This window comes from Lagopus muta, chromosome 3 (genome assembly GCF_023343835.1).
Source record: "Lagopus muta isolate bLagMut1 chromosome 3, bLagMut1 primary, whole genome shotgun sequence".
In the NCBI taxonomy this organism is placed as follows: domain Eukaryota; kingdom Metazoa; phylum Chordata; class Aves; order Galliformes; family Phasianidae; genus Lagopus; species Lagopus muta.
Window position 1 is genome coordinate 58,668,117 of NC_064435.1, and position 112,067 is coordinate 58,780,183.

General features: G+C 42.7%; 3 protein-coding genes across 5 annotated transcripts; all 3 read left to right on the forward strand.

Annotated features, from left to right (window-relative positions):
• The first annotated feature begins 11,611 nt into the window (after nucleotides 1-11,611).
• Nucleotides 11,612-68,472, forward strand: PARD6G (par-6 family cell polarity regulator gamma). The gene is made up of 3 exons (XM_048939828.1): nucleotides 11,612-11,731; nucleotides 22,111-22,333; nucleotides 65,702-68,472. Exons 1-3 carry the CDS (start codon nucleotides 11,660-11,662, stop codon nucleotides 66,559-66,561), a joined length of 1,155 nt encoding a protein of 384 aa, XP_048795785.1. The 5' UTR covers nucleotides 11,612-11,659; the 3' UTR covers nucleotides 66,562-68,472.
• Nucleotides 68,473-69,266: 794 nt separating this feature from the next.
• On the forward strand, nucleotides 69,267-74,303 carry BLOC1S4 (biogenesis of lysosomal organelles complex 1 subunit 4). The gene is made up of 5 exons (XM_048939422.1): nucleotides 69,267-69,515; nucleotides 69,620-69,691; nucleotides 69,896-69,997; nucleotides 70,880-71,014; nucleotides 73,352-74,303. Exons 1-5 carry the CDS (start codon nucleotides 69,276-69,278, stop codon nucleotides 73,445-73,447), a joined length of 645 nt encoding a protein of 214 aa, XP_048795379.1. The 5' UTR covers nucleotides 69,267-69,275; the 3' UTR covers nucleotides 73,448-74,303.
• On the forward strand, nucleotides 74,096-107,236 carry GLIPR2 (GLI pathogenesis related 2). Of its 3 annotated transcripts, none has more exons than XM_048939423.1 (5): nucleotides 74,096-74,267; nucleotides 92,785-92,893; nucleotides 96,563-96,666; nucleotides 104,273-104,350; nucleotides 105,395-107,236. In XM_048939423.1, exons 1-5 carry the CDS (start codon nucleotides 74,096-74,098, stop codon nucleotides 105,553-105,555), a joined length of 624 nt encoding a protein of 207 aa, XP_048795380.1. In that variant the 3' UTR covers nucleotides 105,556-107,236. The 3 variants fall into 3 exon arrangements, with proteins under 3 accessions (XP_048795380.1, XP_048795382.1, XP_048795383.1); XM_048939425.1 differs by lacking the exon at nucleotides 74,096-74,267 and adding an exon at nucleotides 81,795-82,190; XM_048939426.1 differs by lacking the exon at nucleotides 74,096-74,267 and adding an exon at nucleotides 85,714-85,875.
• Nucleotides 107,237-112,067: the final 4,831 nt, after the last annotated feature.

Consider the following 112,067-nt stretch of genomic DNA (forward strand, 5'->3'; position numbering starts at 1 on the left):
TCAATTAGTTCTGATTTAAGCCTCTATTTACATGAATGCTATTAAAGAACAATAGATTATATGGTTGGGGAATACATTAGTACCAAAGATTGTTCTGCAAAACATGAGAAAAGATTGCTTGGGCAAAATTAAAGGGGTTTTTATTTCTAAGACATTTTTAAGCCTATTACACAAACTCTGCTCAGGGCTTTCTGTGCTTCTTGGTGGGGCTTGTATGGATAGATTGAGAGCAGTATGAGGCCCTAAATTTGAAAATTATGGCCTGTAACAAGTCACAGAAAGTTTTTAGCGTTGCCCCTGTTAATCGGCACCAGAAAAACATGTGCAAGAAGTAATACCCTCCCTGCATGCCCCCACCTCCAGCTTCCCCATCTTGCAAACAAAAAACTACAAGAGCCAACAGATCTGTTCTGGTTTGTTTTATTTCACTTTGTTTATTAAAATGCTGTGTTTGCAGTTTATATTTCTTGGCACACTTATTTCAATGACATTTAAACAAGAGCAGCAGATTGGCTGACAGGATAGATGGTTTCATTTGGAGTTTTGGAATGAGCCTGTGTCTTATAATCATCAACTGCATTATCTGTACTCTTCATTTGCTTTTGTTTAACTTTGGACAGTGAAAACATGCTCAGCTGTTTCCCTTTGTTCTCTACTTGTTTCCGCTTTCAGTTTCTCAAGTACCAGAGGGAGAAATGCAGCAACATCCAAGTTAGTCTACCAGAAGCAAATGTTTACAACACAAAAGAATCATCAATGTAGATGTCTTTACTCAACAGCAAAAAAATCTTTATTGAGAACAGGGCTTGTGATGTGTGATTTTACTTGCTTCTTTGCCCAAAAAACAGCACTTGGTATCAAAATTCCCTGGCACTGATGAGCAACCCTTTGGAGGCTGGCCAGCTCCTGAATGATCAGCTGCTCTCCTGCTCCCAAAGGTTTTTGAAGGGCAGCAGGGGGTAACACCCAGAGTCGTTTATAGTTTGGGATCATCTGGAGCATTGCTGAAGGCAATTCTCTTGGCTTGGTAAAGCCTCTTGTTAAAGTCATTGCTAGTTTCCAACCAGGTTGCTCAGGAGCAAAGAATCAAGCTCTGATATCTTTTTCCCTGTGCAAGTTTTAGCTGCTTGTTTGAGTATATTCATTGTGCCCAGAGCCATTCCTGGTGCTAGGCACCCCATTCTATGTAACTAACCTCTCCCACTCAGGAAAGAGCGTGCCCCATACCCAAACCACCTTCTGGGAACAGTCTCTCTAGGACCTCTGAGGAAGATTCTCTTTGGCCCCAACAAAACCATGCCAGGAGCAATGTGAATGGTTTAGTAATGCTTTGCAATCTGAACAACAATGTTTAACAACAGAACAATCAAGCTCTGTCTACTGAGAATTGTCCCTGGCATCATTAACGGTTGTGTGCCTATATTAGCTAATTAGCATCCACATGTGACTCCCCTTCCCATAGCTTGATGAAGCTTAGTCTGTGTGTCCTGTCCAGAGTCTGGCCTCGTGCTCTTTGGCCCTGGAACTGGATTTTCACAGCCAGACAGCACAGACTTGATGTTGTCCACAAATGGCATAAGCTTCATCCTTATACTCTGTCTTTGAAATAATCTGACCAAAACACTGACTACTATCAGCCCACTATGGGCCTCCACTGACTTTGGGCATTCTTAATGAAAGAGCCCTTTTTCAAGAAGAGCTGAGCGTATGTAATTCCCAAGTGGTTTGTAAAACCTTGTTCTGAACTCAGGAACCAAAGCTCAATTGACTTCAGTGGTACACAGCTGGGATCACAGCTCTGTGGCTGCTCTGCATCCTGAATACAAGGATGCCTTCCTCTGGTCGTGAAGGCTTCAGATAGAAAACATCAGTCTTAGCACAGGCAAATTCATTCTCTGTAAGCAAAGCAAGGCAGCTTCAGCTCTATCTGCTGAAAGCAAGCTGAGATGAGAAGGCAGGAAGTTTCCTATAATCCAGCAAGGATAACATTTCATATCAGGTTCTTTTAGGAAAATTATACCATTCCTGCATGGTTTATTTGGATGGGAAATTTTTTCAGACTGATTTATTTCTTTACTTGTCAGTTTCTCTCTCTTTTTTTTTTTTTTTAATAAGATCTGAGAAACGAAGAGTTCTTCCTTCTTTATAACCAGAAACCAGATATTTCACACGATCTTGTGTTTCATGAAACAAAACTAAATCAAACTTTCCCTACACACTGAATATTGAATATAGGATATCCTGAATGCAGCAGTGCTTCTTCTCTTCTATCTGGAGTGGAACCAGCAGCCAAATATCTGAAAAACGTCAATGAAATTTTTAATCCCATTTTATGTTCACAGGCTTGCTGTGAGATCTGAGGAGGTGAGTACAGTCTGGGCTGATATCCTAGCACTGATGCTGAATGTGACGTGAAAGAGCTGAACAACAGGTTGCAGTTAGTCACAAAGTATCAGCACAGATATGGTATTAGGAACAGAAAAGTTAAATTCAGAACTCAAAGTCAGATGTCATCGATCAAAATGTAGTGAGTACATATCATGAATGAAAAGGGGAAATATCTGTGGGTTCCTTTCCTAGGAGGAAGTGTGCTTATACCACAAAGTCAGTGGGTTATTCCCAGCAGGGGAAAGAATGAGGCGAGTTGAAATTGGCCATGCTGACTGTGGAGAAGAGTGATGCTGGGGAATGCCAAGGAAAACACAAGATACTGTGCTATGCCAGACAATACCTGCCCATGAAGGTCATCTGAGTGCCATCAGCAACCTTGAAAAGCTATGGTGGCCGACAAAGAAGTCGGAATGTGGAGCTGCTGGAAGTGGCAGCTGTGGAAACCTCTCATCCTCACTGGGAGCAGACCTGAAGTGCTTTCAAAGTCAGGCTGACATTGTGTGAAACCTGGAAATGTCAGGAAGGAAAGTACGAAGTAGCTTCACACAAATTCCTACAAGAAAAAAAAAAAACACCAAACCAACAAAACAAAAACTGAGAAGGACTGAATTTGATGTTCGTTCTACATACAGGTTCATTAGCAGCCATAATTATCCTGCAGGCAGTGGAGACTCTTTTGCTTCACAATGTTTTTCCAGCTTCTCTGACAGGAGATAATGACTCAACAGTTGTGTTAGGCTTGTTAGCAGTGTAATTTCATGCATTTTAACTTTGCTATTACTGTGTCTAAGGCCCAAATCCTGGCTTACCAGTCTATGTGAACTAGCTCTTCCTTTTCTAAGTAAACCTTTGGCAGGATATTAAAGGGAAGAGGTACCTTTGGAGATTTTTTTACTTGTGTTTTTTTTTTTTTTTTCCAGGAACATTCTTCAGTCATCTGCCTGGAAGCTGACTTAAGCTGGGAGACCCATTCCCACAGTTTGGTGGCTGGCTTAAGAATGAACAGGTTGTAAGGCAGTGCTTGTTTTTTCAGGAGTGTTCAAGACACACATGACGAACTCATTGACACAGAGTTCATTGTTCTTGTTTTATGTTTATGCCTCTCACCTACTTCTTCATTTAATCTATTTCCAGAACACCTACAATTGGTAGGACATTTTCTGAAAATAATTTGAAATTGCAAAACCAGACACTTCCCACAAGGTTCCCAAAGGAGAAAAATGTAGGTTTTACCATTATTAATTCTTAGCTGGCACATTTTTCTGAGAATTACTAGTCACCTAATAAATAGGTTTGAGGCAATTTTACAATATAACTCAAAACATGCTGTACATCACTTCAAATTTTATACTTTTTATGAAAAGAGAAAACTAGCATCCAACCAAAGCATATTTTGTACTTGCATTATTTATGGCTATTTTATAGACTGAAACGTTACTTAAGAAGCACAATCAATTACAAACTGCAGCTTTTCAATCAACCAAACCTATCTGGGAAGGACTGGCATTCCAAGCAGTTATGCACAGTTCAAAACAAACAGTAAAAATGGATCTCTGCTGTAGCTCTTCTCCAGCCCAGAGAACCTTGTTTAAGCCTTATTTCTTTCTGATTTTCCTCAAATGATGAACTATTCATTTCTACTGTTATTGTACTGTAAGTAGAACAGCCAAACCTGAAATGTCACTCAGCCTGTCGACTTTGTAACAGGTTAGGAATAAATGACAAAATATCCAGGATTACTGTAGTGCTAGTCTTTCTAGTATGCTCTTTTGATTTCTAGCAGTTGGCAGCACAGGGGTTTCTAGAACCCAGAAATGTATCTGCTGCTCTGTGTTTACCAGCCCTAACATCCTTTCCTCCATGAATGTAAGTACTTTTGAATTACAGTCTTTTGCCTTCACAGCATCCTATGGCATCCTGTTGTTAAATGGTGTGTTACAGGAGAAAAATACTTTCTCTTCTTTGCTTTAAACAAATATGCACGATAATTCCACCTGATGCTTTCCATTCTTGTGTTATAGTAAAGTGCCAGTAATTACTTCTTGTTCACCTTCTCGATTCACTTAACAAGTTTATAACCTCTCCAGCTTCTCATCTCAGTCCTCTTTTTTTTTTTCCTCCCAAATTGCAGTACAGAAGCCATAATGTATTTCCAGCCATCTTTGATGCCCCTTTCTGCATCACTTCTTATTCTGCCATGCCATCTATGAGAGATGAGACTAGAATCATGCACGAAATATTCCAGATAGAATATGGAACATTATATAAACTGTGGGTTTATATAATGGCACTTACAAAGCTTTGCTTCTTCCCTTCCTAGTAAGCCCATGAGTCAGTTTGTCTTCTCAGCTCCTACTGAGTGCTGAAACAGTGTCTCAACAGATGACTTAGAAATCAGGCATTATGTCTCTGCGGAGTGATTAACCAAATTGCCTTATGTAGTTCTTAGATCTTCGCATATTTCTCATTGTGTTGCTTTAAAAATGGAAAAAAAAAAAAAAGTGTTTTTATTGTCAAAGTGCAAACTTGCCAACAGGAACTCCTAATAGGAATCACCTGCTAGATATAGCCAATGAACCCAGAATAGGGCAGAGACCAAGGTGGCTGCAGTGGGTAGCCTGCCTTGCATTCAGGTTTCTGGCCCTTCCTAGCATCAGATTTTGTCTTCACTTTCTTACAGCATTGCCAAAAGTGTTCAAGCTGAAATATTCCCCGGCTGCCTACCTCAGGCTAGTTTAGTCTTGCTGGGAGTTTATTTCATTTGTGGATTTTTGTGGTTTGGAGGGGGTTGTTTGGTAATTTTTTTTTCTTTTTCATTGTTTGTCTCAGGCAAAACAGCTTTGCTATTGCCAAGTAGGAGGCTAGGGAATTTTCCTCTTATCCATATTTGATGGAAATAAATTGTGTCCTTTCATTTGGAAATTACTAATGACAGTGGGATTGGAGAAAAAGATTGTAGTTGGGCAGAATACATTTGTCCATTATTTTGTCAAGAAGGAGACTTCTAGCATCCCCACTGGCATGCATCTGATATTTTCCAAGCCCTTATCCTGTGAGGAGTCCCAGTTTATATGAAGAGAGATGCTGATGAGGGGAGCTGCTAGTTACAGGATCCTATTTCAGTTCTGTTCCTCAGTATGACCTGAGCTCATCAATGTCTGGTTTCAGCTAAGTGAGCTTCCAGCCTTCACAGTGTACCCAGCTCGGGCTTCCTGCTGCCTTCTTGCCTTACCCCCTGCACCTCCTCGGATGCTAATAAACTGCTTCCCTGTTCTGCAGATAAGAGTTTTCCTGATCACTTACAAGCCTGAAATATAGAGCGGGCCAAAACTATACAACATCACTCCCCCACCAACACACTCACAAAAACCAACAACCTAAACCAGTTGGCATTTTGCTGACTCTTCACAACCACCCTGTCTCCAGAGACTGTTTTGTTTTGGCACTCAGCATCAAGAATAACGTCAGATCCTAGCCAGTCATGTGGCGCCAGTGCGAAGTGAACAAAAGCCAAGGAAGGGAGTTATGGGGAAAAAAAGGCCACTGTTCCAAAAAAATGGAAATGATATCACTTTTCTCCTTAACAGCCCCAGTAAACTATCCCTCCCAATGGCAAGTGCTTCTTTCTGCAGTTGCCTGCAGTAAGGGCACAAGTATGGATCATATTAGTGTGCTTCGCAGAGGCTAGATATTTATCATAAAACAGCATGTTTCAGTAAAAATTCTTTCCCCTTCAATATGAGCTGAGCAGTGCTGTCCCTTGAAGTTAGCATGAGAAGTGAGGGCGTATGGATAGCCACAAGAACTGGAGCGTGCATTATCTGGAAGGGAGGAGAGCCAGTCGTGCGCCTCATTACAGCACTTGCACTTTTCAGGAGTCATCATTTGCATTATGACATCTGCTAGAGATCTTAATTATGGGTTGTGGCCCCACTGGAGTAGGCCTGAACAGATGTAAGTGTTATGTTTCTAATTATCTTAACACCTTTCTGGCAGGGTGTCATAAATACAAGTTAATTAAGCCCTATGATGCAGAGATATGAGTGTTTTGTGTTTTTTTTTTCATTCTGGTTTATAAATGAAAAAGCTGAGTGACTAGCTCATGCCTATTACTCATTCCTTAAATCCTAACCCTCTCCGGGTCCTTTTTCTCAACCACTAGGTGCCTTCCACCTTGTGGAAAATCAGCACGTTTTTGCCTGTTGCTGATAAAATTAACAAAGTACATCCCATTCTTGTGCCAAATCTCAGGAAATTTTTCTTACAAAGTTGAAAAACATGAGGCATTTCAACTTCATGAAAGACCTCCCTTTCAGCCCTCTTGCTACCCACCCATAGACTGGGTCCTTCAAGAGACATAAATATTCCCTGGCTACTCTAGCTGCAGAGAAAGGACTTGAAAGGAGCTGGGACAAAACAGGTTGGGTGGGCATTTTCTCCCTGCCTGCAGGTACAGCATGTGCACACACGAGGCCAGCAAAACATACACCCACTTTCTAGCCAAATAATGATCTCTTTCCACTAGCAAGCATCTGCAGAAATCGCATTTTGTTTTCAGATCAGTTTCTGAAGGGAAAAGCACAAGAAATAAACTTTAGATTTTCCAGAGCTATTGAGGGGATCTTGAGCAGTCAGGTGGAGAGACTGGTCTTGAACATGACCTAAGGCAGACACTTAGAAGTTTAGATAAGCAGAATTAAGCAATTAGAATGCCCTCAACTTAAGTTTCCAGAAGTCTTTTATGACACTTGGTATGTGAAACTTGCTGATATTCATAGTTACAACAAAAATCCCAGGCACCAGAACTCAGCTGGAAAAATATCATAAATTAAATTATCTCTCATTTATTTCATAGTTGTTTTATTGCAAAATCTCTGTGGTAAACTGCCCTATACCTGGAGTGCTGAATTCAAGCACTCTTTGTTTTAAAGTCTTCAAGCTGTCAGGGGAAAAATAAAAACTAGGAAGTCCAGTTTTCATCTTTTGAATTTGAGGTTAATATTTTTATTGTTTATTCATTTATTGTTTCTTTAGAGGAACTGGCAAAACTGATCTCAAAAATGCCTAAATTTGAGAGGAATTGCTGTTGTACCATACTGCTCCACAGGGCTCATACCAGTCAAAATAGTACATAAGAAGATACACCTTGACTAATATGTGAATAATTATGAAGCTGTCCTTAGTGGTGTCTTGTATTTTGAAGGAAAACTTGTCATTGGAAACGGAGGCTGCTTTGTTGAACTGCCTGGACTGATGAGCGAGAGGCAACCCTGTACTTAGGGGGATTGCTGTTGAACAGATGGGATCACTGTTTTGCACATGATCGTGGAATGCAGTAAAATTGTTTGGTTCTGGGAAAGTTTTCCTCCCATGGTATTATCAAAATGGTCAGAAGGCCTGGTTCTGAAATCCACAGTCCCCCATGTAATCCTCACACATGCTTGAGGAAGACACGAATTACGAAGGAAACAAAGCATAGAAACATCAATTTTGCAGAGAGAGATTCTTATTTCTTGATATTAAGAAGGTGCAAAGGGAAGAAAACAGATATACAAGGAGCCTTTTTCTGCTAACAGCAGAAACGGGGGAAGGACGCCATGTTACTGCCTCATAGCTGACAGCCTGCAGTGACTTCAGCACACTGGGATGCAGAAACGCTTTCAGGAGAGTTCTGTCAAAATGTCTCTCTCCAGCACCTTGACACAGCAGGCCTTCATGTCTCTCTTCCAGTTTCAAGTCACCAAGGATGGTGGTGACATCCTCCTCAGCGCAGGATGGAGGTTAGGCCAGAGGTTACAAATGTAGGCTCCTCATCCATAGAGGCCAGGGGAATTCACTCCGCTGACAGGCTTAGGGCCCCCAAAGAGCTGCAGCAAAGCTTTGCTGCTTTGCACCCGCTGAGCATCTGGCCCTGAGCCTGTGAGAAGGAGGAATTAATGTGTCTCATGCTCTGTGCAGTTCTGAGCAGCTGCTCTGAAGGACTCTGGGAACGTGTGCCCTAGCTGAAAGCTCTGGAAAGGATCGATTGTGCACAAGCATTCCAAAACTTCGGTGTTTTACAGGGCGTGAATGCAGGCTGGAAGAAATATGTAATGTAGTAAGCAGCTTCTTGGCAAATCTCTTTGCAGATCAGGTGGGTGAGGAAGAGATTATGTCCATTCCTACTGATTAAGAGCTGCATGGTGCCTGTCCATGGACCAGCTCTGATGGGATCAGGTGACCCCCGCCTGGTACAGCTATGTGCAGTGGTCTGGCTAACATGGGAGGGATTTTGCTGCGTGAATAAGTGTGAGCTCTCCCTCTGACTGGTTTTTGTCATTATTATTAATCAGGAGCTACATCTTTCAGTCTATCTTTATCTTAATATGGTAACTGCTTTAGTAGATCTGCCAAAGAAATCCTGCAAAGATTACTTAAAAAGTCATCTGATAACTTTTTTTTTTTTTTTTTTTTTTTTTTTTTGCTAAGAAGCTTTCAGCTGCTGTGTGTTACATTTTTTAGAGATTGTGAACAGTAAGTCAAGATTTGTATTCTGTAGGACTGACTACCTTTGCTACAGCAGTTCCTTGTTACTTTTCCTTAATAGAAGGTGATATCCCTAACCACCTCTGAGAAGGGCTTGAGAGGGCTCTGAGGGCTAGATAGAGGGTTCAGCCTCTTATCCCTGGTAATAATGATAGGATGAAAGGGAATGGCCTCTGGCTGTACCAGTGGAGGTTCTGGTTGGATATCACAAAACATTTCTTCTCAGAAACTGTGGCGAGGCAGTGGCACAGGCTGCCCAGGATGGTGGTTGGGACACCATTCCTGGAGGTGTTCAAGAACCATGTGGCACTGAGGGACGTGGTTTAGTGGGCAATATTGTTGGTAGGTGGATGACTGGACTAGATGATAGTGATCTTTCCAAACTTAATGATTCTATGATTCTATATAGTAAATTCCTTAAATTCGGGAATATTGAGGTAATTTATTTGTTTGTTGCTTTACCTTCCAAATTGAAGTTTTCAATAACTTACACTTTCATTAAGATTTTGTTGTTCGTTCCAGTTAACTGCATCCCACGCCAGGCTGAAAACCTCTTGAGTGTTTATATGAGAAACTGAAACTGAGGAAAAGTTTTATTATTCTATCTTCCTACCAAAACCCACGTTTCAGCTTCCAGCTCTTCTTGCTGTGTGTTAAATGGTTACCCAAGAGAGAACAGACACAACTTGTGGTTAAGAAGGATTGCAGACGTCTGCCATAGGACAGTTCTTCTGTTCACTAAGCAAGTCAGGTAAGTACTTGGACCATAAACAGAAGGAATTACATCTATAGCAGCTTTCTCATATTGACATTATGTATTAAAATTGGCAGTATTACTTCTCATAGAATCATAGAATCAATTACAGTATGGCTTGAGTTGGAAAGGACCTCAACAATCCAGTCAACCCTCCTGCTATGGGCAGTTTTGCAAACCCCTAAATTAGTCACTTTTCTTTCAGTTTCTTTAATTTAATGAAGATCTGATCAGCTTAAGCTCTTTAGAGAAATTGAGAACTACCACGGAAAGTTACTCTCCTACCATGGCGTGTGTTTTTACAGTCCATTCTAACTTAAATCACAGTTTCACAAAGCAGAGATGCTTGGGAAGGTAATGTCAACTATACAAATTATTTGATATTACAGGGATAATTAGAAGATGTATCCTGAACTTGCCAAGTTACAACTATGCTTCAATTTACTCAGCAATAGGACCAACTAAAGTGAGGCACAGGGAAGAGAGGCAGGCAGATGCCCCTGCACACGGGGATTATTTCAACTGTATTTTTAAAGTGTTTACAGTCATCATCCTAACTTCATAAGTAACTGCTCTCTGCAACTTCCAGCTAGAGACCTAAAGAGCTTTCTGAAAATTTACACAGTGCTTCTTGAACAGGATGGCCTAAACCCATACCACTATTAGTGAACCTCCATCTCCTTTCCCAGAACCTCTGCTTTCTCTATTTCTCTTCTTCTTTTCTTCCTTTTTTTTTTTTTTTTTTTTTTTTTTTTTTTTTTTTTTAAAGTCAATCTATTACTCTTACTATCAAGCCATAAATCATGCAATGGCCAGGGAAACTCTGCTGTGCTATTTGAGGTACAGGAACTTGAAGGTTGTGTTAATTTCAGTGGTCTGTGGCAGTGAATCAGGCAAGACCTGAGAGCAGCCTTTTAGTATCTAAGGGAGGGCAGTGAGAAAGAAGGGGACAGATTCTTCAGCAGGGTCTATTGTGATAGGACAGGGGAAACGGTTCCAAACTAAGAGAGAGGAGATATAGATTGGATGTATGGAAGAATATCCAACTTTACAGTAAGGGTGGTACAGGTTGCCTGGAGTGTGGTTGGACTTAACGATCTTGAAGGTCTTTTCCAGCCTGAGCAATTCTATGATTCTAGGATTCTATGAGTGGTGGTGGATGCTGCACCCTTGGAGGCACTCAAGGTCAGGCTGGACTGGGCTCTGAGCAACCTGATGTAGCCTGTAGGTGTCCCTGCTCAATGCAGGGGAGCTGGACTAGGTGGCATTTAGGGGTCCCTTCTGACTCAAATGATTCTATGATTCTATGAATCACAGTGTAAACACAATTTTTATCCCACGTGGAAGTAGAAGAAGCTTCTTCTGAACAGACGGTGGAGAGCGAGTTCTGTTTTTCTGCTGAAATGAAGGACACTGGGAGACATTCTTACTAGTTTTTCCCTTTGGTCAAGAATGGAAAACCAACAATCAAAGCAATAACAAGGGAGAAAGGGATTAAAAAAAAAAGAGAGAGAGAGAGAGGGAATGAATATTCTGCATTCTCAAAAGCACAAAATTAAAAATCCTATCACTGTAGCAGGTACCAATATTATCAACCAGCCGGGGCCCGTCGGCGTACGCCACTCGGGGCAGGAGCCGCGGGGCTGCGAACACCCGCAGGCTTCGGGGCGGAGGCAGACGGCCGAGCGGGCGTGGTTAAGCCGTACGGGCGTGGCTACGCGGCTCGGGGGCGTGGGCCGCCGTCCCCCCGCGGCGGAGCGGGGGCGCGCGGCTGTCGGCTGCTGGAGCGCGAGCGCGGTGGAGCGGCCGCTCTCATTGGCGCGCCGGGACAAAGTGGCCGGAGCGGCTGGGAGCTGAGCGGAGCTGGGCGCCGCGTGCCGCCGGCCGCGCGCGGGGCGGCGGGGGGAGGTGGAGGAGGAGGAGGAGAAGGAGGTGGAGGAGGTGGAGGAGGAGGAGAGCGGGGGGGGGGGCGGCAGCGGCGCCGAGAAGATGAACCGGAGCTTCAACAAATCTCAGACTCTGCGGTATCTGGAATGCAGCGCAGTGGAAGTGAAGAGTAAGGTGAGCGCGGCCTCGCCGCCGGCCGTACGGCCCGGGGCGCTGAGGGCGGGCAGGCGAGGTCTCCGCTCCCGGCGGTGCGGGCGGGCGCGAGGGGCCCCGTGCCCGTCGCCGCTGCTCGATCTTTTGTTTCGCCGCCGGCGCTCGCTCGACGGGGCAGCGCGGGGAGCGCCGCCGGCCCGGTACCGTTCCGTTTTGCCTCGCCGCCGGCCGGCCGCGTCTCGGTGTCCCCGGCCGCTCACAGGTGCTGCGGATGTCGGGGCTTCAGCCGGTACGCCTCCGCGTGGGGAAACACGCGTGGAAGCGCAGGAAAGCTGCCCGGCCCTCGTCACCTGCCCGGCGGCGGGATGGCTGCTGCCCGAGGGGCGCTCGGCTACTTCGGTCCTCACTGCCACCGAAATGTTGCGGGGTTACGGGTGTCCGTCGTGCTCCCGCAGCCGGGCAGTTTGTACTGCTCCCCAGGTGGGACGTGGCCCCTGCACTTATGGCGAGTTGTGGTCCCGTTCAGTGAGTGCCGAGTGGTGCCCTAAACGCGTAAACTCTAATCTAGAGCACTGGCCATAGGTGAGAATTGCACTCTCTTCCTTTAGCTTAACGTATCCATAGCGTGAGCTCCTTCCCTTAATAACAGATTTAAGAGAGTCCTATAACAAAGACTCAGAGCCCTGTTTACAGCTGCAGTGGTCTCGTAAGCGAGCCCTGTGTAGGTGCAGAGTGGTAGGGGGCTGTGAGCACACTGTTGTGGATGGTGAGAGGGAGCTACTTGGTACTCATTGAGTGGTGTCCTGCTGTGTGTAAAGCACTGTCCTGTGGTGGGGATGGAGCCAGCACAAAGCTCTGGTCGGTGGTGCCACATGAGGGGCTGTGTGGGACTGGATGAAGCTGCTGTTGGTAGCTCCCAAGCAGTCAGTTGCCTCTGTTTTGCAAGCACGAGGCCTGCCCCAGCCTGCCAGAAAACCAGAAAGTTGAGTCTGCGTGCTGTTGGTTGGTGCCTGTCGGGCAGCAGCGCTGGGACCTGGCTGGTTGCTCCTGGGCACCGTGTTGCAGCCACCAGCTATGGGGCTTGGGTGGCTTCAAAGGGCTGGGCTCTGTTGTGGAGGGGCTCAGTGGGAGCGTTGCCTTGGCACGTGGTGCAAGGCATTCCTCTCGTTGTGGGTTGAGTCAGATCTGGAGGAGCTGTGGGGAGTCATATAGGCTGCAAGCTTGACTTCTAATTTTTTTATTTCTGTTCTCCAAAAGAAAGACCTTGGAAATCAGTTTGCGCCTGTAGTTATTGGAATGGGAGAGTTTATCACATCCTTGGTACTGTGCTGGATGAAACAGTTGTTTAGCAGTCCCCAAATACCTGTAAATTTTAAGATTTCTGATGTGTGTCAGAGAATTATTTAAAAAAAAAACAAAACAAACAAACAAAAAAAACCAACAACTTTAAAAAAGGGAAGGAGCATCATGGTAGCTAAGCTCACTGATTCATAATTGCCTTTCTTACACACAGTAAGTATGTGAGCTCTGTGATGAGGGGATTGTAGCTGCTCTGAACCTGGACCGAGCCAGGCCTGTGGCCATAGCTGGGGACATGGCTGTGTCCATGGTTATTCTGATGCCTTGCAGTTTTTGCAGCAGGAGATTTGGGAGTGATGTACTCTCTGCCTGCTGGTGTCTAAGCCTAGCTTTGTGGCACAGCGTAACGTGTCCCAGTGTGCATCAGGCCAGCTTTTTTCTTTGGGCAAATGGAAGATGTTTTAGAAGTCTCCTGGTCACTGACTTGCAGTAGGTTCCGAAGGGGAGGAGGGAATATGAGCCCTCTGCATGCATCTGCTCGCAAACATGGCAGTTACGGTAATTGCAATTGCAGAGTCTTGTGCTTTAGGGAGCCGTCTTCCTTCAGGCCCTGTCCTGCCCCCATCTCCGCCCCTGAAGCCGGCCTTATAATCAAAGCACTTATGAGCTTATTGCTGGATGGGAGAGGAAGGAGAAGGAGAAACCTGCTTAGAAATTGGCACATGTCAAAGGAAAATAATAATTGAATTGTAATTATATCTTCTCCCTTTTCTCTACTTCAGTGTTTCTCAACAGAGCAAATTAGAAGCTCAGTTGTTATCTAGGTGTTGTCCCTGCTGCTCAAAATAAGTGTTTCAGCCCTTTTAGACAGGATCTGAAGCCACTTTATCTTGCAGGCCTGAAAGAGCTGTGTATTCTCCTGTGTCTCGAACTCGCCCAGTCTGGTGACAAGTGGCGTGGCTGCTCCCTTTGAAGAAATTACCTCTAATCTCTAAAAAAAGGCTTCCAGATGACTCTTTCTCTCCCGTTCACCAAGATTTCCAGAGCAAACAACGTGTGGAGATTCTTGTTTTATTAAGAATCCTTCCTGTTGGCACTGGATCACAAACCTATTCTTCGTTTCTCTCTCTAGCTTTACTGAGAGGTTGAAGGCCCCTCTCTTTGTGAATGTATGCCTACAGAAGAACCAGAACTTATAAAATAGGAATTCCTGCATTAATACTGAGACTTCCTCTTTAATTACAGTTCTGTGTAGTCCATGTTCTTTCACTCTCCTCCAATTGAGTGAAAAACTGCATTATTTTCTGTAAGCTGTATATGTTCATAAGAATTCTTTCTCGGGTTTTCAAAATAGTTAGTTGCCTGAAAAAAAACGATCCTTTACAAAAGCCACCTTGTTTAGCTGCCTGTTGAAGAGTGAAAACTTGGAGCAATAGTTGAGGACTATGAAAGTACAGCTGCCTGACTCGGGTGCTGTTTTGGATGCTTGACACTGCTGCCATGTTAATAGTGTCATGTTTTCTTGTACTACAAACTGATATACAAATTAACAATGTGACTAACATCCTTCTACTGTAAACAAGCCCATTAAGATAAATATACCAGTTAACCATAACTGTATTTCCTTTTCTCTCTTCTCTCACCTAATTTCTGCTTTGTTCCACTGAATGTTCATGTCTGTCTGAATGCCACTACTGGATTTTTAATAAACTTTCAGCTATATTCTGTTGTATCCACAGTATGAGTGTGAGATTGATGTGGGCCTTGAGGATACGGAATGCTTGTGGTCAGCCGTGCTCTGGGTTTTTACCTGGTAACTAACAGGGAAAATAGTGGCTTCAAGTCTCGGGCATGTGTATGAGCTCGATAGTGCTTTAGCAGCTCTCCTCCCAGCTGCTGTTTGGGTGTAACAGCCTAACACCTCTGGAGTGCCTTATCCTGCCTACGTGTCATCTCCTTTTGTTGGAAATGTACGTGTACCCATTACATAAAAATACCTGGTTTAACCTTCAGCATCCTTTCTTTTTCCTCCAAAAGTTGCTGGTACGGTTCAGATACCTTAGCAATCTGTGTCAATAGAGATAAGAACAAACTTACGCCATTTCTGTGCGAAGAGATTGTAAAGTTCTGCTGCTTCTCTCTCAAGTTAGCTTAGTGAGAGAGGCCTACAGATCGTATTTCCCAGCCTTGTGCACTTTTACTGATCTCACTCTAACTCTGAGAGTTGTACAGGCCTTTTGGAGTTCAAGGGATGTTTTCCATGTGTTGCATGCTTCAAAAATGATGAGAAAGCTGAAAATCCTGTAGGTTTAAAAAGTCTTCAAGCCTGCTTTGTGTTTTTAAGTAGTACTTTAGTTTCTTCCAAGTTAGGATCCTATTTATCATACCTAGAACACAATGAAAATAAGCGCAGTGAAAAACTCAATGACCAGATGTTTGAACTGCTGGTTTTGAGCTTCAAAATATTTGATTACATGCAAAACAAATGTGGCATGGTCTCAGAAAACCACAGAGCTTCCCCTTTCAAAATGAAGACATTATGCCACAGCAACATCAGCTCAAGTCAGTCTGGATTTTTGTAAAATGTATCAACAGTAGATACTTATCCTTTGAACATCAGTCTTTGAAGAGGTCTTTCCCTTGTTCCCTTCCCTCCCAGCTTGCAGGGCTTTTGACTGTACGTACAGTGGTTATTGCATTGTACTAAGCAGCATTTGCTAAACTGCTGGTTACTCTGTTATTACAACTCCTTGTTTTCCCTAGCAGGATAATTCTCTGAAGCGGTCATACTTGATAAACTGAGGTCTGTCTTTGAATGTTAGGTCATTTGAGAGAAAGTGACTGCAGCTTAACAAGTTACCATCCATCAGCTGAGCCCTGTGCTTGCTCAGTGCCTTTCACAGGTAAGAAGCCAAACTGCCCAGCTGCAAAGAGAACCATTCTGCAGTGGTTCTGCTACCTTGTGTTTTGGCATTTCCCATACTCTCCTGTGCTTGATCCACCTCCAGGTTCTCACCCTTGCTTTTGTGGTCACTTTTATGCTAGTGACTTAGGAATTCCTGATCTGCTTGAAATTCCATCCAACAAGCCTGTCTTATGGAGTCGTCTTCTAGATTTCCGTCTCGCCACACTGAAACTGTCCTGAAGGCCACAGAACAACGGACCTTTAATTTGCTGGGATGCTCTTTAAAGTTGAAAAGCTGTTTACAGCTGGAGTCAGAAAGGAATGTCTTCTGTTGCAGGCTAAAATACCTGTGGAGGCTCCATCTGGCAGCCTGCAGGACCAGCCACCTCTGAGGAGTTCTTCAGGGCTGCAATTAATAGTGCTTTCCTCAGTAGTGCCTTATCATGCCTTTGTGTGCGCTTTTACTAACCAAGAAACACTCTCCCAAAGATTGATTGCTTGCCCCTAATTACATTTACAATGCAGCCAGACGTTAAGGATGAAATGTACCTCCTGAGACATTCCCTCCCTGGAAGTGAAGGCAAGGTCTCCCAGCACAGTTAGTGCCGCTCCCATTGGAAATTCCTGCAGTTAATTGAGGCAGGGATGTCTGGGGCAGGGTGCGTTGTACCAGCCCCAGGGCCACCCAGCCTGGGGCCATCCTCCTGCTTCCCTGTCAGGTCTGGTAAGGTGTGCCTGTGTATCACATTGCTTCTCTGCAGCTGCTGGTGGCTGTGGAGAGCTCTGGCAGAAACTAAAAGGGTCTTAAATGAGTTTGCTACCAGCCAGAGCCCTTACTGGTTACATCACTTAGAAAATGGTGGGAAAGTGGTTCGCTCTGGCTGGAGACCTGTTCTAGTGCAGGGCTGCCTTTCTGCCTGCAGGCTTGTGTGCTGCTGGCAGTGTGTAATACCAGGTCTCCTGACTGCTTTGTGCTGCTTTGTCCTGCAGGTGGCAAGGGGCCAGCTGCTTCTTTTTGCCTTGTGCTGATGGTGGCATGCCATGGATGCCTGCTTCCCGTGCTGTAATTGTGCTAAGGCTTGATGGTGCATGGGGTGCATGTTGAGCAGTGCTCTTGAAAATACAGGACCAGTTTGCTCCACATCCTTTGCAAGCAGGCTTTGGTTCATCCTTGAAATTAGGAAACTGGAAGAGATTCCTTTCTGGATGGGGAGAGCAGCCATGTAAGGCAAATATTTCTTTCTTTTTAAAGGCTTTGTTGTGAACAACAGCTGCATGAAGTAGGACAGCAGCGTGGATTTGAAGATGTTTATCGTGAGCTGAAGCAGAGAGGGCAGTTAGGCTGGTGACCCTAATTGAGAAAGTTACTGGAGCGGGGATGGGGGGTAGAGGAATGGGGGGTGGGAGGTGTGGGGGTGACAAAGAGGGTGTCTTCAAAGGAACAGGCTGGGAAAAAATATCTTTTGTTAGATGGTGATGTGGCAAAATGGTGCTTAGGAAGGCCACTGAAAAGCACAGACCAGTCAAGCAGGAGTGTAATGGTATTTGAGTGTTTGTGGGTTTCAGACACTGGGCAGAAAAGGTCTGAAGGTAGCTAACATAGATCTGTGGTTCCTCCATGAAGGGTGGTACAGAAGTTGCAGGTGCTAGGGGAGGCTGTGTGAGGTTCTTGTGTTCAGTGATGAAGAATTTAGGTGAGGAAGGGAAAAGGGTGCACATAGTGTGGCTCAATTTACCCTTGTGCTGATGGTTGAGATTCTCTGAAGAGGAGGTCTGTATGAGATGGCAGGGGTGGCACATCTCATGGAGAGGTGTTGGTCTGAGAGATGTAGTCAGGCAGGAGGTAAACTTGTCTGCCAAGCTGTGGAGGGAGAAAGATCGTCAGGGACTGGAGAAGGTTGGAGAGGTGAATACTGCCTTTGTAAATGAAAGTCAAAGAAGCAGAAATTGTTGTGTTGAAGTACTATGGAAGTGAAGGGGAACCATTGGGGATGGGGGAGGATAAGAACTGAAGATAGTAGAGCATGGCTGTTATTTATTGGGGAGTGACAGGGGAGGCTGTAAGGGAGAGAAGAGTAACAGCATAATGCCAACCAGGAAAAAACTTTGAGGTCAAAGTAGTAAAAGATATCTGTAATGTAGTTCATGTGAGGATCAAACACAGAGGGGCAATTTTGTTCTCCTGATCACCTCTGCGAAGAAATGGTAAATGGTGAGCAGGGGGCTCAACAGAATGCAAAATGCCCAATTTCCCACCAGCTTGATGGTTGGGATGGAGCAGAGCTGCTTTAGGGCAGGTGGCAGAAGGCAAGACGAGAACTTGTTGCAGAGAGCATCTGCTTGGTTGGTGACATCTTGCACAGAGATGACTGGAGTGAGATGGAGAGCAGTGCAAAAGAGTGCTGAGTGAGTTGGGGAAGACATGGCTGTGGGAGAAATGGGAAGACAGAAGGATGACAGCTGAGCTCAGGGCCCAGTTGAAACCACCTGGTACAAAACCATTTACTTTTTGTCTTCCCTCCTTCTTACTGATAAAGTTGCCCTGGTCAGGTAGTCTTCATTCTGAAAATCTCATGGGTAAGCAGAAATTACAGTCTGTGCATGGATGGGAGTGTTTGTTTTTCTTTCTGTCCCTGATACTTTGTGGGAGAAGTAAGTGGTTATTGTAATTCATGTTTATTGCTAAATGTCGTTCTCTGATGTTCTCTTATTACAATAGCTTAAACTCAAAGCTAGCAATAAGCCAGAGGGATAGCATCTCATAAACATAGCACTTTTTCTTATAACCCCATAAATTTTTTGAAATCACCTTTTCTGAAAAATGAAAAGGTCACTTTGGCTTGCAGAAAACTCCTCTGTTTTGTTTCACAAAATAGCAGCACTCCGTGGAAGCAGACCTCAAAATCCTGCTCCTTTCTACCCTCACTGCTGCACCCCACCCTCTTTTTAGAAAAGTGTTTAAAAAAGAGCTTGATTGCTGTTAGGAGCCCATGTAAGTTTTGGTCAGCTGGCTGTGACTTTCTTCTTCTCTGTAATTCATCAGAACACTTTTTTTCCTTTTCTTGTAATTGTTTTTCTTGGCCTCTGGTTTTGCTCAGGGCTCCTGCATACTGCATGGCATTTGTTTTGGATGCTTTTGGTCATCTAGTTGCAGACAGCAAGTACAGTGGCTGGCAGATACTTCGGAGGAACTTAGGACAGAGCGTATTCTTTGTAAAGCCAAATTGACAATTCTTTTTAGTTTTTTCTTCTCCCTTCCCCCCTCCACAACATAATTAGCTCTGTTAGACTAAATTCATTTAAGTTCCCTTGGGCTTTCCTGCCCTCTGACTTTTGCAATAGTACATGCAGTATTTGCATTAGATAAAAAGGTCAGAATCATTTACTTCATTATAGAAAAGTAATCTGCTTGTTAAAACTGTTAGTTTGTCAAACAGTGTAACACAGTATTGTTCTGGCAGAGACTGTGCTAGCAAACACCAGTGCTTGTGTCTCTTTCATGGAGTGATAGACTAAAGATGAACTTTGTAGCTTAGAAAAGCAGATAGCCATCGTGACAGTCTTTGAAAAGCCTTCAGAATTTGAAGTTTCTGGAAGATACGTGGTGGGTGTTATCTTGAAATCCTGGCTGAATACAATGCAGATCACCCGGTCTCCAAGCTGTGTGGTACTGCAAAACCTATTATTACTGTGATACTCTCTATCAGCCTCATTAGGGATGATGAATGAGCGGTCACTGCTGAAGCATTTTTTACCCTCCTCTGAAAGGACCCGCTGACAATGGTTGCTGCCTGTGCATGTGCCCAGGGTATATTAATCAGCTAAGCTACAACTACAGCAATGCTAGCCTTTAAACAACAAAACGTCATCTGCATTTCCGTTTAAATCCCTTTTGAAGGGACTTCCTTCCCCTCTGCGGAGTCGCCTTCCAGCTCCCTTGCCTTGAAGGGCTGCTTCATGCAGAGACATGTGAAATCTCATACGCTAGTTTATTGCTGTCATTCTCCTACACAAAAGAGTTTGACTCTTGGCTCTCCCAAGGCTGAACAAGTTGATTTGGCTACGCAGTGTTAGTATCAGCCCTCAGTACCCCAGATCTGCAGTAGGATCCCTATGGTGTGCCAATACTCCGTGTTGCCTTCCACGGATACCTGATGTGCCTCAGAACATGCTTCCTCAGGGCCTAGGCTAGGAGGCCTGGTCTCCTCACTGGTGCCCACCACTTCTGTAGCAGCCTAAGCTCAGCCGGGGGTCGTAACAGCTGTCCTTGCTTCTTCTCTCCTTTCCCATGTCACTTTTCCCCTGAAGGTGGTGTTCTTAGCGCTGGGCGCATCAGGACCCACAGGCTCACCAAGGCTGACATCAGGGTGTTTTGTAGGCTGGGGTGAGTGAGTGCCATGCCTGTTTGTGGGGCTAAGTGTCCTGCTTGATAACTGAGTGTTTGCTGGGACTTGTACCCAGGGAATGTTGCTTTGGCTAAAGGGGTGCTGTGTTCAGGTGTGCTGAGGAGTGTAGCTGTAAACAAGACTTACAAGAGATTTTGTTGCTGCCTCTTGAGCTTGCTCTGTAAGTGCTCAACTTGTCAGGTGAATGTGACTTCTTTCATACCTAAAGAAAAACTTTTAGGTACTGTTCAAATGAAGATGTTGGCTTTCCTATTGACATATTTTAAACTGAAAGAGTAAGATGTCACTTGGATGTTTCTTCGCAGAGGAGTGGGGGTTGAGGACAAAGAGACTTTTTTTATTCCATTGGAACCAGCTGTGGTTTGTTTGGCTTTTGTGCATTATGATGGGCACTCTGAATTGAAATCCAAACTGGAACTAGCAGTTAATATTACAAACAAGCAGCTTAATTTGACTAAACAAGCTTTCAGATGATCACAACTAGGCTTTGATGCTGAAGAGTGGGATTTTCATAACTGCGGAAGTAATTTGAGAACATGCTTGCACCCAAAAGCTAGCAGGACTTTTTTTTCCCCCTCAAATAAATATGGTTCTGGTGATGATTCATACTTTTGTTATCCTCAGCAAAAGAGTGGCTTGCATGTGTAAGTTGATTTAACAACTGAGAGCCTCTGCCTTGAGAAAGAACTTACAAAAAGTTCTCAATTTTCTTTGATCTTTTTGTTTGGATGCTTTTTGTTTTCTTTTGTCTGTGGTCTCTTGCCTGGCATTGACTGACTTTGCAAATGAGAACTTCCATGAGATGCCAGTCGCTGCCTTATTCCTGGATTTATATTTAAATGTTTTCAGAAATGAGTGTGATGAAGAGGTTCAGTTGATAAACACTAGCACTAAATGATCTAAGTTAGGGAAAGAAACATACCAGACAGTTGTCTTGTTGGTTTAGCTGGATGCCTGATTTTTCACGCCATTCATTTCTAAGACTGGAGAATCTGATAGTTTCCTCCTGTTCTTAGTAGCATACTCACTTTCTGATATCAGAAGTAAGGCTAATTAAAGTCTTTAATGCAATCACTTTTTGACTTATTTAAAATAACTTCATGTATTTAAAACACATTAAATTGTTCTGTGCCAAACCATCTCTCCTGGATTTTTAATTTTTTTTTAACTCACTTGTAAAGCTTCAAAACTAGAAACTGATGGAGTGACAGAAAAATTAAACCTGTAGAAACACACTTGAAGGACTTTGCTCATTCTGTATGGATGCCAGGAAATTTTGGGGGCATGTAGAGTGAGTGTAACTTCCTAATAGCAGGCTGTGTGCTTGCATACCACGCTAAGAAGTATCGTGGTTGGGATCCCAGTGGTATTGATGGAAAGCATGTAAAGAATTTTTATTAAGGTTGTTTGAAAGCTGAGGAACTTCTTTTGAAAGCAGTAGAGTGAGCGCTTCTGCTTCAGAGAAACTTGTTCTGTGAATGTCTGAGATCATGATGATAATGATGGCGCTTCAGAGTTGAATCCTACCAACGTAATCCTCTGGGATGAGAACTTAGTTTTTGCTTTTCAGATATTAAGGTGGCATGTGAAAGCATACCTATTGTCAGGCAGGGTGGTGTCTTGGTAGCTGTGGTTATATGCTAACAGGGGGGCTTAATAGAGTGTTTGTAGACCAGAAAGCACTGATATGTATAGAAAGGAAAGATCATGGGCACTGTGTTTAAGTGCCAAGCTAAGACATTGTGCTTTGGTGATGTCTGAAAGCAGATACTCTTTGTTTTCTCTTGCAGTTTGGGGCAGAGTTCAGAAGGTTCTCCCTAGACCGCTACAAGCCAGGAAAGTTTGAAGACTTCTATAAACTAATTCTTCATATTCATCACATAGCCAACCTGGAAGTGATGATTGGATATGCTGATGTGCATGGAGACCTTCTCCCTATTAATAACGATGACAACTTTTTCAAGGCTGTTTCAAGTGCTCATCCGCTGCTCAGGGTTTTTATACAAAGACAAGGTAAGATGTGATTCTCATTTCAGTGTACTGAAAAATGCTGGTACAAGGTGGCCCTCATTTAAAGGCTGGGGTGATGTAAGAGGAGCTTAGGATGTTCTCTCAGGGTTGCAGGCTGTTCCTTCAGGCACTTTGTTGTGATGTGCAGAACTGGTGTGGTGTCAGTGGAAGTAAAAGTATGGTATCTGAGTATCACCCCAAGACCCTTCTTTTCCCAGGGGAATGTGCCTCGTGCTGCCTGTGCTCTGTTATCACTGCAGCCAATAGTGCTGCTCTGCCTGATTGTGGGAGGGGGATTATAGTACTGTATTACTGCAACGCATTTAGAAATCCCTGGTCTAGTGGTTACCGACCCTGCAGGTGGCAGGGGGTTTGAAAATAGATGATCGTTATGGTCCTTTTCCTCCCAGACCATTCTATGATCCATCATGATAGTAACATCATGCTCAAATATTCACGTCTGTGTAGTGTATAAACTGAAAGATATATAGGTATGTAAGAAGGGTAGAAAGAAGTTATGCTGCAAACGAAGTCTTGTTTGACTCTGATCTGCAAACAGATGATCTCTGTCCTTATGTAAATGACTTAATTTTTTTTTCCTGATTTAAAAATCGAGCATTGGGCAGAATTGCCTGAATGTCACAGTGAGTTCAGGTTTAAGCTGCTGTGTGTTATTCTTGTAAAGCTTTTATTGCAGATAACTGAAACTATTCTCTACCTTCCCCCCAGAGACTGTGTTTGACAGTTGCTTCAGATAAGGTGTCTTCCCACAGAACTCATTAAATCCCCCAGGAACCTGATGCCATGTTAACACTGCTTCCACAGTGTTTTCAGACACGTAGTGTCTGAAACAGGATTAGGAATTAAACTCACATCGGTAGCAGAGTCAGAAATGGGACCTCATCTGTGACTTGGAACACTCTGGAGCTGGACTCTGCTGCTTGGATTTTGTACTGATTAGGATTTGGCAAAGGGCTCCAGCCTGCTCGCTGATAGGAGCTAATTTGGTGTGCAGTTTAATTTGGTGTCATCAGATACAGAGATCTCTGTGGCCCTCCTCATTCAGAGTGTGTTATCTGCCTCCTTTTAGATCTAAACCTAGACAAGTTTTGTTTGTTTGTGTGTCTGTTGTATGAGTGGGAATGTCTGTGAGAGAGGACTTGAGTTGCTGTCTCCTTTCTCATACAGGAAATGCCAAGTCAGATAATAAACCCTCTTATATCTCCTTCCTGCAATGCCTGTTAGGGCTTGAACGTTCATGGTGGGTTAAGTCATAAGAAGTTGCTTGCATGATTTTGTCATGCCTGCTTCAGTTCAAGTTCACTCATGTGCCTCTGGATCAATCCCATTCAAAATGTGGCTGTTCTTGCTCTGTGCAGACCACTGGAAGTTGAGTATCCCTAGCTGTGCTGAGAGAGGAGTCGAAACAGAACTGCTGGTCACACAAGGAAGCAAAGGAAAGAAAAATTAGTTAGGTGTGGAAAAAGTGCTCTCCCATTATTCAGTAAGAGGCAGTGTGCTATGGGTAAAGGTTTTTAACTTTTAACCTTAGTGGAAAAATACAGCATTTCCCTCTTTTTTTTTTGTAATTTTAAATTTTAATTTAATTTTTATTATTTTTTTTTAATTTTAAATTTTAGTGGAAAGAATTACGCTGACTCAAAAAGGAAGCTTATATAAGAGGAAAGACAAATCAGTGCTTCTCTACACGTGGCAATGCCTGAAAGCTTTCCCAACGCGCATTCTCTTGTGCTCCCTCTAAAGCCAAAATGAATTCTGGTCAGTCCCTTTGATTAATGGCACCTTTTAATATGGGACTCCTGTGGTTAACACTTGAGACACATACTTGTCCAAGGTGGTTTGGAAGCATCCACGTTTCCTTGTATGGGAAACAACCTTGAGAAATTGTTCCCTTCAAAATTAGCGTGGATTCCTGGAATGTTGTTTCTCTTCCTCCTTTTCTCCATCAGACCTCCCGCCCCTGCTTTCCCTGAAGCAGTGCTGGCCCTTCTGCTGGAGAGCTGTGCAGGGGAGCAATGTGCTAGGCACCTTTCCCAGAGAGCAGGAAACCATTGTGCCATCCAGGGGAATGCGGTGTGTCTGCAGTGCTTCAGCTCACACCCTAAACTCTGGCTGCGGAGGTGGGAAATTAAGTTGACAAGGATGCCAGTAAAATATGAAGCCAGTCCTCTTCTGTGACTTTGAAGGAGACTGCAGAGCACAGACTCTTTAAGTCTGCTGGGTCATGAATTGCTGTCCATTAGTGGGAGAAATCCCAGGAGGTGGCTGCCAAAGGTTGTTCCTGCAATGTTACAGAGTGGAGGGGTTTGGGGGACAGAAGTACATAGACATGGAACGAGTGAATAGTTGAGCTTCAGGCCTTTTTGTAGTAGAGTGGACTGTTTATCAACTACTTGATGAGTCATTCTATTTTTCCAGATTATAGCTGTGTTATCCTTTCTCTTGTCAAGTAGGTTAAGTAATCACATTAAATGAGTTTAACTGTTTGTTAGCAGAGTGACAGAGCAGATGGCTTACTCTTTGCATAAAAATCAAGCAATAATTTGCTAGGGTTTTTTTGTTTGCCTTGTTGGTTTTTTTTTTTTTCTTTTAAACCTGAGCTTGGTCTGGCACTCCTTTAATTCAAAAGTACTTTCCCAACTTGTCCCCAGAGGCCAGTCACATAGATTGATTCTCACATGCCAGATTGATGTCAAGGTGTGAAATAGCTGTATTATTCTGTGTCCTCGTTCTTGTTCGTGTCTCAAGAGCCCCAAAATTTTCAGGATCATAGCAACTGTTCCCTCTTCTAGGCAGCGGATGTCAGTGCTTATTAGCCAGCCTTTTTATTCAGAGCTGGAATCCCAATGTGCCTGCAACAGTTACTCTGGATGCTTTTGGGGGTCTTTAAGCCCTGAGGATGTCTGCTGGTTAGATCTGGGTGAACTCAGCTCAGACTGATCCATCTGCTGAAAGCATGTGTTGCTCTTCCCTCCAAATTGCAGTGCAGATAAAAATCCTAATTAGACAACCAGACTATAAAAAGAAAAGCCAGTTTTTCTTTGTCTTGCTTTCCCAGGCTACAGAATGGGCTGTGTCCTCAGTTGCTGTAAGCTGATGTGGCTCTTGACTTCATTAGCACAATAGCAGTTGATATCAGCTGATGCTTCCAGCCCAAGAATTTATTTACTTGGCTGTGATTGATATCAGACATATCCAGAACTCCATGGAAGATGCCTGCTGTTGGGGGAAAGGATGGATATACCAAAGACTCTAGAACAATACAAAGAATTTATAGATCTGTTTGACTTACTCCACAATAACTGAACTCTTGTACTCCAGTTGAAACCTGTGTGAATGAAGAGCTTATCTGAAGATACAGTTGTTCACTGTTTTTTTCAAGACTTCATTTGTTTTATGTCTGATTTAAACTACAGCTCTGGGGAGGTGCAGTCTTCTGAATACAGCAAAAGTGTTTAAGCTGTGAGTTCAAACAGAAACAAAGACCTGAAAAACTGAAAGGGATCAGTATTACATATTGCAAATGCATTTCATTTCTCCTTGCATGATTAAATGGAATGACATGACTGTCAAATCTTGTTTGTAATACCTGTCTCCCAGAGCCAGTGTGTGTGCAAACTAGGCTGTTTTGGAGGCTTTTAAAAAGGATGGAATAATCGTAAATGCAGTGACTCTCATTATAAACCTGCCTTGAAACAGCTTCTTGAATTCTGTGAGTGAGACACAAGGATATTAGTGAAGGTCTGTGAGATAAGAGATTCCAGGATTTTCCCTCATTTCCTTGGATATATCATTGTGGCATGCTTAACCTAGTAAGGTTAGAAACTGAGAAGTATTGCAGGATGAAGATGCTGATCACCCTGCAAGTAGTCTGCAGCATTTTCTTCCCCAAGCAATGGAGGTAGGTCCCAGTCTGTGATGCTGAAGAACAACAGGCATAGTGAATGGTGTGATGTTTGGTTCTAATTCTGGTTGGGCTTGCTGTTGTAAATCCAGGCTGGGTTGTGGGAGAAGTGAGGGTGACTGATGATGACCAGACTTTCACTTCCTACTAGTCTGTAGGATTGCATGGGCAGTAACATAAGAACTGCTGCAGTGAAAGTAGCAAAGCATGTGAGAAAGCTTGTGAGCAGCTTGTTCTCTTGATCCCAGGCTGAGGTCACATTAACTATTCTTTGTTGGGACTGTTTTGTTTTTTTCCCCATCACTGATGGAGGTGCATTCTGATGATGTTTTGAGGTTTTAGACTTCTGCTTTCTTTGCTGAGCTTCTGTAAGCATCACTGTTTTTCTGAGTCGGTAGTACAGGCATACAAGTATCTCTCTTGGCAGAGCAGTTCTGAAAGAATACCTGAAGGAGTTGGGGTTTGGAGAAAAAAAAAAAAACAACAAACTTGTTTAAATATTCAGGCAGTCTTGAGGAGATGTGTAGAGTGTCAGCAGGAACTGGAATTGTGGCTGTTGTGTGAGTACAGCTGTTCATTGTATGAGTCAGCAAGTGTATTGCTACAGCTCTTAAGCAACTTCCATAAAAATAACAGCGAACTAATGCATGTTGGGAACCTTTATGAAGCCCAAAGCACACTACAGATCAAATTTGCAGTCTTTCCATTAATGGAGTTAACTTTAAAACTTTCTAACAGTTTGAATGGTTTCCTACAGATGGAAGACAGCTGGAATTCTGACCTGTCAGTTGCTGGTTCGACATTTCTGTACGTTGTACCAAGTGTTAGACTTCCTACAGGCACATAAAAGAAACAGCAAAAACCTTAAGAAGCTAAAGAACTTTCTAACAGAGCAACTAACCCTAAGACACTCTATAAAGCTAACCAGAACAGAGCATAACATAATAGTTGATGCCACAAACAAACTGCAGCTGTTAATTGAGGTGGCCTGAAGCTAGTGAAGGCCGATGTCTTGTAGTACCTGTGTTTTGTTTTGCTGTACTTGTATTTTAATAGTCTGCTATGGTAACAGTAAACCAGTACATTGAACACCAGACCTTGATTTTTCTATAAGAGTGGCTAGAGCTGCAATCTACCCCCAGTGCTCACTTAAAACTTAATCCAAAGTCAGCAGCAAGAAATGTGCATTTACCAGGCAGGCTTTTGGATCTGGTGTTGAACATGGCTTGTTTTAACCAATTTGGAAGATGCTATTTTTCATCAGCAGCGTGCAGTGACTAATGTGTTTGAACTGCTGTGCCATGCAGTGCGAAGTCTCTTCTTCATGTGCAGATGCAGTTCATAGCTCTACAGTTTATTTACCTGGCAAAGTTCTGCTTTGCTTAAAGTACCAACATCTGTGTTTAGCTTTCTTGTTTCATAAAATCATAGGAATCACAGTTTTAAAATGAAAAATGTGCTACTGGGAATCATGCCCAGGTCTGACTGAAAAACTGATGGTGAGTTGTTTTATTGTCTTTCATACTCTAAGCAGATAATCCTCAGGAATGGTGGTTGGCTGTTTAACCACATGTGTTAAACATGAGAACTGGCTTTGAGGCAGCAACTAAAACCTATTTTCAGCTATCTAAAACATTCAACCCTCTGCTGAGACTTCCAGAGGAAAAGTTTAAGAGTTAAAGTCTTAAGCAGATTTGGTTCTTTAGTGACCTTCCTGTTTATTTTACAATGCAGGCGTTGACTTTATCATCTCAAAATGTTGTCCTTTGGAAAAAGAGTGGTATGATTTTTCTACTCTCGTTAAAGGCTTCTGGTATATTGAATAATAAAGCAGGTAGCAGTGCGTGTTGAGGCCCTGAACTGCTTCTGGTCTTGGTTGAGCTGTGCAGATTTTCAGAATATCTTTCTATGAGTCTGAGGCATTAGAATTAAGGTTTGGGTTGCAGAGATGACGACTTGAGGCTTATATGCTCTTGTAGAAGATGAGAGAGGAGAAGCAACTGTTCTGGTGCGGGGTCTAGTTGGTTCAGCAGGAGATGCAGCCCTTCTGCTATCCTCACCATTCCAGGGCTGCTCCTGGGTCACTTCTGCCTTGGCACTGGTGTGACTCAATGGCTGGGCCCTCCCAGGCAGTTCTTTGGCAGAAAGCTAGTTGCTCTTCTGAGGCACTAGTGTGGGCCAGGCAGGACCATGGCAGTTTTACACCGACTTATGTTGCTGTGAAACATCAACTTCATAGGAGGAAGCGCTTATCTGCTTGCAGCCTTTAGAAATGGACAGCACTGCTGTATTGAAAAAGGAGGAAAAGCATCTTGCCTGAGCTTTTGACAAGATTAGGGGATGGTGGTAGTTGGTGCTAATATAATAGGAATTGCTGCTAGGCTTAAATTAAGTCCTTTCATGATTTTCTTTAGAAACATCTCTCTGTTTGAGCTGGAGGGGTCTTTGAATGCTTGTCAAACCAAGTGATCTTTGTCCCACTCAAGTTCTTTGATATCTGAAGATAAGTAAAAATGCAGCTGTTTGTTCCAATGAAGTCTGGCAACAAATTACTGTAGCTTCTTTGCTCCACCTTTCATGTGCAAATGACGAGACTGGGTAATCTTTCAACTGCTTTATTAAGCATCCTTGAAAACATTGTTTTATCTGGCTCATCAGACATAAACACAAAACCGCCTTGGATTTTGTTGTTAGCATGGCTAATGATACCTGTTGGCTAAGCAGAGTGAGCAAGGCTGCTTTTCTCCTTGAAAACTCCGTGTTTAGAATATGAAGATATTTTTTTCATCTCCAGTTAATTAAATTGCAGCTAGAATAGCAGGTAAGCAAGAATTTCAAGTGTTAGGATAGTGCCTGGAAATAGTACTGCCTACAAATTGGGTTTCTGGAGTAAATCTGAAACTGATGTTTCTGCAACACTGTGTGCTGCATAAATATTAGTGGCTGTACTGTATGCTAGGGATGGAGCAAAAGCCTTGTGAAAATGCTGCTGCTTTATAAGTGGCTGAAAAAACTTGTGGTGCTTTTGTGTTAAAGCTATGTAGGATTTGCTTTGTGTGTCAAAGTACAGAAACTTTTGAAGAAAATTATTAACAATTGAAGTTTAACTGATTAAATTTTTAAACTGAAGCTTAACTGCTACAGGTGATGCTGCTTAAACTGCTTCTAGCTGAAACTGGCACCACTGGTTCAGCTGAAATTCAGACTAAAGGAGCTTATTTGCAGTGGAAGCTCATGCAGCCTTTAGTGGGAACCTCTCCTCAGCTCCTTGCTTGGCTTTCACTGATGACCCGTATGTCACAAAGTAAATAACTGTAATCTTACATTCCACATGCATGCTTGTTGTCTTAGGATTGCAGTTTGCTGCTGTGATGTTACTTTTAAAGAAAAAAAAAACAGAACTCCCCCAGTTATGCCAAATAATGTCCACAAAAAGATGGTTTCTGTGGAAAATTATTTCTTGTTTTCTTCCTTGATCTGACCACCATAACAGGTGGCCCAGCTCTATTAAAACTGGAGAGGAAGGCTTGTCAGATGATCCACTGGTATTGAGGTCTGTATGAGGGAATTTTCCACTATTTATATTTCCTTACCTTGGCAGTCAAAACATGAGATTCTGTTTCCTGTGCATGGCTCAGGTTTTTTCCTGTTCTGCAGAGCTGTCATTTCCTCTCTTGATGGAAAGAAGTACAATGTGCAGATAATGAAATGCACCTGATGATCTCTTCTTGACACATGTTCTGGATTTTTACCTCAAGAGACCTTGCAAGCTCAAAGCGGCTTTCATGTGGTGAGGGAGGATAGATTCCCAATACAAGTGCACACATTAACTCAGTGTTCAGGCCTTCAGGAGTAGGCTTTCTGCTGATTCTCTTAAGTACTGTAAAGGGCTTATGACAACTTAATGGGTGCACTCATGCACTGAAAGCAAGTGAGCGTTGCTTGATGCTTCTGCTAGCTGGAATAGGCACTGAAAAAGTAGCTTAGATGACTGAAGATATAACTCAAAAAGCCATAACACAGACAAAACTTGTTTTTAAAAGTGAAAGCTCCTCCTTTGTCTTAGGACAACCTGCATTGTTGGGTTGCGCATTCCAAATTATTTAAAGCTTCAGCTTTAATACTGTGTAAGCACTCATGATATTTTCCAATTCTGAGAGTGAAAGTGGTCTGGGGGCAACTGAAAGCCGCCTTCTTGATCTTGCCCCTTATGACTCTGCTCAAGTCTTGTTTTTTCCTCTGTGCTATGTTTAGAGTAACAAAGAACCCTCTGGGAATATTAAGGAAACTATTAACCTAGAAAAATTCACTGTTCTTGCTCTTGAGTCCCCTGAGATATACTGACACTAAATAACTTCTAGAAACTTCATATGAAGAACTTCCACACCACTCATCTCCTTCCTTCTCCTCCCTTTATTTTCCCATATTTTTCTATCTTGCTGATTTCTCCCCTGTGCGGTTTCTTATTTCTTTCAGCTTTCTGCTCCTTGTGATAGGTTTTGAATTGTTTTGCAAGGCCGTTACTGGGAGTAATACTTTGGGTGAAAGAATACAGGTGCTGGTGCCAACTTGATTCCAAGTGTTGGAATGCTTAAGGAGCATTAAATAGAGGTGAAGTAGCAGTGACAGTGCAAGTAAGGAAATAATTAGTGAGGAAAAAATGCCTGTAATTAATAGAATCACAGTCATTAGGGTTGGAAAGGACTGCTAAGATCATGTAGTCCAACCATCTGCCCACCCCACGTCCCTCAGTGCCACATCAGCACAGTTCCTGAACACCTCAAGGAACAGTGACCCCACCCTTCCCTCAGCAGCTTGTTCCAGGGATCTTCAGTTAACTTTATTCTCTGCTTACATATGCAGGTTTGAAGGAGAACAACTGATTAAGTTGATTTTACCAATGAGTAAGAAATTCTGTAGTGCCTGGCTGCTGTGGAGCTGCTATCCTGCTGAGCTGGTGGAACGTGGTGTCTGGGCAGGGAGCAGCACAGGTGTGTCTCTGGCAGCAGTGGGCTCTGAGGCTGTGTTGTTGCTGCCTCAGCCACTGCGGATGACCACTGCTGATTCTTTTAAAGATGAGGTACCAGCTGAGGACTTGAAGAGGTTTTAAGCTCTTTTACTCATCCATGGATACCACAGGCCTGTCAGTTCTGACACCTTACCAATGACAGCTGGTTTGTTCACTTTGTTAGCCTGGTTGGTACCTTACTGCTTTGTTTTTGTTCTGTCAGGCAATTTACTATAAGCAGATGCAGTGGCTTTATTTACAAAATAATGCCATCTTCGAGTCTTTGTTTTTGTGTACTTACTGCAGTCAAATTTTAAGTGCAGCTGGCACGAGTAAAGGGACAAAAGCATAATGTGTTAAACTAGAAATCCATAAGGTTTCAGAAAGAGAAACTCACACAGGTGAATCCAGAGTAGTGTCTTTGTCCCTAGCAACAAAGGAAACACTGAGTTGTCAAAGCTGCTTCTTCATCTGTTGGGTTGCTTCATGTAGGAGTTACTTTTCCATGCGGATAACCACTCTTCTTTCATCAGGCTGCCGTACCTGAAAGGTTGTGTCCTAAGGGTTCCCCCTAAGGCACAAACAGCACTGATCTGCTAGTGAGCTTTATGTTTGCGAAGGCAATTGAGCTAATTCTGATCTTGGTTTCTGCTAGGTCTGGCTAACACCTCTACTTGGGCAAATAGACCAAGCCCACAGCCACGTCAGATTTTATTTTAGTTGAAGGTGTCTTTGTGACCTCTTCAAGGTATGTGACCCTATGCTGGGCCATGGCTATCAAAACCAGGAAGCGTCTCTTGCCTTCTGCTGGTAAAAGCAAAGATGCTGGTGAAGTGTTGCAGAATCTTCCCTTCCTGATTTTTGCAGATTTCAGAAAACAAAGAAGGCTTCAAAGGCTGTGTGACAGCATTACCCTGAAGCTCTTGTTACACTGTGGAGTTTGGAGCCTTAACTCTTTTTGTATAAGTGCTATCTTTGTGTTGTCCTGAGGGTTGCCAGCCTGCCCCTTTAAAAAAAAGTGCTGGCCTATGCTGTAATTTGCTCTACTCAGGATTTATTTTCTCCTTCCCTGATCTATTTGCCTGCTTTCCACTGGTTATGGGGAACATTTAGACAACTTGTTAGCTTAGGCAAAAAAAACCACAAATCACCCCAAACTCACCCTCTTGTTGTCTCCTACTGTGCCGTAGCATGCTTCCCCTTCTGCACACTTGTACATCCCCCCATAAAGTGAAAAACAATGTAATGAAGTGTGATAACAGAGGCTTAATACAGATTCTGTTTTGGAGGCTATAGCCATGCATTGCTGTACAGTGAACTGTTGTATGTGTGCTGTTGAGCACTCAGAGGTGAGGGAGCTGCTGTGGGCATGGTGTTTAAGCTTATCTCAAGCATGCCATGTCCAGAGGGGCAGAGTGGAGATGGGGAGCTCTGAGAGAAGTTGCTGGATGGATATCCATTGTGGCTTTACATCTGCTGCTGTGGGCAGACTGGTTTGGCAGCACCTCAAAACCCACCGCCCCTCCCTGAATTATTCCCAGAAGCATCTGGCTACAGGAGCCAGCTCATGGGTTGCAGATCACAGGAAACAGCTTGCTGCAACAAATGTGTCTTCCTTTGCTCAGATGACCCTCAGTAAAGGTACACCTGCGTCATTTCTAGGAAGTGTAGTAGTGTTGGCAAGCAAGAGGGGGATGTTGCTGGTGTGTGCAAAGCCCTGTCTTACAGCAGGCTTCCACCAGTGTTAAACCCCAGGCAATGTAGAGAGGTGGTGTTTGAGCACCTCTGCAGCTAACTTGCAAGTCCTGCCTCTGGATGCCTGGAGTAAAGCTAGATATTTAGATATTTCCTCAAGTGTGTGGGTTGTTGTTTTGTTTTGTTTTGTTTTGCTGTTTTTTTTTTTTTTTTTTTTCATTGCTATAGCTCAGCTCGTGAGTGGTGTCTGTGTCTCACACCCTTTGTCTCACCAGTTGCATCCTGAGTTCCCAGGGCCATGTTGCCTAACAAGGAAGTACTACAGCATGCTGTGGGTACCTTTCTACCCTGATGAGTCTCTTACAATGTGTAGGTAGCATGCTTGAGTCCTGTTGGTCAGGTTTATGGGTGTGTGTGCTTATCTTGGAAGATCAGAGTCACTAGCTCCATCTGTCTTGGGAGATGTTGACTGTTTCAGCCTTTCCATCAGTTCCATCCAAATGAGAGAGCTGAAAGAGACATGAAGATGGTGCTTCCATATCAGCAGTAGCTGAGAGGAAATGTTTCCCTGCTAGCATAAGCCTGGCTAGCTAAGCTTGTTCACCCTCACTCACTGACTAGAACCCTTCCATGGTTGCTTTCTTGTAAGTGGTATGGACAGATTAGTTCCAGCAAACCAGATCACCCTTGCTTACAGACCTCCTGGCACTGTAAGGGCTGTCTGTGTTGACGATGCATGCTGCTGGAAAGCTGCTTGCACATAGAAATAACAAGGGGGAAGTGATATCCTGGCTTTGGAAGGATGCTCACTGCTGCAAGAATTGCTGTCAGAGGTGTTTCTAGGGGTGTGCTGACTCCTAGGTCCACAGGTCCATACAGACAGCTTCCTGTGGTCTCACATCTGTGTGGTGCACAGCAGCTATGTAATGGTCTCACATCCCTTTTGTGTTGTGAGGCTGTGTCAGCTCATGCAGACGTATGTGGCTCATGGAGACGAGCATATTCATGTTCTGTGCTGGGTGGCTGCAAAGTCTGTTGGTCACGTTTTGGTTCCTGCCTTCTTGTGGAAATATGGCATCTGACTGACAACATACGTGATGGTTAAGGGCAAACATAAGCAAACCTTGTGTTTTTTAGCTTTCACACTGCCTAAAATGTCAGGAGTAGTTGCTGTTTGATGTGGTGAAGGAATCTGCTCTTGAAGTTGCTGATCAGCTACAGTGCGTACAGGTGGGCTCTGAGAGAGAGCTGATCCAGTGTAATGTTGGAAAAGATCTTAGAGATCATCTAGTCCAATTCCCAGCCCACCCCCCCCATGCCCAATAGACCATGTACCTCAGTACCCTCTTCATGAAAACCTCCAAGGACGGTGACTGGACCACCTCCCTGGGCAGCCAGTGCATTACTGTTCTTTCTGAGGAGAAATTTTTTGCCTAATACCTAACCTGAACTTTCCCTGAGGAAAGTTTGAGGCCTTTACATCTTGTTATCACTTGATAACTTCATCTGGCTAGAACTGGTTCTGGAGACTTTACTAAGGAGGTTATCCCAAGGAAGCTGGATGTACAGAATTCAGTTCAAACTTTCTATCTGTGTCAATAGCGTGAAGAGTACTGGCACTTGGAAAGAACAGAATGACTGTGTGTGGTATCTGCCTACACATGCAATGTTTATCTGAGTCTGGGCATCAATACTTAGCAGCTTGGATCTCAGTAAAATATGATAAGTTCTGAAGTAGGGTGTGGAAGAATAGAGCTACCCTGAATTTGCTTGCTTGGTAATGCTGCTGTGGGGGAGCTTTTCTATTACCCATTCAAAATGATGTTTATTTCAGAAATGGAAGGAAGGAGGCTGATGATTACCAAATTTCTGGTTGAAACAAGTGCTGCGTCTGGTGGCACAGTCACTGCCACCAGACAGCGTGGTTGTGTGCCTTTTCAAGGAAAAAGGTATCTAAAGGAAAATAACATATTCAGGTGTCTATCTTATAGGAAGGAAAGTTATTTCATTTTTGGCTCTCTTGAAACTGTGTGTCTTCCCATCTTCTTTAACAGTGAAATACTTAGGTGAAATCTAGTGCACTTTTCACATGTTTGCTAATTTAGGAAATTGCTGTGTTTCATGTCTAGCTTTATTATCTTAGCAGAAGATGTGTGGACAACTCCTGTACTAGCCTGACACATTTAAAACAGTCAAAGGAAAGCTGCTTTGAACAATATCACTGTTTAATTGAATAAAGGAGCTGAGTTCTGGGTGTGTTGTCTTATGTACCTTTGTTATCTTTGTGAAGCAGGTGAGATACCAGTTCTTTAAGTAACAATTCTGGTCTTAAGCAAGCATTTCACAACAGTTACTTGACTCATGAGCAGTTGGGAATAGCAGCCTAGATCCATGTTACTTGTGTGGAAAGGACTCCCTAGGTGAGGCCTTACAAAGGCTTATCACAGTTTGCTTGATTGTCATTAGCCTGTATTTTCTTTGGTGGCTGGGATGTAGTGGGGTGGTGAATTGGTTAAGCTTGGGGTTTGGGGTTCTCTCCTAAACTGCCTTGTGGTCCTTCTTCAGAAAGAGGATAAAGAGATCTTATATTGGAGTGATGCCACTGTGTCTGCTGAATCATGACCATGAAAACTGCTAAAGGAGGGGAGGAGGGAGGGAAGGGGGGGGAAGGGTCTGTGCTAAATAACAAGTGTTGTATGCCAATGGTTATTTTTGGTGGTTGCAATTACAGTCCTTCTCTTTGACGACTGCACTGGTGTTTGTGTAAATGGATGCTGAGTTACGACAGCAAAGCCACTGAGTACCTAAGCCAAATCTGAAGAATAGTGGACACGTTTGCAGCAATGAGCCTGCTCTTCTCTGCTCTTCCAGCCCGTGACCCTGAGAGCAACTTCCTTGTGTAAACATGGATGTAAGCAGTCAGGATATTTTTGTTCAGGAGCAATATCAGGAGAGTTAGCTGGGAAGAGGCAGCGCAGAAGATGGAGCAGTGGTTAGGCTTTTGAGTCTTTGTCTCAGTGGGAAAGTATGAATGCATTTAATAGTGTGTTTGACTGGCTGGGACCCAGCCCTGACCGCAGCGCCTGCTGATGCTGCAGGGATTGCTTTGGCTTTTAGCATATGGATGAAGGAAAAGCACTTTTAGGAGTTTATTAGTAGGCTGAGAAGAGCAACTCTTTTTTTCTGCCCTTCACCCTTATCTTTTTTTTTGTCCTCTTTCAGCGAGACTCAGTGTTTAGACATCTTGTGAATGAATGGCAGAAAGTCTTTGACTTCTGTTTTGAGGAGAAGCCAGGAGTGACTAACATTCCTTAATCTGATTTTATTGCACATTCTTGTCTTGGATATGTTTTCTCTTTTGCCCAATCAAAAGAAGAAAACAATCCCTGGTGCAAGTGGCTTCTAAGCTCTGTCTTCCTGTAGCTCCACATGTGGCTCTCTGTATCCACTTGGGAACTGACTTTGTGCATTGTTTTGTTTTTATGCATAAACTCTGTCTCCAGATTGTGACTTGAATAAAAGCAGGAGGGAGTTCAGATGCTCGAGTCAGTGATGCCAGCTGTGGCAGACAGCAGATAATGGCTGTGCTGGTTTTTGCATTAGCATTCTAGAAATACCTGGCTTGGCTGTTTCCTGATTGGGGGATCTCTAGGTAAATGCTTGGTTTGCTGGTTTTATGTATGTATTTATTTATTTCCACAGGAAACAAAGTATTCAAAACTTCTCTGGAGAAAATTAGGAATGCCTTTCTGTGTGCATAACTGTGGCATTCTTTCGTTTGCACATGTTACTGGCCTTTGTGTGGTGGGACCTCTCTGCATGCTGGTAGAATGTGTGGCACAGAAACAAAGTGCCCACAGTCCCTATCTGCACCTCTGTTCACTCCCATTTCTGCCTCTTCCTTTAACTGACAGATGTAGGAGATGGTTTTGACAGGAGTTGAGAGCGTTGAAAATGGTTCCAAGGAGACGACAGCCTTACAAAACGTGATCAAAGCATGCTGGTGTCACTGAAATATGAGCGTTGTTCTTGATGCTTGTTTGTAGCTTATTAAGTAAGTCTTCCGTGCATGTACAGTTTCATTTCATAGGCAGATGGCTTTTAAGTAAAATAACTTCTCAGTGTTCTCTCCTAAAGTAAAACACTGCTTCCTTCCTTCCCCCCACCTCCCAAAGAGAAGTTTGAAGTCTTCAGCTACTAGTAGTGCTCAATCCCATCCTGTTTGTTTATTAATCAGCTGGCTTTGATTTTCCTTTTGCTTAATTTAGTCCGAGTGCTTGGGGGTGCATAGATGGGAATGCAGGCTCAGGAGTGGAGCCTTTCAAGGAAAAATTTAAGTAGTAAATGGAAGTAGCAGGGGATATGTCCTTCAGCTAAGCTCTGGAAGACAGCACTGTGGCACGTTTCTTGCAGCTTCAAAGAATGAAGCAGTGATTCCCGGGGAAGTATGCTATAGTTAAGCAGTTAGGTAAACTTCAGCTGCTTTACTTAGCTTTGGCAATGCTGGCCACTTCTATTTGCAAAGCCCTTGTTTCTAGAGCCTGTGGTTGGCTGCTGAGGTGCTCCTGCACGTCTTCTCATTTTCGCAGTTGCTGAGGAAAATCCTTGACCTGAAAACACGAGTGAAGTATCTGCAGGCCTAGCTACACTGATACTGGTCCAAGCAATTGCCTTTTGGCTCCCTCTGTGTCTCTTGGCAGGACATGAACCACTTTTGCTCCAGAAGCCGCATAGTTGGGTTAGTGTGGTGCCAAGCTTGAATTCCTGTGCCTGGTGTCTGGAGCAGGGTGGGTGCGTCTGCAAAGGATGCGACAGCAGTGCCCTTGGCGTTGGTGCTCCAGGGGTATCACGGCAGAGCTGCGTGTGTAAATATATATTCTTAATTTTTCTCTTCCCATGCTGTGTACTTTTTAGGATGAGGAAGTGGAAGTGGGTATACACGTGTGGCTAGCATCAGATATTCACTACACTGTAAGCAAATATTCCTTTGCACAACACCTAGATTTCTCTAGCATACGTTTTGTGAGTAGTTCTTTACTGGTATTAATACAGGTATCCTTGGACTACAAGGGGTTGCAAGGTGACAGCTAGCAAACACGTGTCCTCCAGGGTCATGTTTTCCTTTAAAAACTTCACATTGACTTTACCACCTAACCTTACAGGAAGGAAGAAAACGGTGGTTTCCAGAGGCTAACCTCAGGCCTTCAGTGATGAGTCATGGCTGGGGACTAGAAAGAAGGATGGACTTTCTAGAAATTCAGTGCCTCTATGGGAGGAGGGAGGATGAAGGAGGATTCTGCATGAGAGCAGGGAAACAAACTCTCTTGGAAGCTTTGTTAGCAGTGTTTTCTTAGCTTGAGTTCAGTCCCCCTCTGTATGCACATAGCTCCCTGAACCACCTGGGAACTGTGACGTGGTAGTTCAGGAGAGCTTCAGTGATTGTGTTGATGGAGGGGAGAAAGTAAAATGCCAGTATGTTGAGGTAAAAAAGAAACCCTCTGAAAAGTGAAAGGTCTTTTTTTTTTTTCCTTGAGAGAGAGAGAGAGAGAGAACTTTTCTGCTAATACCTCAGCTTTCTGCAACAGAGTAGTTCTTTGCCTGGCAAAGTCTTTCAAATAGTTAGACTAAGGCTCATAAGGCTGAATTACAGCATGCATGCTAATAAGAATTTATTGTTTTTGTGCCCTTGAATTGAACAAAAACACTCCCACTCGGTATTTTCAGTCTGGAGGAAAGCACACAGTTCCCCTTGTGCATTGCTCTCCCCTTTCCCAGCCACTCTTCTGTGCTATGAGGAGTGCTGCAGATCTGCTCGTGCTGTAATTTGTGCAGCCTGTTTCCTTGTGTAGCCTGTGCCTGTCTTTGTACTGGCAAAAGTGGGTCTTAGGAAAACTGGGGAGGGCATGCACTTGGGAGGGAAGAGGTGTATGGTCCTGTATTAAGCTGAGACAGCAGCTGGAAGAGTTGGGAGTGTTTTGATTAATCCTCCCATGCTTCTTAGAGGCATATAAAAGGGAGAGGAGGAGGAGGAATTTACATTCTCTGCCAAAGCTTCCCACAAGTTGCAATCCTTTTTTAAAAGGGAGTTTACCATAAAGGGCCAAACTGTACTTTGAGACCCAGTGAAGCATCCAGCTTTTGTCATGTGGCCCCACAGAGCAGTGTCCCCATGGCCAGGTGGAAGCTGGCATGAAAGGTCTACTTTCTGGGAGAAGCTTCAGATTTTGAGGGCAGCCTTATCCCCTCATGTTTGACTGGAAAGCAGCCTCAGCTGAAGCCCTGGTGTCAGCGTCCTCACCTTGGTTCCTGCTTCCCTTCCTCCATGTCTTCTCTATGGTGATGGACTTTTCCTGTTCTCGCAGGCTGAGCCTCTGTGTAAGGGAGGCTTTTACACGCAGGGAGGCCACTTCAAAAGCAGCTCTAGAAGTTGATGTTCACGGGAGTTTTGTCCGGTGTTGTCAGTGATAGAGAACAGCTTAAAAAAAAATAATCCAGATTTAAATGGTTAGGAAGATGTGCAAGAGAAAATTGAATGTAGTGTGGGAGGAGGCTTGCTTTCTAATAGAAATGGGTGAGAAAAGGTAGGATGAGAGGACTTAGACCCATGAGAAGTGCTAACTTTCCTTGTGGGCAATGCTGTGTTGGTGAGGTATAGGAGGAAGGTGTGAGATGTCCTGCAGCCAGTTCTGATTGAGCAAACTTCTTACCTGTGCATGAACAGGTGGAGCAAGTAACAAGGCATCTTCTCCGCCCTCTGCCAGTTCAACTGCCAGTTTATATTTATAAATAATATTGTTCAGATATACATCAGGGGTCTGCTGGTGAAATCTGTTATGTTCTTAGAGACCAACTGCCCAACTCCTTGTCTTCCAGAAGTCTGGGTCACTTCTTTTTCAAACATGCTTGATCTAAACGCTGTTATTCTGTCCTTCTGAAGACCAAATCTTCTGTTTGCCTCATGTAACAAATGATGGGCAAATTGGAAAATATAAGGAAAATTATGCAGTGCTGTTGCTCTTAGATTATGATGTTTCAGATGCAGTTCCCAGTGCCATCCATGTAACTATTTGCTTACTGCTAAAATTGCAACCTCAGCATTGTAAATGCTTGGATTTTTTTTTTTAATTGGAAGAAAGGAGTGCATATTACTTCTTCCACCCACTCTTGTTTGAAATTGAAAGACTGTTTTTGACCTTTGTGAATAATCAATATTTAAAAGCTAGCCAGAATTAAGGGTGCTACATCCTAAGTGGCTTGCATCTCACACATGCTCATCATGCATACCATGTGCTTTCCCTTGGCCAGCTTGGGAAGCAATTCAATTAACCAGTCACTAATTGTCTGTGTCCGTGTGGTTTGGGATGCGCAGGCATTCCTGACGCAGCAGAGAGCAATGCATTCAAGGCTTGCTCGACATCTTGTTCGGCAGCTCCAAGGTGGATGGATGTGTGACTATGGTCCTTCAACCCTTGGCAGTATTGCTGACATGGTGCAGTCTCCCACAGGGCTCTCTGCTGCTGAATTTCTGTTGCTTCCCTCTTCCTGGAGGTCTTGCTGCTTGGAGAGGTTGTTGGGCATGCTCTGCTTTGTTCAGGTCCTGTGGAATAGCTGAGTTGGAGAAAAGCATCTGTGGTGGCTAGACTGGTTTTTGCACTGCTGATGACTTAATCTTCTGACTATGTGATGTGTCTGAGACTAGGTCTGCTGGAGACACACCTGAGTAACTTTGGTTGTGGAGATTATTAAAGAAAAATGTTCCCCCTCTAGTTATAATAAAACTTCTGTAATCCATTTCCTGAGTCCCAGCATAAAGGTAATCTGACTGAACTATCATGTTACGCTTTTAATTTTCATTTCTCCCTTGCTGTTTGACCAGCAGTCTGTGCCAGGTTTGCTGGATCAGGTTAAGTTTAGAAGACCTCATTTTGCTGCCCTTATTTCAGGGCAGGAAACAGTATACTGCTCTGTCCTACAAGAGGAAGTCCTCTCTAGATCGAAGCATAAAAACTTTATTCCATTAAATATGGCACATTATGGCAGGAAAGGGCCCTGCTGCCTTGAACCTGCTTGGTTTCGGACTCTTAAGTAGTCTGACCCATGTAATATTAACTTTTAAAATGCTCTCTGCTAGACACTGGAAGCTGCAGTTCCCCTTCTTGGTCTTCATCTCTAAGTCAGTGATCATAAGGCTTAAGGAATTTGCAGCAGACTCGCAACTTCAGTAAGCAGTAGAGACTTCAACATATTGTGAATCTCTAGGTTTAGGATTAGTTTAATCAGAAATTCAGGTTGCTTTGCATTGCAACCTTGCAGCCATCTGCATTGGGTTGTGCCTAATTTTATAGCATATGCTTCTAAAACCCTGCTTTTAAAGAAGCACTTCCTGGTTGTTGCTTACATCTTCAAGCCTGTGGGATCTGGCGTTGGACCTTGTGTTCATTTGTGGGGATGGAAAGGAAAGGTGTGCAGCTCATCCTGCTTAACAGCTGTTCCCGAGCCAGAGGTTTTTGCATGTGGCCTTGGGTGCAAAATCGTGTTGCAGCAGGTTGGATGGAAGGATTAGAGAGAGCCAGCTGTTGGCACAAAGGCTGCTTACTGTCTGTGACGCAGTGTGAAATCAATTGGATAAGTACAGCTCTTGCATCTTACCAGGAAGTTTTTTTTTTCTTAACCCTTTTAATCACTGTGGGAAATCCAAAATCAAACTTCTTTTTTTTTTTTTTTTTTTTTTTTTTGTTTTAATGCTTTTTTCGAAACTGAGACTAAAATTCTGGGAGTTCTTTGTTTTGTTTTTGGTGGGGATATCCGTGGGATAGGTGAAGATGCTACCGTGACAGATGCAGTGAGTGAGCTTCCCTCCTGATGTGTCTTGACTGGGGCTACCCAAAGTTTGCTCACAAAGACTCTGAAGTGAAATTGCAATCATGCTGCCAAAAAATAAAAAAAATTAAAAAAAAAATCAGGCACTTCATGTACAGCAAGATTTTCAGGAGTCTGAGAGAGTTCTCCAGGGAAGTGCTTAAAGTTAGAACACCTATCTTTCTTGTTCACAAACTTGGTATTTGCCAGCTGTTACCTGGGAGCTGTGGGGTGGCTGCTGCGGAGAAGTGCAGGTGCGTTTCTTGGGTCCATTAAAAAAAAAAAAGAACAAAAAAAATGGCAACATGGCAACATGGAACTCTCAACCTTAGCTAGCAGGCAACATATCTATGATTCATCCTGCGCTGTCAGGTTCTCTTGAATAAAGAGATTGCAGGACTTTTAAGATCACTCTTCAGATGGTATTTCAGTAGAGTAGGTAGCAGTTGTCTGTCTGGATGCTTTTGGACTACGCATCTAGTATCGTGTTTTTCAGGTTAACTTGTTCTTAAGTTGTGTATGCTCTATAAGCAAAGTATTTTTACATCCTGCATATGAGTAAAATGAGCTCAAATGGGCTGGTGCCAAGGTATGACTATGGTAGCAGCAGTGACTAAGGTGAAAAAGGAATGGGTCATTAGTGTGTGGGCAGTCTTTAAAAGAGCATATTGTTTTAGAAGTTCTTGCATTGTGCAAACAGTGGTGTTTGTCTTGGTTGGCAGTTATCAGTGATCTTGTTCTGAGATAAGTGACCACTAGCTGGGCTGTCAGGCAGATGACTTCATGGCTGCGCGGCTCAGACTGAACACCTAGCAGAGAACTGCCACCACGAATCCAGGGCTGACTGTTTTGTAGCTGCTGCGTTTCAGAACTGCCATAGAACAGTCACAGCAGGGCTTTTCCTTTCCAAAAAGTCAAGACAATAGACAGCTTCTTCTAAAGAAGAAAAGAAATGGAGGAGGAAGGCACTAATTGCCCTTTAGAAACAAAATCCCTATCTTGCTGGGCTGCTTCTGGTCTAAACTTAAAACATTAGATGAATCTTTGAAGCGGTGCAAGAATCTCCAGGTGGTTTTCCTCTCTCCACCGAGCACGTGCCTGGGTTTCCCACTCACTTCAGGAACAAAACCTGTGGCAGGGATGAGTGAAAAACTTTGTTCGTTGTTGCCGGGAGCAGTGAGATGGATTCAAAAGTGGGGAGGCAAGGGGAGTGGGGCAGCTCGCGAGTCTGCCTTGTGCTCCTCCAAAACAAATAAGGGTTGGATTTTTATTAAAGCCATGACCAAGTTTTATTTTTTTAAATGAAAACATAAGCTTTATTGACTTTTTAATGGGATCTAGGAAGGCCCTTCCTGTTATGTTCTGTTTTTAAGCATGTCCTTCTCCAAGCCTATCAGAAATCTCTTGCAAGTAGAGTTTAATAATGAATTTTTGGTTTTGTAGCAAAGGGGACGAGGTCAGGCTCTAGTTGCTCTGTAAATGAGATCCCTCAAGCAATCTATCACCAGTGTTCATCTCTGTTTCAGTTGGTTGTACGATGGCTCTTGCCCCATGGCAGAGGGGGCAGCTGTTTTGCCAACTGGCAGGTGTCAACCAGTTCATCCTGGTGTTTGCGTGCTGGTTGTGGCAACAGTGGTCCTTCCACCTTCAACAGCCCTCTGTCTTCCTAACAAGGAAAACAACTTTCACTTAACTTACACCATGTGTGAGGATGAGAGAAATCTTTCTTCTTCTCGTTTTGGCTGTGCTGAAAGTGCTTCTGCAGCCTGAACAGGTTTGGATACTGGAAATATCCTAATGAATGGACTCCTGTCCTTGCTGTAGGACTTGGTTATGTCCTGGAAGCTCCTTTGAGCAGCTGTTTGCTGGAACCTTACTTGCTTGCAGGTCTTAGAGCAGCAGATATTACCTCTGCTTTCCCTCTGATATTAATGCTACTTGAGCTTGCTGGCTTTGGCTACCACTTCCCTGCATTCCATAGGTCTCCTCAACATGTGCAGTCAAGCTGTGACTTCCATAGGTGGTGCACAGCCACATAGCAGTCTTCTCTATATAAGCAATTATAATTTCTGTGTTGGCAAGATGCAAGCTGACTGTGGCAACTGTTTCATTGGGAACTAGACTTACACAGGAAAGCTGAGTTCTTCCCTCTTTCCCCATGGAGTAAGGGGCTTCCTGAGAGCCTACAGAGAGAACCATCCCCTCTGACCTGCAGGTATGTGCAGCTGCGTATTACATTCCCCTTGTGCCTGAAGTAGCAGCAAGTCCTTTGCTGCTGGGGATCCATAAGAACTGTTGCAGACTTCTGAAAACTGAGGGTTGCATGAACCCTACTCTTTCACCAGGTGTTGCTTGTACAGTATTTTCACTTGGGCTGTGGGAGTGCAGACTGGGTTAGGGTGGTATTGCTGACCTTGGTGTACTTGGAACTGCTTAAGCAGTGCGTTGGAGTCTTTAGTGACTGGGTCTGGCATGCCAGGGGATATAAGGAGAGCCAAAGGGAGGAACAGATGATAAAGCCTGGCTGTTTTTGTTTACTCCTCTGTCTCTCCTCCATCTCTAGGAAAGGTTGTAAGCAGACACAGTAAAGGACGTAATTACTTTCCGTTAAGTCCTGCAAGAGTAAAAGATGAAGTTGTAAATATAACTGAGACTTCTTTTGTACTGTTCTTCTTTATCTATTTGCCACTGCCTTCTGCATTTTCAAGCTCCAACTTGCCAAGACACATGCCCGTTCTTATTCTTCTAGTAAACTCCTGACTGGAATAATGGGATGGCAGCTCCAAAATGCATCCTCTTGCAGGCAGATACATTGGGGTCATTTGTTCTGCATGGTTTTCTTGTGCAGAAACTCAAAAACAGAAGCTGGGACTCATAAGGTGGCAAAGGCCTGGCTGTACCAGTCTGAAGATTTGGTTCCTACCAGTGTAATGAAGAGTTGTACAGGTGTGTGTGTGTGTGTGTGTGTGTGTGTGTGTGTGTGTATATCATACATATGTATGCACACACACACACACATATATTTATATGTATGTATGTATATATGAGGCACTGATGGGTGAAACTGTGGAAAGGGAAGGAAGTGAATAAGCTGAAGACTTGTTTTTGGCATGAGAATGTCTGTAAATTGACCAGAACTGGTAGCAAGGGACTGGGCACACAGACTCAATGGCATTCCTTCCAAATCTGAAGACTTGCAAATATCTTACTCTGTGCTTTCTGAATACTGATATGAAGCACATCTTTAGAGACACTGGTGTTTTAAGTTGCAGGAAATGGTGCTTTGGTGAGGGCAGAGCAGTTAGGGCCAAAAATAAAAGCTGGAGCGTGTACCACTGGAGTCATGTGGCTGGGATTGGATAGGTGTGCTGCAGGAGGTGGGTCAGTCTGGTGGTGCTGACTCAGGAAATGCCTGCTGGAAATCCTACGTCATCACCATATTTGTTGTGTGACAACATTTTAGAAATTGAGAGACTTTTGTAGCAAGTGCTTTTAGCCCCTGGCTGCAAGGATGGTGGGGGAGGAGTGAAATGGCTGGTTTATGCTAATCAGCCAGCTGTTAATGAAGTGTATATTCAATTTTTGAAATGATACAGAAGAATTTTTAAGTGGGTTGAAGCCAGACTTGAACAGGCATGTTTTGAGGCTTAGTGTTGGGTACATTTGTGCTAGAATACCTTATGGTGAAGGTAGGGTGGAAGATCTTCTGTCTTAATTGCCTAAACAAGCTTAGGCTGGAATATGTTTTTGTAAGGAGGTGTTGATTTTTTTTTTTTTTTTTTTTTTTTTTTTTTTTTTTCCCAGGATTAAATCTGTAACCTAGTGTTAGTGGGCTTGCTTTCTTCCCTAGGAAGTAAGATCTCTTACTCTGGACTGTTACAGTTGTTGATAAAGGAAATCTAAATGTGCATGGTGAAATAATGTGGTAGTTCAGCATATCTGTATGCTTCTAATTCTTGGTCTCTTGTTCACAGAATGGCACTGTGAATTTTTCAGTTTGGGTTAAGTTGCAGGACTTGTGAACCTACTGAAGGCTCAGGGCATCCTTCTTTTGGCAGCTGCTTGTTCTGTAGGTTGTAGCCCAGAAGTCACCATTGCTGAAGGAGAAGAGATACACTGGGAGATTCTGATGAAAGCGGGAATATAAAGGAAGTCAGCAACATGGCAATGGCTATCCAAAGGGAAGGGAGATAAAGATCAATCCAGGCACCAGTGTGGCATGTGGGCACTTTACAATGTCTTGGCTTTTCCCAAACGTAGCGTTAGCACTCTTCACTGTGTTGTCTTCTATGCATATCAGTTCTTCCTGAATCAGAGCCTGTTTGAATCATCCTTTTGAGTCTTGTCTTCTAGATCTTCAGGGGCTCAGTAATGTGCGTGAGCAATTGATAAGTCAGATGTCTCTAGTTGCAGAACTGCTTCTACCTCCTCTGCCCTCGAGACTGCGGTGTGGTTTTGGGCTAGCCCTGTTCATGTTCAGACACCTCTGAACGTGTCTGTCAGGTGTGCTGTCATTCCTCTCCCTCCCTCCTGTTTTGCTTGGTAACTGCATGAGATCATCTTTTCTTTTACCAGCACCACCCCCCTTATTCCTCCTCCCAACAACTAGCATTACTATGTAGGCTTTTAAAGTGGTTTTTTTTTTTTTTTTTTTTTTTTTTTTTTTTTTTTTGCTCTGTGGTTTCAGTTCTGTCTGCCTTTGAAAGATCTCTACTTAGTGCAGCACTGATTCTGAGCCAGTCATCTGTCTCTATGGAGTCTGTGGATTATATATCTATATGTCTACGGACCCCTGAGGTACTTTACCTAAAAGTAAAAAGGAATATACATTGAAGAGTTTGGGCCATCCTGGTTACCTCAACCCATCATCAGGGAACAGGGATACTTGAATTAAGTGTTTCTTGGAAGTAAATGCCTCTAATGTTTAAGAAGCTGGTGGTGGGAATAGGAATTGTGAAGTCCAGTGAGACACATTACACTGTGGAGTCTCACCACAGTTACTGGGCTCAAACTGCAGCCTAATGCAATTCTGCTATGAATCCAAGTGCTGTATTAATCTAAGTCCTGCAACTTGCTGAATTAATTAGACAAAATAAAAAATCACAGAAGATCAGGCTCTGACATTAAAGACTTGACTACAAATGTCATCATTCACTGTTTTGAAAAAAAAAAAAATTGATAAATCTCTGAAATATAAGATTTATTTTTCTGCAGCTTGACAGTGCATCAGACTTATCTTTAAACTGTGAAACTCATGGAGCAGATCTGGGTGCAGCTCTGCCAGCTTCAGTACACTGTGACGTGTGACAGCTGAAGTTGTGGCCCTGTAACTTTAGCAGCAGCAGACAGATGCCTTCAAACCAGTTCTTGTTTTGTATTTGAAGGTGAAAAATTAAGCTGATTTATTTTTTTCCTAGGGTAGAAAAATAAGGTTTTGGTAACAGATAATGGTCAGAAAATCCTATTCCAACCTATCCTTGGCAGAAAGAAGGAAGATACAAATCAAGTAGCAGTTTGTGTCCAGGTGCTGGGAATTGTGAACTTCATCTGCTTCCAGGAATCTGCACCATGAAAATCACTTCTCAAACTGACACAGGATGACTGAGAGATCTTACCCAAGCCTGTTTAGAGAGGTTCTCTCAGTTTTTAGCAATGGTTTCAACTCCTTACTTCCTGAAAAAGTGAATTTCAGCTTCCTTCAGTGCATGTCACAGTGCACCTCTACTACATCATGATCTGCTGTTCTCCTTTTTTTTCTTTCCCAGGCCAACTTTCTAGGACTATGCAGACTTCAACTCTTAACTACTTCTAGTGATTCTTTTTAGTAAACACAGCCATTAGCCTAGCTCTGACAATTTTTTCGCTCTTTGTCCTGTGCGTTTTGATTCTTTTTCCCTTTTGTACTACTATGACTCAGAGTCCATGACAGTCTTTGGTTTTGTTTGTGTACCTTGGGCAGCCTTCTCCATATCTGTTGTGAAGTCCATATTTGAGTGGAGATCTGTGTGCTTGACAGTCTAAGAGAAAGCTGTTCTTGCATCTGGTTTTCTGGAAGACTTTTAAGTAGCCACAGGCTTAGTGGGATCTGCAGATGCTTTTTGCTCCCTCCACAGGAGCACTTAACATTGCTTTCATCTGCTGGCACCTCACCATGGCTCTGCTGGCCTCTGTCAGTGATGCTGACCAGGACAGTGCTTTAAGCTCCTGTCAGAACCTCCTCCTAGGACAAACAACACTGTTCTTTATCTGTTCTCATTCCAAATATCATGATGGCAGATGTGAACCTTTCCTTTCTTTAGGAAGAAACGTGACTAGGTTGTCCAAGCAAGCTGTGGTACTGTCCCCTCTTCAGGTCCCTCTGCTCATATTGAGGTAACTGGCTTTCAGATCTCTGCCGGATGGGGCTGGGAGTGTCTGCCACAGTTAGAGCAGAGCCTGTGCTATAAGTGCCTGTGGCGGTACTTGAGATGACATCTGTGAGTGCTAAATCCACAGGCCTGCTACTCTTTCACCCTAAACAAGAAGGCTATGAGCAGTTGTACAGACAGCAGACATCCTTCTGAAGCAAGCTGCTGTTCAGTAGCAGTGAAGCACTGCACATCATGCAGTCAACGGTTTTACTGTTAAAGCATTTTTCTGTGCAGATGTGCTCATGTGGCTTACCATCCCTCTGATGTTAGCCATATGGCCTGGCTTCAAGTCTCTGCAGAGCTTTTCATTGTCTGTGCCATAATATATGTGTATGTGTACCTACGTGTATGTTTCTTTCCCTAGAAGGAGCTCGGTGAGAGCAGAGATTCTTCACTGTCCTTTTGATCCTGTGCTCCTTTGGGATTGCAGGAAAAGTTTAAAAGGTTTATTCTGAAGCCCAGGCAGACAGGCAGGTTTTTTGTTAATGATCCCTCAAGTGTTTCTTCTTGGCTCCCTTATCTCCAAAGCAGAAGTTGTGACTTTGTTTCCTGTTTGCTTTCTTCAGTAGGTGCTTTAGAAGTAGTGCCCATATTGTCAGATGACAACATCCCCAAGATTGTTGATTACTGTGAGGGTATACAAAAAACTAATAGTTGATATAGAGTGATCCCGTGTTTGACCTTATTCAGCAGGCCTCACTTGACTTGAACATAACCTCTTCCAATGTTACATCTGTAGAACTGGGCTCTCAAGCAGAGGCTCAGACTGTTGAACTAAGACAGCGTGCAAAATACTTACCTCTAAGGACCAGAATCTTTTGCCAAGAACTTGCTAGTCCTGAATTGGTACCCTTCTGCTATAAACTTGAACCTCAGACTATCCAATCACAGAACCTGTAGGTCTGTTTTTTTAACTCCCAGAAATTTCTTAGAAAAGAAGTGAGATGGCAGTGAACTGGGAGCTTTAAGATGGTACTAGGAATTTTGAACTGGCTTGGCATGGCCTTGAAAGTTGTTGTTTAGCACAGAGAACAGAAAAAGAACTGCCTGTTAGTGTGTTTGATATCCCACAGTTAAAGCTTAAGATTAAAATAATTTTGTTAATATTGGTCTGTGGAACTGCTGGTATCTTTACCATTATTTTGTTAACCTGACGAATCCCAAGCCTATCAACTACCACAAGGTGAGGCACAAAGCCATAGACAGTGACCTGCAGGAATGAGCAGTGAGTTCCAGTTGCTCAGAGGCTCTCAGTGAAGATTTTAATTGGCCACAAAAACCACAAGCCTCACTGGGGAAAGATAAAGCAGTGGGTTTAAATTGCTGTAGCAGTCCGGAGATTAAACTAGGGTCATGCAGTGACATGGCTCACTCTAGCCTGAGTAGCTAGTGTCAGGAACTGAGTTTAAGCCACAAAGGCTAGCTGGAAGAATTGGTAAGAAGTCTGCCCAAATTCAAGCTTCAGTACATCAGGTAACTGGATGTGTAAAGCTGTCAGGCTTTTTTACATTTTTACAAGGCTTTTGAAAGCCAAAGTTGTAGCACATAGCATGGAGATGTGTGCCTGAATTTCTTGTGGATAGAACCTGTCCTTCAACAAAGCTACCAACAGTCTGGATGTGGTTCTTGTAATTCGTGTTTCTTTTGCAGCCCTTTCTTTGAGCTTAAGAATATCAGTAGTTCTTTACTACTTATTTATACTTTACAAGCTTCAAGTGTGTTTTCTGTCATGCTTTTCTGCCCATGAAAAGGGTTGGAACACCTCTCCTGCAAGGACAGACTGAGAGAGCTGGGGCTGGTCAGCCTGGAGAAGAGAAGGTTCTAGGGAGACCTGAGAGCAGCCTTTCAGTATCTCAAGAGGGGCTGTAGGAAAGAAGAGGACAGGCTCTTTAGTAGGGTCTGTTGTGACAGGACAAGGGGAAATAGTTTCAAACTAAAAGAGGGGAGATTTAGATTGGACATGAGGAATAAGTTTTTTACAAGAAGAGTGGTGACACAGGTTTCCCAGAGAGGTGGTGGATCCCTGTCTCTGTAGCCATCCACATTCTTTGCAGGCATTCTCCCTTCTGCAGACTTGAATGATCTCGGATGTGTTTAGAATTTGAAGACAGTGTACAAAAAAAAAAACAACTGGATGAAAGAGGATGTCTGTGGGATGAGACAGAACAGCAAGGGTTGCTATATTATCAGTGTGAATCAGATCAATAGCTGGCCGAGTATCTGGTTCCCCAGGTGGTTCACCCATCCATAGTCTTGCTTTTTATTGGTGTTTTATTTTTTTCCTCAATCTTTCTGTGTTGTGTGGAGCCAGCTTCTGAAGTGCTGCTTGTACTGGTATTATCAGCAGTAATACAGTGCTCTAGGGTGATAAGCAAGCTTCTTTTGGACAAGTTAGTCTCTTGTCAGGATGAAGGGCTGGAAGTTCAGTTGGCAGAGATCAGGTATGGTCCACTAGGAGCTGTGTTGTTAAATGGCTCAGACTGAGCCTGTTGGGTGGGTTTGTCAAAGCTTTGTTATTTGGATGAAATGGCAGCTGATGAGCAAACAGAATTCAAATCTGGTGTGTGTGTGTGTTACAGCTCTCTAATGAACCAATTACTGTTCTGAGGGCTTTACAGTCCTTGCTCGTGAGAGGTGTGGGGCAGTCTGAGTAGGTGGGCTGATCTCTCTTCTCTGTATCAGAACCTGTGTAGCAGTTGGAGCCCCAGCATGACATTTGTGAGTACCGTAGCATACATGTTTCTGTGTGGGTGTCCTCTGAGAGGACTGGACCACATCTTTCTTCTAGTCTCAATTCCTATCCTAAACAAATGTTGAGCAACGTCTTCCTGCCTGCCTGCCCCATTCCTCTCCCATTAGTTGCTGCTCGGCTTCTGCAGTGGTGAACAAACTATAGGTTGGTCTTCTAGATAAATGTGTGTTAATGACTCAAAAGTTGGTGTGGTGTTTCAGGTGTTAGCTTTTAATTGGAAGTTGCCTCCCAAGTAAGTTGTCAAGTCTCAAACAGGAATTTGTCCATTTTCTCCGCCCTGCTGACAGCATTACTTCCTCTGGAAATTATCTGAAGGGTGCAATCCAGCATGTTTCAATTTTTTTTCTTTTGTTTTCCACACCAAAGATGCTGACAGATTCTGGCATAGCTTGTAAATTTTAGAGCTGGAGTCTAATGACCACGTTGCTTGCACAGTGTGCCAGCACATGGGATGCAGCGACAGTTTTTGTGGTCCACTGGAGATGTGAAGAGGGAAAACTAACAAGTTGGAGGAAGGAAGACACCTGATACACGCTTTTTCTTTTATTTTACGTGATCAGTAGCATTTCCTACTGTAGCACTTGATTAAATCACAGAATCATAAGAATAAAGAGAAACTTTCCTCCTTTGTTTTGAATCGTGCTCTGCAAAATGTGAAATCTGAACTCGCTGGGCAAAAGTTCTCCAACTTCTAACTTACCTCTGGAAATGCTTTTTAGGGAGATGCTCCATTAAATTTGTCTCTGTTGTAATGAAAATGATTTCTTGAAATAGATATGGTGACAGCACTGTCATGCAAGGACAGGCATTTTTTTTTTTTTAAATCTGCTAATAACTGTGGTTGGTGATGTGTATGCTGACAGCTGTAATATCTGCATGGGCAAATGATACAATCTGCAATGACTGGAAATGCCAGTAGGAATAGTGTCTGTGTGCTGCCCCGTGCATTGAAAGCTTAAAAATGAGAATTTTAAAGCACAGTCAAGATAACTGTTGGGATGGGAACAAACACGTAATGATGTCTTGTATTTCCAAAGATGCATTTTCTGTCTGCTAAGAAAAATGCCATTTTCAGTGACTGACAATGTAGACAGCAGACACCTGGCATTTTATTAAATGTAAGTGAGATTCTTGCAAGGCTTTTATTTTGTATTTTGGGGTTTTGCAATGTTGAAAATATAAGCCATTTTTATTTCTGCCATTTAACCATCATCAGCTGATAGGGCACAGTCTGCATGCTGTGAAGGAGAAGGATAAAACATGAAGATTAAGACAAGTCTTAGTGAAAATGTTCTAGTTTATTTTAATGGGTACCTGAGATATCTATAAATTCCAGGGGAGAAAGGGAATATTATGTGCTGATGGTTATCTTCTTCCAATTGAGGCCCAAACGAAAGCATCCCAGAAACTTTGAATAATAAAATTAAAAAAGCTTGAAAGGATACTTACATAATTTTAAAACTGTCTGCAGGCAGGCTGTTTAAGATGGGGAAAAAGCGAGAAGCTGTGTCTCCTGCTTTCTGAATGAATATAGTAGAAAGGGTTTGCGTCCTCATTTTTTGCAGGGCACACGCTCAAAAGACGTGCAGTTGTTGCATGTGATCCTTGCTCGTACAAATGTCCAGCTTTTATCCTTTTTGAAGTATTTTTGGTAATGAAGGTAGTTTGCATAACTCTGGAAAATGTAAATTGACTGGGAATAATAGATCTGTTAGAAGCAGAGAGAGGGAAAGCAGCTGAAGGACCTCGCTCAATTAATATCCTTTTTCTCAAGTGGCTGGTGTTCTTGGTATTATTCCCAGTGCTTCTTAGCCAGCCCTTTGTCCTAACTTTGCTGCTCCCTAAGTCTGGTTCTGTGCTGCTTCCATTAGTGTCTGCTTCAGGGGTGGAGTTAATGCACTCCATTAGCCATTCTGGAAAGTAAACTTCTGGCTCAAAACGTGAGTGAGGCATATTAGGGTTTTTCTTTGAAGTGGAGTAAGGAAAGGTTCCTTAAGTGCACTGTACTCTTTTAGCACTTCTCATCAGACAGGCAGCAAATAGGCCAATTGCTTAGAGGTTATGAATTAAAGGGATATGTTGAAAGTCCTCAGCTTTCTGTTCTTAGCTTTAGCTGGTGAGGAGCTGTCATCTGGTACAGCATTAAGCATCTTGCTTGACACATAAGCAGTTCTCTTTTGCTATTCACTGTCTCATTTATCGATATCTCCCTCAAAACTTAGTTGGTTTGGGTTTTGACCAGTACAGAGAAGAAGTTGGGGCGTTCCTCTTGTGTGAGGTTCCTAACCCACGTGTGGCCCATACCACCATACTTTGCTCCTGTTTGTGAAGGATCCCTCAGGCCAGCTCTTCCACGCTTCCCTCCTGATGCACAGAGTCCAAGGTGGCAGCCGCCTCACCTAGTCCCTGAGTGCATATCTGTTGTCTGAGTCTCCCTCTGCCAGAGACCTTACTCTTCTTTAGCAGTTGGGGCGGCTTTTGAAGATGTCTTCAGGTATATTAAATTTCGTTGGCTTCTAAATTGGAGGCTTTATGACTTCTGAATTGGGGATTTGCTGTTGGCCATACTTAACTAGAAGTACCGAGACACAAACTTGTTTAAGCTGGTAAATATAGCTGCTGCCTCACCAGTTGGTGACATTATTTCCTTCTGGATATTCCCTGTTGCCTTGCAAACTACTGCCAAGGTATATAGAGTGACTCACTTCTTGCAGTGCTTCCAGGATGGAAGTTCTTAAATCTGAGCTTGGAGATGACAATAGCGATGTTTTTGCCTGCTTGCTAGGTTCAGCAGTTGTCTGTGTTGAAATGAGCCCAAAGGTGGCACACCCGTCCCTTGTAACACCTCGGCTAGCAGCTGCCATTTGTTGATGGAGTCATTTCTGCAGGGCTGCCTCTTGGTCAGGGCATTTCACTCGGAGGATCCAGCAGTTTGGGGCAAGTCTTTGTTGTGCTCCTACAGAAAGCTCCCATTGTGAAGGAGCTCGGGCTGGCACTGCACAATGTGACAAGTCTCCTACGCAGAGTCCTCCCACAGCCTTCCAAGCCAGCTGTGCCGTGCTTGCACCCTGCAAGGCAGTGGTGAGAGTGCTGGGAGCTGTTGACTGACATTATTACATAGTTCGGCATCTCCTCCTCGCTTCCTGTGGGCTGTGCAGCACAAGAGCAGGACTTTTTAATTAACACAATGATCTGAAGCTAGCTAAAGAGCAGAGCTCAGCTAAAACGGCTTCCTCAGTTGTTTGGGCAAGCAGCTGATGTGAAATCTGGCATGTTTACTTTATGTTGGCCTTTGACTGATCTGACATGAGAGGCATAAAAACAAATAGCACAGTGGTGCTTTTCTAGGAGAAATGTATGCTACAAGCCAGACTCCTGCTTTCATGGACTGGCTTTTTGATATCCATAATGCCCGGCTGCTCTTCAGTGCCTTACTCTTTCAGTGCATTTTGGTTACTCTGAGGATCAGGATTTTCCAGATTTCTTTCTTGCCCAGACAAGCAGGTGATTCACAGCCACAGTCTTGTTCTTTTTCCCCATTTTCTTTCTTAAACTTCCAGTCCTGCATCTGTGTATTAAAAGATGGAGACTAAAGGATCAGGGTTATTCCTTTCAGCTTAACCTATCATTTGACTTGCCGTGGCTAAGGGCCTGACTCCTGTAAAATGATACGGACAAAGCCAGATGAGTTCCCTCGTGTGTTGATCTGGATGTTAATTACATCCACCTGGAAAGAAAAACTGGACATGTGCAGATGATAAGCATGATCTGGATGGGTAAAGGTAAAGTTATCTCTTTCCTACTTCTGACGTTTTCCCCCCCCATTGCCTGTGCAGCACTCTGTACTAACATGGTGTTATCTGCTGAGCCAGGACTAGGTGTCATTAACTTTGAAACCTGTTAAACCTGTCTCCTCGTGCTCTTATCTGCTTAGAATGGGAGGAAGCACTCAGGTGTTTTTGGTTTGTGCAGAAGGTGCGCTGTGTCTGAGAGTCATGTACAAAATGCAATGGTTCTGCATTGCACACTTTTGGCTGTTGTTTTTCCGACATTTGTTGGGCTGAACTTTTGCCCAGCGCAAATACTGGTTCCTAATGGTGATCTCCACAGTGCAGCCACAAAAGTCTGCAGAGCTGGTAGGCTTCAAATAAGCTGCTTCAATAACGTACTAACAAACGCATGTGAAACACAACACAACTCAGTGTTGAGTGTTCGTATTCCTTCCCTGCTGCCTACCCTGGAGCAAAAATGTACAGTGATGGCATCAACCTGTGAACCACTGTTTTTGTTTTACGTAACTCTTTGTCTTTATGTAACTATTAGTCTCCACTTTCTTTGTCCTTGGAACTGTTTCTTCCCGAAGATGGGATACATCATCAAATAAAAATTGTCTTGGTCACCATTTGGCTCGTGCTGTGGGAATTCAGTATGGATTTAGTAATAACTGCCTGATCTTACTATTAAAGAGCTTGCCAATTCCTGATGCTGTCTAGCAATTTAAGAGAATGAGGCAAGAAAAGGCTTGAAAAGGAACACTGGGCTCTTGTCAAAAGAAAACAGAGGGGTTGTAGTCATTATTGTTCTATTTAGGGGGTGAGGATGTGAGCTGTGTGTCTGTGGCTGTAACCCAGGAGGCTGAAGGCAGAGGAAGTTGTCAGGATAAGAGGTGAGAAGTCGTGAGCTGAAGTTAATAGGAGCAGTTCAGTGTCTCTGGGCAAGGACACAGCTCTTATTGAAGCCTGTCCGAGTCAGTTTGTTGTACTGAGGAGTAGTTGTGTTGAAAGCATTCTTGGAAGCAAGCTATGCAGTGTAGTAATGAAACTAAGAGCTAACATACTGCATCTGTTCTTTTCTGCCTTTGAACAGTACAAATCCCTCCTCCTTCCTTAGAGCTCCTGGGCTTTGCGTAACCTCTGATGTATTCTCCAGGTTTTTAGCATAACCAGTAGGATGGGAGCAGAGTCTCTTGTGAACAGCACACTTTTTATTTTATTTTTAGCCCTTCAGGATCCACCAATTAGAAGTGCTTCTTGCAATTTGACTTCTCATGCAGGATGCCTTTACTGAAAGGTGACTCTTCTGGAATTTACAGTGCTCTAAATCACTTTGCGTGCGCTGAAGAGCTGCATGTCTGGTCTGGCCACAGCGCAGTTTTTTCAGGCATGGGAAAAGCCAGCATTGCCCATGCCTTTCATCTGAAGGAGGGCTCAGGCTGTGAATGCTGTATTCTCTTCTAGGTACACAACTGCCCTCCCCCCCCCCCCCCCCCTCCAATCTAATGATATTATTTAGCAAGCAAGCTTGGCAATGACTCAGCGTTATCGCCTGTGTAACAGGAAAACTGAGGTTGTGAAGGGAATTCCCAGTGTCAGGAATAACGGGTACAATACCCAAGAGTGGCACTGGCAAACTCTGCTCTGTTTGTAGCAACAGGATAGCATTTCTAGCACAGAGTGCTGTCGGAGTCTCGGTGCCAGGCAAATCGTGAGAAACTTGCTGCTGCTGGCATGGCTGCACTCCCATTCAGAAAACTGGCTTGGCTAGAAGCAGGTGGTCTGTGCTGCAGTGTGTGGTATGGTGCTGCTGATGGAATGCAAGGAATAACCTGTGCTCCTTGGGAGGTGTGTCGATGCTAGCAGCTGCCAGCATTGATGTTCGTTAAGGAGACAGAGTACTAGCAGGAGGCCCAGGGCTTGATTTGGTAACCAGAGAACATGCTTTCTTACATCTGAACTAGTAAATGTCAGCTTCACTTGCCGTGTTTCATGTTGTGTTCTGATATCGTGGAGCCTGATCTAATCCTTTAATTTCTGAACAATCACTTCCTGTCTGCCACTCCCTTGTTTGTATCATGTGCTCATAGGGAGAAACCCTGTTTTAAGGAAAAAAGTACAAGAGCCACTAGTTTACCACACCTAAATAATGATGGGGCGTCTCAAAGACTGCTTAAAGGAAGAAGCCAAATTTGCACTACTTATGAAACATTAGTGTACTTGTGTTGTTTTTTCTTCCTTGCTTTGGTGTTAACAAACAGTGCTTGATATTCTAGAAGAAGAAAAGCTCTGCAGTTGGGATAGAGGTAGCCTGAGGCCCATCCCCCTCAAACATACTAGTTCTGCTGATACCCACTGATGCTAGGCAATTGAACAATACTCTCTGTTCTACCTTGCTTGCAAGAGCCCTCTCTGGTGTGAATTTGCCCAAGGCTGCAGCCTTTAGTTAGTTTGTCTACAGAGTTGGGCTTGGAGCCCTAGCCTGTCACAGAGGAAGGAGTACAGTTGTAAAAATAATACTGGAGCAGTCATTCGGTCAAGAGCTCCACACAGCTGGTCCTTCTGCTGGGATTTCCCTCATCCTTTAAGCTGACAGCTGGTGAGACTTTAAAAGTAACAAACTGATTTTGCCTTCAGCTGTAGAAGACATGCAAGCTATATATTGTGGTTGGCAACCCTGCCCACTGCAAGCTCTGGGTACCTCCTTGTGATTCCCTGCATGAGAAGGTGAGGATCTCTCATTCCTAAGGCTGGCTTGTTTCAGTACCTCCATGGCCTGGGACTGAGGGCCTGGACTCTCCTAGCAGCAGGCTGGACAGCTTCACGAGTGGTAACCAGTAAAGGCAGCCTTTGCTTCATACCAGCAGTGCTTCGAGGTGCCCCAGAGGCAAGGCTGGGAGGGCATTGCTGTGGAGGCCCAGGCTGGGCAGGCAGGGAGCACGCAGCCTGCTGGCTGACCTGCAGGGTGTTCAGAGATCGTGACGGGCAAGTGCTGTAATAAATATCTTGGGCCACGCTTGTTTTGAAACCTCCTTAATTCAGTGATAAGAGGCAGAATCTGGATTGTGTTTATGATCTGATGACTTGGAGGCAGAAACCAGCAAAGTGTTTTGTAAAGCAGTGTACATGCTTTTCTGCCTCTCCTCCAGTGCAGGGTGTATGTGGTACATCTTGTATGTGGTACATCATGTATGTGGGGCGCATCTTGACAGTTAAGCTATAAAAATATGATTGTGTCCTTTTGTTTCTTTTTTTAGGAAGAGAAAATGAGTCCTAGAAGAATTTAAACTGTGTGAAAACTTAGTCTTCCCTAATAAAATGAGGTAGTGACATTTTAGGATCATCCAGAACAATGAGTGTAGAAGAGAGTGCCATTTATTCCTTCGAGTCTTAAATCTTCATTAAATATCAGTTTCTCTCCACAGTTTGGGTATTGTTTTGTTTCTTATTTCCAGTTATTTTTTATGGGAATTTAGAAGTCTAAGAAGGTGCTTCCTAGCCTGCTTGTCTGAACTAGCTTGGGATGAATAAGGTGTTAGTCAGTAAAAGAATGCATGAGAAAGAGACTGTTTTCTATACTGCTGTAATTCTTCTTGATAGTACCCTTGTATTTTGCAGATCTGATGTTTGCAACAGTTGCATGACCCCATTGCTGTGGTTATGAGCCTTTTAAAAAGGGCTTGTCCTGGCAATATTATGTTTTTTTGTCTTTCTTTTAAACTAGAAAAAAAATCTTAATTTTAAGTGGGCAAGAATTGTAGTGGGGCAGGAAAGGAGATGAAACCCAGTGAAATCAGTAGCTGAGCCACAGGCACCAGGGAGGTTGGTAGGTACACTGCCTCCAAAGCTGATGTTCCCAGCTCTGGGATGTTTTTTCCTTCTAAACAGGAAAACAAGTTATATATGCTGCAAAAATGTGATTAGCAGATACCTGCATGCAGTATAATAAACAATTCTTGTCTGCTGTCAGTTTTGCCTGCAGCCATGGAAGGAGGATGATTCTGGAATGAACAGAGCACTGTGGCAGGTGGCAGAAAGCAGCAGGAGGGAGAGTCTAACAGCATGCTAAATTTGGTTTCCCTTGGGCAAGCTGCAGGCTGCATTAGCTGGGTGACAAAGGTTCTGCCTGCCCAGTCTCTCTCCTCTGCTGCCTGTTCCGCTGAGCTCAGGGGTGGTCTTCACTGCTGGTGATGCTATTCCTGAAATTAGGAAAAGGTTCTGTTTTAGGATCTGTATCTACAGGGTGGTGTTCTGACCAGGTGCAGTACTGCTGCTCCTCCAAAGCTTTCCATTGGACCTATGGATTACCTTTATTTTATGCTCCCTATCGCGGTGCCTTTCCAAGCTTCATTTGCAGTTTCTTCAGAGACTCCTGTGAGACTTTTTTTTTTTTTTCCTGTCAGATGTATAAAGATTTTGAATGAATGTGATCCTTAGGTGATTTTCTTTCATTGCTTTGTGTTTTTTCAAATATTGTAGCTATGAAAAATAGAGTGATATTTTCCCAAATTTGCTCTGTGGTTCAATCTCTGTTTACCTTTATCTTCCAAACTTCAAACATGTGCAAAAGTAACTAATTTTTCTGGTACTGTGTGGGAAACAGTCACGTTTGGTACTCAGAGGCAGTAAGAATCTTATTAAAGCAGTGGATACTGTTATTTTCTTAGATTAGTAGGAGTTAACTTTAGCTTGGCCTCTTCATTTTTGTTTGGTTGTTTTTTTGCTTTGCATTGGGTGTAGACATTTTATTTTGGAAATAAAATATTTCCTTTGCCAATGTATAGGGAGCAAGCAGTCAACATCTGCTTGATCTTCTGAATGAACTGAAGAGGTCCCACATCTTTTTGCAGGTCAAAAAATGAGCTAAATAATTAAGCCAAAACTCAAAACCTGCAACTTTCTGTTGCTTCAGTGCTGTATCTTTTGGCATAATGTGGTTTGTGCAAGGAAGCAAGGGGAGAGGGGTCATTGCACATGAAAATTAAATAGGAAGAGGACCCTGATAATCTTCTTCCTTTAAATGAAGATTGTCTTGGCAACATTGTCCCAGGGAGAAAAAGAAACCCAAACAAAGACCATTCTGGTAGAGATAAATGTGATATCTAAGGAGAATGTACCTCAGATATAATGACAGCGGACTTAGCAAAACAACTGAAAAGCCTCCCAAACAAGCTAGAGGCCACAACTTCACCTATAAAACAAGGAATCTGAGAGTTGCTTTTTGGCTTACTAAGAGGGGGCTGTGTGAGGGCTTGCAGGAGGTGAGGATCACTTAGAGAGGTACAGGCTTGGACACTTGCTTACATTTGTTGGCATCCTCTTCCTCCTAAAGATGGAAAAATCCTCTCAGATTAAGATTTGGAGCAGCACTGCTATTCCAACATAAAGAGTCTTCTGCCAAGGAGGGAAGAGGTTCAGCAAGGGAACAGTGGCCTCTGATGACAAGCAGAGAGAAGTGCAGGAGGCTGCATATTAAATTCCAGAGTGATTGTCCCCATCCTTGATGCAAGTGGCTTTGAAATATCTCCTGTGTGTGTCTGCCACTGCAAAGAGAGCCTGCACCTAATGCAATTATACTTTTGCTTGCTGTAACATGCAAGACTAAGGAACAAAATAATGTTCGCTGTCGTGAATGAGAGCAGAATACTTTGAATTTGATAAATGTGTCGAGTGTAGAGATGTGCATTTGTATTCCTTTGATTTTAATCCTAATCAGATAATGAATGCTTGCTAGATAGGGAAGTATCTAAGTGGGAATTTACCTTTTTAATACTGAATCACTGTAGGAGGTTGCTTCTCACAGAACAGCAGTTTGGTAGGGGTTAGGCTAGAGTAGGGTGGTGATCTCAAACTTTATTTCTAGCTCAGTTATTTGCTGATATTTGTTTTCAAAAATGTCTCTGTGTTTACGAAAAGTGGGGAAAAAAATCATTTTAAAAACAAATGAACTGAGATTTAAGATAGTGAGAATGATATGCTCTCATATTGATTTGGTCTTGGTGCTTCTGAAGCCCCATTGAATGTCATACCTAAGCTGTAATGTTCAGGTGGTCTTCCAAAGGCTGATGAGGTTGTATCAAAAGGAACTGACACAGCAATGTAGTGGAAGAGAGTAGTTAAGCATGTGTGTGTGTGCATGCACACCTGAGTGTGTTACTTGTCCTTCTAATGGAATAGCTTCTACAGCTGCTCTACCTGCAGTGTTTTTTGGATTGGTATTCCAGAGGTTGCTGGAGGCAGACAGATGATTTTAATATTCCTGTAATGTGGAATGCTGTGTTAGCATTTAGATAACCTTATTTTTTCCCCCTTAAACGCTCCTTGATGAGTGATACTGGCACAGGACTCCTGCCTCCCTGAGCCATAGTTCACTTCATATCTGTTTCCTCTGTAAATCCCTTTGCATGTGGTCAGCTTGCAAGTCGCTAGTGAGAGCCTGCCAGCTTATATGTTGTCTGATTGCTTTCACAAATGTGGCTGACTTTGATCTTTCTGAGAAAATAGACACTGAATACAACTCATGTAAAGCACAGACGGTGTCTGTAGAGGGGATGTGGAAAGGTAGAAGGGTTAACCATGACATGTTCTCTTGAAATGGTTTTATGACTGCTGCAAATTTGAATGTTCTGTAATAGAGATCTGCTGGATTGAGGGGTTACCCTTCGCTATTAATGACTCATTGGCCTCCTTCCCAAGCTGCCTGAAGTGCTGCTCTCCCTAGTGGAAGTAATTTTGTCTTTGAAGTACTTTCCAGAGCTGTCAACTAATGTTCCACAGTTCCCAGAGGAAATAATGAGCCATGAGTGTATGTACACTGAAAAAATGGACTCTGAAATGAACTGTTCCTATAGGAGCCTGGCAGTCTGCTTCTCTGTGGAATTCAGCTTGTTTATACAATCTTATCTGGCTAAGCTTTGGTATTTCATCTGGCAGGCAGCTCCTATGAAAAGCAGCTGTCCAAGCAATGGGAGTGGTGCTCCTGGTGGCTTTTTCAGAAGGTCTATAATTTCTTCCTTCATGTAAATTAAAGAAATACAATACCCTTTTGGCTACAACCAGATGCTCTAAGCAGTTTTCTTACCCTTATAAATAGCTCTTTAAGTGTGCTGTGCTGTACTCTGTGACTTAAGAATAGGATTCATGACGGCAACCAGGAAGAAGGCATAATGTATTTTGTAAGTCATGAGTTGATAACAAAATTGTTGGAGGAGTAAATACCTCAAAAATGTGGGCGTCTGTAACTTTTTAGATATGTTTTAAAAGAAATTCGTTAAGTAAAATATCCATACTTGAAAGCAAAAACCACCTTTATTGGTTTTACCGTTGCTGGACAAGAGGCAGTTCCACCAATTGAGGTGAGAAAACACTGTTATGAAGAAAACTTACCACAAGTGTATTTCTATATGAAGAGAGCTGTAGCATATATAATCCCTACCAGAAAGGTTCTGATGGGTAAGTAGTTAGCTATTTCAAAGAAAGGAGACAGGCAAAAAAAAAAACACAGAAAAACAACCCACAAACATTAACAGGAAGGATGCAGGCATCCAAAGTACTTAAAGTTTTTATTGCTATTTATTGCCAGATAGCAGATTGTTCTGAAAAATGTAGTTTCTGTGGAGGACTGGTGCAGTAACTTTCAGTGCCTATAGGAAAAAAAAGAAAGAGGGTTTTTTGGGGTGTGCTTATGTGTAGGATAGAACTGGAGAGCTGATGATTGCTTTTCCAGCTGTGGTAAATGTTTTGGGTTTTTTTTCTCTAGAAAAGGTGAACAAGATGACTTGCTTCCTATTGAAGATAATGGGCCCAAATAAAGTTCAGATCTAAGTCTTTCAAAATTCAGTGGTTATCCATGATTATCCAGTTCACAGCCTATCTGTGTCTGAAATTGTATTTTGTACAGGTGAACGTTCAGTGCAGTCTGCCAGATTGTAAAGAATGGAGGCTGTACTCAGCACCTAAAAGTTAATTCTCCTTCTGTCATCTGTGCATCACATTTCACTCTGACCACTGTTCAAGACAGAAAAACATGACACCCTGTAAAATACGAGACATTAAGTACTGCTTAGATGTGCCACTTGATGGCACTTGTCCTGCCAGCGTGCATACAGATTTATGTAGCCTTCATTCTGCAAAAGGAAGACTTGATATTGCAACAGGAGAAACATGAAATACAAGCTCTGTCTGGTTTATATACTGCATACTTGTCTACCTTGGGATCAGGATTCAGGCACAGTCAGTTTTGTTAGCTAGAAGGGCATTCTTGCTTGGAATCCTGCATGGTGAAGAAATTGAAAACCTAGTAACTGACCTTCATTCAAAGCGTGTTGTTGTAAATTATGCAGCGATAGGTAGTTTTCATTTTGGTCTGACACATACCACCTGAACAGTGCATAACTGGAAAGAGGTAACAGGTCACTGTTTGACCACCCTGTAGCTGCTGAAAGGTGGTGATATTTGGCTGACTTCTCCCAGTTCTGGTGAGGAAGGAAATTTTTCTTGAGATTGACTTTCTGTTGCCCCAGCAACAACTGCTGTTAAACTTCAGTATGGATACTTGGCTTTATTCCTGCTGAAAAAGTAGAAGCTTGGAATAACATGACAACCTGTTTTGTTCTAGCAGGTCGTCTTGAATACAAGCAATGCGATAATCCCTGTATTGTCAAGGAATGTATATTTTGTACTTGAATTTCTTCCAGAAAATAGTTAATTGTGTGTTACTTTTGTATGTTTTTTCCTTAAAAGCACTCCAAATTAACTCCCTTTCTCCATCCTGCAATAGATTTTAACAGTTTCACCTTTTAAAGTTGGGTCTTCATCTTTCTCAGAAGTGATCCCATGGAGAATCAGAATCAAAAACTGATGCCTGATGCTGTCTTAAAAACAGATCCAGTCAACAGTGCACTGATTTCATTTTTTAACCTTTTCCAGCCCTGGAATACTTGAATTTAAAAAGTGGTCAATAATCCAGTATAACGTAACTTCTAATCTCTCCTCCTGCCTCATGGTTCATGGTTTGGAGGAGAATTAGCATTTTTGTGGCAAACTGGGCTCTTTATTATTAGTGGTGGTGGTTATTTGGAAGTTGCCCAAAGGTCAGGAATGCTGGCAGTCATCTAGGGAGACAGATTAGTGGGCTCAGCGCAGGTGAGGAGGTCATAAAAGCAAAATAAGGACTTTTTTTCGTCATTGCCTTCATTGTTCAGCCAAAAGAAGCAACTTCAGACATGTCCCACCTGTACGTGTCAGATGGACCATTGTGCTTCTTTAGTTTACCTAGGACATTAATACTCAATTATGACAAGCTTGAATGTTGTGAGAATTAACTCTAGATTGTTCTTGTTATTTTAAGGAGAAGAAAACTCCTGTCAGGAAATCATCTGATCTGGTAAAATGCTTGCAGGCCAGTCTTACTCATTCAGTCTTAATAATCATATACAGAGGTGCAGGGAACAGCTACCTGGGTGTTGTCAGCAGAGAGGGGGATGACTGGGGCATGTTTAATTTTACCTGCAGTGCAATGAACTGCAGTCACCAGACTGATTTTCTGAGTCTTAATGACATACAGCTTTTGGTTTGAGTTTAGTTTTTGCGTGGTACAAGAGGCAGTTTCAAACAAAAACTTGCATGTAATGTAATTTTAACTTTACCATCTTAAAATGAAAGTCTGGGGTAAAGTTTGCCTCGGTAGCGTGCTTTTTCCAACCTTTGTTATCTAGAGATATTATTTTACTTTCTCAAGTGTTGTTATGCAGGATTAATTTATATGAGCAAAAGCTTCACCACACTTCTGTAAACAAATTGTATTTCTGTATTTTACTGCTTGTCTTCAACAGTAAACTGAAAGCCTGTTAGTTTTTATCTGAATAGTGTTAGCATGTTTAAACCCCTGGTGAAATGCTTTTCTAGCTAGTATTGTGCTTCATGTTCAAAATATGCACAGTATGTCTAATGTGAACTGCAGTAGCACATTTTTTTTACACTAGGTAATTCATGAATATTTAGGTATTTTTTGCAAAGCACAAAATGAGTTTCTTACATGGAATAACGTGACAGTGGGCATTTATGTATTGTTCAGCTGGTTTAAAGAAGATCACTTTGCACATGCCCTGGAAGTGCATTGAATACATTGACAGAGACCAAAGTATTTTAATTTCTGCAGTAGATCTGACAAAGGCTGCTTTCCTCTGGATTTTTCTCAAGAGTGGGAGGGTTTGTGCAAGCCCGCATCTGTTCTGTGCTCCTCAGCATATGGACTATGCAACAGGGCACTTTCTCTCTCCCCTCTTCTATTCTGCTTGGCACCTTACTTCCACAATTTTTCTTTTTTCTGTTTTAAATTTAACACTTTAGCACTTCCTGTGGCTGTCAAATTCTTCAGAAATTAAAATATTCCAAAGAGAAGAGTGCAGCGTTGATAGGTGTGTATTAACATAAATCCCTCAGTGAAAGTGGCTAGGCTAAAAATACATATCCAGCTAACTCTCTCATACCCTGCTTTTGTGTTTGTGCTTGAGGTCTGCTATCAGTTAATGCTGTGACGGATATTAAAGTATTCTTTCATTCAGGCTTTTGTATTAGGAATTGTATACACATTTTTCTCCATGTGACATATATGTATAAAATTACTATCTAACTCTGAAAATACAGTGTCATATAAGAAGGTGTATCAGGCTTGCAGCTGCAAGTAATTGCATTCCATGCAAGAGTATGAAATCAGAAGTCTCCTTCCTCAAAATGTGGAAGAAATATGGATAAGGCATTGGAAACAGCTAATTCATTCTGAATGATGTGTCAATGGACTTAAACTGAAACAAAGGTGAGGGTAAGCAGAAGAATTTGACTTCTTCCGTATTATTGGGAGTACAGCTTCAGTGAACCAGAGTTAGGAGGGAAAACTCCCTGCAGTTTGAATCATTCTGTTTGATACAGTGGTACGTTTTATCTTTCAGATGAAGTGGACTACAGTAATTTTGGGACCAACACGTTGTCAAGGAAGAAGAAGGCTCTGGTGACACTCCGTAACGACAACCTCCGCCGGCGTCCTCACATTAATATTGGCATGCCTCACGATTTTAGGCCTGTGTCTTCCATAATCGATGTGGACATTCTTCCTGAAACACACAGGAGAGTGAGGCTGTATCGACACGGGTGTGAGAAACCTTTAGGATTTTACATACGCGATGGCACCAGCGTAAGGGTTACTCCTCACGGACTGGAAAAAGTACCTGGTATCTTCATCTCTCGTATGGTTCCTGGGGGCTTAGCAGAGAGCACAGGCTTGTTGGCTGTAAACGATGAAGTCCTGGAAGTTAACGGCATTGAAGTAGCAGGAAAGACTCTCGACCAAGTCACAGACATGATGATTGCTAACAGCCATAACCTTATTATCACGGTCAAGCCAGCGAACCAGAGGAACAATATTATTCGGAGCAGTAGGATGTCTGGTAGCTCTGGGCAGTCTACAGACAGCACCGCTAGTCACCACAGCTTGCCTACATCTCACGTACTGCAGAACTTCCACCCTGATGAAATGGAGAGTGACGAAGAGGCTGACATTGTCATCGAGGGCAGTCTGGAGCCGCAGCACATTCCCAAACTGCACAGCCTTACTTCCAGTAGCCTCTCTAGAATCAATGGCAGCAGCCTTAGCCACAGACTTCAAAGGGACCTGGTGCTCAACAACAACTCTGGCCGAGAAAGCAATGGCAGCATCCACAAATTACTCAGTTCCTTAAAAACTGATCCCAGACACAGTCTGGTCATTCCCCGAGGAGGAATTGAGGAGGATGGCACAGTTATTACGCTTTAGTAGCAATTGCTGCAACTCTTTTCAGTCTTAAGTGCCAATGGGGACAATTGACTCTTAAAACTTGTTATGCACAAAACAGAGCTGATATTCTCATAGACCTCACAGGTGCAGAATATTTTTGCTGTCTAGGAAACATGGCATTTGGAGTTAGACAGAAGACTGCCATGCACTGCAAAATTGATCAGGAGAATGCCAGAGTGTGAAAGCTGGTTTATATCTCAGTCCTTAAGTAAGAGGGCAGATTAGTTGTAGTTTGTATAAATCTAAGCAGTTTTACAAGCTACCACTGGCAGTGCTACATGCTTGGGTTTGAATGCATGGGTGGATGTATTTATACACGCATGTATATGAGTTAGGTTTTAATAGTAATAACAAATGTCTATTTGAAGTGGAATCTGTTTTTCCTCTGATATGAGTTTTAAAAGAGCTCTTCTCAATAGCATTACATACAGACCTTCTGCTAATTTGTTTATACCACATTTGCAGTGTTATGTCTAAACCAGACAAGCTCTGTAAAAGTAGTTTTCTGCCGTAGTGGTAACAACGGTAGGGAGATGCTGCAAATGCATTTCCCAAATGAAAAAATGTATGTGTTTTTTAAAGTGTAGGGAGAGGAGGTTAGAGGGTGATGTTATTGCTTTGGGATCAGCACCACCTGCTGGTCAGAGGCAGATCTGCCTGCAACACAGATTTATACTATGTGGGAAAACAAAATCATGACAATGAGAGCTTAAAACTGTTCATTATGTGTCAAATGTATTATTTTTGATATTTATTAGATAATACCTCTTTTTCAAATTTTCTCACCATCTCTTTTTCAGTATCAAGTTCATGTGAATTCTAGGGATACATTACACGCAAGAAGGTGAAAAGAAATGGAAGAGTGCTAGGACTGTTTCCTTCCCCACCAAGATAGGTTCTTGCTGTATACAGCCTAAATCCTGGAGGTCCTTTCTTACCAAAATTTGGCCAATTGCTATACCAAGGAGGGATGCTGACTGTCTTTCAAACCTAACTTAGAATAGTTCTATTGTTTTTGAACTCTTCTAGTAATCATAAAGCTTTATGTCTACACTTGATTTCTAGAAACTTACAATATGCTGGATGTTGGCGGTGGCCAGACATCCCTACTGGATGCTAGTTAAGGGGTAACCAGTGACTGCTGAGTGGATAACTGCTCACATCTGAAATGCCGTGAATTTGTTAAAATGATCAAATCTAAAGTATTTTGTTACATCTCAATCAGTGTAAGGAGCAAAATATAAATGTTTTACAATGTATTTTTCTACTTTTAGCTTGTCTTTTTCTTTTTGTTTTTAACTTTGTAGTACATTAAAGGTTTTTTTATATGGTGAAATAGACATTTCTTAAATATTGTATGAATATGAAAATTCAGAAGTCTTGGTTTGAAAAAAAAAATTACATTCCATTTTGGAATATGTAATGACTGGACAAAGGATATGTGGACTAATTGATTATTGCTAATTTAGAATGCCTGTGGAACAACCAGTCTTCTGCTCATTGTTAAGTATGTTTGGGACATTGAACTTAGTATGTTTCTTTTAGATTTGCTTTAAAAGTTTATTTTAAAACTCTTTAATTAAACCTTTTCTAGGTGTCACAGCAGTTATAGAGCTATACTTATTTTTCCCAGCACAGTAAGAATAGCACATTGATCCTATGTCTTAAATACATGTTTGTACTTTACCAAAGGTTTTCATTAAAAGAAAAAAGTGATTATATTGGTGCAGTAAAAAACTGAATAGCTGGATACGCTTCAGTCAGTCACACCATCTTATCAGGAGGGTTTTGTTACACCTTCTTTAAATAAGTTGTTTTGCCTGGCTGAGGGTTACTCATTTTGCCTTATTTAACTGATGAAATTGTGACCTATCTGCAATAAAATGTGCACTAAGCTTACTTCTGTGCTATATCCTTTCCCTTATCCTGAAGGGCAGGAGTACAGTACTTCTGTAGGAGTATCACACTTCCTTGGTGAAACGAGGTATGTTTTTTGGGTACGTTTTTGACAACTTCAGATTACCATTTCAGGGTTGCCTCTTGCTGCAACCGTGCAGTGAAAACCAAAAGCACCAATGTTTCTTCCCGTATCTTCCCGTCCTGCCTTATGAATGGTACTGTTGCATTGATCCCCGTGGGGGCTCTGCTCTTTGTAGCAAGGCTTTCTTTGAGACTCCAGTCTTCCTTCAGGCCTTCACCTGGTTCTGTCTCCTCAGGAAAAGCTTAAGGCACCTTTCTCATGGTGAGGTGCGGCAGCTCTGCTGGGAGGAGGCTGGGTGTCTCTCCAGCTCATGCGCTGTTAGAAAATACCCAAATCTGGTTCTGCATGCGGAGGGGGAGACAGTGCTGAGGTGGGAAATGCAGCTTAGTGGAGAGGAGTGGCGGGGCGTCACAGGGGCGGAGCAGTGACAGAATTGCAAACATTGTCTTCATTTGCATCAACTAGAAAAAAGAAAACAACCAAACAGCCTCAAACCCCCCGCTTCTGTTTTTGCATGCACCATCCTACAAACGCAAGTCCTGTGTGTGGATATCGATGATCTCCGTGCAGGTTAGCTCTCGCTAGCAGGAGCCTCCAGAGGGAGCGGGGCCGCAAAGCCCTGTGGTTCCGTAAGCAGCGGGGCCACCCCCGGCGGCCACGGGGCGGGGCGCGAGGCGGGGACACCGCGCATGCGCCGGCGGCAGCTCACGTGATGGAGGCGTCGCCTGACGGGCGGCCGGGCGGCGGTATGGCGGCTGCGGGGACAGGGGCCGAGGCGGCGGGGGTCTGCTCCGGCGGGGACAGTGGGAACGTCTCGCAGAGCCACAGCAACGCCTCCGGGCTGGGCGGGCAGGAGGACGAGGAAGGGGACGCGCTGGACGCGTCGCTCAGCGCAACCGCCGCCGCCTATAGCGCGTACCTGCTGGTCGAGCGTAGCGCCTTCAGCGAGCAGGTGGGCGGGCGGGGTGCCCCTGCTTTGTGCTCGGCGCGCTGCCGTTCGCTTGCTGCCCGCGCTTGAGGTTGTGCACCCCGAAAGCATTTAAATGCGTTTTGCAGGTGGAAAGCTTAGAGAAGAGCCTGGAAGAGCTGCTGACGAGAGTAGACGAGTTTGTGGGGATGCTCGACATGGTACGTGGGAGGCGCCGATCTCTTGTCCAACTTGCTGCTTTTAACTTGGCGATGGTTTGTTTTTTTTTCCCCTAGTATTTTTAATCCGTTTGTTTTAATCCGCTCAGTGGGAGCACAGTTGTAGTTTTATAAATGAAATCTAGTATTTAACGCTTTGCTCTATTCATCGATTTATGTATAATCCCATCAACTCACCCTCTATAGATTCGAAGTGATTCATCCCAAGTTGTCAATGAGAGCATACCTGAAATTTACACCAAAGCTACCGAGATGAGGCAGATATACAGGAGGATTGACAAGCTGGAGGTACGTGTTTGGCATCCTCTGGCTGTGTTCCCAGACTCAGAAGGTCCCCCTCTGTGTCAGTCATTGATATAATGGTGTGTGCATGCATGAATGTGCAGTGGGTTCGCTTCTTTTTCATATCTGCTCCAGATTCAGTGCTTGGGGATAATGAAAAGAATGCAACTGCTGAACAGTTTCTGACATTCTAGAACAAAACGTCTTTTGGTTTTCAAATGGACTGCTTGAAGCAAGGCAGCTATCCTTCTATTTTCAGAAAGCCAATAGTATTGCTTTTTCTTCTTTTTTTTTTTTTTTATAGCATCTTTCAGTCACTGTGAGAACTATCCTGAGACTAACGAAATGAGAGAAGTGTCAATTTCTGGTAAAGCTTCAACGCTCCAAGTGATTCACCTTCTTGATCCCACTTTCTATAGAAAAACATATAGGTATCTAAATTCTAAGAAACTGCCCAAGGATGTTGTGGATGCCCCATCCCTGGAGGCATTCAAGGCCAGGCTGCATGTGGCTCTGGGCAGCCTGCTCTGGTGGTTGGTGACCCTGCACATAGCAGGGGGCTTGAACCTGGGTGATCATTGCGGTCCTTTTCAACCTAGGTCATTCTATAATTCTATGAAATCTAAATTAATTTCTTGAAAAGTAGATAGGAAGGGTCAGGCTAATTGTTTCATTAGATGTGACCTGTTTTTGCAGTCTGAGTATCTCATGAATGATTTGTGGCAATAAATTGGACTTGCAGATGAAAGGGAAATAGAGTATCAGTGGTTTTCTGCTTTTTCATTAGCAATACTTTGTTTCACTGCTTTTTTGTAATACAAATCCTGTTTTAACGTGAATTAGTGAAAATGTTGTGCTGCTTTGTTCTTCTTTCTTCTCCTCATGTAGGCTTTTGTGAAGATGATTGCAAACCTCGTGGCTGGAATGGAAGAACGGGTTGTAAAGGCAGAAACAGACCTTGGAGCTTTTCCAAGCACATTCAAGAAAATCTTGCACACGATCAGCATGCCGTCCTTCCGTAATGTAAGTAAGCTTTAGTTCTCTCTGCTTACCAGTAGACACTGGTACAAACTAGAACAATAAACGGTAAGTTTGTTACACATATAAATGAATTTCAACATCAAACTCGTGTACTTTATTAATACATTTGCAAAGTTCTCAGGTTTATCTGAAACAACATCAACAAAAAAAAAAGCCCTCACAAGTTCTGGAAAGTGAACTGACAAGTTTTGAGTTATGCTTCAGACTAAGTTTGAATATATGAAGAAGGGAACCTGAAGGACCCAATAGGAACATGTAATGAGCAAGCCCATATTGAAGCATCCCTGATCTCTGACAGTATGCAAAGCAGGTAGGAAGAGCCTACACAGATAACACTGTTGAAGCAATATGATGCATTAATGCAGTTACTGCCAAATTTTTAGCAGAATAGGAAGTAAAAACTGTGCTACACAATATACTTATTATAAAGGTTGTATTTATCCACAGTCCACACAATTTGGTAATGGTGTTAGCATCTTGTCAAACTGTCTGAAAGGGATGTGCATTTTTTTCTACCTTCCCTCATGACTACATGCAGTCTGTTTTTCTGCAGAAGACATGAAGTACCCTCTGTAGAATGTTTCAAGGTGATGCCATACCAAGCCTTTAACAGCTGACACTGTGCACTACTTTTTAAAATAACCTTTGAATTTAAAAAAAAAAAAACACCAAAAGCTTCTGGCCTCACATCTCATACTTCTTGTCATCATCTGCTATAATGTACCATATACCACATTTAAGCGTGTCTCTCTGCATCTTGTCAGCACCCAGTCTTTCCTTTATCCTTTCCTATGTGCATCCCATTCTAGCTCAGGTCTCCATCTCGTATTAGTGAGAATGCTGAAATAAAGTCAGTTTGTGGAGTGGGAGAGGAAGATGTGGTTGCTGAAGTATTATTTATTATTTGCTACGTATTGTAACTATGTGTGGCAGCAAAAAACCAACCAAACAAAAAAACCTGAAAAGAATATTGTCTTGGTAAGACTTGGTTCGGGAGCACTATTTGCTGCTAGTCATTAACTTCCAGGTCCCTCATTTTCTTCGGTGTTTAAATTCAGTGATGCCCCTTCTTTCTAAAATAAATAAGAAAATAAATGAACAACACGCAAAGCAAATAGCATCACAACTGCTATGTATGGGCTAATTAAAAAAGCAAACAACAACTCTGGCAGCTGTGGATAGGAGCGTCATAGCTTTAACTTCACCCTTGAAAAATATTCAACAGGATTTTCTGTAAAGTTTTCAATTTAAAAGTTTGATAGTTCCAATAAAATGCTTTTTCGTGTTGCATGGGAACATTTTGTCAGCAGTTTTTCAGCAATAAATAGGGTGGAAAGTCATTCATCTGTTTTGTGGGTGTACTCTTAAGCTTCAAGTATGCTACTGTTAACTCTTTATCACGGATGAAGACTCTTCATCTCTTTGCTCCAGACAGGCAAAAAAGTAGCTGAAAAACTTCACATGCAAACTGACTGAGAGCTCTGCAAAACTGTTTATCAGATTTTGTCATGGGAAGTTTCATAAAAGTTTTTTCTTTTTTTATTTCATAAAAGTTTTTAATTAATCAAAACATGATTTTAAGCCTTTTCTTTAAGGCCATGTGTTGAAAATATACCCTGGCTCTGTGTTGCCATGCAGCGTTATTTACATACAAGAAGGCTGACAGAACAGTCAGTAGTGGTCCTTGCTGTTGTCTACTTGAGCAGTTTTAGTACACAACGCATAATTATAATAAGTATGTGATACATAGACAGTATTGAAGATGAATGTGTACACTTTTCCTGAAAAGCAGCATAACAACTCTTTCCCAGTTCACTACCGTATTATTTTAACCACAGTTCATAGTATGTATAGTGTAACATATGCTTGATGCAGAAGCTCAGCAGGAGCAGCAAACCTGAAAGAAACATCTGCTAGGTTTGATTTCAAAAGAGGACTGTTTTAAGCAAATAAGTGATAATACAGGCTAAGGCTAATTTGAAGGAAGCAGCTGAGAAGAACTCAGAAGGCTGGAGCAGGAAAGGTAAAAGTTTGTGGAGCAAAAGGAAGAATTTTACTATGACTTGACTGTTTCCCCTTTGGCTCCTGCAAAGGCTGGCATGTTTTGCACTTTTCAAGACTGAGTTTATTTAGGTGATGAAAGGGCAAAAGTCAAAGTAACACAAAGAATAAGTGAGATCCATCTGAGCTGCAATGTAAAGTTCACCTGAGTGAGGGAATATGGCTTTAAAACTCCTTTTGTTTTCCACTTCAGTTCTGCAGGTTTTCTGAAACTTGATTTTTTACAAAAGCAAAAAATGAACTTTATCTGATTTGCAGAAATCATCTTCCTCACGACAGCAGACTGCCTATGAGCCTCCTGTCCTCTTCAAGACTGAAGATTATTTTCCGTGCCCTAATGAAGCACCTTATTGACCATTTTGGTTTTGGAGTTGGTATGAATCAGCCAGACTAGAACAAGCCAAGTGAACAAAAGAAATGACAGCCTCAAAATAGCTGCATTTCTGAGTATTATTAGTGGCACATTGCCATTCTGATTCTCATTGTCTTCCTACAGGCAGCATTTTCAGGTAAACTCTTTTTGGGTATATTATTTGAAAAGTCTTCCAAAAACAGTGTACATTTTCAGTTTATAATAAGGAAGGAGCTTAAAAATACTTCTGTGTTAGAGTTTGGGGCTTTTTTTTTTTGTCTTTTTAAAAAAAAAAATAATAATAATAGGAAACATACTTTTATACTACATCTATTTTAACAAATCAGGGCTGCTGCAAATGTAAATAACTACCACAAAGCAGTTATTTTTGGTTGTTTTTTTTTTTTTTTTTTTTATTTAAACATACTGGGATGAAAGTACTTGGTCCCTGCAGTCGGTGTGGAGAATTGCACCACCTGAGGATGTGCAGGGGTGGCAAGAGGAGGACTGGGAAGATTGGTGAGGAGTCAAGGACGTGACTTGGCTTGGGCAGTGTAGTCCAAGTTCATGATGTGAACATCCTGTGCCTACTGATGGTCATCAGGTCACTGTGACCACAGTTTCTGATTATTGCAACATGTTATCATGTGATGTGTAACCAAGTGGGCATGATATATATAATCTACCATCAGAAAGAAAAGGAATGTAAGTTGAGGCAGGGCCATCTTTGGACTGAGCCTGTATTGGACGCCTCACCTGACCTGATGCTATTCCCTTTCACACCTCTGTGCAGTGACTGGGACTGTCTGTGCTGCCTGGAATGTGAGTAAATTGTCAATAAACGAGTGGCTTATGTAACTCCTGATGTATTGCATTTCACCTAACAGTATTGAACTGCACGGTTACTTCTGAGAACCTTTTCTACAGCTTCATGTAACATCTAGCAGATGTTAATCTTTAATTTCTATGTTCCTGTTGAAAACCAATTTTACTACTGTTTTATTGCTGTAAGAACTCACTGCAAATATACAAAATTCAGAGGAATATGACATACATCAGAGAAACAACATCATGCTTGTTGGTTTTACGTTGCAAGCAAAGAAAAAGGTAAGTAGTTGTGCAGTGAGGGTTAATAGATACAGCTTTCAAAAACATATGGTCTCATCTCCCAGCAGCAGCAGAGACCAGATTCTGAATGAGTATCTGAGGTGACGTTTCCTAAAAGTTTTTAAGATTGTGAGGTCAAAATCATTAGGCTCCAAAAGTAGTTTTAATACAAAAGTATTACCTGAAATTAAACAGAGTGAGTCTAAAACATATAATTCTGTATCACAGGAATTTAACTATTTGAAGAGGAGCCCAGCCCTTCTATTCCCACACCGTCCGTCCTTTTGTCAGTGTCTAAGCATTAAACTGTTCAGATGTTCCCCTGTAACAACAGTTGCATTTCCAAGAATTACTGTATGCTTGAGCTAATGCCTAAATAATGAAGTCTAATCAGTCCTTCTGAGTGAAATCTAATGAAAAGACATGCCCATGTATGTTCTGTAATGATGTAAGGCTACAGCCAGATATATGAATGTTCTTATAACAAGTTGATCTTGACCATAGTTCAGAAAGTTTATAAAGTTAAGGAGTTCTCATAATACTAACTAGAACCACATGCTGGCTCTGCCCGAGTGGGCTGATAAGTGCTACCATGGCTGTCTCCTTGTTCCCACTGAGTCTCACCATGTGGGAATAGCAAAAGAAAAACAAAAAAAAAAGGATTATATTTGCATAATGCAAGATACATGTTTATATATAATAAAAGCTGTATTTACATGATAGGAAGGGTGGACTCGATCTTAGATCTTATTTTTCCAAGCTCTTGGAGAAAAACATGAACTGTCTTAGCTAAATATGTACTTAACTGATAAGCTATGTCTGAAACAGGCACATGGGCTGATATTTGTAATTTGTTACCTTTGGACCCACAATGTTTTCCAAATGCTAGTATACTACAGGTGCCATAAAAACTAGGGAAATTATGGAAGGATACGCCTAACTGACGTGAAAAGAGACAGGTTTGATTTACCCAGCCAAATGATAAAGTGCATTTTAAGATTTGAAGATTCGTTAGATTGCACTGATGTTACCTGAGCTGACAGCAGTTCATTACTTCTGCTGACAAGAACCTTCAGTCTTAAGTAGTTTAAGTGCTAAGAAGTAAGCAGCAAACTTAATTTGGATACTGTCACTTACAGGAACTGTTCCCAAAGACTTTGATCTTGAGATTTAGAGTGATCATGTGTGAAGATGCTTTCCAGAGTTAGAAGGATAATCCAGATAAGTACATCTGTGAAGAAAACTTTACGCCCGAAAATAGTGAATGTCTGTAGGCTAACTTTCAAGGAAAAAAAAAAATTGACTCTTATAAATTTTCATTTTTTTTTTGTGGGGGAAAAGATGCATTCTTGAGCCAGCTACCAAGGACTTCTCATACTCCTGGAAAACAAAAATTCCTGCTGGGTTTGGCTGCGGTTGAATATAATGCTTCCATAACTGGTGATCTGTTTAGCCGGCAGCTGAACATGAGGCATGAGAAGCCTCCAGCTGCTGGCATCCACAGGCTGATAGAAATACAGAGAGGAATGGGAAGTTGGGTGAAAGGAGGCTGTGCTGCAGCAGCGGAGCGCAGGCGATGTCAGTGCTGCTGCTGATTCAGCCTGAAGCCGGTGGGTGGTAGTACAGCCTAGGGGTGGTGGCACAGCCTCCAGCCACAGCCCAGCTCGAAGGTTTGAGGCGTTTTCTTCTTGCTTGAGGATATCTACTCACAAACTTACTGCTAGTAATTGTTATGATTTTGCAATAAAAAACTGTAAGTACTATTCAAATGAAGCATTATTATCAATATGTTAAAATGAGTAAATAACAAGCATAGTAGAAGAAAAGGAAGGAGGGTACTGCTTATGTGGCAGTGTTGTCCCATTTCACAAAAGAGAAGGAAAGAAAGAAGTTTCCACTGATTTTTTATTTGCTCTTCAGGAGGTTTCTTGGGAATAGCTGGATGCCTACCGTATTTAAAAATAAATTTATTGCCATCTGTTTCTTAGAGGTGAAACTGTCAGGGTTTTCTTTGCAAGCAGGAGGTCTGGAAAGCAAACTTTTCAAAGAAAAAAAGCAGAATCTGGAATCCCTGCAACACTACAACTGTAAAACAGCTTGCAGTAGCAGTAATGGGCACCTGAAATTCTTTGAATGTGAGTCAATATAAAAGAGAGAGATGGAGGGAGAGTACAGCTTGTGTTGGGTTTCTCTTCTGGAGTTGTTAGCTTGGCTTTTCCTGGTCTTAGTTGTGTCCCTGTAATCAAGGGAAGGAGAGCACAGGAATGCCTTGGGAAAATGGGCTGTGGAGTGATGCCATGTAATGAGGGAGCAGTGCAGCTGGAAACTCATTAGAGCTCTGCTGAATGAATGGGGTGACATTAGGAGAAGGAGACAGAGTTGGCAGCAGATGGAGGCTGGGGGAAGTAGGACTAGATGGTGGTCCAGTCTGGCACTCATCGCTTTCCAGTATGGAACCTTTGCTGGACACTAAATGGATTGGGTTTGGATCAAATTTATCCAGGAAGCCACTCCAGAGCTTTATCCAGCCTGCAACAACTGCTGTTGGGTGTTTCTTCCGTGTACCGGCCTCAAGCCAGGCTTAGTTCAAGGTGAAACTCACTGAAGCATGTAGCATGAGCATCAGGTTTCTCACTGCAAATCTGGCTCTGCGGTGCTTAACCACTTGCTGGTGCAGCTCTAGCCCCACGTGGGTGATGGGCATCTTTATGGAGAAGGACTGAACCGTAGCTGCATGGTGAGTGAAGATTTGGTAGTGCTGGAACTTACATTTGAGGAACTTATATTTGAGGAACTGAATGGATCATTAATAAGGAAATGAAATTCCTGCAGGGAAACTGAAGAGCCTGATGTAAAGGAAAGCAGCTGGGGAGGAGGAGGTGGAGGAGTGACAGGAAGGAACAGATGCAAGACCTTCAGCGTGAGCTCAGACATCAGTGTATGGTGGAAGTAGGGGCAGCTGACACGGGAGGTGTATGGGATGCTGCTTGATCTTGCAGGGATAAGCTGATAAGGGACTGGAGCATTTCAGGAGGAGAAGGTGAGGCAGCTGGAGCTGTTCAGATGGGAGAACAGAAGAATCAGAGGGATCTTACTGTGTATAAATACCTGAAAAGAAGGGAGTGAAGGAGAGAGAACAAAACACTTTTCAGCAATGTTTGCTGGTAGGACAAGAAGAGTGGGCACAAAAAAGTATATACTGAACATCAGAAAACACTTGTTTTTTTTCATTGAGAATGATCAAACACTGACAAAGAGATTGTGGAGTCTCCTGTCCATGGAGACAACAGAATCACAGCTTGTCTGAAGTTGGCAAATCCATCAGGTCTCAGCCCTGCTCCAGGAGGATCAGCCAGAGCAGGGTGCCCAGGCCCATGGCCAGGCAGCATCTGAAGGTCTCCAAGGAGGAGACTCCACAGCCTCTGAGCAGCCTGTGCCAATGCTTGCTCACCCTCACAGGGAAAATGTGCTTCCTGCCATGGTCCTGAGCAATCTGCTCCAGCTCCCCCTGCTTGAAGGTGATAACTTCTGGTAATAGTACTAGTTTTCAACTACTTTCAGCTCAGGGATTTCCTAAACCAAATGTGATTTCTGTGTATTCAGTAATTTTCAGTGACTTTCTTATCCATGTTTGTTTCCATTCTGTGAGACCTTTGTAGGCTTTTGTTGTCTGTGGTTGAACTCCTGTCCAAAGCACCTTCTATGTTGCATCCCATATACATCTATATTTACTTAATACTCCTTTCAATATCCTCCTACCTTGTAGTGGAGGACACAGTCAACAGTCAGTACCCATCTACGTTCTTGATCTCATAGACGTCTGTAACTTCTCTTTTCATTATCTCTTCCCTTAGCTGAAGAAATCTAATTTGGTGGCATTGTGTATGGAGCTTTCATGCCCTTTGTTGCCCTTCTCTGATCTTTTTTTCACTTTTGCTCTGTCCTTTTAGAGATGAGGAAATATTGTACGTGCTTTCTCATCTGCTTCTGAGCATTTAAACTGAGATTTTCGGGACCCATCATAACTGTGTGATCTCATTCGCAAGTGACTGGCTATATTTGTTATGGGAGGCCAGCAGCTGGCCTAACCATCTGATTCCTACGTGTATTTGAGCTCACCTGGGATGTCAGTGGACCTTCCTCATCACAGGCACAGAGCAACTATCCTAAAAACGTGTTCAGTTTAATTCAGCTCAAAGCACAAAAGTGATGAAGCAAAAAGCCCATAAAACATCCTTTGGGCACTGTGACCTCAACCTTGGAGTTAGAACATTTTGTAGCAATGACAAGATACCCTCTTCCTTCTGAATGTCCTTAGAACTTTTTTGTGCCAAATGCTCTTAGAGTACCATCTCCACCCCCCTCTTCACTTTGACCCCTCTGTATCTCCCTTCCCAAGGATGAGCTCCGATGGCTCTACATCTTCCTGCATGGTAGTTTGCAGTGAAGGACCCTCAGCATCCCCTGAGGTAGGAAGTGACAGTTCTTACAGAGGTTGTGCCATGTCATTCTTTTTTTTCTTCTTGGAGCTAGTTGAAAACAACTTTGGGTGAGTGTTCTCCTCAGATTGAAGTGGTGGTGGTGGTTTTTATTTCCTGAAGTTAGAGCAATTTGTAATTCTATAATTCTCTGAGGTTGCAGTGGGCATTTCACTGCCTTGATCTGATGGGATTTGTACTTGTGCTGAGGAGGGTGCCAGGCCTCTAAAGAACACAGTGCCTGTGCTACACTCCCTTATGCACTACAGTATTTCCACATTTTGTCTCCAAGTTTCCCTAGCAGTAGCTTTTATTTAATCATTGTTTTTATTTCCAAATGCTTGATTGTATTCTTAGTTACAGACTTCCTCCAAATTGCCATCTGATAAGGTCAGCAATACTTTTTAGTCTGGAAAAAAATTTCACCAGTTCACATTAAAATGCTAAAAAAGTTCTGCTCCTCACTCCCTTTTCTTTCTTGTTTTTTTTTTTTTCCTCTTGTATCTGAAGTTACTCTGCTTTCTAGTCTCTAATGAGTCATTGCTCTTAATCTGTACTGATCATTTTCACATTTCACCTCCAGGCTGTGATTTTGATTTCTGTGTTTTGTGATCAGAAAAAGCATCAGTTTTTCCTCTAGGTAATCCTGGATTGTTCCAGATTGGAGACACCCTCTTTTCCAAGATATGAAAATCTGAAAGAGTGGATACCAGGAAAAGGTTCTTCGCCAGCAGCCTGGCTGGGCCCCATAACAAGCTCCACAAGGAAGTGGTTATGGCATCAGTCCTGCTGGAATTCACAAAGTGTGTGGATAACGCTCTCAGATGTAAGGTCTGCTTCTTGGATAGTGCCATATGGAGCCAGAAGTTGGACATGATGGTCCTTATGGGTATGATGGTCCTCAGGATATTCTGTGATTCTATGAGAATCACACACAGGCATCTCTGCCAACTTTTGAAGATCTTTATGCAGTTGTGTTAACAGCAGTCAAGGTCATAAGGGGGTATTGCTTCTACTAGCTGAATATTATGAAGATCTAAAACATGAATAAAATATAACAGTCAACTATGAGGAAATGAAGACTTTAAATACCAGCAACGCCCAGCTATGCAAAATTGAATTCTGTTCTACTGTTTGTCAAAGCTGTGGAGTGGTACAGGATATTAGTGAGTGTTGATGTAAATCCTAGAGATAGAACTACCCAGCATTTCAGATGTTGGAGAGCTTTTTTAGAAGCTACAGTTCATGTGGGCCCACAGTTTGCTAAGTCCTACAAATGAAACAGCTGCTATCACCTCATTACGAACAACGCTGTTAGAACCTCATCCAGCTCTCCACCCCGTGCAGCCAGTGACTGCCAGCTCTCACGGCAGAGGAAGTGAACGAGTTTCTTATCTTCACCTTCTCTGACCTCTTCATCCTGCCCAGGCTTGCTACCAGCTATGGGAAGTGTCATGCAGTTGTGAGGCTGTCTGATCTCACACCCTGTGGTTTCCTCTCCACCTGGTGATCACTTACCCAGCTCTTCTTCTTAGTGATCCGATCAGCTATCAGATAACGATGCGAACTCAGCATGTGTTGCACCGTTGCCAGTGAAGCAATCTCAAGAGTAGTATGTTGTGAAGGAATATTGTCCTCCTTACCTGCTCCTGCTATTTGTACTTTTTTAGAAGCAAATCAGTTTTATTCCTTTTCTTTTTTGCTTCTCATGGAACTCAGCCTCCAGAGGTTGGCTGTGGAGAGTTAAAACTTGTCCTTCTCATCCCCTGTCCCCTGCTTTGGTACACAGCCTGGAAGAGCACAAGATGCCTGGATTCCTAATAGGAGTCTTGTTCCTTTTAAGATGAGAGGCAATGGCCTCAAGTTGTGCCAGAGGAGATTCAGGTTGGATATTAGGAAAACTGTCTTCTCAGTGAGGCAGAGGCACAGGCTGCCCAGGGATGGGGGGGGGGGTCACCATCCCTGGAGGTGTTTGGGAGCCATGTGAATGTGGCACTGAGAGATGTGGTCAGTGGGCATGGGGGGGGTGGGGTAATGGTTGAACCAGATGGCCTTAGTGGCCTTTTCCAACCTGAATGATTCTGTTCTACAATTCTAATGCCTCCTGGCATGTTAGTAGATGAGGGAGCTTCAGTGGTTGCTGCATATGCAGCTCATCCCATGGGGAGAGCTGTATGCGTGCCAAGGGAGAGGCTGAGCCAGCGGACTTGGCACAAAACCATGTACAACCTTTGGTCCTTGAAGAGTATTGTAAAAAAGAATGGGAATTATTAAGCCCAGATGATTTTTTGTGATGAAGAAAAGAAGGAAGTAGGAGGTAACTGAGTAATGTGGAGATCTCTGTATTATTTGAAGAGGTACAACACTTTTGAAGTTAAAAAGTTCAAATTGTCATGTCCATGCCTAGCAGCTGAAGTGCCAGTTAATTTTTGTCATGTTAGCGTGGGATATTTGGGTATGACATGAAGGCAGCCTAATCAGCCTTCACAGACTGAAGTAAGGTACACGCACACAAAACTCTTTTCACAGAAATAAACAGGATCTGTGCTGATGGTTTAACCTGAAGAATCCTATGCTGCATGTTACTAATACCTTCTGCAGGTCATTTTAACTATGGAGAAAGTCCCTTTTGTACTTGTGAAATGCAGTTCAAGTATCTTATCACTTGTCTGTTTTAACTGTACATACAGCAATTCAGTAAAACTTTAACACGTAGGTAGCTGTAGGAATTAACCCCCTGGGTTATCCCTGCTGTGGCAGCATAGCTATTTGGCAGCACAGTTTTTTTCACAGCATACTCTTATCAGGAAATAGTTGCAATTACGGAACTAAATCGGTATGTAAAAACATGCGGCGGTTTCGAGCTGCTTGGTTACTGTGGAGGCTGCATGGCTGCTGACCCTAAACAGAATCTTTTTAAGCAAAAAAGCAGTGCCCCTATTCCTTATAAGGCATGGGCAGGCTTCCCTGAGCACTGAGAAAGGGGCGGTAACGGGTTATTTCAGCGGAGTTTCTCCAGCAGCAGTCGCGGCAGAGTGAAGAAGTTGCATTGAAATTACAAAGCCCTTCGCCTGAGCTGAGGAATTCAGGCAAGAGAGCGGGAATCAGGTGAAACTGAAAAAAAAAAAATAATATCACGACGTGATCATGGGAAAATCAGGTGAGCAAATGCGTTCATGCAGTTGGCTGTATATCCTTGCAATGGCACCACTCGGTTTTGTGCTCCAAAGCCTCAGTGGCTTTGCTGTGAGCAGGCTGCTTTCATTTGCGCATGTTGCTGGCTGGGAGGAGCATTCTCTCTGACACAGTGAAAATGAGTCTGTTTGATTTAAAAAGCCAGAAAAAAAAAAAACAAAAACCTCTCCCCTCTCCCCCCTCCCCCCCCCCCCCCCAAGACCTGGTCAGTGTAGAGGTAGTTGTATTTTCCTGTATGGTTTTCATTTTGTAGCTGGTAACAGATGTGTTCTGCTGCATGAAAGAGTTTTGTGGCATTCAGAGAAAGGATCGTTTTAAATCTAGTAGCTTTAAAGTTACACTGTGTATAACTGACTGGCAAAGCTTCTTTACATTGCAAATCATCAACAAACTGCTTGGAGAGGGAAGATTTTTTATTGCCCTAGCTTTTAGAAGGAGTTAGATTCAAAATCTGGTTACAGTTACAGTTTAACCAAGTGCTGTCTGACTGAGCTCATAAGTTTTTCCCCAGCTGTGCAGATTTTTGTCAAGCCTCTTGTTCCTGCCTGCTGCGGGCTGCCTTGTTGGGCTCTGTTCATTGCCTGTGTGCTCGGGTTTGATGTTCTGAGTAGAAGAAAACCTCAGTGAAGCTGCCTGGAAGTTGGAGACTTTAAAAGGAGAGATTGCCATGGGATCGGTCCATCTTTGACCCACTAGTGTCACAAGGAAGTCCCTGCAGATACGTGCCTAGAGTCTGAAAATCCCCACTCCTCTTTTGAAACTGCAATGAAACCAAATAGCTTGTTCTTGTGGTTGGGATGTTATTTCTGTAACTAATCAGGGCTTGGTAGCATATTATCTGTCCATTCTATCCATCCGTAGCACACATAGGATGTGCTCAGTGCAATCTGGTCCTTTGTTCACTTAAAAACATGAAGAAACTCAAGGCTAACACTTGAATGAGCCTCAGCATACAAGTGTGCTTCCTTTCTTTTTTTTCTTTTTTTTTTTTTTATTTTTTATTTAAAGATCATCGTCCCGGTTGAGGTCTGAGGATCTGAACCCTCTGAGAATGTGGTTAAAGGCTTGCTCTGACTCCATGGTATGTGGCAGCAGGCCGATACCCAGCCCAGGCTTAGCACCACCTAGCTGCCAGTGCATGGGCTTGGCCCATTTCCTGGAAGCTGTGTGCTTTCAGATAGGTTAGGATTTAGTATCTTACAACCACTTAAATAACTGTAATCGCTAGGAAGTAGCCAGTTCAGCAGTTCCTTGCTAGCAGCATAAGAAGTATGAGTGCCAGATGAGCCTTGCATCTGTATGTTGCATTGGCATAGTTAACTGGGCAAAAGCAGTGTGCCACTCCCAACCCCAAACTGATACAAATCTCTTGTTTTAATACATGCACAATCTCTGTTTGCAGATTGCTGATGCAGTCATAAGGCAATTGCTGTCTTTAGCTGTTATTTCCTGCATATTTGTTAGAGCACATCGGTTCTTTGTTCCAAAATTAGGAGCAGAAATTAGACCAGAAATTCCTTCCACTAAGGTTTGAGTATTGTTTGCTCCACTGAGAAGTTATACAAATAGAGCTTCAAAGTACGTGCTTATAGTTTTTTGTAACCTGTATCATACGTTTCAAGTTAAAAGTGAACCGGGCCCTTGTTGCTGCTTTTGTGCTGTTTGAGCTATTTAAGCTGTACATTAAGCTGAGATCCTGTCCTAACAATCAATTCATTGACTAAATCCCATCTGCCCTTTCCACCAAACTGAAGTCTCTAAATTCCTTTCTGAGATTGATGTTTGCCTTTGCATGGGTGAGCGCAGCTATTCTGAAGAGCACAGCTCTGTGTTTTGTGTGAGATTTCCCGCTCTCGAGGACACACAGAAGACACAGGAGATGCGCAGAGATTTGTCTTTCCTGGGACATGTAGTAGAGATGTAATGGGTAGGGATCTGCCCAACCTCTCAGTGACATCCAGAGCACCTGCTCCTTTCCTGGATCAGAAGAATGAAGGGATTGCCTGAAGGCATACGTGTAGGCTTGTTTAGCTTGGAAAAGAGGAGGCTCCGGGGAGACCTCATTGTGGCCTTCCAATACTTGAAGGGAGTGTATAAACAGGAGGGGGAATGGCTCTTTATGAGGGTGGATAATGATAGGACAAGGGAAAATGGTTTTAAACTGAGACAGGGGAGGTTTATGTTAGATATTAGGAGGAAGTTTTTCACTCAGAGGGTGGTGATGCACTGGAACAGGTTGCCCAAGGAGGTTGTGGATGCCCCATCCCTGGAGGCATTCAAGGCCAGGCTGGATGTGGCTCTGGGCAGCCTGGTCTGGTGGCTGGCGACCCTGCACATAGCAGGGGGGTTGAAACTAGATGATCTTGGAGGTGCTTTTCAACCCAGGCCATTCTGTGATTCATTCATTCTATGATTCATGTAGGGATACTCTAATTCATGTAAACTGGGCACTCTATTTTAGAACAAATCTCTTCAAAGCTGTTTCTTTAACTCTGTATCTTTGGTGAATTTATCTTGAGGTACAAGTATCCCCTTGGAAAACCAGCTCCGCTGTTTAAAATCTCAGTTCTTTGCAGGCATTTTGATTGGAGCTCCCTAATAGTGTGTTGTTTCTAGCTGTCGGATTATACTTAAAGTGTATTCTTTGCAAGTATTCTGATTAAAGACTTTGCATTGGTTTTGCTTCACTTAGTAGAACTGTGCATAATAAGACATCGGTACCTCTAACAGCCTTTTGCCTTGGATGCTGCAGTCTACTAAAACAAGCACATGCTGAAACTCCCCCATCAAACCATAGAGAAATGCCTCCCCTGGTTGTAACTGCTGCAAACACCGCAGCCAAATGTGGGGACCTCCTGTATCCTCCCACTAGCCTTCTCCTTTTGAACAGCATGTGGATTAGCAGTGTGATGCCGCCTCATCTCACCAGAGGGCTCAAAGCAAAAAAAAAAACCACCAAACATCAGGGAGTATTTCAGCAGGAAATGAGCTGATGGTGAGCTGTCTGCTTTTTGTTGCTGTGTTGCTAGGGCTCCGTCACCGCATGGCTCTGACCCCATGCAGCTGTGCAAGGAGGCCGGGGTCCGGAGCAGCGTCATCCCAGAGGGGATATCCACAGCAGCAGCTGCCTGGGGGCTGGGAAGGCAGAGAAAGGAAAGTGTCATTTCTTCCAATCCCCCTCCAACCCTGTGTGTTGGGGAAAGAACCTTGCCCTCCTTGCTTTCTAAAAACTAAGTGGAGGAGGTAGGGAGGGAATAATTTGCTCTTTGACTTCTGGATGGTGAGCGCAGAATGCTCTCAGAGAAGAATGAGCTGAAGTAAATACTGAGAATCTTTTTACAGTGCTTGCTTTTCTTATTTTCTTTCTTCCCACCATCCCTGCCCCCTGCAAGTATGGGTGGGACTCCAAAGAAGTGACTGGGAGTTCCCCACTGCTGCCTATTGAGTCTGTGCAAAAATAAATAGGGACCAAGAAAGGGCTTTAACAAAGAGAAAGGAGATAGGAACCAAACTCAGTGCTGTTTTCCTTATTGCTTTTAATCTCCCTTAGAACTATATGCTGCTTTTAACTTTGAAGGTGCATCCTTGGAGCATGGCATAAAGGACTATAGTGCATTTTCAGAAGGAGCTGCATCTCCAGCTGATGAGAGGTGAGAGTTTGTACTGCAGCATCTCAGGGGGAGGCAGCTGTAGCAGCTCCTAACAAAAGTACAGGTATACAAGAAAAATGACCTGTCTGCTTTCTGAAGAAATGTGACACAAGCTGCCAAACTGACAGCGCATTTTGTGTTGTCCGGTTTTACAGGACCCAGGGGATAGAGAAAATGAATGAATCTAAGCTGCTGGTAACCAGGCATTCATGTTTGGTAACAATGGGGCCCGTGCAGAACTTCATACAAGTTACTTGCTGTTTCTTTTTACACCAGAACTGAATCTGAGGAGGATGAAAAAAGAACCTTTAAAAAATGTAGCTAATTTAATTAAAAACCCTGTACTTCTCCAGTGTGTAGATGATGCTAATTACTCAGTTCATGTTCAGTAAATGAGAAATAATGGAAAATCCTCCAGGAAGACATCAGGCTTTGGCAAACAATGTTTGATGCCTAATCTTTACTTGTTTGTTGAATAAAATCATGCTTTGGGCAGAGTGGAGTGGAGGAGAATGCAGAAGCCATCATCCTTTGTAACAGTGGCTGCTCCTGTTTGTTGTTAGATTAGGAGCCTTAGTTTCTAACGTTCAAGGCAGACAAGTACCAGAAGTGGCTTGCAAAGAATGAGACACAAGGTGATGGTCTGTACTAACCAAAAGAGCTAGCAAGGTTTCTCATGCCATATAATTGCATGTCCAAAAACATCAGCTCTCCTTTCTGGGACCCCCAGGAAATCATTCTGAAAAAAATAATTAAGCATGATGAAAATTTATTTCTGAAAGTGAGTGAAAACATTCAACAAAGCTTTGTTTTCTGTCAGTATAATTGATCCATTTGGTAGTTTCTATCTTGTTTGGATTTGAACTTGTCTTTGTTGCTGCTCTTTGTACAGGAATGGAAAGTATGAGAAAAATAAGTCACTTGACTGTAAGTACAGAGTTGTTCGTTACATATCTGCACAGGCCAGAAGAATATTTCAGATAGCTGTTTTGGTGAAGGCCACTCTGTTCTCCTAAAGATTAGCTGAAGTTTATCTGCATTATGTTTTTACAAGCAAATGCGAGCAAACTCTGCCCAGTCTTTGACGGTCTGAACAGAAACTGTTTCTGAGTCAGTGTGTGGCCTTGATGAGGAGGAGGAAGCAACGCCAAACTCTGGCTAATAATTCTACTCTAGAACTGGCTTGTGTACTGTAGGTTTGAGCCTGTAAGAGATGGCCAAGTCTTGGATGTTTTGGAGGAAGACAATATGGGCCTATTTAAGACCGCTGCAAACATTAATACTTTTCTGTGTTGACTGAGCTGAAGTTAGCAGGGTGAATCTAGGCTTTGAATAGAAATCATGTGGTCTTTGCCTGCTCTCAGCTGTAAGTATGCTTGCTAAATAGCTGCAGGAAATGATGACATTAGCTTCTTTCTGAAGGTTTGCAATGCCACCAGAGTAGCAGCAGGATTTGAAAGCCATCCTTCTAATTTTAACTGTGAAGACTGTCCCTGCACATCTCAGAATTGGAGAAACCCAGGACATCTGGAGTTGGAGGAGACCCACGAAGATCATGGAGTCCAATCCCCGGCTCCACACAGAACCACCCAAAATTCAAATTCTATGTCTGAGAGAAATGTCTAAATGCTGCTTGAACTCTGGCAGCTTGAGGCCATGCCCACTGCCCTGGAGAGCCTGTTCCATGGTTCCACCACCTTCTGGTGAAGGACCTCAGTAAATACAGCATCAGGGAGGGAAGAAGAGAAGAAAAGGAAAGCGTTGCTTCACTTTCTCCTCCTGTGTAGTGTGGTCACTAGGTCACCTGGGACTTTGCTTTTCAAATCATATGTGCCCTAGGAATTATGTCCAATTATGTCTAAGAATGTAAGGCCTTACTAATGAGAGGGTTTCCTTTTTAAAAAGGTTATCAGCTTCCTTACTGTCTATCAAGAGTGTGCGTATGTGTGTTGTATTTACTATACTGTGTTGTCCTCCTTAGCAGAATAGTGATAAAAATAACACTTTTTGATTGTCTCTTATATGCAAAGTCAATACTGACTTCTCCAGATTTGGTGAGCAGCTCATTTCCAGTCTTCTGCGTGATGACCACTCCATGATAGCAACTATTTGTTGAAAGGTTTGCTGATCTCACTGTTTGGAGGGGAGAAGGGCTCCAACCAAAGCTCTTCTTTCTCTCACACGCCCTTTTTCCCCAAAAAATGAAAGCAAGAACTTTGTCAGTAACTTCTGATTAGCTTTTCTTTCTTTATTTTTTTATTCCAAGCTTATGTATCAGAAAGCTCTGCTGCTTTTCTGAGCTGTGCAGTTTCCAGGTTAGCAGGTGTTCCTTTTTAATCAGGGGAGTCAATTGCCTAACAGTTTATAAAAGGCCTTAAGTGAGGAAGCAATCAACACTGTCTGTTATGGCAAGAATAGGATTTGCAATCAAACAGTGACATGAGTAATGTCACTGAAACATTATTACACCAATGGTTTTATATTCTCAGGCAGTATGCTTCACATTGAAAAGGGGAGGGGAATAGTGTGCTATGTCACATGGAGCAGGTAATGCAAGCTTATTAAGCTGCCAGTTTCATGTAGAGGAAACTTGGGTAATAAAATGAGTAGGGAGTGTGTCCATCTGATTCAGTTAACTTAAACGTCTTAGTGTCATCCTGAAGCTCATCCCAGTGGTAGTGAGTGAAGGAAAAGTTGAGGCATAACTGAAAAACATCAGAGAATCTTCTTCCTGAAGAGAGATCTCCTGAACCAAAGGGGAAATTATTCTATTTCTGCTTAAAAACAACAAAGTTCCAGGAAATTTCTGCCACTCAAGCTTGTATGTAACTCTATATCCTAATTCCTTTAATACTTTTAAGCAATACTTTCTGCTAAGTAAGAAAATCCATGTTGGAAAGGAAGTAGTCTAGCAGCAGCTATGCTGAGCACAGGGAGTTTGGCACTGAAGGAGATCAGGTTTTGTGTTTGGAAGTGATGCATGAACTGGAATGCCTAATCCATGCTCCCAAATGACGTTTCTAGAAATCACATTAAGGGCCAGTCTTTGAAGAAATTTTTATCCCAGATGAGGAGCAGAAAGGAGCAGTTAAGTACATGGAATAAGAAAAAAAGTAATCTTTGTGGCATTGCAGAGCCCACCCAGCTCTATGTCACTATGGAATGTTTATGTCCTCAAACCAAAATGCATAGTCAAAATGTAACAGAAGTGTACCTGCCTTCATTTAAGCTTTCTCTGCAAGCTAAATATTCAGCATTTCTCCACTGAAGAAATTCTGTTCTCACAGTGTGAAATATTCAGCTATAGCTAGTTTCTTGAGAAGCATTTCAAGTGAAAATAAAAGTTGCTGATAATATATATGCCAAGCATCTTCGGTCTTAGGTGAGAACGTGGTCATTAGCTGAAGTTGTTTTTACTTAAGAATTTTGTTTGTTTCCAATCTGTTAATAAACTTGAAGCTTGTCAAAATATGAGTATCCTTAGTTATCTAGGAAGGTAATAAAGGACTTCTTGACATATTTACTTTGCAGTTCCTAAAGCTTCCGATGAATTTTCTCATAGAGTTGTTGGGCATATTAACAACTGTATTTGCTGCATCATCTTTCCACGCTCCATTACTACTGCCAGAATAGTACAGTTTTGCAGAGTCGAAGAAGACTAAAGATTTTAGTATTAAATTAGAGCTGCACTTGATCTTCAGTTACCTCTATGTGTGTTTTTTATACAGCTTGCATTTGTGTCCACTCTGTGCATTCTAATATTTGGCTTCTTTCTGCCTGGAGAGTGAATGTTCCTCCCTGTGTTCTGGGCAGAAAAGAGTGTAGAAATAATGTGCAGTATCCTGGCTAAAAATGAGTCACATTACCAGAGTTGTTGGTATCAGTTTTCAGCACTTATTTCTTCCCACACTGGTGGGTTCTTTGAAACATACTTAGTATCTGTCTTCAGAAATGTGATTCTAGCTGTTACATGAGTACATCTCTTCTTATTTATTTTGGGCCATGCACAGGCAGAGTAGAAAGGTGAGGTCTATGTCATGGTTTGAAGATGAATTGGGGCAGTCGTAATGGTATATTTCTGTGTTGGATTCTATGTGAGGTCCAGTTCTTGTTGCATCATCTTGCAAGATTCAGCTAGTGACTGCAGAGGTGACACAGAGCAGCTGGTATCGTGGAGAACGTGTTGGGTAACTCACTTCAGTTTTGATGGCCAGTGTAAGGGAATAAGAGAGTAAGAGAAAATCTGATAGGAAAAGTCAGCCTAGATGCCTCTGCTTACTTTTCCATGCTCACACGAGCTAAACAAAACTGAAAAAGTCTGAAGAAATCTACCAGGTGTGCTCTGTACCACATCATGGGCTGTAAATTCATTGTTGCTTGCTGTCATATCTTAACACAGTGTTCCAGAAGAATCCACAACAGAGGTAAGTATTTGAATAATGAGAAAGAGGCAACTGTAGATAATAGCATTAATTGTTTCTTGCAGTGCACAATGATTCATGTCCAAAACCAACTTTCTTGCAGCAGGAAATATTTTTTTCTAGAAGCTTAAGCAGTCTATGTGAAGGAAAAAAAAAGTACGTCTCCAAAGCTATTTGGGAAGCTGTTCTCATTTGAGTGGGAGCCTGAGAACTCCCATTAATTCTCACTTTTAATATCTTGCTTCTTGGACTATGGAACGTTGATTAAAATGGAAAAACTTAACAGGTATTCTAAAACAAATCTGTAATGTCTTTGGCAGTTGGGCGTCCCTCTCCACGCTTCAGAGTGCAGAGGAGAACAAGTGGAGAGAGGGTGGTGTTTAGCACATGAGTTTGAGTCACTGTAGAGGAGTGGTTCTGTAGCAGACACCTTGGGAAAGGAAGAGAAAGGAGAAGGATGGGAGGAATCTCTAAGCCCAGTAGAGAAGTGTCTCCATGGCTAGAAGAAGCCATGTCCATGTTTTGTTGATCTTTGTAATTCAAGTTGTTAGTACAGAGCTGGATTGTGCTATATGTCTGTTAGGGGATGGATTGACAAAGCCTGCATTTCAGTTCAGTTCAAGCTTTTGTTTCCTAGAAATTTAATTTGTTATTGTAAGTGAAAACAAATTATTTAAATTAAAACTTTGGCATTTGCAGATCAGATTGTATATGCACTCTTTAATGCTGAGCTGATGAGAAATTAAGTCTAGGTGATGACAGTCACAAACTCCTATGCAGAAAAATGCAGCCTGGAGTATGCGACACAACTTCCAAAGCTGTTCATTTCAGCTTTTTTGATTAGCAAACTATCTTAAAATGTCTCTGCTGGAATCTTGTGCCCTCGTATCAGCAAAGTTAAGTCAGTTGGCTGTAGGCTTGCCTTACTCAGTAACCTGTGATAAGCGCCTTAGAAATAGGCCATGACCTACAGGCCACACAAATGAGAGTTTTAAGATCCTGGCTCAATGGAATCAATTAATGACAATAAGGAGGATGAAACTGTTTTGTTAGCAAAGAGTGAGTGGTGCTTAAACACTGAAGTAGAGATGCCTGGTTTCTTTGATGGTATGCAACATGTGGCACAAAGTTGAAGGAAAACCTAAGAGCTGGAATGTGATGGGGCAGATACCATTTCAGTAGGATTTCTGTTGGTGAATTCTCAGCTGTCTTATGACAACAATTTTATACAAAATAAATAAATATAGCCTGAAGGCATGTTGTTGGGGAATACATTAGGTACGTGTCCACAAAAACACAGTGGTGTTTTTGTGTTGGTGGAAGTGAGAATTGAACTAACTCAATTCCATATTCTGTTCAAAGTTATGAAGTACTGAGTGAAACAATAATGACTTTTTACGTGCATTTGGACATTGAGATTAGTTTAGGTCACCATATTATCTTAAGGCTGTTGTTAGAACCAGTGAAAACTCAGACTACAGCTAAAAGCACAAGTGTGGGTTGGCTAATTACCTTAGAAAAAAGTTGCAAGAACAGTGTATGCAAACTGACAGCTATACTGTGGGAGAATGCATCATTACAAACAGCAGAAGAGTGTACGTGCTAATAAAGGAAGAGATGAGTGATTATAGTTGTTAAAATCAAGCAGTGAGAGCAACTTGAGAAATCTAAATTAACAACAGGAAAAACTTTCTAGTCATGAGATCTACTTGGGCTTTGAAAGAATCTTAAATGGAAAATAGTGGGAGTCTTTCTAATTAGAACATTCAGAGTTATAGAATAGAATATAGAATTATAATGCTGATAATATATGTCATAAATGATGTCTCAAATTGCATTAATAAATGTAAATCTGTGTCACTGTAATGGAGTAAATGGAGTAAAGCATGCCTTGGCCTGTCCAGAAGCTTCTGCAGTACAGAGAAAGTGAAAACTGTCTTTCTGTTTTAAAGACACTATCCATGCTTCTCTGACTGTCCCAAAACCCTATTTCAGGTTTCAAATTTCTCTTGAAGCAGGAAATTCCATTAGGTAGCCAGCTGCAGGCACGAGTTGGGTTGTTTTTTTGTTTGTTTTGCTTTTTTTTTTTTTCTCCTTTTGAAACTTCATCAAGGCAAAGAAGAGAGAACATTGAAGAGGACCTAATTCTCACTTATTTCGATTTCTTTGCAGTGGTCATGTGGTATATAGAAATCTTGAAATGAGAGTCAGTCAAACTGACCTTAAATCACCTCCTTATTGAGAAAGGGAATGAAGTTCACTTTTCTCTTCAATCTTTAGTAAGATTGTACCATCCCACTGGAATTGCCTCTTAGAGTTCCTGGATGGAAGGCATCAATGGTTCGTATCATCCTACTTGTAAGCAGTGAGAGTGGCATGGTTTTTCAGTCCCACCTTCTCCAGCATCTTAGTTTTCAGGGTATGTTTTTCTGTCTTCACTGATGTCTGTATTTGACAGACTTTTCCAACTTTTTTGATGTGATTTCAGCTTCCAAACAATTTGCTGAAGAGGTCTTGAAAGCACACAATGACTACAGGAAGAAACACGGAGTCCCCCCATTAAAACTCTGCAAGAAGTTAAACAGAGGAGCCCAACAGTGAGTTCAGTCCTTTCTTTTCTCTGATAAGATTTCTGTCACTTTTATTGACTAGAGTTGACTGTGCACACTGCAAAAATACTTTTCTTTTTGACATGCTGGTATTCAGTGAAGGCCTACTGGATGGAAAGTGATGCACTCTACTCTTTTTGTCTTCCTACCCAACTCTTCTCTTCCTTTCTTTCTCCATCAAACAGCACCACCTAATCATATGTGCACTTCTCTGGTCACAACAGTGTAAATCTTTCTTGCATTTTCTTTGAGACGTGGGCTGCATCTGTCTATGCCTGTGTATCTCCATTACAGAAGGTGATTGCCTAAAGCATGCTTTGCTCCCAACTGCATCAAATGATGTATTGTCAGCTGCATGAGAACATCTGCTGCTGCTGAAATAGCGAGGAAAATAACTTTTTCATGGTAGGAAGTGATGACTGGTCTTCCTACTGCCTGATTTAAGTCTTTCTTACAGTAACTTTAGACCACTATTGCTTTGCCTCTTTGCTGCATGTATGTGACAACCAGATTGTTTCCTTTCTCTCTGTAGTAAACTTTTTCAAAGTGGTTTTCACAAAATCATAGAATCATAGGATGATTGAGGTTGGAAGGGACCTCTGGAGATCATTTGGTGTTCTATTTATTTGCAGGCTGAGGTATAGATCTTTGCAATATGAAGGACATACTTGAAGGAAAAAATGCTGACTAAACTCTTCCAAAAATAAATGTCTTCCCCCCCCTAACAGCTAAATGGTGGTCAGTTTGATCCCAGCAAACATGAGATCTCACCTCCGATTACACTTTCTACCATAACCATGCCAGGTTTTCCAGGCCAGCTGGCTCAGAACCAGAGAGGCTGTGGTGTTTCCAGAACCCAATTTATTCTCAGCATCATGCTGCACTTTGCCATAAAGATGGTTCAGTTCTCTCAGCCTAGAATGGAGATCACTACGAGGTGTTGTGCCATACAACACGCCATGTACAGGGCATGTAGATGTGCCCTGTGGCAGCAATCCATGTTAATTTTGTCTGCCTTCTTTCCTCTTCTTTTTTGAGACACCATGATAACTAGATACGTTATTTCTGTGATGCCAGTGACTGCATACCTGTGCAGTCTTGGTCTTCTTCAAAGATTTGGAGTTTTTCTGCTTTATCTGATGCCTCACAGCGAGGAAGAGATTTCACTGACTTGTCCCATCTTTGCTCTTCCAACTTTTACAGTTGGGTTGAGCAAATCAATTTGTATGAATAGTTGAAATTATTCTGTGAAATAGGCATTTCTGCACATTTCTCCATTTAGGTCCTTCTGGAGCTCCTCACAATCCTCTCTGGTCTCAGCTGACTTCCTTCACTGTGTTCAATAGCAGTTGGAAGCCTTTGGTAACTTATAAGTATTACAGTTGTGTTTAGAAACTGGTGCAATTGTTCAATAGCAAGAACCAGAAATGTTTTGTTCCGAATAGCAGACATGAAATGTGAGAAATCTTATTTTTTCAAGTTAGATGATGCATAATCTAAAATTCAAAAGCTTCAAAGAGCTTCACTTTTTCTTTTCACTGTATCTGGTATCTCTGTTGAAATGTGTCTGATGTATCTCTTCTTCTCTGTCTGTATTGAAAATGGTGTGCTTTCTACTATTTTCAGTCCCAAGAATGGAGACAGGCTAACTGAATTGATTATTGGATCCCTGTTTTAGGATGAGTGAGTCACCCTCAGCAGGTGTCTGTTTATATCTGACTGTAATGAAGCATAGGGTGATGATCTCAGATACAAATCTCATGTTTTCAGCTGCCTGAGCAGGAGGGAATTAATCACCCTTTGTCTCAAATCGTTGGCAACTTTGTCCCAGTCTTACCTCTTTCTTGGAATGTGCAAATCCTTAAAGAGAAGCAGCGCAGGACTATGGGGATAGAGGACATGAAGGAGTGTCAAGAGATCCTCTAGTTCTGGATCTAGCAGATTCACAACTGGCAAGCTTTCATTATTTCTAAACTACTGGTGGTAGCTCAATGTGGTATTTTTGTTTGATTTCTTTTCTTAGAAGGATAGGACAAAAGGAAAGCAGGACCTAATGACTAAAGTACTACCTTGGGCCAAAATGCTCAGCTAGGCAATCCTGTGTCTGACAGATGCCAAGCTTTGGGAAGAAGCAGCAGAACAAGACATACATAGTGATCCTTGCTCTGTTATCTTCTCCTGGAAATTACAAAATTGCCTAGGAAATTGTGGTTTTCCTAAATATTAGGTAGTATCTTTTTTTATTTTTATTTTTTGGTTATAGGTGTCTAATAGCCCCTGAATACACACACTGTAATTTTCTCTAGCTCCTTTCAGATCCCCATGTGTTTTGGTGTCTGCCTCATTGGTGATAAGCTTTGTAGCACACTATGGAACGATTGTTTTGTTTTATTTGACTTCTAAATCTACCTGATGATTTCTGATGCTGTGAGAAATGACAAATGGTCTTTTGAATTTGAATGTCTCTGCACTGAAGCCTTTCCAATGCTGACTAAAGAGAATAATCCTTTTACACATGAAGTTATTTTTAATCCCATTGTAATTAGACAATCAAAGTACCTCCCACACTCTCATGTGTTAACTTCTATGGAAACAATGCTTCTTATCCCTGTGCTGCTACACACGTTTGTTGTTTCAAATTCTCCCTGTGATTTCTTTCTCTTTTCACTCACTTTGATTAAATCCCAGCTTCAGTCCATTTTTCTATTTTATGTAGAAATCAAGTTAATGGTGCAGAGTTTTTGGAACTGTTCTCTACTTATCAATTAAAACTGGTTTAAGCACACTTTCTATTTTTTGATAGTAAAACACTAGCAAAACATTGAAGTGGCCCCAGGACTTCTGCAAATATATGCTGGAAATCTCCATCTAGTGTTACAGCGAGTCATTGACTGTCCCCTGTTGGAGGAAGGCTTGGATTTTGCTCCCTTTCCCATATGTACACCTGATTTATGAATTATCTGCGTGCTGATTTTTGAAGCTACATTATCTCTTGTGCAGGTTACTCCAGTGAGGGGGTTTGGAAATGTTGAGATTTGTAGCAATGCTTATAAATGCTTTCCTTTCCCCATTGAAGTTGCAGCTGTGGATTTCCAGGTGCTGGGTAGACAGGATGAAGGGAGATCTACATTCTGTTTCTTTTAGACCTTTCTCATCCATGGCACAAGGGCTCAGAAATACATGCAAAATGCTCTCTGGACTTTCCTTTCTCATGAGTGATAGATCTATACAGGTGTAAAGCATCCCTGGCATCAGAGATTTGCAACTGAATAACTTCACTTAAACTGCCATCTTCTAACAGGACAAGGGGAAATGGTTTAAAACTAAAAGAGGGGAAATTTAGACTGGGGATAAGAAAAAAGTTTTTTACAGTGAGAGTGGGGAGGCACTGGCACAGGTTACCCAGAGATGTGGTGAATGCTCCATCCCTGGGGACGTTCAAAGTCAGGCTGGTTGGGGCTCTGAGCAACCTGATGTAGCTATAGGTGTCCCTGCTCATTGCAGGGAAGCTCGATGAGATGACCTTTAAAGGTCTCTTCCAACTCAAATGATTCCATGATTCTAACATTCCTTGTTTGCATTTCCTCTTTCTCTTCCTTCACCTCTCCATCCTCTTTATCTGCAGTCTGTAACACAATGTGTGCATCCCTTTGCTAGGTATGCAGAAGAACTGGCAGCCTCAAGGGTCCTCAAACACAGCTCTGAATCTGCTAATGGAAAATGTGGAGAGAATTTGGCCTGGGCATCCTACGATCAACCAGGTAAATTTTCTTCCCTTGCTGTCTCACAGACACCATATAAATAGCCTGTTTCATTTTCCTTGGGCTCAGAGCATGAGTGAGCTGGATGTCAGGGCTGGTTGCAAGAGTACTGCCATTGCCTTCACTTCCAAAAAGTGGCCACTGCAACCTAACCCATGTTCCATGGGCACAGGCTTCTGGTATGCAGACACTTACGTTGCTGAAAGCAAGAAACACAGATATGCACTGAAGGGGTAATGCATTGTGGCAGCAGGTTATGTCCCTTTAAAGATAGGATTTGGTGGCCAGGCTGTTCTGTATGTCCCAGCTGTGCACCTTCTTTGAATTCTGTTTCATGGGAGGGGAGAAGGAAGCTGTCAATGCCCTGTTTTTCACCTTTATCCTTTGTTTGCCCTAGCCTGAGTAAAGGCTGACCACAGGTCAACTGTGGTGAGGAAGGTAGAAAAATGGCAATTGCATGCTACACAGCAGTTCCTGTTTTGGAGGTCAAATAGACAGTGGGAAACCAAAGTGACAAAGGCAAGTGTGTTAGGCAACATCTGATCTCTTCTGCTCTGTCAGTAAACAGAAGGTTTGAGCTCTTTTCCCTGCCTTCATTTCTGAAGATAAAAGTTCTCCGTATATTTTCTGATCATAAATGTAGCACATAATAGGCAGCCTTCTGTTTGGATACCCAAGGAGCTGAATTGTGGCCATGCTGACAGCCTGCAGTGAGCACTCAGAGCTATGCTCAGCAGGCTCTTCCCTCCTTCCTCCTCCAGCATGCAGAGTTAATGCCTCCGCCTGCTGAGAGAGCAGTTGGTGTGTATTATGAGTGACCACTTGCTTTCTTTATTTCCATCCACCCCTGGAATTCACAATGCAGTTTAGAGGAGATAGGAGCTCATTTGTGTGGACTGTAGGTCCTGTTTTAAGGACCTGGAAATTTTAGTAACTGAGTTCTAGGCCCAGGGGCACTGCTGGATTCCTTTGCAAGTGCTAGCTGTAGCCCTGCATGGGTACCTTTTTATATTGAAAAAGAAACCCGGGGTGGAAAAATCTAATTGGATCTACTAATATTTGACGTTCAGTCGATTGCAAGAGTCTGAGGTAAGTCTTCAGAGCAGCATGGGAACAAACAGATGTATGGCAAAATTTGCACAGTGCCTATGACTCACTAAGCTAACTTCTTCCTTCTTGTTTATGCTGATGGCCTATGCTCTTCCCCTGAGGTTAAAGAAACAGGCTTCTCATTCAGAGAGCTGGAAACAACACACATGGATCCTTCCATAAATTATATAATGCTAGTCCTTTTTGGATCGCACTTGTTTTCTTCTATGCACTGTTTCCATGCATAACTTGCCAGTTTTGAGCAGTTTTTTATTGCTATTTTTTATTCATAGAATTGACTGCCTTCCTGAGAAAAATAAGCTACATCTTTTGTTCTGTGCTACATTTCCTATGTGTCAGGATGAGTCAGAGTATCAGAGTAAGAAAACTCCTTGTTCAGAGAAAGCTGTTCTGTCCAGGCTTAGTTTTCATCTCTGTGGAGCTGGTTACTTCTTCCTCTTTTTCTCATACAGTTCCCTCTGGATAGTTAATTTGTAGCCTGCTCAATGAGGCTGAAATTTGTATTAGGCATCTATTCAAGGGCTTAATAAAGGGAGACTGTCTTCCTCCCCAGATAAAGAAAAACTCAATAAACCTCCAGCTTAGTGTGTTTTCTCTCTGACACAAGTAATGCTATTGTTTATTTTGACTCTTATGGAGTTCTGTGATAATGCCAGAAGATAAATTTATTGTTTCAGAGATGATTTAAGCTTTAAATTGTAAGAGTCTTTTAGTTTCACCCCTCTCCTGGCTCAGGAATCTCTTACGTTGTATTCAGGATTTTGGAGTTACACAGCCTAAAGCTGTAGCTGGAAATATATTTATCCCTGTAATCCAAGAAATAGCTGACAGCCGCTTCCTCCCTCCAGTCCTTCAGGAACTGCTCTGTGGCAGACTTCTCTTTGTCTCTGTTCACGTAAGTGAGCTGTCATCTGCCACTGCTACAACGGAGACCACAGCCTGCCTGGGCAGCTGCACTGTGTCAGGCTTCTTAGGACGCCTCATGTCATTTGTCATGTACGGGGAGGCCTAAGGCAAGCACTGAATGATTCAGTTCTGGTTGGGATGAATGCTGTCATGAAGAGTGTGTGTGTAGTCCCTGAAAACACTGCAGCTGATGAACTTTGGGGAGTTTGTAAGAGAAATTCACTGCTTGGTATTACCTAAATCTATTATGGGAGGAACCTGGGTTTGGCTACAAAATCAGGTCTAGTGTGCAGAGCAGCACAGGCACATTCTGCCCCAGCCCTGAAGGAGCACGCTCTGACTCACAAATATGGTTACTTGAGGCATCTGTGGCTCTCTATTCCTCTCCAATACCAGATTTTCACAGTACTGCTAAAAATTCCCCCATTCCTGGAGGCTCAAGGCCAGGTTGGATGGGGCCCTGGGCAGCTGAGCTGGTGAGGGACAGCCATGGCATGGGGTGGGGATGGGTGGGCTTTAAGGGCCCTTCCAACCCAAACCATTCTGTGATTCCATGTTTCTGTGAAAATGGACCTTCATGAGAGATGCTGAAAGTAGAGAATTACACCCTCTGAGATAACTTCTGGTGGAAACTTAAATTCACCTCTCCTGCTTTCCCCTAAGAAAGTGGAAGAGAAATTGGTAACAAAAGCTAGGAAACACTAAAGGAAAGATATGAGGTTTAGGGTACCTGGTTTGTCGATTTCTGTGGTGCTTCTCATCCTCACACAGAGATGTAATCCATGTGCTGTAATCTTACCTGAATGCTGTTAATGATTTTCTCAGATGGCTTGAAAATTTAAGGTTTCTTAGGTATAAGGAGAGACAGTAAGAGTGGCCGCAGAGAAATTAAACATCAGGTGAGCAGAATACAGTAGCTGGGCTGCTACAGCCTTGTGCCCCTGGGTCCAAGCAGTCAGTGAAGCAAGAGTATATTCCCAGGCGTGCATAGAATCATAGAATGGCTTGGGTTGGAAGGGACCTCAAGGATCATGAAGCTCCAACTCCCCTGCCACAGGCCGCCAACCTCCCCGTTTAACACTAGACCAGGCTGCCCAGGGCCCCATCCAATCTGGCCTTGAGCACTTCCAGGGACGGGGCATCCACAACCTCTCTGGGCAGCCTGTTCCAGCACCTCTCTACTCTTTCTGTAAAGAACTTCCCCCTGATATCCAACCTAAATCTTCCCTCCTTCAACTTAAAACCATTTCCCCTTGTCCTGCTGTTAGCTACCGTTTCAAAGAGTTGACTTCCCTCCTGTTTGTAGGCTCCCTTTAGGCATTGAAAGGCTGCAATCACGTCACCCCAAAGCCTTCTCTGGGCTGAACAAGCCCAACTTCCACAGCCTGTCTTTATATGGGAGGTGCTCCAGCACTCTGATCATATTAGCGGCCCTCCTCCGCACCCTCTCCAACAGCTCCCTGTCTTTCTTGTATTGGGGCCTCAGACCTGGATGCAGTACTCCAGATAGGGCCTCATGAGGGCAGAGTAGAGAGAGGCAATCACCTCCTTGTCCCTGCTGGCCACCCCTCTTCTGATGGAGCCCAGGATGCATATACACGCATGCATAGACAGCGTGTACATACATATATGTATGAGCAGGTGGCCACATGGATCAACACGGGCAGGTACGGGCATTATTTACACGAACAGCATCAATGGCCTTATCCTGTGCCCCTTTCTGGCCCATCAGGACAAACATCTACTGTTGGAATATGTATAAATGACATATATGCATTTATTTCCAACAATGGATTCTTAAAAATGTATATAATAAAATATTATTGGCAATATAAAATAATGTATATAAAATATATTCTTTTCCCAGTAATGGGAATTTGGGTACCTTCAGCTGTTGGGCTCAGACACCTGGTCTGTCCATTAGCTGCCCCTGTATCCCAGCTACAGGGGATGGATACTGGATGTACAGCCCCGTGGAGGTGCAGTTCCACTCCAGCTGCTGGTACAGACCCTCTCATCCATGCACACCCAGCTCTCTGGGCTCCCCTTCTCCCTTAGTGCTGATGCAGCCCATGAGAGTGAGATTCAGCCTGATTGGAAGTGAACCAAGCAGGTCATCAGTCAGCTGTTGTTAGAAGGGTGGAGCTGAACATACATTTCCATAGAAAAAGTGTTGAAACTGTAAATGTGGTTTACAACAATGCAAAGAGGAGGGATGTTTAAAAAAAAAAAGTAGTATAGTAACTGGCTCTGCCACCAGAAGAGGAACTGCAGGTTGTAGGACAAATCTGCATGGTTTTGGTAGAACTAAACTTCCATCATTTCTGCCAGAATCCACAGTGATGGATGGGAGTGCCATCTCTTTTCTCTTTTTCCTTCTGCTTGAAATGCATTTTGAACAATATTGTTCAAACAGCAACCTTGTTTTGAAGGGGACTTTTGGGGGAGTCAGAGCTGTTTTCAGTGAAAAATTCCAGTGCAAGGTAAATTGGGCTCTGAGTGTAATTGCATAACTTGAAATGGAAATACTATGGTCAGTTCTCTGAACCAGCACATCTGAGGATGCAAGTTGCTATCAAAGGGGCTCAGTGCTCTGCTGACTGCTGTGTTGGCCTCTTTCTATTTATTTCCTCCAGCCCCTGGGAAGCCCAGGGGTCACTGGGGTAACAGCAGTTTTCCAATAGTTGCATGTGTACCAGTTATTATATTGAACAGTTCTTTCTTGTTCTCCTGCAATAAGTTTTTGGGCACCGTGGCTGGGAATTAACACATGGTAAATTGTGTTACATGCTTGTGCTTGTTGTCCTTCTTGAGCAGGACTGGATCATTCTTTTACCTGATGCCATTGCCATCTTCTCTGAATTTAAAGTGTTATCAGATTTTCACATTATAGTATTCTTTAAATAATATATCTATCTTTGTAAAAACTTCTATGTCTCTCACAATCTTTCCATTATGCTGAGCTTAAGTTTTGCTCGCACAGAGCCTAGATGCATTTCTTAGAGCTACAGTAGACAGCGTGGTGTTGACTTTCTCTTGAGCTACTCTTTCATGCCATGTCACACTGCAGGGAACAGTGAAGTACTAGTAGCACTGAAAGTGCAGTCCTACATTTGTAAAAGTTCATTTACATAGTGCAGTCACTTAAGCACTTGTATATACAAAGTGCATATGCTCTGTAAGGTCTGACATGTCTGCTGAAGCACTCTGTGCTTCTATTCAACAAAGATTTGTTTAGCTTTTGTACTATATGTTTTTTGTTTTTCCTTTGACTTACACACAGATTGCTCTTGGCACAATTTTTAGTCTTTTAGCTTTACTTAGAGTAGCAAATGAGCAGGTATTGTATTTGCTTTACAGACTCTAGCCATTAAGCAGGTCTTCTGGTGTTGTTATTTGGTACTGGGCAAGCAGGGAAAGAAGGAACCTGTTGTTACTCCCAGAACATTTACTTCAGGAATCAAAACATGTTTGCTACATCTTTATGTAGAAAATATAAACAAACTCACTAAGTGAGCCCCATTCCTAACAAGCAGCGTGCTATGGATCAGTTCCTAGAACTTCCAGTTCACAAACCTCTCAGAGATGGCAATTCACTCAGTATTTTCTTTCAAGTGACAGCTCTGACAGCCAGGCTGCCAGGCTAACAACGCCATCAGTTGAGCAGATTGCACTCGTAAGTCTAAAGAGGTGAACAGCTCAGCGTCTGACTTCAGGAACAGCGCAAGTTTGAGACTTTTTGCTGTGAAATAGCAAACTGTGAGTCACTGTGGTTCTGCAGCCAACAGTCCGCCAGGGACCAGCGTTCTTCATGACGGTAGTCTTGACAGCTTTGGCAGCTTGCTCTGGGATCAACTGGCCTTGCGTTATACTTCCTGGAATGCTAAGCAGAAACTTCATTACTGATGTAGCACAGGGAAAAGGCTGCCCCCTCCCTGTCTGAGACAAGAATTTCCTAAGAAACAGTAATGGAAAAGACGTAATGTTTGACTTTTGAGTGCATCTGCAAGTTCTGCTCTGAGCTTCTGCCCTCTGTGCTGTCTGTTCAATCAGATGCGTTGCAGATTCATTCACGGTCAGAATCTGCTCTCATCTATCAGGTTTCTAAACAGCTCAACGAAAGCAGATAGGGTTTTTCTTTGGTAGATGTCACTGTTAGAAACCTACAGACACGTAGCACTATGCCACTGGCTGTAGTTGTGATCCTTGTATAGCTGTGATCGGTGAACACCTCGGATGAAATGAGCCAGTGCTGGGCACAGATTTCCATACAGTACCAGCTCCTGGAGATGTAGTACCCTGAGCTAGAGAGCTCAGAGTGGAAATTCACAATGGCTCAGGTGCTGTGTAAAACAATTAAGAAGAATAAATCCACTCAGAAATTTGAAGGATGAAATGCTGATGGGAGCATATAAAACTACAGGGTGTAAGGATAGTCATTTTGGTTTGCTGGGAGTTGTGAAGGAACATCTTCATATACCTTGATCCACAGGTTGGGGGGCTCACTGTAGAAAAGGCCCCTGTGCTTTTTAGCCAGAAAACCTGGCACGGCTCTCTGAAGTCTTTTCAAACTTGCTCCAAGATGGAAGAGCTGCTGAAAGTGGTGTGTAGAAACATAATGACAGGAACACTCATCCAAGATAGGGGAGATGCATCTTCAGCTACCTTCCAGGCTTACCATTATAGAAGGGCAGACACAAACCATGGACTCCATGTGTTTAATTGCCAGGCAGTTAAACATTTTGTTAAGGACTGCATGTATCTCTGCTCATCCAGGTCCAAATGCTGTGCCACACTGACCTCTTTTGTCTGAGAGCTTTTCTAACTTCAGCCCTATTAAGTTTTAAGTACATCTGAGAATTGGCTTGCGGTCCTGTTTACTGTGCTGTTGGTGTCAGAATTCTGCTCCTCTTCAGGTCCATCTTATCCAAAGAGCACCTCTCCACAGACGTCTACTGCTGTACCTGTTCAGTGCATTGCTGTCCTAGATCTCAGCCAGCCTGTGCCATGGCCACATCCCTTGCACCTCAGTGAAGAAACTGATGGATTGTGGTTGTATCAGGGAGCTGAAAACTCCAGAAACTGATGGCATGAGATGGTTAACAAAAAACAGACTGATTAGTGACTGTGTAGGAACAGCTGTTGCAAAACAATAAAAATTTGGCATGTAATGTGCTATATCGTGTTACCTACATTTCAAACACTCTTATTCAGTAAAAGTGTTCCTTCATGTGCCTGGAAGTTGTGCCTTGGGTTGTACAGGTCTTGCCAGCTGTTAACTGAAGATCATACAGTCACCAAGGTTAGAAAAGACCTCCAAGATCATCCAGTCCAACCGTCCATATATCATTAATATTTCCCTTCTAAACCATGGTTCTTAGTGCAACATTTAAACATTTAAACATTTCTTGAACACCTGCAGAGAGGATGACTCAGCTACATCCCTGAGCATCCCTGTTCCTGACCACTCTTTCAGAGGAGAAATCTGTCCAAACTTCTGACCTGAAGATCGTGCTGGTCAGACTGTAAGTGAACTATGTTCTTGTGTTTGTGTTACCTGTCCTGATTCCACATTTCTTCTGTGTTTCAGGGAAGGATGTTGCTGATAGATGGTACAGTGAAATAAAGAATTACAGCTTTCAAAACCCAGGGTTTTCTTCAGGGACAGGTAAGTTCAGACTGATTACCTTCTCTTCACAACCAGGACTTTTCCTTTAAAGAAATTGTCTGCTGCGCTTGTTTTGATAGTTTTCAAAAATCTACCTTGTTCTTAGGAGAACAATATTAGAATTTCCCCCAAGCTTTTATGTTAGAAACTGATAGAAAGGTAGAAGAATCTGTGAGAAATGAGGAAGGTTTGGAATTTGGTTTTTCTTTTTAATATATTGTGGGGTTTTTTCTGCAACTCTAAAATTTCTAGAAGGGACCTTATTTTTAAGGCAAGTCAATTTGTAAAAAACACTGAATTGAAATGATATAGGTGTCTCACTAAATACAGTGTGTTGTTGTTTACACTGGCATGTGTCTTCCGCCAAGATGTATCACTACAGTTGCAGAGGTTACTTCAGCTGTAATCTGGAGATCATCCACAGGTCATTGACTGCATATTATCAGCCCAGTGCTCAGTGAACATAAGAACATTGTTTCTTGAATAGTAATTGAGCAAGAGATACAACTAAGCTTGTTTGAGATGAAGAAAATCTTGCTTTTCTCCCATGGTGCTTGTTTGTGCATAGGGGGAACAACTGATAACATAGCTTAGGGGTGGCCATTAGAGGTAAGCAGAAGCAGCCACAAAAAGAAAAAGAAAAGCAGCAACAAAGAGAATTATCTTGAATTGTTCTCCATGCAGACATAATAGGGAAGGATGAAATGGTAGAACTGCTATTCTTACTGCAGGAAGTAAACACCATAATGTCTTTGTGGAATTTTATGTCATTTATTCATCAAAGTCCTTCTTTCATGATTCTCCTACTTTATATTCTTATTTGGAAATAGGACATGGAGCCAAGAACACTAATATGGAACAGGTCAGAGCAGGCTTGTTCAAGACAAGATGCTAGATAGGTTTTTTCGCATGCCTTTAGTGAGATCTCCTGTTAGAGAAAAAAACAGTTTCGTATGCCTCTTTCTCCCCATCTTCCTCAATATGTTTGAAGGAATAATATAGATTTAGTACCTAAGACATCTGCGTGTTTTTCTCTTTCTTCAGGTCATTTCACAGCAATGGTTTGGAAGAACACAAAGAAAATGGGTGTTGGAAAAGCATCTGCTAGTGATGGTTCTACATTTGTGGTCGCTAGGTACGATCCAGCTGGAAATGTAGTAAATCCAGGCTACTACGAAGAAAATGTCCTTCCTCCAAGAAAATAACCTTTCTTTGGAGGTAGTCTTACTGCTTTGTGACAAATGAACCTAGGTTTGGACTTAACACTGTTTGAAGTGAAGTAGAATTCAATGAAATTTCCTGTTGGATACTGCTGCTCACTTTTCATTGCAGAAGAAGCAATTACATGTTGCTTGAGTCAATCTGCACATTAAGTCCCTGTTGTTTCTGAGGAGACTTCAGTTTATTTGAGGATGAAGTATATGCAGCATTTCTGAGGGGTAAAAGTTTCTAGTTTGTTCTTTTTTGTGGTAGTTTGCATGAACTCTGTGTCAGTATGTGAGAATACACATGTTGGATGTTTTTGTCTAAACAAGCAAATTCGTAGCTCTATGTAAACTGAAGATACCAGCTTGTAACTATATCACGTATTCCAGGTTTTCTTTTTTTTGCTATTGAGTGCGACTTCTTTGCTCTGTCTGTACCTTTTTCTACTGTGAGGTCTCATCCCTACAGCTTGAACGTATGCAAAGCCTCCTGTATGAAAGTTACACATACATATAAAACGCAGTGCAATCCAGACATATATGCTTTCATTAAAATGATCTCACGGGACACTAAGACTACACTGGCAAAGTTGTACCAGTCAAGCAAGCTATAACTCATGCATGACCAAAAAATTACTAGAAATGTTTAAAACTTAGCTTTACATTTCAGGTGCTAATATCTGAAAACACAACACTATCTTAGTTTACAGAGTATATTATCTTATAATCAAATCGATTACTTCCCTTCCAGAAAAGCAAGGCACTGCCATTTCTCTTTGATATTTACACACAAAATAAATTTCTCTGGGAAATCATCATCGATTTCATTTCACGGTAACTTATTTCCTAGAGAATATCTTCTGCAGACATTAACATTCCCAAATCGTAATTAAGAGATGTTTGTTCATAAAATTCAAAGAGTTCATGTACTGTGCTTCAATTTGGGATTTTCTTTTCTGTGTAAGGGTTCCTTTTGACTTCTGCTGAGATTTGGCTCATGAAGAGTGCCATTGCAGAAATACTTTCTTTTGTTTACACAGTTGAAATAAACTGCACTGTTACAGCTTGATGATATGTCACTGTGATGCTATATATTACAATCCTTTTGCTGTAACCAAGAATTTAATACATATTATGACATCTGAAAATTATATATTTTTGAATATGAATCACTGAAGTCTTTGCTGTTACCTGAATTTTTGTTGAATAATCTTTAAATTTTATTTCCAAAACATTAACATAGGACAATATTACTTAAGTAATGAAGTGCAAAAAAACAAAACAAACAAACAAAAAACAACAACAAAAAAAAACCCACCAAGAAAGAAAGAAACAAACAACAACAACAACAGAAACAACCAAAAACCAGCAAGTAATCTAGCCAAGAAAAGACAGGAGACCTAAGAAATGATAAATCATAATATAGACAAGAGACGACCATCACCTTTTTATACAGACTTTGAACTAAGCCTTGGATTCAATGCTGAACAGACATATGTCTTTCTCTGCTGAACTCCTGCTTTGTGTTTTAATTTCTCCCTCTCTTGGTTGACACGTTCTCGGTAAAGAACAGCCACGTCACTCCCACTCAGACATGTCTGTTTAGTAACTGCAGTTTTGAGGCCTTCCCATCTTCAACTTTCATTTAAGAAATGTCAAATAAATCAATGGTATTCAAATACTTTTTTTTTTCCACTTTCTTGCTGCTGTTGGCCCTATAACTCTGAATGGTTGGTGTATATGTTCAGTTGAGTGAATGCGAGTGTTTCACTGCTGCCACCTAATATGTTTTTTATGTCAGACCTGGGAGGATCTTGGTGAAGAGAGGACAAAACAAAACCAACCTGGTCATTAGCTTTATTTAGAATGATAATGGCAAGTGAACTTCCTGAGGTTTTCAGAAGGAACATTTTGAGGTGGTGTCTGATCATCTGACATGGAAGGAACTCAAAGCCACTCAAATAGACCCAGTGCAAGCTTTGCACACCCTACAGAATTTCTATGCAGGTAAGTAGCAATTTAAAAACAAAACAAAACAACCCAGTCAATCTAATTCTTAATGACCCAAGCTCACAATGTTGATGCCTTCTGCAAATGAACTGTCTGTGCAGTAAACCATGGCATAGGTAAAAGGCCAAATGCATAGAGAAAGGTAATGTTGTTTTTGTGGCTCACCCAGAAGCCATAGGATTTGGTGAAATGCGCATTGAAACCTGCCTTCTCAGACCTCTGTGTTGCTCTATCACATCCACCACATCTTGGTGAGTTGTGATGACCAAGAAGTGGCAAAGAAAGGTTATCTCGTGTGATGTAAGGGCAGAACATGATGTTCAAGCACATACAAGAGGACACTTTTGCTGTGGGAATAAAGGGATGGCCTGATCTGACAGCTCTGATTGTAGTGAAAAATATTTGGTTTGAGAGGCATGGAGATGGCTTCTAAGTTCTTTTTGCAGAAGGAAAAGGAGGAAGAGGAGTTCTACCTTGTCTGAGGCTTTATTTCTAGTCTGCTGGTTTAAATAATAACAAAGCATGTAGGTAAGAATTGGGAATGGTCTTTAAAAACTGCAAAGGGGGACCCTTGTTTAACATATTTTAATTTGCTATCTTCACTCCTTTATCTTTCCCAGACCTCACCAAAATCTTGAAGTTGACATTGTGAGGTTGGAGAAATACAGACATGTTTTTATCTGAAGCCAGCATTGGGTTTTTTGGTACAAAATAATTTCCCAGAAGATCACTTCTGCAAACATGGGTAACAAGGATAATGTAAACCTTTCAAAGGCAGGGGGAGAAAGAGGACTTGAAAGTGAAACAGTAGATTTTGTGGGTGAGCAAGCAGTGCAAGAGGAGCAGACCCTGCAGTTCTGGTAGCAGAAGGGATCTGGAACAGCACCAGGCCACAGGCAGAGGCATTGGGGGAAGGTTTGGGTGGCATTTTCTTGTTTGCATTCCACTCTGAAAGACCTTGCAGGCTGCTGGAAGCAGTGAAGCCTGCCTTGCTCATAGTGTGTGTTCATATAAACTTCTTTGAAATCTGGCTTTGGCTCTGCAAGGATGTTTTACCATTTTTTACCATTGTTCAACCATCTGAAGCTGGCAAAGTGATGTCATTTCATAGCTGAAGAAGCCAAGCAATCAGCACAGGTTTCAAATCTCCTCCAGAGTAGGAGCTGGAACCATACGTGCCAATTATTCTTTGTGAGTGCATTTTATTGCATTAGAATTGTTTGAAGAGTTTTAAGTTCTGAACCATTTAATAGCTTTTCTGTTCAAAACTTGATTTGAATTCTAGGCATAACGCAATGAATTATTTCATAGTAGACGTACATATAGGGTGTTCTGTGTTTTGTGGTTGTGACACATGATAGTGCTATAATCCATAGGCTTGGTGAGGGAAGGGCCTTGTGGGATGGCACCTGAGGATTTTTTGACTCCAGACAGAGTGGAGAAGAAGCAAAAAGAGATGGCACAAAGAAAGCCATCTTCCTTCCCTTTTTGAACCTAACACCAGAAGCCTCAGAAACCTTCACTGGTAGGGAGAACATAGGAGAAAGTCAGGGATTAGGCTGCTGTGGTTATTGTGTGGTAGGAAAGTGAAATGTGAAAATGACATATTTATTTCTGTCTCCTTCATACAGGCTGGAGACCAGAATAACTGTCTACACTTCTGATTCTGCTGTGAGTCATTGCATTATTGTACCACATTTTCCAGCCATAATAGAGATGGGAAGTCTGAGTTTTAATGCCATTCATCTCTCTTTTTGCTTCTTTGGAGGACGTTCTGGGTTAATTCCTGCTCCTCCAAGCCTTGCTCACTGGACTGTGAGATTTTACTTCTTGCAGAGGGGAAAAAAAAAAGATTTGCAGTATGCTTGGCCATTCCTATATGAGCACCCTTAAGCAAGTCACGGTCCAGAAGATAATCTGCCCCTGGTTAGATCATCATTCTCACAGAGAGAAAGTTAGAAAGCCAATGCCCAGCTTGAATTCAACTTGGCCACTGAAGTAAAAAGAGAACAAAAAACTTTTTAACAAATATATTAACAGTAAAGAGGTGGGCTAAGGAGAATCTCCATCCTTTTTCTGAATATGGTGGGGAACTGAGGATAAGGAAAAGGCTGAGGTTCTTAAATGCGTATTTTTTTACATCTGTCTTTAAAAGTCAGATAAGTTACCCTCTGGGTGCTCTGCCTTCTGACTTGGAAGTCTTGAATAGGAAGCAGAATAAGCCCCCATGATTCAGGTGGAAAGAGTTGTTAAGAGATCTACAACATCACCTGGGGATGGATGGAATCCACCTGAGGGTGCTGAGGGAGCAGGCAGAGGTGATAGCCAAGCAGCTTTCCATAATCTATCAGTGTTCCTGGTCAGCCACAGAGGTCCCAGAGGATTGGAGGCTTGTCAATATGACTCTCATCTACAAGAAGGGCTGTAAAGAGGATCTGGGAGACTACAGGCCTGTCAGCTTGACCTTGGTGGTAGGTAAGGTTATGGAGCAGATAATCCTGAGGGAGATTACACAGCATGTGCAGGACAACTGGGGGATCAGGCCTAGCCACCATGGTTTCATGAAAGGCAGGTCCTTCTTGACAAACCTGATCTCCTTCTGTGATCTAATGACTTGCCTGGTGATGAGGGAAAGATTGTTGAGTCAGTCCACTGAGGCTTCAGCACAAACTCAAACAGCGTCTCCCACATTTCTCCTGGAGGAGCTGGCAGCCCGTGTTTTGGACAGATACGATATTTGCTGGTTGAGGAACTGGCTGGATGGCCAGGCCCAGAGTGTGGCGATGAATGGAGTTAAAGCCGGTTGGTGGCCAGTCATAAGTAGTGCCCCGCAGTGGTCAGTATCAGGGCCTGTCCTGTTCAGTATCTTTATAGATGACTTGGATGAGGGCATTGAGTGCACCCTCGGTAAGTTTGCAGGTGACACCGAATTGGCAGGAAATGTCAATCTGCCTGGAAGGCCCTATAGAGCAATCTGGACAGCCTGGCAAGCTGGGTTGGGGCCAATGGGATGAAGTTCAACAAGACCAAGTGCTGAATCCTGCACTTTGGCCACAACAACCCCAAGCAGTACTACAGGCTAAGGGCAGAGTGGCTGGAAGATGATGTTGGTCAGTGCTCAGCTGAACATGAGCCAGCAGTGTGCCCAGGTGGCTGAGAAGGCCAATAGCATCCTGGCTTGTATCAGAAGTAGTGATGTCAGCAGGAGCAGGGAAATGATTGTCCCTCTGTACTGAGCACTGGTGAGGCTGCACCTCAGTACTGCATTCAGTGTTGGGCCCCTCACTGCAAGAAAGACATTGAGGCACTGAAGCGTGATCAGAGCAGGGCAACCAAGCTGTAAGGGGTCTGGAGCATGTCTTATGGGGAGTGGCTGAAAGAACTGGGACTGTATAGTTTGGAGGAGAGGAGGTTTAGGGGTCAACTTACCGCTCTCTACGACTACAGGAAGGGTGGTTGTGGTGAGGTGGGGGTCTAGAGGCTAGATGGCTAGCCTCTTCTCCCATGTAGCTAGCGATAGGACAAGAGGGAATGGCCTCAAATTGTGCCAGAGGAGATTCAGGTTGGACATTAGGAAATAATCCTTCTCTGAGAGAGTGGTCAGGCACTGAAACAGGCTGCTTAGGGAGGTGGTGGAGTCACCTATGCTGTAGGTGTTCAAGGAGCATTTAGATGTTGTACTAAAGGACAAGGTTTAGTGGGAAATATTGATGATATATGGATGGTTGGGCTGGATGATCTTATAAGTCTTTTTCAACCTTGAAGATTTTATGACTCTGTGATAGAATCATAGAATATCCTGAGTTGGAAGGGAACTGTCAGGATCATTGAATCCAACTCCAGCTTTCTGGATGAATGAAACACTGAAAGCCAAAAGGAGGCTGAGAACATCACACAGTGCCTGGGTTTGGCCTCTCCTCTCCGTCTTTGTGGAGAATGTGGAACAGGCTGCCCAGAGAGGCTGTGGATGCCCTGTCCCTAGAGTGTTCAAGGCCAGATTGGATGGGGTCATGGGCAGCCTGATCTAGCATTAAATGGGGAGGTTGGTGGTCCTACATGTGGCAGGGGGGTTGGAGCTTCATGAACCTTCAGGTCCCTTCCAATTCTGGACATTCTGTGATTCTGTGATGTGACAGTGGGTGTCTGACAGAGCCCAGAGAGTGGCCTGGAAGCTGAGAAACGTCCCCTCTTCCAGCTTAACATATGGGGAACATAAAACCACAAAACTCTTACAGGGTTCCTCTTATGAGCTGTTTACCTTTACCTACCACATTCTCTAAATCTTAAGTTCCCTTTTGCTTAAAAATTACCACCTTAAGATTACAGCCCCATTCCCTGCCACAGACAGGGCTGCCCTCCAGCAGCTCAGCTGCCCAAGGCCCCTCCAGCCTGGCCTTGAGCCGCCTCCAGGGATAAGGCACCACAGCTGCTCTGGGCAGCTGTGCCAGCGCCTCACTGTTCTCTCAGTAAAGAATTTCTTCTTAACATCTCACATAAATCCC

What these genes read in the sequence shown, in the direction of transcription:
- PARD6G (XM_048939828.1), top strand. Translation starts at nt 11,660, where the DNA reads ATGAACCGGAGCTTCAACAAATCTCAGACTCTGCGGTATCTGGAATGC. An exon ending in CAGTGGAAGTGAAGAGTAAG is followed by an intron (nt 11,732 to 22,110) that starts GTGAGCGCGGCC and finishes TTTCTCTTGCAG; the next exon opens with TTTGGGGCAGAGTTCAGAAG. An exon ending in GGTTTTTATACAAAGACAAG is followed by an intron (nt 22,334 to 65,701) that starts GTAAGATGTGAT and finishes TTTATCTTTCAG; the next exon opens with ATGAAGTGGACTACAGTAAT.
- GLIPR2 (XM_048939423.1), top strand. Translation starts at nt 74,096, where the DNA reads ATGTGTAACCAAGTGGGCATGATATATATAATCTACCATCAGAAAGAA. An exon ending in CTGTCTGTGCTGCCTGGAAT is followed by an intron (nt 74,268 to 92,784) that starts GTGAGTAAATTG and finishes ATGTGATTTCAG; the next exon opens with CTTCCAAACAATTTGCTGAA. An exon ending in TTAAACAGAGGAGCCCAACA is followed by an intron (nt 92,894 to 96,562) that starts GTGAGTTCAGTC and finishes TCCCTTTGCTAG; the next exon opens with GTATGCAGAAGAACTGGCAG.
- BLOC1S4 (XM_048939422.1), top strand. Translation starts at nt 69,276, where the DNA reads ATGGAGGCGTCGCCTGACGGGCGGCCGGGCGGCGGTATGGCGGCTGCG. An exon ending in GTAGCGCCTTCAGCGAGCAG is followed by an intron (nt 69,516 to 69,619) that starts GTGGGCGGGCGG and finishes TGCGTTTTGCAG; the next exon opens with GTGGAAAGCTTAGAGAAGAG. An exon ending in GGAGGATTGACAAGCTGGAG is followed by an intron (nt 69,998 to 70,879) that starts GTACGTGTTTGG and finishes CTCCTCATGTAG; the next exon opens with GCTTTTGTGAAGATGATTGC.